At 47.0% G+C, this 143,821-nt stretch overlaps 3 protein-coding genes and 1 pseudogene across 13 annotated transcripts; 2 read left to right on the top strand and 2 right to left on the bottom strand.

Moving 5' to 3' along the window:
- Positions 1-31,607: 31,607 nt before the first annotated feature.
- LOC138752019 (zinc finger protein 300-like) lies at positions 31,608-33,679 on the bottom strand. Its single transcript, XM_069915182.1, has one exon. The coding sequence runs from the start codon at positions 33,677-33,679 to the stop codon at positions 32,723-32,725; it is 957 nt and encodes a 318-aa protein (XP_069771283.1). The 3' UTR covers positions 31,608-32,722.
- Positions 33,680-34,164: 485 nt separating this feature from the next.
- On the top strand, positions 34,165-134,407 carry LOC138752017 (zinc finger protein 850-like). Of its 11 annotated transcripts, none has more exons than XM_069915181.1 (5): positions 34,165-34,271; positions 51,090-53,163; positions 89,172-89,178; positions 96,183-97,648; positions 134,166-134,407. In XM_069915181.1, exons 2-5 carry the CDS (start codon positions 51,990-51,992, stop codon positions 134,312-134,314), a joined length of 2,796 nt encoding a protein of 931 aa, XP_069771282.1. In that variant the 5' UTR covers positions 34,165-34,271; positions 51,090-51,989; the 3' UTR covers positions 134,315-134,407. The 11 variants fall into 11 exon arrangements, 8 of the variants coding, with proteins under 8 accessions (XP_069771282.1, XP_069771275.1, XP_069771277.1 ...); XR_011350313.1 differs by lacking the exons at positions 34,165-34,271; positions 51,090-53,163; positions 89,172-89,178 and adding exons at positions 59,852-59,944; positions 61,276-61,516; positions 84,693-84,854 and having other exon boundaries at positions 95,792-98,248; positions 134,166-134,183; XR_011350314.1 differs by lacking the exons at positions 34,165-34,271; positions 51,090-53,163; positions 89,172-89,178; positions 134,166-134,407 and adding exons at positions 59,852-59,944; positions 61,276-61,516; positions 84,693-84,854; positions 99,838-100,594 and having other exon boundaries at positions 95,792-98,248.
- On the bottom strand, positions 124,607-134,441 carry LOC138752015 (zinc finger protein 271-like; annotated as a pseudogene).
- Positions 134,442-134,514: 73 nt separating this feature from the next.
- LOC138762395 (nascent polypeptide-associated complex subunit alpha, muscle-specific form-like) lies at positions 134,515-143,253 on the top strand. The gene is made up of 16 exons (XM_069936182.1): positions 134,515-134,519; positions 135,189-135,484; positions 135,604-135,702; positions 136,026-136,208; positions 136,390-136,683; positions 136,784-137,508; positions 137,894-138,080; positions 138,178-138,351; positions 138,450-138,580; positions 138,715-138,888; positions 139,138-139,288; positions 139,496-140,058; positions 140,105-140,488; positions 140,533-140,728; positions 141,060-141,189; positions 143,040-143,253. The coding sequence occupies exons 1-16, from the start codon at positions 134,515-134,517 to the stop codon at positions 143,251-143,253; spliced, it is 3,906 nt and encodes a 1,301-aa protein (XP_069792283.1).
- The last annotated feature ends 568 nt before the right edge of the window (positions 143,254-143,821 follow it).

The raw sequence follows: 143,821 nt of genomic DNA, 5'->3' as shown, positions 1-143,821 counted from the left end.
GGGGGAAGGGGTGGAGGAACAAGGGGAATAAAGGGGCGAAGGGGTGGAGGAACAAGGGGGAGAAGGGGTGGAGGATCAAGGGGAATAAGGAGGCGAAGGGGGTGGAGGAACAAGGGCAATAAATGGGCAAAGGGGGTGTAGGAACAAGGGGAATAAAGGGGCGAAGGGGGTGGAGGAACAAGGGAATAAAGGGGCGAAGGGCGTGGAGGAACAAGGGGAATAAAGGGGCGAAGGGGGTGGAGGAACAAGGGGAATAAAGGGGCGAACGGGGTGGAGGAACAAGGGGAATAAAGGGGCGATGGGGGTGGAGGAACAAGGGGAATAAAGGGGCGAAGGGGTTGGAGGAACAAGGGGAATAAAGGGGAGAAGGGGTGGAGGAACAAGGGGAATAAAGGGGCGAAGGGGGTGGAGGAACAAGGGAATAAAGGGGCGAAGGGGGTGGAGGAACAAGGGGAATAAAGGGGTGAAGGGGGTGGAGGAACAAGGGGAATAAAGGGGCGAAGTGGGTGGAGGAACAAGGGGAATAAAGGGGCGAAGGGGTGGATGAACAAGGGGGCGAAGGGGGTGGAGGAACAAGGGGAATAAAGGGGCGAAGGGGGTGGAGGAACAATGGGAATAAAGGGGCGAAGGGTGTGGAGGAACAAGGGGAATAAAGGGGCGAAGGGTGTGGAGGAACAAGGGGAATAAAGGGGCGAAGGGGGTGGAGGAACAAGGGGAATAAAGGGGCGAAGGGGGTGGAGGAACAATGGGAATAAAGGGGCTAAGGGGGTGGAGGAACTAGGGGAATAAAGGGGCGAAGGGGGTGGAGGAACAAGGGGAATAATGGGGCGAAGGGGTGGAGGAACAAGGTGGCACAGGGGGTGGAGAAACAACGGGAATAAAGGGGAAAGGGGGGTGGAGGAACAAGGGGAATAAAGGGGCGAAGGGGGTGGAGGAACAAGGGGAATAAAGGGGCGAAGGGGTGGATGAACAAGGGGGCGAAGGGGGTGGAGGAACAAGGGGAATAAAGGGGCGAAGGGGTGGAGGAACAAGGGGAATAAAGGGGCGAAGGGGTGGAGGAACAAGGGGAATAAAGGGGCGAAGGGGGTGGAGGAACAAGGGGAATAAAGGGGCGAAGGGGGTGGAGGAACAAGGGGAATAAAGGGGCGAAGGGGTGGAGGAACAAGGGGAATAAAGGGGCGAAGGGGGTGGAGGAACAAGGGGTAAAGGGGCAAAGGGGGTGGAGGAACAAGGGGCATAAAGCGGCGAAGGTGGTGGAGGAACAAGGGGTAAAGGGGCAAAGGGGGTGGAGGAACAAGGGGAATAAAGGGGCGATGGGGTGGAGGAACAAGGAGAATAAAAGGGCAAAGGGGTGGAGGAACAAGGGGAATAAAGGGGCGAAGGGGGTGGAGGAACAAGGGGTAAAGGGGCGAAGGGGGTGGAGGAACAAGGGGTAAAGGGGCGAAGGGGGTGGAGAAACAAGGGGAATTAAGGGGCGAAGGAGTGGAGGAACAAGGGAATAAAGGGGCGAAGGGGGTGGAGGAACAAGAGGAATAAAGGGGCGAAGGGGGTGGAGGAACAAGTGGAATAAAGGGGCGAAGTGGGTGGCGGAACAAGGGGAATAAAGGGGGAAAGGGGGTGGAGAAAAGAGGGGAATAAAGGGGCGAAGGGGTGGAGAAACAAGGGGGTGGAGGAACAAGGGGGCCAAGGGGGTGGAGGAACAAGGGGAATAAAGGGGCAAAGGGGGTGGAGGAACAAGGGGAATAAAGGGGCGATGGGGTGGAGGAACAAGGGGGTGGAGGAACAAAGGGGCCAAGGGGGTGGAGGAACAAGGGGAATAAAGGGGCGAACGGGGTGGAGGAACAAGGGGAATAAAGGGGCGATGGGGGTGGAGGAACAAGGGGAATAAAGGGGCAAAGGGGGTGGAGGAACAAGGGGGTGGAGGAACAAGGGGGCCAAGGGGGTGGAGGAACAAGGGGAATAAAGGGGCAAAGGGGGTGGAGGAACAAGGGGTAAAGGGGCGACGGGAGTGGAGGAACAAGGGGAATAAAGGGGCGAAGGGGGTGGAGGAACAAGGGGAATAAAGGGTCGAAGTGGGTGGAGGAACAAGGGGAATAAAGGGGCGAAGGGGGTGGAGGAACAATTGGAATAAGGGGGTGGAGGAAGAAGAAATAAAGGGGCCAAGGGGGTGGAGGAACAAGGGGAATAAAGGGGCCAAGGGGGTGGGGGAATAAAGGGGCCAAGGGGGTGGGGGAATAAAGGGGCCAAGGGGGTGGGGGAATAAAGGGGCCAAGGTGGTGGAGGAACAAGGGGTAAAGGGGCGAAGAGGGTGGAGTAACAAGGGGGCGAAGGGGGTGGAGGAACAAGGGGGTGAAGAGGGTGGAGGAACAAGGGGGTGAAGAGGGTGGAGGAACAAGGGGAATAAAGGGGGAAGGGGTGGAGGAACAAGGGGAATAAAGGGGCGAAGGGGTGGAGGAACAAGGGGGCGAAGGGGTGGAGGAACAAGGGGAATAAGGAGGCGAAGGGGGTGGAGGAACAAGGGCAATAAAGGGGCAAAGGGGATGTAGGAACAAGGGGAATAAAGGGGCGAACGGGGTGGAGGAACAAGGGGAATAAAGGGGCGAAGGGGGTGGAGGAACAAGGGGAATAAAGGGGCGAAGGGGGTGGAGGAACAAGGGGAATAAAGGGGCGAACGGGGTGGAGGAACAAGGGGAATAAAGGGGCGATGGGGGTGGAGGAACAAGGGGAATAAAGGGGCGAAGGGGTTGGAGGAACAAGGGGAATAAAGGGGAGAAGGGGTGGAGGAACAAGGGGAATAAAGGGGCGAAGGGGGTGGAGGAACAAGGGAATAAAGGGGCGAAGGGGGTGGAGGAACAAGGGGAATAAAGGGGTGAAGGGGGTGGAGGAACAAGGAGAATAAAGGGGCGAAGGGGGTGGAGGAACAAGGTTAATAAAGGGGCAAAGGGGTGGAGGAATAAGGGGTCGAAGGGAGTGGAGGAACAAGGGGAATAAAGGGGCGAAGGGGTGGAGGAACAAGGGGAATAAAGGGGCGAAGGGGGTGGAGGAACAAGGGGAATAAAGGGGCGAAGGCGGTGGAGGAACAAGGGGTAAACGGGCGAAGGGAGTGGAGGAACATGGAGAATAAAGGGGCGAAGGGGGTGGAGGAACAAGGGGTAAAGGGGCGAAGGGAGTGGAGGAACAAAGGGAATAAAGGGGCGAAGGGGTTGGAGGAACAAGGGGAATAAAGGGGCGAAGGGTGTGGAGGAACAAGGGGAATAAAGGGGCGAAGGGTGTGGAGGAACAAGGGGAATAAAGGGGCGAAGGGGGTGGAGGAACAAGGGGAATAAAAGGGCGAAGGGGGTGGAGGAACAATGGGAATAAAGGGGCTAAGAGGGTGGAGGAACTAGGGGAATAAAGGGGCGAAGGGGGGGGAGGAACAAGGGGAATAATGGGGCGAAGGGGTGGAGGAACAAGGTGGCACAGGGGGTGGAGAAACAACGGGTATAAAGGGGAGAAGGGAGTGGAGGAACAAGGGGAATAAAGGGGCGAAGGGGGTGGAGGAACAAGGGGAATAAAGGGGCAAAGGGGGTGGAGGAACAAGGGGAATAAAGGGGCGAAGGGGTGGATGAACAAGGGGGCGAAGGGGGTGGAGGAACAAGGGGAATAAAGGGGCGAAGGGGGTGGAGGAACAAGGGGAATAAAGGGGCGAAGGGGGTGGAGGAACAAGGGGATTAAAGGGGCGAAGGGGGTGGAGGAACAAGGGGAATAAAGGGGCGAACGGGGTGGAGGAACAAGGGGAATAAAGGGGCGAAGGGGGTGGAGGAACAAGGGGAATAAAGGGGCGAACGGGGTGGAGGAACAAGGGGAATAAAGGGGCGAAGGGGGTGGAGGAACAAGGGGAATAAAGGGGCGAAGGGGGTGGAGGAACAAGGGGAATAAAGGGGCGAAGGGGGTGGAGGAACAAGGGGAATAAAGGGGGAAAGTGGGTGGAGGAACAAGGGGAATAAAGGGGCGAAGGGGTTGGAGGAACAAGGGGAATAAAGGTGCGAACGGGGTGGAGGAACAAGGGGAATAAAGGGGGGCGAAGGGGGGTTGGAGGAACAAGGGGAATAAATGGTCGAAGGGGTGGAGGAACAAGGGGGAGAAGGGGGTGGAGGAACAAGGGGAATAAAGGGGTGGAGGAACAAGGGGGTGGAGGAACAAGGGGAATAAAGGGACGAAGGGGGTGGAGGAACAAGGGGTAAAGGGGCGAAGGGAGTGGAGGAACAAGGGGAATAAAGGGGCGAAGGGCGTGGAGGAACAAGGGGAATAAAGGGGCGAAGGGGGTGGAGGAACAAGGGGAATAAAGGGGCGAAGGGAGTGGAGGAACAAGGGGAATAAAGGGGCGAAGGGCGTGGAGGAACAAGGGGAATAAAGGGGCGAAGGGGGTGGAGGAACAAGGGGAATAAAGAGGCGAAGGGGGTGGAGGAACAAGGGGAATAAAGGGGCGAAGGGGGTGGATGAACAAGGAGAATAAAGGGGCGAATGGGGTGGAGGAACAAGGGGAATAAAGGGGCGAAGGGGGTGGATGAACAAGGGGAATAAAGGGGTGAAGGGGGTGGAGGAACAAGGGTAATAAAGGGGTGAAGGGGTGGTGGAATAAGGGGGCGAAGGGGGTGGAGGAACAAGGGGAATTAAGGGGTGAAGGGGTGGAGGAACAAGGGGAATAAAAGGGCGAAGGGGGTGGAGGAACAAGGGGAATAAAGGGGGTGGAGGAACAAGAGGTAAAGGGGCGAAGTGAGTGGAGGAACAAGGGGAATAAAGGGGCGAAGGGGGTGGAGGAACAAGAGGTAAAGGGGCGAAGGGAGTGGTGGAACAAAGGGAATAAAGGGGCGAAGGGGGTGGAATAACAAGGGGAATAACGGGGCGAAGGGGGTGGAGGAACAAGGGGAATAAAGGGGCGAAGGGTGTGGAGGAACAAGGGGAATAAAGGGGCGAAGGGGGGTGGCGGAACAAGGGGAATAAAGGGGCGAAGGGGGTGGAGGAACAATGGGAATAAAGGGGCGAAGGGGGTGGAGGAACAAGTGGAATAAAGGGGCGAAGGGGGTGGAGTTCAAGGGGGGGGGGGGGGAATAAAGGGGCGAAGGGTGGAGGAACAAGGTGGCGAAGGGGGTGGAGGAACAAGGGGAATAAAGGGGCGAAGGGGTGGAGGAAAAAGGTGGCGAAGGGGGTGGAGGAACAAGGGGAATAAAGGGGCGAAGGGGTTGGAGGAACAAGGGGAATAATGGGGCGAAGGGGGTGGAGGAACAAGGGGAATAAAGGTGCGAAGGGGGTGGAGGAACAAGGGGAATAAAGGGGCGAAGGAACAAGGGGAATAAAGGGGTGAAGGGGGTGGAAGAACAAGGGAATAAAGGGGCAAAGGGGGTGGAGGAACAAGGGGAATAAAGGGGCGAAGGGGGTGGAGGAACAAGGGGAATAAAGGGGCGAAGGGGGTGGAGGAACAAGGGAAATAAAGGGGCGAAGGGGTGGAGGAATAAGGGGTCGAAGGGGGTGGAGGAACAAGGGGAATAAAGGGGCGAAGGGGTGGAGGAACAAGGGGAATAAGGGGCGAAGGGGTGGAGGAACAAGGGGAATAAAGGGGCGAAGGCGGTGGAGGAACAAGGGGTAAAGGGGTGAAGGGAGTGGAGGAACATGGAGAATAAAGGGGCGAAGGGGGTGGAGGAACAAGGGGTAAGGGGCGAAGGGAGTGGAGGACAAAGGGAATAAAGGGGCGAAGGGGTTGGAGGAACAAGGGGAATAAAGGGGCGAAGGGTGTGGAGGAACAAGGGGAATAAATGGGCGAAGGGTGTGGAGGAACAAGGGGAATAAAGGGGCGAAGGGGGTGGAGGAACAAGGGGAATAAAGGGGCGAAGGGGTGGAGGAACAATGAGAATAAAGGGGCTAAGGGGGTGGAGGAACTAGGGGAATAAAGGGGCGAAGGGGGTGGAGGAACAAGGGGAATAATGGGGCGAAGGTGTGGAGGAACAAGGTGGCACAGGGGGTGGAGAACAACGGGAATAAAGGGGAGAAGGGGGTGGAGGAACAAGGGGAATAAAGGGGCGAAGGGGGTGGAGGAACAAGGGGAATAAAGGGGCGAAGGGGTGGATGAACAAGGGGGCGAAGGGGTGGAGGAACAAGGGGAATAAAGGGGCGAAGTGGTGGAGGAACAAGGGGGCGAAGGGGCGAAGGGGGTGGAGGAACAAGGAATAAAGGGGCAAAGGGGTGGAGGAACAAGGGGAATAAAGGGGCGAAGGGGTGGAGGAACAAGGGGAATAAAGGGGCAAAGGGGGTGGAGGAACAAGGGGAATAAAGGGGCGAAGGGGGTGGAGGAACAAGGGGAATAAAGGGGCGAAGGGGTGGAGGAACAAGGGAATAAAGGGGTGAAGGGGGTGGAGGAACAAGGGGTAAAGGGGCAAAGGGGGTGGAGGAACAAGGGGCATAAAGCGGCGAAGGTGGTGGAGGAACAAGGGGTAAAGGGGCAAAGGGGGTGGAGGAACAAGGGGAATAAAGGGGCGATGGGGTGGAGGAACAAGGAGAATAAAAGGGCAAAGGGGGTGGAGGAACAAGGGGAATAAAGGGGCGAAGGGGGTGGAGGAACAAGGGGAATAAAGGGGCAAAGGGGTGGAGGAACAAGGGGAATAAAGGGGCGAAGGGGGTGGGGGAACAAGGGGTAAAGGGGCGAAGGGGGTGGAGGAACAAGGGGTAAAGGGGCGAAGGGGGTGGAGAAACAAGGGGAATTAAGGGGCGAAGGAGTGGAGGAACAAGGGAATAAAGGGGCGAAGGGGGTGGAGGAACGAGAGGAATAAAGGGGCGAAGGGGGTGGAGGAACAAGTGGAATAAAGGGGCGAAGTGGGTGGCGGAACAAGGGGAATAAAGGGGGAAAGGGGGTGGAGAAACAAGGGGAATAAAGGGGCGAAGGGGTGGAGAAACAAGGGGGTGGAGGAACAAGGGGGCCAAGGGGGTGGAGGAACAAGGGGAATAAAGGGGCAAAGGGGGTGGAGGAACAATGGGAATAAAGGGGCGAAGGGGTGGAGGAACAAGGGGGTGGAGGAACAAGGGGGCCAAGGGGGTGGAGGAACAAGGGGAATAAAGGGGCAAAGGGGGTGGAGGAACAAGGGGTAAAGGGGCGACGGGAGTGGAGGAACAAGGGGAATAAAGGGGCGAAGGGGGTGGAGGAACAAGGGGAATAAAGGGTCGAAGTGGGTGGAGGAACAAGGGGAATAAAGGGGCGAAGGGGGTGGAGGAACAATTGGAATAAGGGGGTGGAGGAACAAGAAATAAAGGGGCCAAGGGGGTGGAGGAACAAGGGGAATAAAGGGGCCAAGGGGGTGGGTGAATAAAGGGGCCAAGGGGGTGGGGAATAAAGGGGCCAAGGGGGTGGGGGAATAAAGGGGCCAAGGGGGTGGAGGAACAAGGGGTAAAGGGGCGAAGAGGGTGGAGTAACAAGGGGGCGAAGGGGGTGGAGGAACAAGGGGGTGAAGAGGGTGGAGGAACAAGGGGGTGAAGAGGGTGGAGGAACAAGGGGAATAAAGGGGGAAGGGGTGGAGGAACAAGGGGAATAAAGGGGCGAAGGGGTGGAGGAACAAGGGGGCGAAGGGGTGGAGGAACAAGGGGAATAAGGAGGCGAAGGGGGTGGAGGAACAAGGGCAATAAAGGGGCAAAGGGGGTGTAGGAACAAGGGGAATAAAGGGGCGAAGGGGGTGGAGGAACAAGGGGAATAAAGGGGCGAAGGGGGTGGAGGAACAAGGGGAATAAAGGGGCGAAGGGGGTGGAGGAACAAGGGGAATAAAGGGGCGAACGGGGTGGAGGAACAAGGGGAATAAAGGGGCGATGGGGGTGGAGGAACAAGGGGAATAAAGGGGCGAAGGGTTGGAGGAACAAGGGGAATAAAGGGGAGAAGGGGTGGAGGAACAAGGGGAATAAAGGGGCGAAGGGGGTGGAGGAACAAGGGAATAAAGGGGCGAAGGCGGTGGAGGAACAAGGGGAATAAAGGGGTGAAGGGGGTGGAGGAACAAGGGGAATAAAGGGCGAAGGGGGTGGAGGAACAAGGGGAATAAAGGGGCGAAGGGGTGGATGAACAAGGGGGCGAAGGGGGTGGAGGAACAAGGGGAATAAAGGGGCGAAGGGGGTGGAGGAACAATGGGAATAAAGGGGCTAAGGGGGTGGAGGAACTAGGGGAATAAAGGGGCGAAGGGGGTGGAGGAACAAGGGGAATAATGGGGCGAAGGGGTGGAGGAACAAGGTGGCACAGGGGGTGGAGAAACAACGGGAATAATGGGGAGAAGGGGGTGGAGGAACAAGGGGAATAAAGGGCGAAGGGGGTGGAGGAACAAGGGGAATAAAGGGGCGAAGGGGTGGATGAACAAGGGGGCGAAGGGGGTGGAGGAACAAGGGGAATAAAGGGGCGAAGTGGTGGAGGAACAAGGGGGCGAAGGGGCGAAGGGGGTGGAGGAACAAGGAATAAAGGGGCAAAGGGGTGGAGGAACAAGGGGAATAAAGGGGCGAAGGGGTGGAGGAACAAGGGGAATAAAGGGGCGAAGGGGGTGAGGAACAAGGGGAATAAAGGGGCGAAGGGGGTGGAGGAACAAGGGGAATAAAGGGGCGAAGGGGTGGAGGAACAAGGGGAATAAAGGGGCGAAGGGTTGGAGGAACAAGGGGTAAAGGGGCAAAGGGGGTGGAGGAACAAGGGGCATAAAGCGGCGAAGGTGGTGGAGGAACAAGGGGTAAAGGGGCAAAGGGGGTGGAGGAACAAGGGGAATAAAGGGGCGATGGGGTGGAGGAACAAGGAGAATAAAAGGGCAAAGGGGGTGGAGGAACAAGGGGAATAAAGGGGCGAAGGGGGTGGAGGAACAAGGGGAATAAAGGGGCAAAGGGGTGGAGGAACAAGGGGAATAAAGTGGCGAAGGGGGTGGAGGAACAAGGGGTAAAGGGGCGAAGGGGTTGGAGGAACAAGGGGTAAAGGGGCGAAGGGGGTGTAGAAACAAGGGGAATTAAGGGGCGAAGGAGTGGAGGAACAAGGGAATAAAGGGGCGAATGGGGTGGAGGAACAAGAGGAATAAAGGGGCGAAGGGGGTGGAGGAACAAGTGGAATAAAGGGGCGAAGTGGGTGGCGGAACAAGGGGAATAAAGGGGAAAAGGGGTGGAGAAACAAGGGGGTGGAGGAACAAGGGGGCCAAGGGGGTGGAGGAACAAGGGGAATAAAGGGGCAAAGGGGGTGGAGGAACAAGGGGAATAAAGGGGCGAAGGGGTGGAGGAACAAGGGGGTGGAGGAACAAGGGGGCCAAGGGGGTGGAGGAACAAGGGGAATAAAGGGGCAAAGGGGGTGGAGGAACAAGGGGTAAAGTGGTGACGGGAGTGGAGGAACAAGGGGAATAAAGGGGCGAAGGGGGTGGAGGAACAAGGGGAATAAAGGGTCGAAGTGGGTGGAGGAACAAGGGGAATAAAGGGGCGAAGGGGGTGGAGGAACAATTGGAATAAGGGGGTGGAGGAACAAGAAATAAAGGGGCCAAGGGGGTGGAGGAACAAGGGGAATAAAGGGGCCAAGGGGGTGGGGGAATAAAGGGGCCAAGGGGGTGGGGGAATAAAGGGGCCAAGGGGGTGGAGGAACAAGGGGTAAAGGGGCGAAGAGGGTGGAGTAACAAGGGGGCGAAGGGGGTGGAGGAACAAGGGGGTGAAGAGGGTGGAGGAACAAGGGGGTGAAGAGGGTGGAGGAACAAGGGGAATAAAGGGGGAAGGGGTGGAGGAACAAGGGGAATAAAGGGGCGAAGGGGTGGAGGAACAAGGGGGCGAAGGGCTGGAGGAACAAGGGGGCGAAGGGGTGGAGGAACAAGGGGAATAAGGAGGCGAAGGGGGTGGAGGAACAAGGGCAATAAAGGGGCAAAGGGGGTGTAGGAACAAGGGGAATAAAGGGGCGAAGGGGGTGGAGGAACAAGGGGAATAAAGGGGCGAAGGGGGTGGAGGAACAAGGGGAATAAAGGGGCGAAGGGGGTGGAGGAACAAGGGGAATAAAGGGGCGAACGGGGTGGAGGAACAAGGGGAATAAAGGGGCGATGGGGGTGGAGGAACAAGGGGAATAAAGGGGCGAAGGGGTTGGAGGAACAAGGGGAATAAAGGGGAGAAGGGGTGGAGGAACAAGGGGAATAAAGGGGCGAAGGGGGTGGAGGAACAAGGGAATAAAGGGGCGAAGGGGGTGGAGGAACAAGGGGAATAAAGGGGTGAAGGGGGTGGAGGAACAAGGAGAATAAAGGGGCGAAGGGGGTGGAGGAACAAGGTTAATAAAGGGGCAAACGAGTGGAGGAATAAGGGGTCGAAGGGAGTGGAGGAACAAGGGAATAAAGGGGCGAAGGGGTGGAGGAACAAGGGGAATAAAGGGGCGAAGGGGGTGGAGGAACAAGGGGAATAAAGGGGCGAAGGCGGTGGAGGAACAAGGGGTAAACGGGCGAAGGGAGTGGAGGAACATGGAGAATAAAGGGGCGAAGGGGGTGGAGGAACAAGGGGTAAAGGGGCGAAGGGAGTGGAGGAACAAAGGGAATAAAGGGGCGAAGGGGTTGGAGGAACAAGGGGAATAAAGGGGCGAAGGGTGTGGAGGAACAAGGGGAATAAAGGGGCGAAGGGTGTGGAGGAACAAGGGGAATAAAGGGGCGAAGGGGGTGGAGGAACAAGGGGAATAAAGGGGCGAAGGGGGTGGAGGAACAATGGGAATAAAGGGGCTAAGAGGGTGGAGGAACTAGGGGAATAAAGGGGCGAAGGTGGTGGAGGAACAAGGGGAATAATGGGGCGAAGGGGTGGAGGAACAAGGTGGCACAGGGGGTGGAGAAACAACGGGAATAAAGGGGAGAAGGGGGTGGAGGAACAAGGGGAATAAAGGGGCGAAGGGGGTGGAGGAACAAGGGGAATTAAGGGGCAAAGGGGGTGGAGGAACAAGGGGAATAAAGGGGCGAAGGGGTGGATGAACAAGGGGGCGAAGGGGGTGGAGGAACAAGGGGAATAAAGGGGCGAAGGGGGTGGAGGAACAAGGGGAATAAAGGGGCGAAGGGGGTGCAGGAACAAGGGGATTAAAGGGGCGAAGGGGTGGAGGAACAAGGGGAATAAAGGGGCGAACGGGGTGGAGGAACAAGGGGAATAAAGGCGCGAAGGGGGTGGAGGAACAAGGGGAATAAAGGGGCGAACAGGGTGGAGGAACAAGGGGAATAAAGGGGCGAAGGGGGTGGAGGAACAAGGGGAATAAAGGGGCGAAGGGGGTGGAGGAACAAGGGGAATAAAGGGGCGAAGGGGGTGGAGGAACAAGGGGAATAAAGGGGAAAAGGGGGTGGAGGAACAAGGGGAATAAAGGGGCGAAGGGGTTGGAGGAACAAGGGAATAAAGGTGCGAACGGGGTGGAGGAACAAGGGGAATAAAGGGGCGAAGGGGTTGGAGGAACAAGGGGAATAAATGGTCGAAGGGGTGGAGGAACAAGGGGGCGAAGGGGGTGGAGGAACAAGGGGAATAAAGGGGTGGAGGAACAAGGGGGTGGAGGAACAAGGGGAATAAAGGGACGAAGGGGGTGGAGGAACAAGGGGTAAAGGGGCGAAGGGAGTGGAGGAACAAGGGGAATAAAGGGGCGAAGGGCGTGGAGGAACAAGGGGAATAAAGGGGCGAAGGGGGTGGAGGAACAAGGGAATAAAGGGGCGAAGGGAGTGGAGGAACAAGGGGAATAAAGGGGCGAAGGGCGTGGAGGAACAAGGGGAATAAAGGGGCGAAGGGGGTGGAGGAACAAGGGGAATAAAGAGGCGAAGGGGGTGGAGGAACAAGGGGAATAAAGGGGCGAAGGGGGTGGATGAACAAGGAGAATAAAGGGGCGAATGGGGTGGAGGAACAAGGGGAATAAAGGGGCGAAGGGGGTGGATGAACAAGGGGAATAAAGGGGTGAAGGGGGTGGAGGAACAAGGGTAATAAAGGGGCGAAGGGGTGGAGGAATAAGGGGCGAAGGGGGTGGAGGAACAAGGGGAATTAAGGGGTGAAGGGGTGGAGGAACAAGGGAATAAAGGGGCAAAGGGGGTGGAGGAACAAGGGGAATAAAGGGGGTGGAGGAACAAGGGGTTAAGGGGCGAAGGGAGTGGAGGAACAAGGGGAATAAAGGGGCGAAGGGGGTGGAGGAACAAGAGGTATTGGGGCGAAGGGAGTGGTGGAACAAAGGGAATAAAGGGGCGAAGGGGGTGGAATAACAAGGGGAATAACGGGGCGAAGGGGGTGGAGGAACAAGGGGAATAAAGGGGCGAAGGGTGTGGAGGAACAAGGGAATAAAGGGGCGAAGGGGGTGGAGGAACAAGGGGAATAAAGGGGCGAAGGGGGTGGAGGAACAATGGGAATAAAGGGGCGAAGGGGGTGGAGGAACAAGTGGAATAAAGGGGCGAAGGGGTGGAGTTCAAGGGGAATAAAGGGGCGAAGGGGTGGAGGAACAAGGTGGCGAAGGGTGTGGAGGAACAAGGGGAATAAAGGGGCGAAGGGGTGGAGGAAAAAGGTGGCGAATTGGGTGGAGGAACAAGGGGAATAAAGGGCGAAGGGGTTGGAGGAACAAGGCGAATAATGGGGCGAAGGGGGTGGAGGAACAAGGGGAATAAAGGTGCGAAGGGGGTGGAGGAACAAGGGGAATAAAGGGGTGAAGGAACAAGGGGAATAAAGGGGTGAAGGGGGTGGAGGAACAAGGAGAATAAAGGGGCGAAGGGGGTGGAGGAACAAGGGGAATACAGGGGCGAAGGGGGTGGAGGAACAAGGGGAATAAAGGTGCGAAGGGGGTGGAGGAACAAGGGGAATAAAGGGGCCAAGCGGGTGGAGGATCAAGGGGTAAAGGGGCGAAGGGGGTGGAGGAACAAGGGGTAAAGGGGAAAAGAGGGTGGAGGAACAAGGAGGCGAAGGTGATGGAGGAACAAGGGGGTGAAAAGGGTGGAGGAACAAGGGGTAAAGGGGGTGGAGGAACAAGGGGGTTAAGTGGGTGGAGGAACAAGGGGGTGAAGAGGGTGGAGGAACAAGGGGGTGAAGAGGGTGAAGGAACAAGGGGGTGAAGAGGGTCGAGGAACAAGGGGGGGGTGAAGAAGTTGAAGGAACAAGGGGGTGAAGAGTGTGGAGGAACAAGGGGGGTGAAGAGGGTGGAGGAACAAGGGGGGTGAAGAGGGTGGAGGAACAAGGGGGGTGAAGAGGGTGGAGGAACAAGGGGTGGAGGAACAAGAGCAATAAAGGGGTGAACAGGGTGGAGGAACATAGGGAATAAAGGGGCAAAGGGGGCGGAGGAACTAGGGGGAAAAAGGGGTGAAGCAATAGAATTTGGTTAATTGATGATATGGTGTTTCAGAGCTTTCTGAGGGAATGGGGCCATGTTGTGGGAGAGTTTAACAGAAAAATCAAAAGGGATTTATTTTGATTGTGGTCTTAAATTTAACGACTGAAGCAAGAGGCAAGAATTCGTTATAGTAGATTGGACAACAAGAGTAAAGGAATGGTGCTAAACAAGCAAGGGTAATGGATATTAAATTTTAATTATTTTAAAAATCGTAGACATTCTTTTCAGGCGCAGGGACACAAGAGGAAACATGGTCCAACAACAGTTTCTTTCCAACAGCTCTCAGATTCTTGAACCTTTGTTACAAGAATCAGATTCTCCTCCAGCATCAAAGGATGGTGCAATGTGTCAAAATCACTTTTGTTTCTGCATGACAATCACTGTGAACATTTATTATTTATCTTTTCAAATTGTTCTGGGCCTGGGCCTGGGCTCTCGGTCTTGTATTAAAAAGGCAGGCACGTTTGGGTATTGTGCTCGACCCCAGCATCAGCAGACATTCCTGTTAAACTCCAATCAGCTTCTCCACTGCAAAGTCTCTTTGAGGAATGCCGAGCCTGAAGAGGTTCTCCTCCCACCTTCAAAGGGAGTTTTTGGAGAGTCACTCTCGCTGCCCCCCACCCCCCTGCTATCCCGGCTGCACTTGAGCTCCATGTCCAAATGATACCTCTCTCTCTGTCCTCATCTCCACCTTTTTATTCATATGCCTGCCTGGAATGGTTTGTAGCTTGACGACGGTCTCAGGCCTGAAACCTTGTTCCTCTTTACTATACATGCTACATGACCTGCCGAGTTTCTCCAGAACATTTCTCTAGCACCAGGACTGATGTATTGATGGGGACACAACTGTTCTGAATGGAAAGATCAACCTTTGAACAACTGAATTAACTGGCAATTCTCCCCTCCTGAGGCCTTGTGAGTGGAGTTTCCAAATGTCAATTGCTGAGTGTCGGAGAGAGATTTGGAGCAGATACTCCTTTGGTCAACATTGACTCAAAGAATTATTGAGGACTTTTCCATCCAGCACACAGGAAGGAGGTATAGGAGCTTCCAGCCTGGAAAATATTTCTTCTCAACAAGGATTAATGAACATTTATTTCAAATTAAATGGACTTCTGACTGGCTACTGCATGGGTTAGCAGCAGTACTTAGACACTCCTGTCTGTTCTTCCATTCATTCAACCAAATTTCTTTATACTTTACTCCCTTGTTCCTTATCATTGCTAATTATTTTTAAATATCTACAAAGAGAGCAAAAGCTGTAAAAAAAAAAGGCAAAAAGTTGTAAGAGACAACTCCTGTGACTATGGACTTTATTTCTGATCTTTTAAACATACATACACAGAAGATAACAGAAACCATAAAGAAAGTCAGCGTGAAGTTAAATCCACTCTGGAAAAAGTTTTGGAGTCGGTATCAGAAATTGATGTACATCTGGGATCTGTGGATTGAGACTTGGATTCAGTCAATGATTGTGTGGATAAATTGGAGGAACTTTGTTCAGGACTGTCTGCTAGCAACTTTAAATTAACTTCAAAAGTTATCAACTTAGAGAGCAAAAGCAGAAAAAAGAACATACGAATTCTGGGCCTTCCTGAAAATACTGAAAGTGGCCAACTGTCCATTTTCTTTTCAGAGATGATTTTGTAAGTTTTTGGAAAGGAGTTATTTCCTACTAAGCCTGAGCTCAACAGAGCACATTGCTCTTTGATTATCAAGTCTGCTCTGGGGCACTGGCCTTGTCATTTATTCTTCAGTTTCATTGCTACCTAATAAAAGGTCTCGTAATTTGTAAAGCCATCAGAAAGGGGCTCTTCAGCTGCTTTGTTATACCCAGCAAGCCTCTGAATTACATTCTTTGATGATCACAAGAAGCTTTTGAATTCGTCAGAAGCTGCACAAAGATTCTCCTTCAACAACAAGTCTTGCATGAACTGTTATTTGCTGTCTGAAGCTTTTGGGTTTTTTTTTCTTGGTTGGTTGAAGTTTGGCTATTCTCTCCCTTTTGTTCATTGGAAGGGGTATTGAACTCATTTGGTATATAGTTCTGTAAGTTTGTTTTTTTTCTATGAATCTCACTACACTAATGATCTTTTCTTGGATGAGAGCACGAAGTTGAATACATTCATTTTAACAATAATGATTTGTATTTCCTACTTTAGTCACTTATTCTTTCTTTTCTTTGGCTTGGCTTCGCGGACGAAGATTTATGGAGGGGGTAAATGTCCACATCAGCTGCAGGCTCGTTTGTGGCTGACAAGTCCGATGCGGGACAGGCAGACACGGTTGCAGCGGTTGCAAGGGAAAATTGGTTGGTTGGGGTTGGGTGTTGGGTTTTTACTCCTTTGCCTTTTGTCAGTGAGGTGTGCTCTGCAGTCTTCTTCAAAGGAGGTTGCTGCCCGTCGAACTGTGAGGCGCCAAGATGCACAGTTTGAGGCGATATCAGCCCACTGGCGGTGGTCAATGTGGCAGGCACCAAGAGATTTCTTTAGGCAGTCCTTGTACCTTTTCTTTGGTGCACCTCTGTCACGGTGGCCAGTGGAGAGCTTATTAATAGCGCATGAAATGTGTATCCTTATGCACTCAGGTTATTAGATGGCCATGCAAATAAGGGTAACGGTTATAATAATAGTCCAAATTATGTGTGGGAAATTTTTAAGTTTGCCGTGAATGTGTTTCGGTTATTTGTTCTACTAAGTGTGCAAATCTAAATAAGGAGTGGGTGGAGATTTATACATTCAATGTTCTTTTAATATTAATGTTTTATTTTGTGTAATAGAAACATAGAAGATAGGAGCAGGAGTAGGTCATTCGACCCTTCGAGCCTGCTCCGCCATTCAACGAGATCATGGCTGATCTTAAAGTTCAGTACCCCGTCCCCACCTTCTCTCTGTAACCTTTAATACCCTTATACTGAAGAAATAGATCTAATTCCCTCTTAAATAGATTTAATGAACCTGCCTCCACTGCCCTCTGTGGCAATGAATTCCACAGACTCACCACCCTCTGGGTAAAGAAATTCCTCCTCATCTCAGTCCTAAATGGTTTGCCGATTATCCTCAAACCATGGCCCAGGGTTCTGGATTTTCCCACCATTGGAAACATCCCATCTGCATCCATTCTGTCCAGTCCTGCCAGAATTTTATAGGTCTCTATGAGATCCCCTCTCAATCTTCTAAACTCCAGCGAGTACAATCCCAATTTGCGCAATCTTTCCTCATAAGTCATTCCTGCCATTCCAGGTATCAGCCTGGTGAATCGCCTCTGCACTCCCTCCATTGCAAGAACATCCTTCCTTAGATAAGGTGACCAAAACTGCACACAATACTCCAGGTGGGGTCTCACCAAGGCCCTGTACAGCTGCAGTAAGGTATCCTTGTTCCTATACTCAAACCCTCTTGATATGAAGGCCAACATACCATTTGCCTTTTTAACCGCCTGCTGTACCTGCATGCTTGCCTTCAGAGACTGGTGTACAAGTACCCCTAGGTCTCTCTGCACTTCCCCATCTCTTAATCTATTGCCATTCAAATAGAAATTCATTGCTCAGAAGCACTTGAGATATCAATGTGTTAGAACTGACCGTGGTAAAGGGTCCCTTGCAGTCAGAATCAGGGGAATATATAATGAGGAATAAGGAAATGGCAGACCAATTAAATTCTTACTTTAGTTCTGTTTTTACAAGAGAGGATACAAATAACCTCCCAAGGATGTTGGGAAACATAGAGACAAATGCAAGGGAGGAACTGAAAGAAATCAGTATCTCTAAGGACATGGTCTTGGGGAAATTGAAGGGATTGAAGGCCGATAAATCCCAAGGGCCTGATAATCTACATCCTCGAACCATGGCCCTGGGTTCTGGACTCCCCCACCATCGGAAACATCCCCTCCGCATCCATTCTGTCCAGTCCTGCCAGAATTTTATAGGTCTCTATGAGATCCCCTCTCAATCTTCTAAACTCCAGTAAGGAAGTGGACATTCAGATAGCAGATGCATTAAGAATTATTTTCCAGAACTCGATAGACTCAGGATCAGTACCCATGGATTGGAGGGTAGCTAATGTTACCCCACTATTTAAAAAGGAGGGTAGAGAAAAAGTGGGGAATTATAGGCCGGTGAGCCTTATATCAGTAGTGGACAAAATGATGGAATCCATTCTTAAGGATGTAATAGCGGAGCATATGACAGAGAAGGGATAGGACAGAGTCAACATGGATTTACAAAAGGTAAATCGTGCTTGACAAATCTATTGGAATTCTTTGAGATGGTGACAGGTAAAATAGATGGGGGAGAGCCAGTGGATGTGGTGTACCTGGATTTCCAAAAGGCCTTCGATAAGGTTCCACATAAACGACTGGCTTCCAAAATCAAGGCTCATGCGATTGGGGGCAAGGTATTGATGTGGATTGAGAACTGGCTGGCAGGTAGAAGACAGAGAGTTGGGATAAATGGCTCATTTTCTGAGTGGCAGGTGGTAACCAGTGTGGTGCCACAGGGATCTGTACTGGGATCCCAGCTGTTCACAATTTACATTAATGATCTAGATGAGGGGATTGGATGTAATATCTCCAAATTTGCAGACAACACTAAGCTAGGAGGGGTTGTGTGCACGGAAGAGGGGGTCAGGAAGCTCCAGTGTGATTTGGATAAATTGGGTGACTGGGCAGATACATGGCAAATGCACTACAATGTGGATAAATGTGAGGTAATACAATCCAGAGGGCAGATTACTATTTGAATAGCAATAGATTGGGAGATGAGGAAGTGCAGAGAGACCTAGGGGTTCTTGTGCACCAGTCACTGAAGGCGAGCATGCAGCTTCAGCAGGTAGTTAAAAAGGCAAATGGTATGTTGGCCTTCATATCAAGAGGGTTTGAGTCTAGGAATAAGGATGCCTTACTGCAGTTGTATAGGGCCTTGGTGAGACCCCACCTGGAGTATTGTGTGCAGTTTTGGTCACCTTATCTAAGGAAGGATGTTCTTGCAATGGAGGGAGTGCAGAGGCGATTCACCAGGCTGATACCTGGAATGGCAGGAATGACTTAGGAGGAAAGATTGCGCAAATTGGGATTGTATTCGCTGGAGTTCAGAAGATTGAGAGGGGATCTCATAGAGACATATAAAATTCTGGCAGGACTGGACAGAATGGATGCAGATGGGATGTTTCCAAGGATGGGAAAATCCAGAACCCGGGGCCATGGTTTGAGGACCGAGATGAGGAGGAATTTCTATACCCAGAGGGTGGTGAATCTGTGGAATTCATTGCCACAGAGGGCAGTAGAGGCAGGTTCATTGAATATATTTAAGAGGGAATTAGATCTATTTCTTCAGTATAAGGGAATTAGGGGTTACGGAGTGAAGGCGGGGACGGGGTACTGAACTTTAAGATCAGCCATGATCTCATTGAATGGCGGAGTAGGCTCAAAGGGCCAAATGACCTCCTCCTGCTCCTATATTCTATGTTTTTCTATGTGACAGGAATATAACGTACATGGGGGGGGGGGGGGTGTGGTGAGATGGTGTAGAACAGAGACGTGGGAATTCGTCTCTCCTTGACTCGACTAATTAGTGTCTGAAATTTAAAGACTGTAAAAATATAAAAAGACTACCAGCCAGAGTTTTAAGTGTTGAAGTTACAGGAAATGAAGAGAGGGAGAGGTCAAAAAAGTTAGTTATTAAAGTTGTCTGAAAAAGTGAAGAAACTGGGCCTACTGCACAGAAGCACCAAGTTCGTTTTACCATGGACCCAATGCCTCAGAGGATGTCTTCAGGGAAATCCAAGGAAGGATCAATCTCCCAAAGCCAAGATCACCGCAAGATGGCACCGATGCAAGTGTCCTGGGCCAGGATGTCCATGGGCGCAATGCGATCTGCGCGACTGAGGGTGGTGAGCTGAGTGGGGCCGCATTGGGGCATGAGTGAGGGAGCACGATCGGTAACGTGCTGGCACACAACAACGTGCCAGCTGACGCTCGCTACCGCGCAGCTGGCCCTTTCAGCATGAGCGCTTTCACTTCCTGGACATGTTCTGGGCTGACCTCGTCAGCAGGGCGGCCAGGGAAGAAGTCCTAGTACCAGAGGAGGAGGAAGAAGAACATCTAGAATATTTAGATGAAGAGGATCAAGAACTTATTGATGGCAACAAAAGCAATAGAAGGTAGGCCCAGAACTACAAAAATGGCTTCTCCTTTTAAATCAGTTACTTCGCCTGCTTTAACAAATCCTTCGCCTGGACCTGATGTAGTAACGATGTTTGAGGAGTTATCAAAGCAAAATGAAAATATTATGGCTTATATGACTACAAGTTTTCGTAATATAGATGAGCAATTTGCTGAAGTAAAAGGAAAAATGTCTGATACGTGCGGTTATGAAAGTAGATCTTCATAAGTGTTTAAATGGAGTTGATGAAGGACAAGAGAGATTTAAGGTTGAAGACAAAATGAATCAGATTGAAGAATCAGTAACAAGATGGGATGCTCAGAAGGATGCTTTTTTGCAAAAAATTGATTCACTGGAAAATCAAAGTCGACAAAATAATGTGAAAATAGTTGGACTTCCAGAAAACTTTGAAGGGCAGGACCCTACAAAGTGTTTTCATAAATGGGATTCCAGAAATATGGGATTCTCTAACCCTAACCATAACCCTAATTTCCAGATGGATTAGAATTGGATGGAGCTCATCGAGTGTTAAGAAGGAAACCTTTTCTGGGACAACCTCCAAGAGCAGCATTAATTAGATATTTAGGATATCGGGATCAGGAGACGATTTTACGTCTTGCAGTACAGAAAGCCTGTGTTGATCAGAATCCAATGATGGTTCAGGGCAGAAGGGTTTTCTTTTATGCAGATGTAAGTGCGGTTCAACAGAGACATAAGGAGTTGAATCAGGCTAAGGCAATGCTGTGGAAGAAGGGCTATAACCAGCATTTAGATAGATATCTAGCAGTGTTTTATGAGCAGTATCAATTTTAGTTTTTTGAGAAAGCTCAGGATGCACTAACTTTTCCGACTTCTTTGCCAGATAATAAGTTGAGCCATGATTTATCATGAAACCTTTGGTGAACATTGTCAAGACCAAGAATGGAAATGGCAACGGAGCAATTGGTTGAAGTGATGGAGGACACTCAAATTCAGTTTGGACAATAAGATGATGGATTGTATTTTTCTGAAGGTCTGGTCGGGGAGAGGTCGATGACCCTGCCGACATCGAAGTCACCTGCTGCGAGTGTGATTGCAGTTTTTTGGGGGGTTAAGTTTTCTTTTTGTATATTTTTAATTTTGTTGATATATTTGTAGCTTTATTGAGGGTTTGTTTTAGAGGAGCTTTAATTTAGTGTAAGGGTGGGCAGTATTGGGTGCCACTTTATAGGGAACAACGATTAACCTAAATTTTGTGACATTTCCGTTAAGAGGAGGAAAGATTAAAACAAGAGGACATGAGTTAAGAATTAAGGGGCAGAGGTTTAGAGGTAACATGAGGGGGAACTTCTTGACTCAGAGAGTGGTAGCCGTGTGGAATGAGCTTCCGGGAGAAATAGTGGCGGCGGAGTCAATTGTATTATTTAAGAAAAGGTTGGACAGGTCTATGGATGAGAAGAAGATGGAGGGCTATGGGCATTGTGCAGGGAGGTGGGACTAGAAAGGGGTGTTTGATTCGGTGCGGACTAGAAGGGCCTAATGGCCTGTTTCTGTGCTGTAATTGTTATGTTAATTTGTCTTATTTTTCCTTAGTTCTTTTAAATTTTGGTTTTCGAGGAATATTGGAAATTTGGTTACGAGAAAAAGGGAGGTGTACAAGAGGTATAAAGAGCAGGGAGCTGAGAAGTTGAAGGAGGACTACAAGGAGTGTAGAAGGAATAGTAAGAAAGAAATCAGAAAGGCCAAAAAAAGGCATGAAGAGGCTTTGGCTGACAGAGTAAAAATAAATCCAAAGGGTTTCTATAAGTACATTAAAAGTAAAAGATTAGTGAGAGATAAAATTGGACCCCTTGTCAATAGCGAGGGTAGGCTGAGGGAGAAGTCTGAGGAAATGGGGGAAATTTTGAATGATTTCTTTGTCTCGGTATTCACTAGGGAAAAAATGTTGAACCAGTTCAAGTAAAGAAAAATAGTGGGGAGGTCATGAAGCATATAAGGATAACTGAGGAGGTAGTGATGGCTGGGTTAAAAAAGATAAAGGTGGATAAATCTCCCGGACTGGACAAAATATTTCCTAGGACACTCAGAGAGGCTAGTGGACAGTTAGTGGGGCCATTAACAGAGATATTTAGGATGTCACTGGCCACGGGGATGGTACCAAAGGATTGGAGGGTGGCGCATGTGGTTCCTCTGTTTAAGAAAGGGTCCAAATGCAAACCTGGGAATTATAGGCCTGTAAGTCTGACGTCTGTGGTGGGCAAGTTGATGGAAAGTGTTCTGAGGGATGCTATTTCCAAATTTTTGGAGGTATAGGGATTGATAGGGAGTAATCAGCATGGTTTTGTCAGGGGTAGATCATGCTTGACAAAGCTGATTGAGTTCTTCCAGGGGGTTACAAAAAAGGTTGATGAAGGGAAAGCTGTGGATGTTGTCTATTTGGACTTTAGTAAAGCTTTTGACAAAGTTCCCCACAGGAGGTTAGGAAAAAAGGTGGAGGCATTAGGTATAAATAAGGAGGTAGTGAAATGGATTCAGCAGTGGTTGGATGAAAGGTGTCAGAGAGTAGTGGTAGAAAATTGTTTGTCCAATTGGAGGCCGGTGACTAGTGGAGTTCCTCAGGTTTCGGTCCTGGGTCCACTATTATTTGTTATAGATATTAACGATCTGGATGTAGGGGTAGAGAATTGGATATGCAAGTTTGCGGATGACAAAAAGATTGGTGGTGTTGTGGACAGTGAGGTAGATTACCATAGATTAAAAGGTGATTTAGGAAGGCTGGAGGTGTGGGCTGAGAAATGGCTGATGGAATTTAATACAGATAAGGGTGAGGTACTGCATTTTGGAAAGGCAAATTTAAATAGGTCACATACATTGAATGGTAGACAATTGAGGAGTGCAGAGCAACAAAGGGATTTAGGAGTTATGGTAAATAGTACCCTCAAGGCTGATACTCAGGTAGATGGTGTGGTGAAGAAGGCATTTGGAATGTTGGCCTTCATAAATCGGAGTATTGAATTCAAGAGTAGGGAGGTTATGATGAAATTGTACAAAGCATTGCTGAGGCCAAATTTGGAGTACTGTGTACAGTTTTGGTCACCAAATTATAGGAAAGATATAAACAAAATAGAGAGAGTACAGAGAAGGTTCACGAGAATGTTGACAGGATTTCAAGGTTTGAGTTACAGGGAAAGGTTGTGCAGACTAGGGCTTTTTTCTCTGTAGCGTAGAAGATTGAGGGGGGACTTGATAGAGGTATTTAAGATTTTAAAAGGGACAGACAGAGTAAATGTGGATAGACTTTTTCAATTAAGAAAGGGGGAGATTCAAACTAGAGGACATGGTTTAAGATTGAAGGGGGAAAATTATAAGGGGAACATGAGGGGAAATTTCTTTACGCAGAGGGTGGTGGGGATGTGGAATGAGCTTCTGGCAGACGTGGTCGAGGCGGGATCTTTGGTTACATGGATAGGAGGGGCTAGAGGGGTATGGACCAGGTGCTGGTCAGTGGGGTATGGACCAGGTGCTGGTCAGTGGGACTAGGAGGGTGGGGATTTGCTACGGCATGGACTAGTAGGGCCGAACTGGCCTGTTCTGTGCTGTAAGTGGTTATATGGTTATTATATCTTTAAATTTGCCAAATGCTTTGTTTATTCATTGTTATTAAATCCTAATGCCAAGTTATGCAAAGTGTTTATCTGTTTTATCAGCAAATTAAAGCAAGATAAAGCTGCATCTACAAAGTTTGGTTTATTGGATTAATAAGACAGTATTTCAGAATATCGTCCCACGTTTCCTTGAAGATGACGTGTTTTGAAATTAGGAAATACTAGAACCTGAAAAGTGTCATCTATACAAGGTGTGAAGTGGATGACTTTGTAGCTGCAAATTGGCAGATGTTATGTTGTTGCCACCACAGAGTAGTGGCTAAAGGACGAACATCAGTGGAACATAATGTTGAACGATACACCGAGTATCGAAAGGATAGGCAGAAGAAAGAGGCCTCGTGCCTGTTGGTAAGGAACAACTTTAAATCATTGGAAAGAGATGATGGAATCAGAAGATATTAAATTATTGTGGGTTAAGAAATGGTAAAGGAAAAAAAATTGTTGGGTGTGATAACAGAACTCCATGCAGTAGCTGGGATGTGAACAACAAACTACAACAAGAAAAAAAAAGCTTCAGAAGTGTAAAATTATGATAGTCATGAGGAATTTTAACATGTTAGTAGATTTGGAAAACCAAGTTGGGACTGTAAATCAAGAGAAAGAATTTGTATAAAGTCAACAAGATGGCTTTTTAGAGCAGCTTGGAGAAAATGTTGTACTTTATCCCAGATGAATCCTCTAACATCACCGATTTATCCACCCATATAAAATTGGAGATATTGGAATAGAAATGCTCGAATTTACTCAGGGTCATGGATAGTAGCCTTTTAATTTACTAGGAGGGCTATGAGGACCCATACTACATTATGGAACCTTTTTCTATTGTTTACTGTAGTTGTAATTTTCCTTAAATGTTTATACTGTTCAGTATATTGTATCTGTAAAGATGTTATCATCTCGGTTTCTTATCATGTAATGATAATGGGGGTGGGGGTGGGGTGGGGATGTTAAAGTTTGTGGGCAATTTCACATTTTCCTGTGGCATTGTGAAGAATTCTGGAACTTATTGTTGTAGAAGTTGGACAAGGTAGAATGCAAGGGCTTATGGGATTGCAACTTCAGTTGAACTCTTGTTTCATTTTTCCAAATAAGTGATTACTTCACTTCCCCAGAAATGGTATCACATAAATCAGTTGTAATAATTTTATCAATGAGTGAGGATTTGTGACATTCCATATCTGTTACAGACATTAACTGTGACGGTCTGAATGAGTGATTGAAGCTGAGAAGTAATTGAAGACTTTGAGAGTTATGGTAGAACGATCAATAGACTTTCCAATTCCATGAACAAATGTGAAAGCTGTTTCTAATTAATGAGAGCATGTGAAACTGCAATTAGACAATGATAATATTTACTATATAAGCAGAGCCATTTCTATACGAGTTTTGAGAAAGGAATCAGCTCTATAAGAATATCTCTGACATTCGATAGTGCCTCCTTCCTCCCATCAGTGTTACTATTGAAGGATTAAAACTGTTTATATTTTTAAACTGGTTTTTGGGGTCCTTGGCTGTGTTCTTTATTCACAAATAAGTTTGCAGCACAGGCAAACTTTTACAAATCTACATAACTTGATTCTTTTGATACACTTTGATAATTCAGTTGACTGTCCTATATGGGTAGAAATTGAACTATATTTTGTTAAGAATACTTCCAAGTTGGCAATGCTAGGGTATTTATCCTCTTTATATAAACTAACTACTCTTTGCAGATGATGCCGCTTTAGTTGCCCATTCAGAGCCAGCTCTTCAGCGCTTGACGTCCTGCTTTGCGGAAACTGCCAAAATGTTTGGCCTGGAAGTCAGCCTGAAGAAAACTGAGGTCCTCCATCAGCCAGCTCCCCACCATGACTACCAGCCCCCCCACATCTCCATCGGGCACACAAAACTCAAAACGGTCAACCAGTTTACCTATCTCGGCTGCACCATTTCATCAGATGCAAGGATCGACAATGAGATAGACAACAGACTCGCCAAGGCAAATAGCGCCTTTGGAAGACTACACAAAAGAGTCTGGAAAAACAACCAACTGAAAAACCTCACAAAGATAAGCGTATACAGAGCCGTTGTCATACCCACACTCCTGTTCGGCTCCGAATCATGGGTCCTCTACCGGCACCACCTACGGCTCCTAGAACGCTTCCACCAGCGTTGTCTCCGCTCCATCCTCAACATCCATTGGAGCGCTCACACCCCTAACGTCGAGGTACTCGAGATGGCAGAGGTCGACAGCATCGAGTCCACGCTGCTGAAGATCCAGCTGCGCTGGATGGGTCACGTCTCCAGAATGGAGGACCATCGCCTTCCCAAGATCGTATTATATGGCGAGCTCTCCACTGGCCACCGTGACAGAGGTGCACCAAAGAAAAGGTACAAGGACTGCCTAAAGAAATCTCTTGGTGCCTGCCACATTGACCACCGCCAGTGGGCTGATAACGCCTCAAACCGTGCATCTTGGCGCCTCACAGTTTGGCGGGCAGCAGCCTCCTTTGAAGAAGACCGCAGAGCCCACCTCACTGACAAAAGGCAAAGGAGGAAAAACCCAACACCCAACCCCAACCAACCAATTTTCCCTTGCAACCGCTGCAATCGTGTCTGCCTGTCCCGCATCGGACTGGTCAGCCACAAACGAGCCTGCAGCTGACGTGGACTTTTTACCCCCTCCATAAATCTTCGTCCGCGAAGCCAAGCCAAAGAAGATAAACTAACTGAGGTTTATGAGAATGTTGCCAGGGTTTGTAACAGGGAAAAGTTGAGCAGGCTGGGACTTTATTCCCTGGAGCATGGTAGAGGGGTGATTTGATAGAGGTATTCAAAATTATAAGGGGGGCAGATAGCGCCAATGTGGACAGGCTTTTCCCATTGAGAGTGGGGAGATTCAAACAAGAGGGCATGGATTGAGGGCAAAAGGGGACAAGATTAGGAGAAACATGAAGGGAAACTTCTTCACGCAGAGGGTGGTGGGGCTATGGAATAAACTTCTGCAGAGGTGATATAAGTGAAGTCGATGTTAATATTCAAGGAAAAGGGGGCGTGGCAAGATGGCGTAGGGAAAAGACGTGTCTTCCAGACCTCTCCTGACTCTGATTTATTGTTTTGTCTTTAAGTGCCCATTAAAGTTCTTTTAAAAGTTTATAAATAATAAGAGGTGTTGGATTAGTGCCTAATGGTTTATATGCAAAAAATGAGGTAAAAGAAAATATCAACAGACTGTTAAAAAACTACATTTTCCGAAATTGTCTGAGCCTACTTGTTTACAAGAAGCCAGGACTCAATATAGAATGGATCCAGAGGAGGACGTGCAGAGTTCGGCATTGAAGCTTCGTTTTAAGCCGGTGAGGCTCTCTGAAGGTCGCACTCAACAGCTTTCAGAACAAGGGGCTGGACAGGTGCCAGTGTTTCGCACGGTGGCCACTGTGGGTGCTGTTGCTGAGGCTTTGACAGTTGAATCAGCTGGGGCGCCACCAGCTGGAGAGTTAAAGAGTTGTCATTCGACTGCTACAGTGGTGGCGCTGCAATTCAGTGAAGATGATTAAAGAGATTTGGCTTAAAGATAACCCTGATCTTCAGTCTCCTGGCATTGCTGGGGGGATTTTTATACAAAGTCAAACTGCTAGGAAAGATACTAAATTAAGGGAAGGGACAGAAGATCCCGTGGTCTCTAAGGAACAGCAAGACCCCATTATGCCTGAATCTACTTCTGTTGAAATGTCTGTTAAGGATCTTGAAGATAAGATATATTCTGTATCGAGTCACTTAGCTAATTTTGTGAACCTGTTTATTTCCAAGATTAATGCGATGGCGGAAGTCATTAATGGAGCTTTTAAACTTGAAACCATTGAAAGATTTGAAATGTGTGATCAAGGTTTAGTCGATGCACAGGATCAACTGCAAGATGAAAATAGAATAATTGAAACATTGCAGATCCAAAATAAAAATTTAGCAAAAAAGGTTGATTATTTGGAGAATCAATCTAGATGGAACAACGTGAAAATTGTTGGTTTGCTAGAAGGCATAGAAGGACCAGATCCAAGAAAATTTTTTACTGAATGGATTCCACGAGTGTTAGGACAGGATAAATTCCCTGAAGGTTTAATACTGGAACGTGCTTATAGAGTTTTAAGAAGAAAATCTTTATCAGGACAGAATCCAAGATCTGTTCTGATCCGTTGTTTAAACTATTGTGACAGAGAGACAATTTTACGTACGGCTATTAGAAATGCCCAGCAAAATAGATCTCCTTTGATGGTTCAGAATAATCCTGTTTTCTTCTATCAAGATTTGAGTCAAGAAATTATGTTTCAACTACGCAAATTTAATTCTGTGAAAGAACGGTTGTGGAAAAAAAGACATAAGGGAACATTCAGGTATTCTGCAGTACTGAAGATTTTTTAGGATGGAAATTAGCCAAAGTTCTTTGACAATCCTAAAGAGGTTATGGACTTTGCTCAGTCTCTACCAATCATGCAGTTTCAGGAACGATGTAGTCCTCCAAGGTCTCCAAAGAGAGTAGAGATGTAAGGTGGGATCCAGTTTTTTCAAAGAAATGGAAGCAATGGTGACTGAAGTGGTAACGTTGATTTAAAAAAATAAATCTTTTATCTTTTTTTTGAGAAGAGTTTAAATAGTTTAAATAATGATGTTAGTCTAATGAAATGGGAGTTGGGAGAGGGAACTGGGTGGGCACTAGTTTCCAGAAGTCATCAGCTACCTGTGAGTTATCTCACACCCAATATTTTGGGGGAGTTACCGCTTTGGGCGGTTTAAACAGGAGGAGGTCGTTGTGACCTCCGACCTGTTTTTTTTTCTTTTTAATTTTCGGGTTAAGAAGTGAAGGTTTTTTTTTTATTATTTTTTTAAAAATAAATATTTTTTTTTTAAACTCTTTTTGTTTTCTGATTGTAATTGAGGGAATTAGGAGGTTTTTTTCTCTCCTTTTTTTCTTTTTTTTGGGGGGGTTCTCTTTTTTCTCTCTTTTTTAAGAGGATGATGTCACAGAAGATAATAAGTCAAAAATTGAGGATGTTGAATTAGATGAAGAGGAAGATGAGGGGAAATGTGATAAGAAGAAAAAGAAGAAAATTAAGTACAAATAAATTGAGGGAGAAGAGTTGAATAAAATTAAGTTAATTTCGATAGAGAATTTTGAAGATGTTATAAATGAAGAATATGGAGAATTTTATAAGGGTTTGAACTTTTTTCTTTTTTTTATATAAGGGGAGGGGAAGGGAATAAAAAGTTTATCTGATTGTTTTTCTAAGGGATGTTTTTGTTCTCTCGATGAATTATAAAGGAAACGGTATTAATGGAAATTCTGTATTTATGTATTATTATGATTTTTTTGAATAACAGATATGTGGTTGATATATGATTTTAATATTTGAACTTAGTTTTAAAGTGGATTTCATTTGTTAAATACATGTATTATGTTTGATTTAAATATATGTTTAAGGGTATTATTTTAGTATTGATATTTTTTTTGTTGTTAGTAATTTTTTTGTTGTTAAGTTTTATCCTTTTTTTGTAAGTGGGGTTTTTTCTATTTTATTTACAATATTGTTAATTAATTCTTCACTCTTTATTTTGGGGGGAGGGTTGGACTAATTTTAAATTAGATGATTAATGTTGTGTTATAATTATTGGGGGGTTAATTTGTGTAGTTTAATGATGTAGTATTCTAATTTTTATTATCTTATTTTTTATTATTTCTTTAAATGTAATTTTTATTTTATTCATGTCATAAAATTTTAAATAAAGTTTAAAAAAAATAAATTCAAGGAAAATTTGGATAGGTATATGGACGAGAAAGGTGTGGAGGGTTATGGGCCAAATGCAGATCATTGGGATTAGGTAGGAGAAATTGTTTGGCACTGACTAGCAAGGTTGAACTGTCCTGTTTCTGTTTTGTAAATAGTTATATGTTAATAATGAGAAAATGGGCACAATTTAGAAGATTGTTTGGATTTCAGTTTATCTCTTGCCACCCCTATTATATCCAAATCACCTAGTTCATATGTTCTGGACCTGCCTTAGTTTAGAAATATTTTGGAAATGTTTTTCAAACACTATCAGTAATTTTTAAGTTAAAATTGGAACCTTGCCCTTTAATTGCTCTTTTTAGATCACCTCAAGATGTTAACTTCAATTCAAATCTAAATTTTATCTTTTATTTCATTGATAGCTAGATGTGGAATTTTGATTAAATCGCAAGATAATACTCCAACTCTATAAACACAATGGTGAAGGGATATGATGTCATTTAAGAAAATTAGACTGAAATATTAAATTCCAAAAGACATGGACCCATTGTTGGACTATTATCATAATCTAAAGAACGAGTTGTTCTGGAATTTTGGCACTGCTGTCTCTCCCCATATTGACATCGTGATTCATACATGTCCACTTTCAACCTTGCTTTGAGGAGGGGGGTTGCAATTTTTTTCTTTTGTTAAGATTTACTTCAGTCATTATTGTGCTCTAGGTTTTCTTATTATGAAAATATTTGTAAAATGTTTTTTCTCAAATCTTGTAGCACATTGTAAAATTATTGTTTAATTGTTCATACTGCTAAAATTAATCAAAATATTTTGAGAAAGAACTATGTCCCTTGTATTGGCTTTGCAGCATTTTGACATTTACATTTGCACTGCTCAGGGACTGATTATTGTTTATATTAACATAATTCTTCAGTGTTTTTAAGTAAAATAAAAATAGACAATTGTTAAACTAGAGTTTAATTTTGCAAGAATATGATTTAATTAGAGCTTATTAAAGGCAAGGATAATCTAATTGCTGATTGCCTTTCAAGATGTTAGATTTGCAATGTAGCAAAAAGTAACATTTGTCTGGATAATATTGTATAACATTCAAATGTGGTATAGGAAAGAAAAATTGTGGATTGTAGTTTAAATTTTCTTTAAAAGCTCAAAAATTTCTTTGTTGGAAGAAGGTGTTGCAGGCTTGTTATTTTTAATCTTTATTTTATACCTTTTTTTAGTAAAGTTACTTTGTGGGTTGGACAGGGAAACACACAGATAACACCATTTTGAAGCAGATGCCAAGCTCCTTCAAGTAGATGCAAGCAGCTTATTATTGTTCAATGTTACAGAGTTGTGCATTGTCCTATGTTTTGTTTGGTTTTGTGTTGGAAAGTGACAATTTGCCTTTAAGAGTCAAGGTGAAGGTGGACTGCTGAGAGAGTGGGAGATGTGCAGAAGATGATCCAGAAATTTCTGGACTTGGAAGACAAACCACCACTGGGTGTAGCTGTGGAATGGAAGAAGGCTCAAGCAGAGTCATTGTCTGGGAGGCAAAATATTGGGCATTTTAAAAGGGAGGAACATTCCAATGGCAGCCAGAAGGATCCGGACCAAGCCATTGTTCCTCTCTCTGCAAACAACACAAGACGACAACTTTGAATTTTGTGCTCTCTCTCTCACAAAGATCTTTTGGCTTCAGTTTACCAAACAAACTGAATTTTGTTTTACAATATTTACTTCAATTGAAATCGAAGTTTTGTGAGTCTTGTTTGTTTTGCATCTGTTTTTTTCGGTGGGCTGGTTGGAAATATAACTTAGACTTTGATTACATATGTTATATTTAGGCTGGGGAATTTATTAGTTTTACAGTTATAGAAATTTGTATATTAACCAGTGGGCATTGTTATAAAAGGGGGGATTTTGAATTAAAGTTTGAAGGTAATTGTTCATCTTTACCCCTGTGTGATCTGCCTTATTTGTGGTTGCTGGTTTGATCTTGTAACAAGAGCCATAAAACCAGTGTTTTTGTTCTCCACTGAAAGCCTGAAACAATGGACTTTGCTAAGAAGATATCGCTTTAAACAAACAGGAAACCATCTGCCATGAGTCTGGCTTTTGGGAAACTGAAACGAGAACAATATTGCTCAAGCCAATTGTGTGATTCAGAGACTTAAAGAAAACATTGAAGCATCATCAAAGAAACACCTCGACACAGAATTAAAGTGGCTTTGGAGAAGATGGTCACTTTCGGCCACCTCTCTTTATCAAGAGAGAGCAGTGAAGCTGTGGTCATTATAATGGTCAATTTTGACTAACCCATACCTGGGTAAAGAAAGCAAGATCATTCTTGCATTTGGATCAGAACCATTTTTAATGGTTGTTTCTTTTAACTCTTGCCTGGGTTTGTGAAAACATCACAGAAATCACAAGTTCTGCAACCTCTGTACAAGGGAGGGGAATTGTGAAAAATCATTTGTATGAAGAAACATTTCTTTGAAAGCAACTTGACAAAAATTCATGAGTTTTAAGAAGTCTGATGACTCAGTGCCTCAAAATACTTAGTAATTACTTCTGAACATCAATTTAAAGATTCTGATATTCAACACATTTAAGACTGAACTTTGAATTTGATTTTTCAGAATTGTGCCTGAGCTGTAATGGTTTGGGAACTGCCCCCCACCCCCACCCCTCTCTCTCTCTCACACACACACACACACTTGTGCATAGCAGGGTTCAATCAAATCAAATCAAATAGCTTTATTGTCATTGTACAAAGTTATACAACGAGATTAAAAAGACAGCAGTTCAAGGTTACCAATGCAGCGACGCAACCACAGGCAGCACCACAGAAGTTAAATAAATAATTTGATTTACAGCACCATATATGTCCCTTATGTATGGAAGCAATGGAATTTGTGGATATGTGTGTTCAGTATAGAGACAGCCTGGGGGAAAAAACTGTTTCTGAGTCTGTTTGTTCTTGTCTTTATTGACCTGTAGTGTCTGCCAGAAGGTAGTAGGTCAAACAGATGCAGGGCAGGATGGGTGGGGTCCTTTATTATTGCTTGTGCTCTGCTGAGGCAACGAGATGTGTTGAGATCCTTCAGGGAGGGTAGGGAACATCCAATTATCTTTTCTGCTGCCCTCACCACCCGTTGAAGTCTTTGCCGCTCTTCTTCAGTACAATGGGAGAACCATACTGTGCTGCAGTACAGCAGGATGCTCTGTCTGGTAGAACTGTAGAAGGTAATCAGCAACTTCTGACCCACCTTGCTTTTTTTGAGCATTCTCAAGAAATACAGGCACCTCTGAGCCTTTTTAATGACTGCTGAAGTGTTTACAGTCCAGGAGAGGTCGTCTGAGATATTAATGCCCAGGAGGGTGAAGCTGTGGACCCTCGTCACACAGTCACCATCTATGTAGAGAGGGGGCGGATCAGACCTGTGCTTCCTGAAGTCCAGAATAATTTCCTTTGTTTTTGTGGTGTTTAGGATCAGGTTATGAGCCCGGCACCACTCGGTCAGATTCAGGATTTCATTCCTGTAGGCAGACTCATCTCCCTCTGTGATCAACCCCACCACCATGGTGTCATCTGCAAACTTCGCCACGGTGTTACTGGCGTAGACAGTAACAGTTAAGTTTTAGAGTTAAGATAAATATTAATTTAAAAATTTGTTTTTGAAGATATTGACTTGCCGTTATTGCTGCTGGTCTACGATGTAACAGTTGGCCAACTTTTACAACAAAAGTCCCAGAATCCTTTGCAATGTTAAAAAAGAATGTTAAACTGCCCACAATCTTCGTATAACAGAGGAATGCGCAACCCCACCCCCTCCCCCACCTTTCCTCACTCAGAACAGACGAAAGACTTCTTCCCAGAATGGACCCGCTGGTGACTCCTCAAGTTGGAGGCCTGGGCGAACTCTTTCCCACACACTGAGCAGCTGAAAGGCCTCTCCCTGGTGTGAACTCGTTGGTGCGTCAGCAGGTTGGAGAACTGGATGAACCCCTTTCCACACTCAGGGCAGACGAATGGCCTCTCCCCAGAATGGACCCGCTGGTGGTTCAGCAGGTGGGATGACTGAGTGAAGCCCTTCATGCACTGGGGGCAGATGAACGGCCTCTCCCCGGTGTGGACCCGCTGGTGCCTCATCAGGTTGCAGGTCTGGGTGAAGCCCTTGCCACACTCAGGGCAGGTGAAGGGCCTTTTGCCAGTGTGCATCCGCTGGTGTATTTCAAGCTGGGACAAACTGGTGAAGGCCTTCTCGCACTCGGGACAGGTGAACGGTCTCTCCCCAGTGTGGACCCGCTGGTGCCTCAGCAGGCTGGAGGTCTGGGTGAAGCCCTTCCCACACTCGGGGCAAGTAAATGGTCTCTCCCCGGTGTGGCCCCACTGGTGACTCCTCAAGTGGGAGGCCTGGGTGAACTCTTTACCACACTTAGAGCAGACAAATGGCCTCTCCCCGGTGTGAACCCGCTGGTGGGTTATCAGTTGGGACGACTGGATGAAGCCCTTGCCGCACTCATGGCAGACGAACGGTCTTTCCCTGTCACTGCTGTGAATCTTCTGGTGTCTCAGCAATTTTGATCTCTCACTGAAGGCCTTCCTGCACTCGGGGCAGGTGAACGGCTTATCCCCGGTGTGAACCCGCTGGTGACTCCGCAGGTTGGAGGTCTGGGTGAAGCCCTTGCCACACTCAAGGCAGGTGAAGGGCCTCTCCCCGGTGTGGACCCGCTGATGGATCCTTAAATGACTCAGTCTTTTAAAATTCTTCCCGCAGATGGAGCACTGAAACAGGTTCATCTCTGTAGGGATAAATCAATGCAGTCCTGCCCTGGGGCGCATGAGAGGATGTGACCAGGGGATAGATCAATGCAGTCCTGCCCTGGGGCGCATGAGAGGATCTGACTAGGGGATAAATCAATGCAGTTCTGCCCCGGGGCGCATGAGAGGATGTGACCAGGGGATAGATGAATGCAGTCCTGCCCGGGCCGCCCCGCGCGGGCTCAGCCCGATGGAGGCTCCCGTCGAGCTGGGCCGCAGGTTAAATCCAGCCCGAGGCTGGGCCTAGGCCCGGGCCCACGGGAGCCCTGGGTTCCGGGAGCCGGTGCTGCGCTCTGCTCCCAGCGCCCGGTGCTGAACCGCCTCCGGTCCGGCTGCCCCCGACCCAGCGTTTGCCCAGGATGATGCGGAACCCCCTTCCTCAACCTGCTCTCGCCCTTTCGTCCATCACTCGGCTCCTCCTCACGGGCAGCGGCCACCCCGTCACGTGACGGCGTCCCCCGCCCAGGCGGCGGCGCGCTGACGTCACCGCGCCGCCAGCGGCCCTGAGCGCCGTTCCCTCGGCAACGGGCCGGTCCACGGAGGAGGCCGAGGCCTGGGCCCAGGAGTGGAGGTGAGACTTGCCCCGGGCGGTCCGGAGCCCTTCTTGGAGCCGATGCTGCTGGGGGATGAGCACGACCTTGGGGCGGAGGACGAGCGGCACCGGGGTCCGGCCGGGGCCTCGTCTCCCCACAGTTGGGCCGCGGAGGGGGATGAGGGCAGGGACCGCGCCTCCTGTCACAAGGGCAGTGATCGGGGAGAAGGGTCCCTGGAAACGCGGTGGGCAGCACCGTCCCACCACCGCACGGATCGGTGGGGGCAGCAGTCAGACTGGGGGGGGATAGGGGTGGGGCAAGAGGGGGGAGAGAGGGGGGGGAAGAGGGGGGAGAGAGGGGTGGGGAAGAGAGGGGGGAAGAGGAGTGGAGGGGTGGAGGAAGAGGAGTGGGGGGTGGGGGAAGAGGAGTAGGGGTTGGGGGAAGAGGAGTGGGGGGTGGGGGAAGAGGAGTGGGGGGGTGGGGGAAGAGGAGTGGGGGTTGGGGGAAGAGGAGTGGGGGGTTGGGGGAAGAGGAGTGGGGGTTGGGGGAAGAGGGGGAGATGGGGTGGGGAAGAGGGGTGGGGGTTGGGGGAAGAGGGGTGGGGGAAGAGGGGTGGGGGAAGAGGGGTGGGGGAAGAGGGGTGGGGGAAGAGGAGTGGGGGAAAAGGAGTGGGGGGTGGGGAAAGAGGAGTGGGGGGGTGGGGAAGAGGTGGGAGAGGGGGGTGGGGGTAGAGGAGTGGGGGTGGGGGAAGAGGAGTGGGGGGGTGGGGGAAGAGGAGTGGAGGGTGGGGGAAGAGCAGTGGGGGGTGGGGGAAGAGGAGTGGGGGATGGGGGAAGTAGGGTGGGGGAAGAGGGGGGGTTAGGGGTGGGAGAAGAGAGGGGAGGGCCAGGCACAATTTCTACTTATCGGTAACAAAATAAACTACTCAAGAAAAGATATGTAGACAAAAGAGAAATGTCAACAAACTGACAGCATAATACAGAAAAAAATTCCATGATAACTAATGTGCAAGATGAGTCCTTAAATGAGTCTCTGAGTTTGTTGATGGTGGAGGGGGAGCAGCTGTTCGTGAACCTGCTGGTGAGAGATACCTCTTTCCTGATGGCAGCAGCGAGAACAGAGCATGTCCTGGGTGGTGAGGATCCTCGATGATCGTTGCTGCTCTCCGATGGCCGTGTTCCCTGTCGATGTTTTCGATTTATTTTAATGATCCGGGTGATAATGTGGTAAATGGGATCAGCAAATTTGCAGATGATGATTGAAAGTGCAGTGGACTGTGAGGAAGATTTTCAAACTTTGCAGTGGGAACCAGGCCAGCTGGAAAAATAAGCTGCAGAATGGCAGATGGAATTTCATGCAGACAAGTGGCAGTTGTTGCAGTTCAAAAGCTCTGCACTCAGAGACATGAAGTTTCCTTCTTTGTTCTATACAGAACTAAAATGGTTCCCCCAGTAGACAGTATGTATGAGTGACAATTTCCTCATGCTGAGTATGATGATGTCATATACATACATAACACTCTTCCCCCCCCCCCCCCCCCCCCCGCAGTGAACTGGGATTCACTGGTAGGGTGTTATGCTGATGGCTGGCTCCGCCCCCCATGTACTCACATATAACCCTGGCTTCCTGCCTCAACCCAGAACCCTTCCGAAGACTACTGTGAGACCCTACCCATAGTTATAAGCTAATAAAAGGGAATGTTCTCCCTCCAGTCATGAGAGCTTTTATTGGTGCTATAATTTTATTAGCTTATTCTCTAGAAGATGGAAGCGCTACTCAAGCATGGTATGCTGCTAAGTGACCCTATGTCCCACGACGCGGCTGAGAAGTTCATGCACTGGCTAGATTGCTTCCAGGCCTACCTGAATGCGACCAGAGTTGTCTTCCACACCAATGAACTCGGGAGGTCCACACTCGTTTTGACGGTAGGAACGAAAGGGTATGCGTTCATCAGGGGACTGCACTGCATGATGCTGCCATCGAGGCGTTGAAGGCTTGGTACCTGAAGTCGCAAAATGAGGTCCTAGCGAGGCACTGACTCACTCTGATGACTGCCTGCTGGATCTGTGGACACTGGCCAAGAAGTGCAAGTGCGAAGCGGTTACGGGCCACGTTCATGAAGAACAGATCAGCACACTCTAGTCGCAGGGGTCTGCTTGGCGTACATGAGGCAGTGACTACTCGAGTCAGGTAAGAAGGACCTGGCGAGCCACGTTGAACTGGGCAAATCATTGGAACAGGCCAAGCTCGAGAATGATGACCTTGAAGTCAGCGAGTTCGCTCACCCAGATGACCCTTCTAAGGACCAGCTGCTCCCGCTACCTCAGTCCTAACTGCTGCTGCTTCCTGCGCTAGGGAGTGCTTTCTCTGTGGCAAGAGCCAGCATCCCCATCTCATTGCCTGGCTAAAGACTCAGTGTGTTCTAGCTGTGGCAAGAAAGGGCATTGGGTGAGGGTTTGCTGCGCAAGGGGAAGCCTGGGGAAGTCCATGGCCTGCACTGCTCCTGGATCCAATTCCAACCCCAAGCTGTCTGCCCCGAATTCACCCAAACTACATGCAGACGGAGGATGGCAGTGGCAGTGAGGAAATGGCGCGAAAAGGCTCGGGTGCCATCTTGCCCCGACCCAAATTCAAACTTGGTGCCATCATCGTCAGAGGAGGAAGGAGGGTGGCTATCTTGCTGCACCACAGGGTTGATGCCATCTTACCCATGCAGGGCAACCCAGGACGGAGGAGGCCATTCGAGTGAGGAGTGTGGATTCACCGGGGTCCTAGCCTCGATGGTCCTTGATCAGGAGAGACCTCGCCAGTTCAGCAACTCCATAGTGACTGTGAAGGTAAAAGGACATTCCACTAAATGCCTAATCAACACAGGTTCTACTGAAAGCTTCACAGTCTCACGGACTTGGCAAGAGTACAACCTAAAGATGGATCCTTCCAATTCCTTGCCCTTCATTCTGCACGTATTCAACATCACTGTATAGTACATCTGTAGTTTGGGGGGAGGGGGGAGGATTTCTGTAAGATTCGCCATATATTTACGTGATGAATTGTGTGTTCCGGTGTTGTTGGGTCTGGACTTCCAGTGTCACCTTAAAAGGGTGACCTTGGAGTATTCTGGTTCCCCACCCCCTGTAACGGTTCAGAATGGAGGACCCCTAAAATCAAAACCCACAAACAGCCTCTCCACACTGAATATCGAACCCCCACCCCCACTTCTCTTCCCAAATCTGTCCTCAGACTGCAAACCTATTGCTACCAAGAGCAAGGAGGTACAGCACAGCAGACCGAGATTTCATAAAGTCTGAGTCACAAAGTCTGCTCGACGAAGGTATCATCGAACCTTGCACCAGCCCATGGAGAGCACAAGTGTTAGTGGTAAAGGGGGAAAACAAGTCCAGGCTAGTAATTGACTATAGCCAAACTATTAATCGGTACACACTCCTGGATGCATACCCCCTCCCTCGAATTTCAGACATGGTGAATGATATTGCGCAGTACAGGTCTATTCGACCATCGACCTGAAAGTTGCCGATCACCAGCTGCCAATCCATTCTGAGGACCGTCTATATATGGCATTTGAGGCTAACGGTTGTCTCTATCAATTTTGGATGGTCCCTTTCGGTATCACTTACGGGGTTTCTATCTTCCAACGGCAGATGGACAGAATGGTGGATGAGTATGGGTTGAAGGCTACCTTCCCCTACCTCGATAATGTCACCATCTGTGCCCACAACTTGGAAGAACATGATGCCAACCTTCAGCAGCAAAAGCCTTGAACCTCATAACTCTAACAAGTGCGTGTTCAGGACTAAACGTCTGGCAATCCTTGGCTACATGGTGGAGAATGGCATAATTGGCCCCGATTCCGATAAGATGCTCCCCCAGTTAGAGCTCCACGATCCCAGTACCACAAAGGCTTTGAGGAGATGCCTGGACTTTTTCTCATATTATGCCCAGTGGATCCCTCAATACACTGATAATGTTTGCCCTCTCTAAAAGCCACTAATTTTCCCCTCTCAGCTGAAGCCCAAATGGCTTTTAACCACCTCTGGAATCACATTGCAAAAGCTGCCATGCATGTGGTGGACAAGAATGTACCCTTCCAAGTGGAAAGTGACGGTTTAGACATAGCCCTGGTCACTACCCTCAACCAGGCGGGTAGGCCGGTTGCATTTTTTTCTCGGACATTACAAGGCCATGAACTCCGGAATCCAAGATTGCTAGGTAGAAGATGAGCTCTCCACCTACAATTATGACATTGGCCATCAGCCAGAGTGTCTGCATAATGAGCATGGCTTATTTTGTCAAGGTGCTCATTCTCACCATCTCCAGTCAGGGCCTCAGGGGATCTGGTTCAGGAGGTAAGTGCATCCCCCCTCCACTGTTAAGCGGGAGACCCAGCCCACCTCTCCTCCATCACAAGGGGACCAGGAGACCCAAAGAATCCAAGGTCCCCTGGTGCTAAGGTGCTCCACCAGGATCTCCAAACCCCCTGAATGGCTTAAATCTGTAAATTTGAAAATAACTGTATATTTTTCAACTTTTTTTCTGAACCCATGTTCTCTGTCTTCATTCACAGACCCTAAATTCTACAGGAAGGGTTGAATGCAGTGAACTGGGATTCACTAGTAGTGTGTTATGCTGATGGCTGATCCCATCTCCCAGCTCCTCCCCCATCTGCTCACATATAACCCTGGTTTCCCACCTAAACCCAGAACCCTTCCAAAGACTACTGTGAGACATAATTATAAGCTAATAAAAGGGTTTGTTCTCCCTCCAGTCATGAGAGCTTTTATTCGTGCTACACCGACCACCTTCCCCCTCCCGTCCAAATAAAATAAATGCTTTGTGAAAATAACACTTGGGCAGCACTTATACTAAACTACAATAACTACGTGGTGCCCCAGAGTAATGGGTTAGGGTGAGGATTATGACTGTACTATAAATATGAAATGTGAAGTCACTGAGCGTAGTCCTTCTGTTGCTCAGCAGGATGTTTTTCTCTCTTTGAACGTCTCAGAGAGGTAGAATCCATCGTGGTACTTTGCAACTTTTCCGGACTCTGCCTTTGCGGGTACTAGCTCATTTGGTGGTGAGGACTGTGAAGTCTCTCTTTGGCGAATCCCATTAGGATGTTGCATAGGACTGCGTTGTTAAGTAGAGCACAGTGTAGGGCTGCTTTGTTGAGTCATGGTACTGCATGGTTGAGACAGAGCCTGGTTCCTCGAAGATACTTTTGGAACCTGGACAGTAGCATGGGAATTTCATCTGGGATCTCATCAAGTTCGTGAGCCATGGGTGTAGACATAGGATTGTCCACTGCTCTCAATTTGTCGATGTGTCATTTCCATGTTTTAGTTCCCACCAATGTGGAATAATAAGAATAATTCCTCTCACCTATGGCCCTCTTTTATCCCAGAAGTCTTCTTCAGTACCAGTTCTCCCACTTCTCAGCATTTGATAGAGATACTGGGAGATGTGGATTTGTTCTATTCAAAGGCCGATGTTCAGACGTACTATGGAAAGTCTTGTTCCCAAGTTAGTCCAAGCATCGATTCTGCTGGTGTTTGTTTGGTCGCAGAGTGAGCCCAACACGAAATGGCAATTCTGTGACTTCATGATGCGTTTAGGGATTTTTTTCATTTTCATGGCCTTTTTGAAGGTCTGTACAAAATGCTTTTCTTTTCCATTTGTGTTTGGGTATTAGGGTGCTGACGAGATATGTCGAATACTGTTTAGCTTCCGATACGAACTGTGGACCATTATTGGAAACCAGTTCAATCGGTACTCCATATAATGCAAATATACTTTGCAGTTTTTCAGTGGTCTAGTCTGTTGTTGTTTTTCTCATGTGTGTTACCACTGGCCATTTGGAATGTGCATTGACAACAATGAGGAAGTTTTCTCCCATGGATTCGCTTCAGCTTGAGGGGCTTTAGGTTGCACATCTTGGCAAATGCCACATGTTACCGTCTGTTCAATATCACTGCCTATGGAGGGCCACCAGACATGCATACATGCCAGTGCCTTCATTTGAACCATCCCTGGGTGGTTGTTGTGGAGCTCTGATAATACAGCTGCCTGCCATTTTGTTGGGATGATTGTCCTGGCTCCCCATAATAAACAACCTTCTTCAACTGATATTTCATGACATCTTGTATCATAAGGTTTTAGTTCTTCAGAAATAGCTTTGGCCTTGCTTGGGCCACCCATTTAATGTGAAATAGATGATCCTGGATTGTGTAGTTTTTGCTATAATAGGTAAGTGGCAAAGTTGTTCTTGATTGATAGCTGTAGCTTCCACCTTCCATTTAATTATCTCATTGTTCTGTTTAGTTCATAGTAAAGGTAAACGAGATAGAGCATCCGCATGTTTTGTGTTCCTGGTTTATGTTTCAAATCATAATCCTATGCAGTGAGCAGCATGTCCCAGCACTGGTATTCTCTTTTTTAGGGCCTGGAATCAAACAGTGGTTCGTTGTCTCTTACTAAGGTAAACATCCTACCATATAAGTATTGGTGAAATTGTTTAACACCAAATTTTATGGTAAGTCCTTCTTTTCCCAATTGTGCATAATTACGTTCACGTCGTCAAAGGCCAGGAGGCAAAAGCCACCAGTTGTTCCCCTTTTTCTGGTACTTGTGACCACACCGCTCCTAATCCAGTAGAGATGTGTCCACCACCAGGGTCACTTCTTGGTTGGGTCATAGTGGGTGAGAACATTGTCACTTGATGTTAGTAGTTTTTTTAAGTGATCCACCATGTTATTAGTCGCGTCATTCCAGTACTATTTCTGGTCTTTTAAACAGTTGGTTTAGCGGCCTACACAACACCAACATAATTGGAATGTGCTTCCATTAATGGTTAACCAAACCCAAGAATGACTGCAATTCGGTTAGGTTTGTTTGGTAGGGTGCTATGCACTTTGCTTTGGTACCAGCAGTGTCCATTTGGACTCCTCCACTGTTAATTGTAAAGTCTAAATATGTTACAGAAGGTACCATAAATACACACTTGTCTTGGCGCAGACGGATTTTTGCTTGTTGCAATCAGATTTGGACTCTTTCTAGATTGGTTTGGTGCTCAGTCATCTCAAACAGTAATTATAATGTCATCGAGATAAGATCCTACATTAATTTCTTGTAATAATTTGTCCATGGCCACTTGAAACATAGTTGGGGCTGCTGATATTCTGTATGCCATTCAGGTATAAGTGAATAACCCCAAGTGAGAAATGATCGCCACATATTTCTTTGTGTCGATTATCAGCCGCTTTGGCTTGAGTGCTGCATCCATTTCTACTAATAAAATTGAAGTGCCAGTTGATGAAATAGACAAAGACGATGCATTCAGAAAATATTCATGGCTTTTATTGGCAGAAACTTTATGGTACAATGATGAAAGACAATGGGTGCATAAACAATTATACCCAAGGGGATTGTCTTTAACGGTAGAGATAATTTACAGCCAATGTTAGTACAGCAAGGCTCGCCAGAGGGAAGACAGGCAGCTTAGCGGAGATTCACCACACAGGGGTATAAAGATGCTCTGTTAATAATGTACGCCTTGGTGGGGGTAGAGTTTCTGTTCTTTTCTTTGTTTCCTTTTTTCTTTGTAATACACCTAAATTTAATAATTGTATTATTAAATATTTAGTTAATATTTTGGATGTAGGAGGAGTAGAGATGAAAGTTGGATGGTTATTGGATTTTATGAGAGTTTAGATGGCTAATAAATTGAATTTTATTGGTATTAATATTAATGGGATTCAGAATCAAATAAAGTGGAAAAAACTATTAGTTTATATGAAAAAAATTAAAACAGACAGCTTTTTTGCAGGAAACACATTTTACAGAAAAAACATCAAAAATTAAAAAGATTGGGTTAGAACAGTAATAGCATCATCCTTTAATTCTAAGGCTAGAGGTACAGCAATGTTAATTAATAAAAATTTACCAGTTAAAATGTTGGATATTAATACAGATGTAGAGGGGAGATACGCTATGGTGAATTGTCAGATTTATTCGGAACAATGGACCTTAATGAATGTATATGCACCAAATGTTGATGATGGCAAATTTATGCAAGATGCCTTTATGAATTTATCAAATGCCAAGGGAAAAGTTATATTGGGAGGAGATTTTAATTTTGCTTTAGACCCTAAATTAGATAGATCAGGAGACAGAATGATGAAAAATAAGGTAGCAAAAATGGTAACAGATTTGATGAAAGATATGGTTTTAGTGTGTGAAATATAAAATGTTCACAATCATTACTCTGGAGACAAAGTCTTGGAGAACAGGTTCAGCTTTATTTTGAGTCTGTAGAGTCAGGTGTCCCTGGTCTGGAGACACACAAGAGGTTCAGAATCATCACTCTTTTGTACAGTCCCGCGCTCAACATCACCCCATCTTCATTTACCTTCTTCCAATCAGAATCCCAATACATTACAACATTCTCCTTTTACCTTCCATCAATCCAGGTATCACTCAGTTCCTCCCTCTTCATACATCGGATGTTATGTTAATTAGTTCATTCCCTCCTTAGGGGCATCTAAGTTAATATTCATGTCTCCATTAAGCAAGCGCAATACTAGCTATAGACTATCTACCAGCCTGAACCAGATCCTTGCATCCTTGGGGCTCCTGATAAGAAGGGGCCCACTAGCTAGTACTGACTACTCTCAGCTCTAATCTACATACTTTGCATTGCATCACTTTTCACAGAATGGTGCGAGTTCAATCACTTTAAACCATTTTTCACAAGTGGATATATGGAGAGCTCCTGGTAGACATGAACAGATGCTGTTTAATCATTAGGGTTATTATCATTAGGCTACCACATTCCAGTATTACCCCCTTACTCTACAACAATGTTTCTTTCTACAGTATTTAAGGGGTCAGATTATTAGTTATTCAGTAAGAGTTAAACAGTATTTGGCAGTGAGTCAGAATTTAGAGAAAGAAATAGCAGTGTTAGAGAAGAAATTTCAGAGGAATTCGACTGAAGATAATAAGGTACAATTATCTAAGTTGAAAAAACATTATAATACTTTGCAAACTTATAAGTATGAGAAAATGATTCAAAGATCGAAACAACATTATTATGAGTTAGGCGAGAGGGCCCATAAAGTTTTAGCTTGGCAGTTGAAGACTGAGCAAGTGTCTAGGATAATCAATGCAGTTAGGAGAATCAATGCATTTAGGAGAAACTCAACGATTACATCTAAACCCCTCATGAATTTCGTATATTTTATCAGGAGTTATATACTTCTGGGGGTACCCAGGATAATGAACGGATTGAATTCTTTTTGGATAACTTAAAGTTACCTACGTTAAACAAAAAAAATGTTAAGGAATTAGATGGTCCGTTTACTGATTTAGAGCTTAAGTAGGTATTGCAGTCTGTGCCCAGTGGAAAATCTCCAGGAGAAGATGGATTTGCAATGGAGTTTTATAAAGAATTTTATGATTTATTATTTCCAGTATTTACAGAAGTGCTTTAGCAAGCGACAGAAATTGGTTAATTTCCAGAGACATTTTTAAAGGTATTATAACCGTATAACCATATAACCACTTACACCACAGAACAGGCCAGTTCGGCCCTACTAGTCCATGCCGTAGCAAATCCCCACCGCCCTAGTCCCACTGACCAGCACCCGGTCCATACCCCTCTAGTCCCCTCCTATCCATGTAACTATCTAGTCTTTCCTTAAATGTAATCAATGATCCCGCCTCGACCACGTCTGCCAGAAGCTCATTCCACATCCCTACAACCCTTTGTGTAAAGAAATTTCCCCTCATGTTCCCCTTATAATTTTCCCCTTCAATCTTAAACCATGCCCTCTAGTTTGAATCTCCCCCACTCTTAATTGAAAAAGCCTATCCACATTTACTCTTGTCTGTCCCTTTTAAAATCTTAAATACCTCTATCAAGTCCCCCCTCAATCTTCTACGCTACAGAGAAAAAAGCCCTAGTCTGCACAACCTTTCCCTGTAACTCAAACCTTGAAATCCTGTCAACATTCTCGTGAACCTTCTCTGTACTCTCTCTATTTTGTTTATATCTTTCCTATAATTTGGTGACCAAAACTGTACACAGTACTCCAAATTTGGCCTCAGCAATGCTTTGTACAATTTCATCATAACCTCCCTACTCTTGAATTCAATACTCCGATTTATGAAGGCCAACATTCCAAATGCCTTCTTCACCACACCATCTACCTGAGTATCAGTCTTGAGGGTACTATTGACCATCACTCCTAAATCCCTTAGTTGCTCTGCAATCTCAATAGCCTACCATTTAATGCATATGACCTATTTAGATTTGCCTTTCCAAACTGTAACACCTCACACTTATCTGTATTAAATTCCATCAGCCATTTCTCAGCCCACACCTCCAGCCTTCCTAAATCACCTTTTAATCTACGGTAATCTACCTCACTGCCCACAACACCACCAATCTTTGTATCATCCGCAAACTTGCTTATCCAATTCTCTACCCCTACATCCAGATCGTTAATATATATAACAAACAATAGTATACCCAGGACTGATCCCTGAGGAACTCCACTAGTCACCAGCCTCCAATTGGACAAACAATTGTCTACCACTACTCTCTGACACCTCCCATCCAACCATTGCTGAATTCATTTCACTACCTCCTTATTTATACCTAATGCCTCCACCTTTTTTCCTAACCTCCTATGGGGAACTTTATCAAAAGCTTTACTAAAGTCTAAATAGACAACATCCACAGCTTTCCCTTCATCAACCTTTTTTGTAACCCCCTCGAAAAACTCAATCAGGTTTGTCAAGCATGATCTACCCCTGACAAAACCATGCTGATTGCTCCCTATCAATCCCTGTACCTCCAAATATTTGTAAATACCATCCCTCAGAACATTTTCCATCAACTTACCCACTACAGTCGTCAGCCTATAATTCCCAGGTTTACATTTGGAGCCTTTTTTAAACAGCGGAACCACATGCGCCACCCTCCAATCCTTTGGCACTACCCCCGTGACCAGTGACATCCTAAATATCTCTGTTAATGGCCCCACTATCTGTCCACAAGCCTCCCTGAGTGTCCTTGGGAATATTTTGTCCGGTCCCGGAGATTTATCCACCTTTATCTTTTTCAACAGCCATCACTACCTCCTCAGTTATCCTTATATGCTTCATGACCTCCCCACTATTTTTCTTTACTTCAATGGTTCAATATTTTTTTCCCTAGTGAATACCGAGGCAAAGAAATCATTCAAAATTTCCCCCATTTTCTCAGACTTCTCACTCAGCCTACCCTCACTATCTACAAGGGGTCCAATTTTATCCCTGACTAATCTTTTACTTTTAATGTACTTATAGAAACCCTTTGGATTTATTTTTACTCTGTCTGCCAAAGTCTCTTCGTGCCTTTTTTTGGCCTTTCTAATTTCTTTCTTAAGATTCCTTCTACATTTCTTGTAGTCCTCCTTCAAACTCTCAGCTCCCTGCTCTTTATACCTCTTGTACACCTCCCTTTTACTCCTAACCAAATTTCCAATATTAATAACAGTTATTCCAAAGAAGGACAGAGATTCATTAAAAGCGGCTTCATATAGACCGATATCTTTATTGAATGTGAATTACAAGATTGTAGCTAAGGTATTAGCGAATAGATTGGCTAATTTTCTACCAAAATTAGTACATGTAGATCAAGCGGGTTTTATTAAGAATAGATATTCAGCTGATAATATTACTAAATTTATTACAATAATTAATGCATCAAGACGGCAACTCAACCAACCAATGATAGTAGCGCTCGACAAGGAAAATGCTTTCGACCGTGTTGAGTGGAATTTTTTATTTAAAGTACTAGAAAGATTTAAATTTGGACCACTCTTTACTGATGGGGTGAAGGCATTGTACACCAATCCTTCTGCCCGGGTGATGACGAATGGACATGTTTCACCTGCATTTAATTTGTCTAGATCAACCAGACAGGGCTGTCCATTATCACTTGCCTTATTTGCATTAGTTACAGAACCATTGGCTCAAGGAATTCTGCCCGGGTGATGACGAATGGACAGGTTTCACCTGCATTTAATTTGTCTAGATCAACCAGACAGGGCTGTCCATTATCACTTGCCTTATTTGCATTAGTTACAGAACCATTGGCTCAAGGAATTAGCCAGGATGTTAATATTAAGTGAATTAAAGTAGGTGAGGACGTTGGCGGTGGCGTCGTCTGTTTGGGATCCGTTGCGTCACAGCAGGTCTAACGGGAAGAAGTTTGCGGCGGCGCCGGGACCTTCCTCAGCCGAGCGGCCCAGGGAAAGCGGGCGACCCGCAGCCCGATGAGCCCCACCCGGGAGCTGCTGGTACCAGCGGGGTGTTTGGTGGAGCCAAGGCGTCGGTGCGAGGCCTGGTGGCATCTACAGGGCGAGGCCGGAAGCCGCGGGGTTGGTGTATCTTGCAGACCTGTTTGGTTGCAGCAATTCAGAAGTTATCGCCTTGTAGCATCTGCTGCGGCAGCGCTACCACTTAAAGAGACGTCCACACAAGGATGGACAACTTTTGCCTCTCATTTGTAATGTTTCTCCAAAATGTCTCATCACGTGACACATGCCATCATTTCTGCCTTTGAAGTCCACTATGCCTCTTCAAAAGGATGAATCATGAGCCAACAGACTCCAGCCTGTCTGTGCAGGTACTTGAATCAAGAACTTGCTTATTCAAACAGCTGCCATCTCTCAGCACTCTATTGACTTGGTTTCAATTTTAAGAATACAGCTAATCAACAGGTGGTCTCTCAGTTTGACCAGCAGTCTTTCCTGCCTTCACAAATTCTTCAGCTTTTAATAAAGCAAACACTCCATTGTTCTCAGTATCTCAAGAACCATTAAAACTTGCTTTTTAAGTATAAAAAAAATTAAAGTAGGTGAGCAAGAATATAAAATTAATCTGTTCACAGATGATGTTTTGATATATTTATCACATCCTAGAAATTCTTTAGGGTCATTACAAAATTTGCTGAATCAATGTGCAGTAATTTCTGATTATAAGGTTAATTAACATAACATAACAATTACAGCACGGAAACAGGCCATTAGGCCCTTCTAGTCTGCACCGAACCAAACACCCCTTTCTAGTCCCACCTCCCTGCACAATGCCCATCACCCTCCATCTTCTCATCCATATTGAGATAAAAGTGAGATATTACCAATATCAGACAGAGATTATTCAGATTTTAAACAACTGACAAAATTTAGATGGTCTAATAGTAGATAGAGAATATTAAAATTTGTATAGTTTAAATTATGTATCATTATTAAATAAGATTAAATCTGATTTGAATAGATGGAAAGACTTGCCTTTAACTTTAATTGGAAGAGTAAATTGTATCAAAATAAATATATTTCCTTGTGTTCAATATTATTTTCAGTCTATTCTGTGTTCTATACCAAGGAATTTTTTAAAGGAATTAAATAGGGCGATTCTGTTGTTTTTATGGAAGAGTAAACCATCAAGGGTTTCTCTGCAGAAGTTGACATGGAGGTATGATTTAGCTGGACTTCAAGGACCACATTTTCAGAATTATTAGGAAGCAGCACAATTAAAATTTATCGTTAGGCTGTTTGATATTGATCAACCTCCACGATGTTAAACCAGCACATGGCATGGAGCACCTCATCAAGACCACCGGGCCTCCAGTGTACGCACGGACACAGCGCCTCTCGCAGGAGAAACTCCTCCAAGCCAAGGTCGAGTTCACTGCCATGAAGGAGTTGGGTATCATCCACCATTTAAACAGACCCTGGGCAACCCTGCTGCATATAGTCCAGAAGAACTCCAGCAGTTGGCACCCATGTAGCAACTACAATTGACTGTTTTAACCGTTGGTCGGAAGCGATACCCCTGCCCACATGTGGCACAGAGACTTGCGCCAGAGGATTCTTGTCCACTTGGGTTGCACACTTTGAAGTTCCGACTCACATCACCACAAACCAAGGGGCCTAGGTCAACCTAGCCAAGTTCTGCGCAGGCTGTTACACCACACCATGCCCTATGATCCTTAGGCAAACAGCCTTGTCGAACGTTTCCACCACCACCTGAAAGCAGCCCTGAAAGCTCGACTACAAGGCCCGAATTGAATGGACGAACTCCCATGGGCGCTGTTAGGGATTCGCACTACCACAAAAGCAGACCTACCAGCAATGTCCACCGATCCCAGGGACATTCGCTTACCATCCCAGGGACATTCACTTCAACCCTTTCAGCCCACAACCCAGTGATTGAAAGAACAAATGGGTAAACAGAAACCTCCCCCACCTTCCCAACATGACTCTCCACCCTGCCATGTCCCACAATCCTGCAGCCCTCTGAATTCATTTTCATTCAGAGGTCAGCAAGGGACACCCCTACAATGTCCCTACAAAGGCCTATTCAGGGTGTTGCAGCACAATGGTGTCATTTTAACCTTGGACATTGGTGGGCAGCAGGACAGGTTTACCATTGACCGTCTCAAGGCAGTGTATCTGGACTAAGGCCAGCCCGACCCCAATCCCCAGATCAGACGCAGGCTGTCCGCCCAAAGACAGTACGGTGACTTGTTTAAAGGGTGGCAGCGATTCTTGGGGTGTGGTGTAGTGGGCTGAATGGCCATGCTATTAGACAGGCCGAATCACTGCCTCAGTTGTCCAACACAAGTTGGTTCAGGCCCCCTTCCCTTCTCAGGAGAAGCCCATGGTTGGCAACTTGCAATGCCTGGGGGTCAACACCGCTTCATAGTTGCACGCCGCTGGATGGGGAGTGACGCCGCGATGTTCTGACATCATTTCCTATGTCCCATCCACCCCTCACAGGAAGTGGGCGATCTCCTCAAGCAGTGTAAGTAATTCAAAATAAAGTTCAGTTACTGGTTCACCCTCAGGCTGTGTCGACATCTCTCATTTCAGTAGCAGACACTACACATTCTTAATTAAGAAAGAAATCATCGTGGTAAACAGACTCTGTAACTTAAGCAAGATAAGAGGGAGTTTGTGAAGTCACCCGTATGAAGAAATAGCTCTGAAAAACAGCTCAATAAGACATTTGTGAGTTTAAAGAGGCCTGAAGACGATGTTTGGAAAGGCTTCTTAATGACTTCTGAAGTGCAATTTAAAAATCTACAAGTTTAACAAAAGATATTTGATGCTGAAATTTAAAATGGAGTTTTCAGAATTTTGCCTAAACTGTACTGGTTGTGATATGGCCATACATTTACATTTGCGCATAGTGGGGTTAAGTGAGAAATGTTATTAACAGTTCAATAAAAACTATTACTTTGAATTTAGCATTGTCTGGTGAATTGCTGTTCCTTTACTAGTTCATAATAAAATTTGTTAGTTTGTAACAATGGGAGTGTGATGCAGAACTGAAATATTTGTTTTCTGGGAGGTCTCTGTCTCTGGTGTTTACGGCGGGAAGGTGTTCAGCAAAGCGATCTCCCAGTCTCTCCATTGTAGAGAAGGCCACAACGGGAGCACTGGATACAATAAATCAGTCCTGCGGATACACAAGTGAAGTGTTGCTTCCCGTGAAAGGCCTGCTTGGGGCCACAGAATGTGATGAGGTAGATAGAAACATGGAGCTGAGAAAAATGGAGGGTTAAGCAGTAGGGAAATTCTAGGTAGTTGTTAGAGTTAGTTATTAGGTTGGCACAGAGGGTCTTTACTCATCCAGGTGATGATACAGAGATGAGACATGACAGTGCAGTGATGAATTGTAGATGTAGGTTTAAAAAACCTCTGCTGAGTCCCAGGCGATGGAAGTTGAGGTTGTGCTGGGTTGAATCTTCCCGAGATTCATATGTGGAAAATTTCTGCTCATCCACGTGATGGCTGAGCCACGGTCTGACAAAGTGAAGTGGTCCAGAGATGGTGGAATGGTTGAGGTGAAAGGGATGAGTGGAAACATGTGAAGCCTTGTGTCTGGAAATGTGATTAATCAGGGGCAGTGTTGTGGACAGGAAATTGGTACATTTTTGCATTCTATTTGGCAGCGTCCTAAAGCTAAACCTTTCTGGTTAGAAATGGGTAAATTATTGGGGTGAACATTGGGGATTATATTCCCACAGGAACCAATGTTATTTTTATTGGGTGATATTAAGAATATTGAACCTAAGTTGAAATTGAATATGTATCAAAAGAAGTTCATTCAAATTGCTTTAGCAATAGCAAGAAACTGTATTGCCTTAACCTGGAAGTCTGACATGGATTTTGGTAGAGAAAGATAGCATGCTGAAGTTCGGAGTTGTATACTTAATATTTGTCTCTTAAATTATATATATATTTTGGAACCCTTATTTACAAAGTATGGGTGTTAATATTTAAATGAAGCTCTGACATTTCCTTCTCCGTAAGGTCTCAGTATAAAATACTTTGAAGTAGTAGGCTCTTGACCCGTTCTTACTCTTTTTCTTTCTTCTCTTATAGGGGGATATTGAGGCGGGGGGGGTGGGTTCTTATCTTTCTTTTTCCTTTATACACCACATGAATTTGTATTGTTTTGAATTATCTTTAATTATATCTTTTATTGTGTGGTTTTAAAATAAAAAATATTTTAAAAGTCGGGTAGCATTTAGATCAGAAATGGAGAGGGGACACAGATAGGGGAGGGCCTGATGCAGGTGGATTTTTAGAATATCTGCGTCAGAACTTGCCCTTTGACCTGACCTGTCCTAGGTTAATGACAGAACTTCAAACGGTGTTTCCACTTTGTCTGGTAAATTCAGTGTGTTACATTGTTAATGTTTTGAATCTTAGTGCTAGTCGGGGAACTTGGACACAACAATCTAACCCGAAACAAAACTTTTTTATTTTTAATTTTAGGGATCCTGCTTGGTAACAGTCCCTTCTGGCCCACGAGCCCATACTGCCAAAATTCACCAATTAACTGGCAAACCCTGTGAGGTTTTTTTGTGGAGGCTGGGAGGAACCCACCCAGGTAACGGGGAGACCGTACAGACCACGCCGGATTCGAACCCGGGTGCCTGTCGCTGTAAGAGTGTTGCAGTAGTCGCTCTGCTGGAGGAACTCGGCAAGTAGAGAAGCATCGGTGGGAGAGAAAAAGAATCCCCATCGTTGTAGGCAGCACCCTCCTGATGTCCCCCTCTCGACGTCCCCCTCTCCTCACGTTTATACGAAATATTCCCTGATATGTTCTGAGGAAGTGCTGGGAAATAATCCTGGAATATTTATTCCTCGATCAACATAAAAACAATGAGAATTGTCATCATCGTTGATGGGAACTTTCTCTGCAGTGATTGGCGGCCGCATTTCATCCATTGCAGCAATCACGGCATGGGAGGTTGATGTGGGAGACACGGGACCAAGGTCAGCTTTGTTTAAAGACAATCACTCAACGTCTTTCATGACAATAACTGTTACCCAGAAATCTCTTCGGCCAAGAAAGTGCCCTATCAACGTGTGAAAGAAGGGAGCACGCAGGAAGTGAGTCACGTGAACGTGAGCTGCGCCAAAGCTCCTGGTACTTGTCAGGGACCGAAGGTGATTCAGCACTGGGAGCAGAGGGCAGCAATAGGTCCTGGAACAGAGGGCTCCTGTGGTTCTGGGGCTTGCAACGCCTGGCTAGAGTACACCTCCCCAGGTCCAGGCCCTTGTCCCATTGCCCAGTTCTCTGGGATCCTCCATCAGGCTGAGTACACGCTGTACCACCTGGGTCAGGACTGCATTGATTTATCCCCTGGTCACACCCTATCATCCCCACTGATGAACCCGTTTCAGTGCTCCATCTGCAGGAAGAACTTTAAAGGGTTGAGTGAATTAGCGAGACACCGGCGGGTCCACACTGGTGAGAGGCCCTTCACCTGCCCCGAGTGTGGCAAAGACTTCAACCAGCGATCAAACTTGCTGAGCCACCAGAAAATTCACAGTAGTGACAGGCCATTCATCTGCTCCGAGTGCAGGAAGGGCTTCACTCAGTCCTCCCACCTGCTGACCCACCAGCTGCTCCACACCGGGGAGAGGCCTTTCACCTGCCCTAAATGCGGCAAGGGCTTCACCAGATCGTCCCACCTGCTGACCCACCAGCGGGTCCACACTGGGGAGAGGCCCTTCACTTGTCCCAAGTGCGGAAAGGGTTTCACCCAGAACATTCACTTGCTGACCCACCAGCGGGTCCACACAGGGGAAAAACCATTCACCTGCCCCAAGTGTGAGAAGGCTTTCACCAACAGGTATAACCTTGAGATACACCAGCGGGTCCACACTGGGGAGAGGCCCTTTACTTGCACTGAGTGCGGCAAGGGCTTTACCCAGACCTCCAACTTGCTGGAGCACCAGCGGGTCCACACCGGGGAGAAGCCATTCATCTGCCCCGAGTGTGGCAAGGGTTTCACCCAGACCTCCCACCTACGGATGCATCAGCTGGTCCACACCGGAGAGAGGCCATTTGTCTGCCCTGAGTGCGGCAAGGGCTTCACCAACAGATCCAAACTGGAGATACACCAGCGAGTCCACACTGGCAACAGGCCTTTCATCTGCCCTGAGTGCGGCAAGGGCTTCACCACGACCTCCGATCTGCTGAGACACCAGCGGGTCCACACTGGGGAGAAGCCGTTCGTCTGCCTTGAGTGCGGCAAGGGCTTCACACACTCATCTCACCTGCAGGAGCATCAACGAGTCCACACCGGTGAGAGGCCCTTCACCTGTCCCAAGTGTGGCAAGGGCTTCACCAGGTCGTCCCACTTGCTGACTCACCAGCGGGTCCACACCGGAGAGAGACCCTTCACTTGCCTCGAGTGCGGCAAGTGCTTCACCCAGACTATACACTTGCTGACCCATCAGCGGGTCCACACCGGGGAAAAGCCGTTCACCTGCCCTAAGTGCAGCAAGAGCTTCACCCAGTCCTGCAGTCTGAGGATCCACCAGCGGGTCCACACAGGTGAGAGGACCTTAAGCTGTGACAAGGCTTCACCCAATCAGCCGGCCTGTTGAAGCACCAGTGGGTCCACAAGTGAGCCGGACATTTTTGTTGATCTAACCCCACACCCGAACATTCCACCGTCCCATCCCTGTCCAGCTGATCTTAACAGCCCCTGTTACCATCCTGAAGCTTAATGTACATTGCACTTGGCAAATAAATGACCTGGACCTTGAACATCCAGTGTGTTGTCTGTTGAATAGCGAGGGCTGGATCTGGGCTTTAGTTAGGATTATTTGAATAGTCTTTCTGGTGTTGAACCACAGAACTGCACAGAAACAGGTCATTTGGCCCATCTATTCTGTGCTGAACTATCATTCTGCCCAGTCCATTGACTGTAAGGCAACTGAGAGCTATCCCCTCCTCTCCCTATTCTGGTGACGGAGGGGACTGGGGGAGTCAGGATGAGGGAGCCTGGGCATTTGGGGAGCAATATCTGGGGGGTAAGAGTCTGGAAGCCTTTGCCACAAGTGGGGATGGGTGTTTCTTAAACTGTCATTTGGAAACTCAAGGTGAATGAATGTTTTCTGAACCAACGGGTATGGAGCGTGGTTGGGCATTCGGAGTTGGGTCACAGATCAGCCTCGATGGGTCATAAAGTTGTGCAGCATAGAAAGTTGGCCCTTTGGCCCAGCTTGTTTGTGCTGACTCCATTTGGCCCACACCCGTTACACCCCACTTCTGATCCATGTTCCTGAATATATGTCTTCTAAATCACCCACCTCCACTACATCCTCTGGCAGCTCATTTAACGTGCCCCCCCCCCCCCACTGTGTAAAGTTTAATGGGGGTCTGCAGGTGCTGGGACTGCAGATCAATACTGGAGAAACTCAGCAGGTCACTCAACATCTGTAAGGTAACCAATGTTTCAGGCCTGAGCCCTTCATCAAGGTCTGAGCAAAAAGCAGGCAGGCACCCGTATAAAAAGGAGGAGAGGAGGGAGGAACAGGGCGAGGAGGTCATAGGTCAATACAGGTGGGGGGAAGAAGAGAAAAACGCTGAGATGTGATGGGGGTATATCTCTGAGGAATGGAGATGGGGAATAGAGAAATAGAGAGGACTCAGGGAGGGGTTTAATGGTAGCTGAAGGAGTCGATGTTAATCCCACCTGGATGGAAAGTGTCCAGATGGAATTTTAGAGGTTCCTTCAATATCCAGTTGGCCTTGGTTTGACTGTTCACGAGGCTGTGGGAATGGGGCCTAGAATTGAAATGGTTGCTCACTGGGGGAGGTTTGTTATTTATTTATAGCAGACAGAGTGAAGATGCTCAACGAAACGATCTCCCCGTCTTGCCTCCAGTCTCTGACATAGAGGAGGCCACATTGGGAACAGTAGACATCTGAATTGTGGTGTCCCCCTTGGGTCTGTAGTAAATAATTCCCTTCTCACCTTAAATCTCTGGCCTCGAGTTTTAAATTCCCCCGTGCTGGGGAAAAGATGATGCCTGACGCCCTTCTCCATGCCCTTCGTGATTTTATAAATCTCCATAAGGTCCTGTCTCCCTCAGCCTCCTCTGATCCAGCCTCACAAATCACAAGGATGTTGAATCTTTGTATTTGACTTATTCGGCCTCGTTTGAGGCAATTTCTCCGCAGTCCTGCAATTTTCCAGTGCATTTCCACCTCCCTTTGCTGTTGTTTCTCCCAGACTGATACCGCTCACTGCAGGAAGGGATTCTCCTCATTCCAGCCCAGTCATTTTGCAGCCAACTCCTTTGGTCCTTCTCCCTTACATTAAATGGGAATTTCTCTACAAGGTCCACAACCTACAGCAGAATCCCACCACCAGACACACCTCTCCCCTCCCCTTTCCGCAGGGACCCGCTTCCTCTGCAACTCCCTCTCCCTCTCATCCCTTCCTCCTAATTCCCCCTCCCCCCACCTGAGAGCCACCTCTGTGACTGCACAAAATGCTACTCCCAAATGCGATCTCCTGAAGCAACACTTCTCTTGTGACTCTGCTAGGCGTCATCCACTGCATCCAGGGTTTACGCTGGGGCCTATACATCAGGGAGAATGGACACAGATTGGGAGATTGCTTTGTTAAGCACCTTCCCTCTGTTCACTGCAACAGCAAGGACCTACCTTTTACCGACCATGTCAATTCCATGCACCATTTCCATACTGACATGTCGGTCCATGGCCTCGTTTACTGCCAAACTGGGGCTACCCACAAATGGGAGGAACACCTTATATTCCGTCTCCAACTGGATGGCATGAATATCGCCTTCTCCAATTTCCTTTAACACCCATGAAGGGGGTGTTGCTCCTCGAGTATTTCTCCTAATGGGGAGGGTAGAGAAGGAGTCAGGTCAGTGGAAGGGCTAGCAGGCTGCAGACCAGAGGAGTCTAGATCCCTAAGGGAAACAGGGTCCTTTCTTCCATCAGGAAAAATAACTTGAGCATACTGCGGATTAGCATGGAGCATTTGCACATGCTCTATGAGCAGGTCTGCCTTGCTGGGTCTAATATATTTTCTTAACAAAACTTCTCTGGGTTTAAATAGCCAAGTCTGCAAGGTCGATCCAGGTTTTGATTTCTCGGGAAAAGAGAAAGACGTTGGTGAGGAGTCTCATTGGTAGCTGGACAAAGCCATATACGGATAGAGTTCAAAGCTTCCGGCAGCACATCTTGCCAGCGGCTGGTGGGGAGACCTTTCCATTTTAGCGCTAGAGTGATAGCTTTCCAGATTGTACCATTACTGTCCTCCCCTTGACCATTATCCTGTGGGTTATAGCTGGTCATATGACTTGTAGCTATCTTCATCAAAAAGGTATTGCCTAAGTTCAGAACTCATGAAAGCTGCCTCTGTCACTGTGAATGAAGTTAGGATAACCGAAAGTACTGAAAATCATATCAAGACATTTAATAACAGGACTAGCAGAAATGTCAGCACATGGTTTAGCGAAGGGGAATTCATCAATGATGTTAAGGAAATAGGTATTCTTATTATTTGAGGGTCATGGTCCTTTAAATCTACCCTGAGGCATTCAAATGGTCTAGATGCCTTAATCAATGTGGAAGCAAAAGGTTTATAATAGTGTGGTTTACACTCTGCACAAACAGGACATTTGTTGGTTCATTTCTTGATCTCTTCTAGTGAGTACAGCAAATTGAGGGACTTCACATAATGATAAAATCTAGTGACACCCGGGTGACATAATTTATCGTGAAGATACTTTAAATGGTCTAGTTGCAGATGCACAGATCATGCGAGAAAGTGAGTCTGGAGGGTCATTGAATGTCGTAATCATAAATCGAAAGTTCAACTCGTCCAACACATGATCTTATCATTTTTGATCTTGCTCCTTAATTTAATATTGAACATGTAGGCAACAGATTTTTGATCAGTCAGCAAAGTGAATTTCCTTCCAGCTAAAAAGTGTCTCCAATAGCGAATGGATTCTACAATGCTCGTGCTTCTTTTTCTATAGAGGAATGTCTTAACTCTGGCCCGTGTAATGGCCAAGAGAAAAAGGCCACAGGTCTACCAGCTTGGTTTAGTGTAGCTGCTAAGGGCCAATCTGACACATCAGATTCCACTCGGAATGGTAAATCCTCATCAATAGCTGACATTATAGCCTTGGCTATATCCTGTTTGATATTTTTAAAAGCACGGAGGGCTTCTTCAGACAGCGGAAAACTAGTAGTTTTAAACAGTGCCCGTGCCTTGTCAGTGTAGTTGGGCACCCAGTGAGCATAATAGGAGAAAGGCCCCAGGCAACGCTTGAGGGACTTTTGTGTCACAGGTGGGGGTAGATCCATAAGTGGTCTCATCCTTTCTGGTGACTTCGGTGGTGGGGAAAGTTATGGAAGCTATTCTTTGAGATAGTATATATGCATATCTGGATAGACAGGGATTGATTAAGGGCACCCAGCATGGGTTTGCAAAGGGAAGGTCGTGTTTGACGAACCTTGAGTTTTTTGAGGAGGTGACAAACAAAGTGGATGAAGGTAGGGCAGTTGATGTGATCTATTTGGATTTTAGTAAGGCTTTTGATAAGGTTCTGCTTGGAAGGTTAATAAGGAAGGTTCAGTCACTAGGAATTAGTAGAGAGATTGTGACATGGGTTCAGAGATGGCTGGAAGATAGACAGCAGAGAGTCATGGTGGACACCTGTCTGTCAGGATGGAAGCCTGTGACGAGCGGGGAGCCTCAGGGATCGGTGCTGGGTCCCCTGTTGATTATCATTTATATTAATGATTTAGAGGAGGATGTGGTTAACTGGGTGAGCAAATATGCGGATGATACGAAAATAGGGGGAGTGGTGGATAGTGAGGAAGGTTTTCTTGGATTTCAGAGGATTTGGTTTGTTTGGAAGAGTGGGCTGAAAGATGGCAGATGGAATTTAATGTAGAGGTGCTGCATTTCAGGAAAAAAAAAATCAAAATAGGTCATATGCAGTTAAGGGGAGGGCATTGAAGAACAGAGGGACTTGGGGGTTATGGTACAGAGTTCACTGAAGGTGGATTCCAATGTAGACAGGCATATATGTTGGCCTTCATAAATCATAGCATAGAGTATAGGAGCTGGGCAGTGATGCTGCGACTGTTTAAGGCATTGGTGAGGCCAGGTTGGAGTATTGTGTTCAGTTCTGGTCTCTAAATTATAGGAAGGATATAGGTAAGGTGGAGAGGGTACAGAGAAGATTTACAAGGATGTTGTCTGGCTTAAAATACCTAGAGTACAGAGAGAGATTGAAGAGGTTAGGACTTTATTCATTGGAACGTAGACGGCTGAGTGGGGATTTGATAGAGGTATTTAAAATTATGAAGCGAATAGATAGACTAGACAGAAATAGACTCTTTCCCCTGAGGGCAGGTGAGGTTGGAACAAGAGGGCATGAATTAAGGGTAAGGGGGCAAAACATTAGGAGAAATATTAGAGGATGCTTCTTCACTCAGCGAGTGGTGGCAGAATGGAATGGTCTTCCAAAAGAGATAGTTGTGGCAGGGTCCCTTCTGTCATTTAAGAGAAGGTTGGATGTGTACATGGAGGTGAGGAGGTTGAAGGGTTATGGGCAGAGAATGGGAGGGGGAAGCTAGTGGAGTTGTTCTAGTGAACCGGTCTGAACTCAAAGGGGTGACATGGCCTGTTTCCGCTCCGTAAATAGTTTTATGGTTATATGATAGTGGAAGATGATCAATTTTTTTTGGGGGGGTGAATGTTGGAAATGGTGGGTGGGAGCCCCTGTTGATTCGGGGTGAGATCAGCGTGACAGTGGGAGGTGATCTAGTTTTTGGGGCTGAATGTTAGAGATGGGGGTGGTGGGATTTAGGGTGGGTTCTGGGTGAAACCAGGGTGTGATCAGGGTGGGATCTGGGTGAGATCAGGGTGGGATCAGGATGGGATCAAGGTGGGATCCGGGTGAGATCTGGTTGGGACCTGGATGGGATCAGGATGGGACCTTGCTGGGACAAGGGCGGGATCTGGGTGGGACCAGAGTGAGACCAGGGTGCGATCTGGGTGGGACCAGAGTGAAACCAGGGTGGGACAAGGGTGAGACCAGGGTGGGATCAGGGTGCAATCTGGGAGGGACCTGGGTGGGACCAGGGTGTGATCGGGGTGGGGTCACGGTGGGACCAAATGGGATCAGGGTGAGATCTGGGTGGGACCAGGAAAGGACCTGGGTGGGACCAGGGCAGGACCTCGGTGGGACCAGGGCAGGACCTGGGTGGGACCAGGGCAGGACCTGGGTGGGACCAGGGCAGGACCTGGGTGGGACCAGGGCAGGACCTGGGTGGGACCAGGGCAGGACCTGGGTGGGACCAGGGCAGGACCTGGGTGGGACCAGGGCAGGACCTGGGTGGGACCAGGGCAGGACCTGGGTGGGACCAGGGCAGGACCTGGGTGAGACCTGGGAGGGGGGGGGGGGTGGAAACCAGTGTGGGATCAGGGTGGGTGGAAACCAGTGTGGGATCAGGGTGGGACAAGTGTGAGACCAGGATGCAATCTGGGTGTGACCAGGGGGGATCTGGGTGGACCAGAATGGGATTAGGGTGGGATCTGGATGGGATCAGAGTGGAGTCAGGATGGGACCTGGCTGGGACCAGAGTGCGATCTGGGTGGGACCAGGGTGGGACCCGGGGGGGTGGGGGGGATCAGGCCCGTACCTGGCATAACCAGTGTGGGATCAGGGTGAGACCAGGTTGGGACCTGGGTGGAACCGGGGGGATCAGGGTGAGACCAGGGGAGAGGGCGATCTGGGTGGGACCAGGGTGAGACCAGGGTGGGACCCGGGGGGATGGGGGGGATCAGGCCCGTACCTGGCTTAACCAGTGTGGGATCAGGGTGAGACCAGGTGGGGACCTGGGTGGAACCAGGGGGGATCAGGGTGAGACCAGGGTGGGACCCGGGGGGGTGGGGGGGATCAGGCCCGTACCTGGCTTAACCAGGGGGGATCAGGGTGAGACCAGGGGAGAGGGCGATCTGGGTGGGACCAGGGTGAGACCAGGGTGGGACCCGGGGGGATGGGGGGGATCAGGCCCGTACCTGGCTTAACCAGTGTGGGATCAGGGTGAGACCAGGTGGGGACCTGGGTGGAACCAGGGGGGATCAGGGTGAGACCAGGGTGAGAGGGAGATTATCGGGAACGATCGGGGAGAAAGTGACGTCGCTGGTGGTTTTCAGCCCCACCTGGTGGCCGCTCCGTGTATGTGCAGTCCCTCTAATTGGCCGGTGGGGTCACGTGCCGGGGCCGCCATGTTGGATCCCTGCAGCCTGTGTGAGGAAGATTCGCTGGTGAGTGGAGGAGGTTGTGTCTCGATTGAAGGGAGGCTGGTGGGGGGAGGGGGGCTGGTCACCGGGCCCTGGTGGGGTGGGGGGGAGGGGGCTGGTCACCGGGGCCTGGTGGGTGGGGGGAGGGGGACTGGTCACCGCGGCCTGGCGGGGTGGGGGGGGCTGGTCACCGGGCACTGGTGGGGTGTTCACCGGGCCCTGGCGGGGTGGGGGGGAGGGGGATGGTCACCGGGGCCTGGTGGGTGGGGGGAGGGGGGCTGGTCACCGCGGCCTGGGGGGGAGGGGGGCTGGTCACCGGGCACTGGTGGGGTGTTCACCGGGCCCTGGCGGGGTGGGGGGGAGGGGGATGGTCACCGGGGCCTGGTGGGTGGGGGGAGGGGGGCTGGTCACCGGGCACTGGTGGGGTGTTCACCGGGCCCTGGTGGGGTGGGGGGGGCTGGTCACCGGGCCCTGGTGGGGTGGGGGGGAGGGGGATGGTCACCGGGGCCTGGTGGGTGGGGGGAGGTGGGCTGGTCACCGGGCACTGGTGGGGTGTTCACCGGGCCCTGGCGGGGTGGGGGGGGCTGGTCACCGGGCCCTGGTGGGGTGGGAGGGGCTGGTCACTGGGCCCGGGGGCAAGGTTTGGTCCCCAACCTGAGAAAGGAGATTTCAGAATAGAATGAACGTGTGTTTAACATGGGGCCTGGAAGGGACACGGGTTTGTGTGTGTGGTGGTGAGGGGGGTGGGGGCTGCATTATGGCCATGTTCCTGTCTTGTTCTGCAGCTGGGGAGCTGATAAGGATCTCCTTATCTGGGGGAGATCGGAGAGTATTTTAAGGGATATGAGCAGTCCCTTCGCTGGTTCCGAAACAGATGAGAAACTATAAATTCTGTGATTTGGTTAAATGTGATTCACTCCTTTCTAGTTAGTTGGCAGCTTGTGGCTGTGTTTTCATGCTGTAACAGACTTCGAATTATTGAACATTACAGCCCAGAAAAACAGTCCATTCAACCCTTCCAGACTGTGCCGACCAATAAAACTAGTTAGTCCCACTGACCTGGTCACATTCCATTACCCTCCAGACCTCTCCTATCCATGTATTGATCCAATTTATTTTTAAAACTCAAGATTGAATCTGCATTCACTACATTCGATGACAGCTCATTCCACACTCCTACCGCTCTCTGAGTGAAAAACGTTCCCCTCCTGTTCCCCTTGTACGTCTCCTTTTCAGCCTAAAGCAATGACCTCTCGTATTTATCTTCTCCAATTTAAATGGAAACATCTTACTCACTTCTCCTTTGCAAAGACTTTAAAAGTTTGTTTCTGCAGCTTTATTCATGTTTGTTTCAGGTTCACCTTCAACGTTTGGCATAGTCGACAGGATCCCAAGATAAGAATCAGAGATCAAATTTGGGCTGAATAAGTGGCCAGGCTGGTGTCAGATAAAAGAGGGAGATAGGGCCCCCAGTGTAAGTTTACCTTGACCTCTCACTGTCGATCCTCTGGTGGTCCAGTCCCTTGCCTGAGGTTGACCAGATTGCCTTGACGGATGCACAAAAGGATCTGCAGGAAGGAATACAGATTGCATGAGGTTAGTGTGTTTTAATTGGGCAGCGAGTTTGGGATACTCAGTCAATTGAACTCAACTCAGACTTTATGGGAATTGGGCAGCGAGCTGTGTGACTCCATCTATTATCAGTGGAAAGGATTTGGTAGCGAGTCTGGTTGAATACAGTCTATTGGAAATTGGCCTGCGAGTCAGGGCCTTCAGTCTGTTGGGGTGTGCGGAATTCGTCAGTCAGGGGCCTCCGTCTTTTGGGGATTGGGGAATTGGACTGAGAGAGGGGACTCGGTCTATTGGGGCTGGGGAATTGGACCGTAAGTCGGGGAGTGTCTATGGTGGGTGGGGGAATTGGACAGTGAGTCGGGGACTGTCTATTGGGGAATTGGACAGTGATTCAGGACAGACTATTTGGGGATTTGAACTGAGGACTTGGTCTATTCAGAGTGGGGATAACTGGCCAGTGGGTGTCGTGCAGTTATTAGATTAAAGAGGAGATGGTCCAGATCCTGATCTGGAGAAATTTGGCGAGGCAGCAGGAGAATCCAGAGAAATAATGTGTGATGAGGAGACAGAGAAACCAGAGATAAGATTAAGGGCAGCGCTGACTAACTGAGTGAAAAAGTATGGCCTGTGTTGGTGGGGGGGAGGGGGGGGGTAGTGGGGGGGGAATAAGCCATGTGAGCTTGTTGACAAAGTGGAAAAATCTGGAAAGGAAAAGCACAAGAAAAAAAGGACCGGTCCATGCTGGCAAGAAAGATCGGCGTGGGATCCCAACCCCGTGGCTGGTTTATCGTTGTTTGAGGGAAGTGATTTTGATCAGACTGGCGATAATCGAATTGCCCAATCTCCACAATGTCCTCGTGGTTTCCCTGCTGTATCCCTGCTCCCCCTGCTGCTTTCCCTGCATTGACAGCTTTTGTATCTCTTGGTTCTCTTTCAATTTCCCCTGTCCCTTCACAGTGGGAGAAAACCTTCCTCCAACTGCTTCCCCCTGTGTGACTGACTTAACCCTTTATGTGGATGGCAGCTCTTTTTTATAAAACTTTATTAACAAAAATGTAATGTACAAATAAAGAATAATGTAAAACGATGCAAAATTTTCTCCCTTAATTCCCCCCTCCAGCCTCTCCCTCCCTCCTTCAATAACTACCCCCCAAAAAAGAAATATAAACAAGGGACCAAGTCAGGGACCTTGAGCTGCAGCTCAATGACCTCGTTTTGGTCAGGGAGAGCGAAGCTGTCATAGATAGGGGTTATAGTCAGTTGGTCACACTTGGCTCACAGGAGTGGGGACAGTGGGTTACTGATAGGAAGCATAAAGAGAAAGGTTGGGCTCCAGAGAGAGCATCTGAACCTGAAATCCTCAGAAATCGGTACTCCTCCTTGAATACTGAGGAAGGGGATAGTCAGGCTAAGGTAGGCAGAGGTGTAGGGTCAGCCTCTATAGCCCAGAAAGGAAGTAATAGGAAGAATAGGGCGATAGTTATAGGGGTCTCGCTGGTGAGGCGGACGGACAGAGAATTTTGTGGACATGATAAAGAAAACCGAATGGTGGTTTGTCTCCCTGGTCCCAGGGTCCAGGATGTAGCTACATGAGTCTAGAATATCCTAAAGGGGGAAGGGAAAGAGCCTGAGGTCGTGGTTCACATCGGTACCAACGACATTGGTAGGAAGGAAGTCTGTGACAAGTGGTGTGGCTCAAGGATCGATGCTAGGTCCCCTGTTCATAATTTATATGAATGATTTGGATGATGGGGTGGTTAACTGGGTAAGTAAATAAGTAGACAATATGAAAATAGGGGGAGTGGTGGAGAGTGAGGAAGGTTTTCAGGGATTACAGAGGGATTTGGTTTGTCTGGAGAGTTGGGCTGAAAGATGGCAGATGGAATTTAATGTGGAGAAGTGTGAGGTGCTTCATTTTGGTAAAAATAATCAAACTAGGACATATGTAGTAAAGGGGAGGACATTGGGGAATGCACAAGAACAAAGAGATCTTGGAGTTATGGTGCAGGATTCCTTGAAGGTGGATTCCCATGTAGACAGGGTGGTTAAGAAGGCATTTGGTATAAATCATAGTTGCAGTATCACTTCCCAGCTCCTGTACTCTATTCTGTTTAAGGTAAGGCCAGGTTGGGAGTATAGTGTTCAGTTCTGGTCTCCAAATTCTAGGAAGGATATAGATAAGGTGGAGAGGGTGCAGAGAAGATTTACAAGGATGTTGCCTGGCTTAAAATACCTAGAGTACAGGGAAAGATTAAAGAGGTTCATTGGAACGTAGACGGTTGAGAGATTTGATAGAGGTGTTTAAAATGATGAAGAGAATAGATAGACTAGATGCAAGTAGACTCTTCCCCCTGAGAGCAGGGGAGGTTGAAACAAGAGGACATAAGTTGAGGGTAAGGGGACAAAATTTTCGGAGAAACATTAGAGGATGCTTCTTCACTCAGAGAGTGGTGGCTGAATGGAATAATCTTCCGGAGGAAATAGTTGAGGCAGAGTCAATTCTTTCATTTAAGAGGAGGCTGGATATATACATGGATAAGAAGGGGTTGGAGGGTTATGGGCGGAGACTAGGTGGGGGATCTAGCGGAGTTGTTTGAGTGAACCAGCATGGACTTGAAGGGCCGAGATGGCCTGTTTCCATGCCATCAACTGTTATATATTATATCACTTCTCCATCCAGGGAAAGAAAAACTATTGTATCTCTCATCTGATATATTTCAAATACGGATTCCACATTTTAATAATAAAGGAATAATTATTACACAAGTTATAAATTATCTTTTCCAATGGGATACCAAATTTCAGCTCCAAATGCCGTCTTTGAATATTCAATTCAGTTTCATTTTTCCATGTAATTGCAATACATTTCCTAGCTACTGCCAATGGTAAATGAATAAATGCAATTTGAAATTTCTCTCATTTTAAACCCAAAATCAATGTTGTAGTATATCCCAGCAAAAATAATAGTGGATCAAGTACAAGTTTAAATTTAAAGAAACCTTTCAAAAACTCCATAATCCTACACCAAAAAAGTTTCACCTTTTCGCAAAGCCATACTGAATGTAAAAAGAACCGACTTCTTTTCCACATTGAAAACACAGATACTTCTTTAATCTCTCAGGAGTTAAATATAACTGATGTAAAAAATTATAATGAACTAAACGGTATCTCACATTTATTAATTTAGTCATGCTATCCTCACACATGTTCATCCATTCCTCCTGAGATATTGGAATAGATAAATCATTCTCCCATTTATTTTTTGTTTTATACAAATCCAGTTTTGTCATCTTTTGTTGCAACAAAGCATATATCTCTGAGATAAAACCTTTTTTAGTACTGTCATTAAGTAGATTCAAACTTAGTACTTTTAGTTAATATCAACTCACATCCAATGTTATCTAATATCCAAGCACGTACTTGGTAGTGTGCAAACAATGTATTCAACATAATTCCAAATTTTTCCTTGAGTCTATTAAATGACAAAAACGATCCAGCCTCGTAACAATCTCCCACCATTTCAATACCTTTCTGTTCCTGAGATTTCAAATAATGATTATTCATTGAAAAAGGAAACAATCTCTTCTGATATAATGATGTCTTAGCTGAAATCTTACCTTTAATTCCAATAATTTGATCCCTATTATACCATATCTCCATTAAATGTTTTAAATCAGGCAAATTATAATTTTGTAAAAGACGATGATTCCATTTGTATATAAATTGATTTATATTTTGTTCAAAAATCTGGGACAATTCAACTTTAGCCCATATTGGAGGTTGATCAGTATCAAACATCCTATTAATAAATTTTAACTGAGCTGCCTCATAATAATTCTGAAAATGAGGTAATTGCAATCCTCCTAAAGCATGTCAATTTTTGTAACGATACTCTTGCTAATTTGCCTTTCCATAAAAATACCTAACCCTAACCCTAAAGCATTTAATTTTTTAAAAAATTTCTTCGGAAGCATATAAGGAAAAGATTGAAACATACTGTATACGAGGAAAGATATTCATTTTAATACAATTCACACGCCCCATCAAAGGTAATGGTAGATCTTTCTATCTATTTAAATCAAATTTAATTTTATTTAATAACGGTCATATGCATTAAATGGTCGGCTATTGAGATGTGCAAAGCAACAAAGGGATTTAGGAGTGATGGTAAATAGTACCCTCAAGGCTGATACTCAGGTAGATGGTGTGGTGAAGAAGGCATTTGGAATGTTGGCCTTCATAAGTCGGAGTATTGAATTCAAGAGTAGGGAGGTTATGATGAAATTGTACAAGGCATTGGTGAGGCCAAATTTGGAGTACTGTGTACAGTTTTGGTCACCAAATTATAGGAAAGATATAAACAAAATAGAGAGAGTGCAGAGAAGGTTCACGAGAATGTTGACAGGATTTCAGGGTCTGAGTTCCAGGGAAAGGTTGTGCAGGCTGGGGCTTTTTTCTCTGGAGCGTAGAAGATTGAGGGGGGACTTGATAGAGGTATTTAAGATTTTAAAAGGGACAGACAGAGTAAATGTGGATAGGCTTTTTCAAATAAGAGTGGGGGAGATTCAAACTAGAGGACATGGTTTAAGATTGAAAGGGGAAAATTATAAGGGGAACATGAGGGGAAATTTCTTTACGCAAAGGGTTGTAGGGATGTGGAATGAGCTTCCGACAGACGTGGTCGAGGTGGGATCATTGGTTACATTTAAGGATAGACTGGATAATTACATGGATAGGAGGGGACTGGAGGGGTATGGACCGGGTGCTGGTCAGTGGGACTAGGAGGGTGGGGATTTGCTACGGCATGGACTAGTAGGGCCGAACTGGCCTGTTCTGTGCTGTAAGTGGTTATATGGTTATATAATTTAAATTATATAAATGTTGGTTGACAACATCAACAATTATTCCCAAATATTTTATCTGACATCGAAATTGTGTCTTCTGTTTACAATCTGAATAATCATCGTATCCCAAAGGCAAAGTTTCACTTTTCTCCCAATTAACTGTATAACCTGACAATTCACCATAATATTTCAATCATGTTTGAAGAGATCCTAAAGATTGCTTAGGATGTGTTAAATATATTAAAACATCATCTGCAACTAAATTAATTTTATATTCATCTAAACCTTTAATATTGCTGTCTTTTCTAATCACTTAAGCCAGGGGTGTCAAAGTCAAACTCACGGAGGGCCAAAATTCGAGGTCCGAATTAAATATTTATTGAAAATTTTCAACAACATCTGCATGTTTTCTCTTCTTTCAACATATGTAATGTTAAACTTTTTCTTATTAAAATAAATGTTTAATAATAGTTTTGGATAAACTCATTGTCATTGGCCCATTTCCTTTGGAGCTCTGAAACCGTGCACATGACGAGTCAATGAGGGATGATTAAAGCAGTGGTCTTCAAACTTTTTCTTCCCACCCACAGACCACCTTAAGCAATCCCTTACTAATCACAGAGCACCAATGGCACAGGGACGCGAGTGGAAAGAAAAAGGTTGAGAACTGTTGTATTGTGGTAACTCCACATCTGATTAGGTTAATTGTTAGGCAAGTGGTCAGAGAAGGAACCCCCCCCCCCACCCCAAGAAAGGCTTAAATCACAGGAACAAAATAAGCTTCCGTCTCACTGCTCCCAATCTTACACACAGTCCTGATGTGGAATGTGGGGTCGCAGCTCCACGTTCACCCGAGTTCAGGTGCTGTCTGTGTGGAGTTTGTACGCTCTCCCCTTGTCTTGGACCAACAGGTCGGTCGCCTGACGAAGGCACCCAAACCCCACGTTGAAACGCCGGCGTCCGGGGCGGTGGAGGAATTGGCTGAGAAGAGCGCGTTGCTCCCACCCCCCTCCCATGGTTGGAGAGGGATTAAACTGCAATCTCACGGCGCCGGGCTCGTCTCCAACAAAAGGAGCGGGAGGCAGGGTCCGCCGCGCACGGAGCGAGGGGGGAAGGCATCGCCAACGAGACGTTCGGTCCGGCGTCGCCGCTGAAGCGCAGACCCAGTGAGGATGGTCCCCAACTCCAGCCGTGTCTGTGTGTCCGGGAGCCGGGCGGGCTGAGTGCGGCGCTCCGATCCCCGGGATTCGGGACTCTGAGATCCCTCCACACCTCCTGTGTCTTCATTTTCACCTTCAGTGTGCATGCGCTATACTGGCGCAGCGGCCAGCGGGCCAACTCTAATATATATTTAATATGATCTTGCGGGCCAAATTTGGCCCGCGGGCCAGAATTTGACATGTGTGACTTAAGCTAATGGTTCTATTACCAAAGCAAATAAAGCTGTTGATAAAGGACATCCTTGCCTAGTCGATCTAGACAACATGAACAAAGATGATTTTTGTCCATTTGTCACCACCTTGGCTGATGAATTTTTACCCAACCAATAAAGAGTGGCCCCAATTTAAATTTCTCTTGAACTTTAAATGAAAAACCCCACTCCACTCTATCGAAAGCTTTCTTGGCATCTAAAGGTACTATCTTGGGTTGGTTAGGTTGCTTTCTAGAAACATTAATCAAAGAAATCAATTTAACAATATTATCCACAGAATAACGATTCTTAATAAACCTAGCCTGATCAACATGAACCAACTGTAGCAAATATTTAGCTAATCTGTTAGCTAAAACTTGAGCCACAATCTTATAGTCTACATTTAATAAATAAATTGGTCTCTATGATCCAACTTTCAATGAAATTCTATCTTTTTTTGGAATAATCATAATTAATGCTTTAGAAAGGGAATTTGGAAAAGTACCAGTTTCCGTAGCCTGTTTCAAAACTTTCATAAATACAGGAAGCAGTAAGTCATGAAATTCTTTATAAAATTCTGAAGTAAAACCATCCTCGCCTGGTGATTTCCCACCTGGCTTTAGCTTGTAATGCTTCTTCCTCATCTTTTTCCTTCAATGTCGGTAAATCCAAATCGGACCAATACCATCATTATCCTGCACTACCCTCGAAGTTATAAATCTTGATCAAATAAATGAAATTTATAGGTAACTATCGAGCCCTTTCTAACAGCATTTATAGTCCTAAAGACCTGTTATGTCTTCAGCTGCCATGTTAAAACTTTATGGGCACGTTCACCTAACTCATAATAATGTTGTTTAGATCTTTGTAACGTAACTTTAATTTAGTCAGATAGGCTTTTTTGTCTTCGGTCGAATTTCGTTGTACCTCCTTTTCTAAATTATCAATTTAACATAACATATAACATAACATAACAATTACAGCACGGAAACAGGCCATTAGGCCCTTCTAGTCCGCACCGAACCAAACACCCCTTTCTAGTCCCACCTCCCTGCACAATGCCCATAACCCTCCATCTTCTTCTCATCCATATACCTGTCCAACCTTTTCTTAAATAATACAATTGACTCCGCCGCCACTATTTCTCCCGGAAGATGATTCCACACGGCTACCACTCTCTGAGTAAAGAAGTTTCCCCCTCATGTTACCTCTAAACCTCTGCCCCTTAATTCTTAACTCATGTCCTCTTGTTTTAAACTTTCCTCCTCTTAACGGAAATAGTCTATCCACATCCATTCTGTCTATCCCTTTCATAATCTTAAATACTTCTATCAAATCCCCTCTCAACCTTCTACGCTCCAAAAAATAAAGACCCAATCTGTCCAATCTCTCCCCATACTCCAGATGCTTAAACCCAGGCAACATTCTGGTAAACCTTCTCTGCACTCTCCACTCTGTTTATATCTTTCCTATAATTAGGCGACCAGAACTGCACACAGAACTCCAAATTAGGCTGCACCAACGTCTTATACAATCTCAACATCACCTCCCAACTCCTATATTCCATGCAATGATTGATAAAGGCCAGCATACTAAAAGCCTTCTTCACCACCCTATTCACGTGAGTTTCTACCTTCAGGGAACGATGTACCGTCACTCCTAAATCTTTCTGCTCTTCTGTATTCCTCAATGCTCTCCCATTTACCACGTATGTCCTGTTCTGATTCTTCTTACCAAAATGAAGCACCTCACACTTATCAGCATTAAATTCCATTTCCTGGTAAAGACCTGGTAAATTCTATTTCCTCCTCCAAATTTTGAGTTTCTAACAAATATTGTTTCTTAATTTTAGTTGTGTAACTAATAATCTGTCCTTTTAAATACGCTTTTAAGGCATCCCATAAAATAAATCTACTTTGTACTGAACCTTCATTTATTCGTAATGTTTTAATATGATCCCTAATATATTCAATAAATTCAGGTTGCTTCAACAACATTGTATTAAATCTCCATTGATAAGTAGTTTCCACACTTTCAGAACCTATACAAGAAATTAATAACAAAGAATGATCAGACAAAATCCTACTTTTATATTCGGCTTGAGTAATTCTTTCTTGTAATTGTGCTGATACTAAAAATAAAACAATTCTTGAAAATAATTCATGTCGAGCCAAGTAAAAAGAAGAATCCTTCTCTGTCAGGTTTAATCTCCTCCAAATCTCTACCAAATTCAGTTCTTTCATTCCTGTTGACAATTGATTAGCCATCTTAGTTCTCTTCAAAGTTTTTGGAGATTTATCCCATAATGGATCCAGACAACAATTAAAATCACCACCCACCAAAATATTCTCATTCACCTGATTTAAATTCAAAAAAGTTTCCTTCATCATCCACATGAGGTGTATAAACATTCATCAAAGTCCACGCTTATGAAAAATTTTTACAATTTACAACCAGTACTCTACCTGCTGATGCAAAAACTGAATCCAATGCAAAAGATAACTTTTTATGTATCAAAATAGCCACACCTCTTGCTTTAGAATTAAAAGAAGAAGCTATAATGTGCTCCACCCAGTCTCTTTTCAATTTCTGATGTTCTTTTTCGTTCAATTGTGTTTCTTGTAGAAAAGCAATATCAATCTTCATGTTCTTAATATAAACTAACAGCCATTTCGTTTTAATCAGATTATTAAGTCCGTTGACATTAAAAGTTGCAAAATTTAAATTGGCCATATCTCTTGATGTCACCCCCGGAGTGGTACTTCACAATTTACAGCTTTTACAATTAAAAAAAGAACTCCTTGAACAAGAAAAAAATAACCTAAAAAAATTTAAAAAGAGAAAAATCCCCAAAAAATAGAGGAAAAGAAAAAGGAACCTACCCCCCATAAAAAAAGAAAAACTACAACAATAGAGTAGTGTAGTAATTCAGTGTCCATCAAGATACAGGTCAGACAGGGTCTTTACCAGCCAGCCCAGTGTTACGAGCCCAATGGACCCCAAAACCCAGCAGTAATAGATATTCACCACGACAAGTAGTTACTTTAACAAAAGTTTTTTAAATTATCTTTAATCATTAAAACAGAATCAAACTTTAACTTATCTCTATTAACTTAACCCCCTTCTAATTCTAATCACACGTGTATATAATGGTAAATTTAAGAAAAGTTCTTTCGTTCACAGTTCAATCTCACTTCTCATTCTTCCAAGTTCACTGGTTGCAGGCAATTCTTACACTGTGAACAGAATTTAACATGTATAAGATTCACCGGGCTTTGGTGCTCGAAAGGCAAACGTTTACCGCTCAGGAAGGCTCTTGTAGGTTTGCAGAGAGAGATGTGTTGTTCCAGGATTTCCACAACTGAGGAACCACTATTAGTCGCCTTAATGTCTTGCTGATGGAACTTGCCCCATCAGGGTTCTCCAGATGATAACCTCTTTCTTTCAGGCTATCACCAAGTTCCCTTCTGTTCCACTTATTCCAAGAGAAACATCAGACAGATAGCACTTCCAGCCATCTGCCACTCACAGATCTAATGGAAGAATTTCAGAAATCGTTTATACCGGTTTGGCATAAAAATAAACCAAAAAAGGTGACTCAACCGTGGATAACAAGGGAAATTAGAGACAGCATTAGGTCCAAAGAGAGAGCACATCAATTGGCCAAGGAAAGTACCGCAACCGAAGACTGGGAGCAGTTCAAGATGCAGCAAAGGAGGACGAGGGGATTAATCAAGAGGGCAAAAATAAATAACGAAAGTAAGCTTGCGGCAAATATAAAAACCGACTGCAAAAGCTTTAATAAATATGTCAAGAGGAAAAGATTGGTGAAATCCAGAGTAGGTCCCTTGCAGTCGGAATCAGGGGAATATATAATGGGGAATAAGGAAATGGCAGACCAATTAAATTCTTACTTTAGTTCTGTTTTACAAGAGAGGATACAAATAACCTCCCAAGGATGTTGGGAAACATAGAGACAAATGCAAGGGAGGAACTGAAAGAAATCAGTATCTCTAAGGACATGGTCTTGGGGAAATTGAAGGGATTGAAGGCTGATAAATCCCAAGGGCCTGATAATCTACATCCTCGAACCATGGCCCTGGGTTCTGGACTCCCCCACCATCGGAAACATCCCCTCCGCATCCATTCTGTCCAGTCCTGCCAGAATTTTATAGGTCTCTATGAGATCCCCTCTCAATCTTCTAAACTCCAGTAAGGAAGTGGACATTCAGATAGCAGATGCATTAAGAATTATTTTCCAGAACTCGATAGACTCAGGATCAGTACCCATGGATTGGAGGGTAGCTAATGTTACCCCACTATTTAAAAAGAGGGGTAGAGAAAAAGTGGGGAATTATAGGCCGGTGAGCCTCACATCAGTAGTGGACAAAATGATGGAATCCATTATTAAGGATGTAATAGCGGAGCATATGACTAGCAGAGAAGGGATCGGACAGAGTCAACATGGATTCTTCGAGATGGTGACAGGTAAAATAGATAGGGGAGAGCAGAAGGCCTTCGATAAGGCTCCACATAAATGACTGGCATGCAAAATCAAGGCTCATGGAATTGGAGGCAAGGTATTGATGTGGATTGAGAACTGGCTGGCAGATAGAAGACAGAGAGTTGGGATAAATGGCTCGTTTTCTGAGTGGCAGGCGGTGACCAGTGTGGTGCCACAGGGATCTGTACTGGGATCCCAGCTGTTCACAATTTACATTAATGATCTGGATGAGGGGATTGGATGGAATATCTCCAAATTTGCAGACGACACTAAGCTAGGAGGGGTTGTGTGCACGGAAGAGGGGGTCAGGAAGCTCCAGTGTGATTTGGATAAATTGAGGGACTGGGCAGATACATGGCAAATGCACTACACTGTGGATCAATGTGAGGTTATCCACTTTGGTAATACAAACCAGAAGGAAGATTACTCTTTGAATGGCAATAGATTAAGAGATGGGGAAGTGCAGAGAGACCATGGGGTACTTGTACATCAGTCTCTGAAGGCGAGCATGCAGGTACAGCAGGCAGTTAAAAAGGCAAATGGTATATTGGCCTTCATATCAAGAGGGTTTGAGTCTAGGAACAAGGATACCTTACTGCAGCTGTACAGGGCCTTGGTGAGACCCCACCTGGAGTATTGTGTGCAGTTTTGGTCACCTTATCTAAGGAAGGATGTTCTTGCAATGGAGGGAGTGCAGAGGCGATTCACCAGGCTGATACCTGGAATGGCAGGAATGACTTATGGCAGGAATAACTTATGAGGAAACATTGTGCAATTTGGGATTGTTCTTGCTGGAATTTAGAAGATTGAGAGGGGATCTCATAGAGACATATAAAATTCTGGCAGGACTAGACAGAATGGATGCAGAAGGGATGTTTCCAATGGTGGGGGAGTCCAGAACCCGGGGCCATGGTTCGAGGATAATAAGGAAACCATTTATGACCGAGATGAGGAGGAATTTCTTGACCCAGAAGTGGTGAATCTGTGGAATTCATTGCCACAGAGGGTAGTAGAGGCAGGTTCATTGAATATATTTAAGAGGGAATTAGATATATTTCTTCAATATAAGGGAATTAGGGGTTACAGAGAGAAGGCGGGGACGGGGTACTGAACTTTAAGATCAGCCATGGCGGAGCAGGCTTGAAGGGCCGAATGACCTACTCCTGCTCTTATCTTCTATGTATCTATGGAGCTTCTGTTTCAGTTCAAACAAGCTTCTCCTGCTGACACTGTTCAGCTGTCTCTCTCTCTCCATCTGAGATTCCAACTGCCAGCCATTTATTCTCTCTCTTGCAAAACCCCCTCCTTCTCCAGCAAACACCAGGAGTCAGTTTTTTTCTCCCATCTGTTGTTTTAGGTAAACAAACCTCTCAATGACCTTTGCGTGAGCACTTTGCAGAGAGGTCAGAAATGTCCAACACAGATGACCTGACTCTAGTCCATTCATTTCATGACATCATTTCAATTAGCACCTACTTGTGAAATGTGCATAGTATTCTCCATAGTTCCTGTAAAGTCACTGAATATGAATTCTTCAGTATTTCAAATAAGATGTTTTAAAATGTGTGTGTATGTAACCTACTCTAATTTTACCAATTTATCTCCCAAAAACATTCCCAAATATTCCATCACACCAGCAAGTTAGAGAGAAACCCTCTGCCCTCTCCCCGTCACACTTCAGCTCTTTCTCTTCTCCCCTCCCACCTCATGACCTCTAACCATGCAGCTCCCCCTTCCCCTCCCTCCTTTTCCTTCTCCTTTGTCTATTTTCCATATTCCTGACGAAGGACCCAAATCCGAATCATCGACTGCCTTTCACTTCCCGAGGCTGCTGTGTGTCCTGCTGGGTTTCTCCGGCACTAATGTGCATTGCATCCCTGATCCAACCAAATGGCATCAATATCGACCTCCAGTTTCTGTCATTCCTCCATTTATTTTCCTCCTGCTCCTCACCCCCTTCCCTTCCTTCTCCCATCAGAGAGCTACCCTTCTTCACCCTCTCCCCATCACATCTAAGCTTCTCTCTCTTCTATCCACCAACCAGGACCCACCTGGAAGACCGTGCTCCTCCCCTTTCCCATCACCTTTTTATGCGGACATCAGCACTCCTGGGGAAGGGCTTCAGCCCAAAATGTCAACTGCCTTTTACTTTGTATGGATGCTGTGTGACCTTCTGAGTTTCTCCAGTACTCGGCAGCACAGTTGGTTTTACACTTAGTGCATTGCTCTTACAGCGCCAGTAACCCGGGTTCGAATCCCACACTGTCTGTCAGGAATTGGTACATTCTCCCTGTGTCTGTGTGGGTTTTGCCCAGGGGCTCTGGTTTCCTCCCGAGGTTGTAGGTTAATTGGGTGTAATTGGGCAGCATGGGTTCATGGGCTGAAATCATATATCTAAATGTAAAATTTATATTTAAAAATGTAAATGTAACTTGTGTCCTGCGTTAGATCCCAGCATCTGCACACCCTCATCACCTGAAAATCCAGAGGTTGTAGCATCAAGTTTCAAACTTGATCAATTTCACACACCAAATGGGACTTGCACAGTGAAGTCTCGTTGTGCAGTGAACGACGCTGACTGACATCTCCTGGCTGGTTTATGATCTCGTCACAAAAGCCCAGCCATGCAAGCACCAAGTCAGAGGTCACCTCAGCAGCGATTCACAAAGTGCTGGAGCAACTCAGCAGGTCAGGCAGCATTTATGGAAGGCGATAGACGGCAGGATCCCTGTTGTGTATGCAAGCACACAATTTCTCATCGTTTACTTCTATTAGACTAACATGACTACTGACACACAGAGTTATAGATATGGAAGGGTGACATCATGATGTAGGCGTCAGGATGTCCAGCAGAGGGTGGGCTTATTATACCCAACACTCTTTCCACCCACCCCCCCCCCCCCTGTGCAGTAAATGCTGACTGAGCCCCTTTGCTAATAAGATTACATTGGGCACAGGACTATACAAGAGGATTAGAATGCACTTTATGAGTGTAAAATGGAAAGTATTTAATAATAATACTCAGGGCATATAGTTCTTAAAGTGTTCAAGTGGCCTTTCTCTTTTGGACCGCCTCGGTGTGGTTTGCTATGCTGGTCTTTGCTCAGGACCGGCAGCGACTGCCCACCTTTGCTGACCTTCGGCAGCAACTGCCTGTCTTCGCTGCCCTCCTGGCTGAGTGTCTCAGTTACCGGGCTCCTCAATGGAATGCTGGGCTCTGCGACAGTCTCTGCCTCCCACTCGGTCTGAGGAATGCGGTAGTCAGGGCAGGCCACGGCAGGTCTGATTCCACCTCCTTCAGTTCATGAACCTTAATGCTCATAATTGGTCAATGTGTCACGTCCACAATCTGTCCCCCTCTAGAACAGAGTATGAGCAGGGGCTCGATTTTTGTAATATTACACCCATGGGTCTTTATATTGTCTATAATCATGTACCAGAAACTCTCTCGTCCACTTCCAATGTTCCAGATGAGGTTTGTGGTGATGCAGTTTTTTGCCATCTTAGACCCAGAACTGGATGAACTGTGGACAGCCTGGTCTGCAGGTTGCGGCCAAACATTAGTTCTGCTGGGGTGAATTTTGAGGTAGAATGCGGCGTGTTTCCCAATAGGAAGTCTATGATTTTGTGTGTCCAGGAGGCATTTAGAAGTTTCATGGTTTTCATTACTTTTTTGAATGTTTGTACAAAACGTTCTGCCTCCCCATTGGTACTTGGGTGATAGGGTGTGGACAAAATATGTCTGATATTGTTGTTGCGCCCATTGTCTGTAACTAATTCATAAGGCAATCCATAAGTGGCAAAAATAGCTCGCAGACAGTTAATTGTGGGATCTGCTTTGGTATTTTTCAGCTGTGAATCTACTGGTCATTTGGAGTGTGTGTCCACAGGTATTAGGAAAGTCTCACCTATGAATGGTCCAGCGAATTTTTGTAGAAACTGTTTTCTGGTCCCTGGTTGTATTTCCCACAACAGAAGCATTGTTGGCGGGAAGACCTCCTGACCAATAGCTCTGGTCGACCCACATCCAAGTTTTTATCTTCCATTTCAGAGCTGCAGGCAGCTCTTGATCCATTCCTAATCATTTTTGCCTTGCTTGGCGATTTGCCAGCCCCATCACTAATCTGTCTCCCAGTGCCTGATTTAGAAACTGCTCGAAATGACGGTGCTCTGCCAGTTTGTGCAACGATGCCAGGTATTCACTTACTGTTTCTTTTCGTAGAATTGTTGCCTTTCAGCCATAACGGGTGGTTTGGGTCCTAAATGCTTCCTTAGAGTTGTGCATAATTCGTTGAATGTCTTTGTCCCTGGATCTTCCGGGGACAGCAAGGTGCTAAGGAGGTCGAATGTTTTGCTGCCCATTCTACTGAGGAAGAGGGCACGTTTGTAGTTTATTGGACCTTCCACAATATTGTGAGCTACGTAGTAGAGATTAAACTGTTCTACGTAGTTATCCCAACTTTCTTCTACTTTCTTGAATTCCCCAAAGTTCCCCTCTGCCATCTTGGCACATTTTCACCTTGATCTTTTGGCTGAAATTTGTTGGGGTTGTTAGGTAGCTGTTTTCTACCTTTCTTCTGTTGTTTTCCTTCTCACGGTTGGTGCATGGAGTATGTGTGGGGTTTATTTTGTTCCTAGTTGCCACTGTTATGTAAGACAGTGACGTGCTGCTTTCTCATCCTGTACTTCTATTAGATTAACATGGCTACTGACACACACAGGGTTTTGGATATATATTTTTATATATGTATATATAAGGTGACATCATGACGTGGGCGTCATGCAGAGGGCAGGCTTATACTCACCAATCCCCACACTCAGAATAGAGATTTGTCCATAGGTCGTAACCTTTGCATGGTATGGCGCCCTAATCCGATTTTGAAAAGTTGGACCTAACCCCACCTTCTTCAGCATTTTAAATAAAAATTCCCACTCAAGTCTGTCAAAAGCCTTCCCTGCATTCAGGGAAACAGCTAATCCCCTCTCATTTTCAGTTTGTGCCAGATGCATTACACTCAACAGTGCCAATGTTGCTTTCTGCTTGTCTCTCCTGCACAAAGCCTGCCTGGTCTTTGTTTATTAATTTTGGCAGATGCAACACCAATCTGTTTGTCAGGGCCTTGGCAAGGATCTTGTGATCTATATTCAGCAGAGAAATTGGTCTGTAAGAGGAGGGCAAAAGTGGGTCTCTACCCTTCTTCAAGATCGTCGTAACAATCGCTGTTGTGAAAGATTCCAGGAGGATTCGTGCTTCCCTTTTCTGGTCTATCACCTTGATAAAACTCAGGTGGGAATCCATCCTCTCCTGGAAACTTGCCAGCTTGTAGCGCACTCAATGTTTTCACCTGCTCTTCCTCCAAGAGGAAAGTCTAGTCCTGCCTGCTCCTCCGGACTTAAATTTAGGAGATCCAATCTGGCCAGAAACTTGTCTGTTTGATTAGGATCCCCAGCCAATTCAGATTTGTACAGTCCATCATAAAATTCTCTGAAGGGCTCATTAATTTCCTTTGGTTTATGTGAGATATGGCTATTCCCTGTTTGCATTGCATTGATTGTTCTAGAGGCTTGTTCTGCCTTTAACTGCCAGGCGAGGACCTTCTGAGCTCTACCCCCAACTCATAGTACTTTTGCCTTGACCTCGTTAGAGCCTTCTCCATATTATACTTCTGAAGTGTATTATATTCCAATTTCTTGTTTGTAAGAGCTCTATAGTGGTCCTCTAAGCCTGATTTCTGAAAATCTTTCTCAAATTGGGTTATGTTCTTTTCCAATTCCTCCAACTCCCTCATTTAATTTTTCTTGACTGTCTTTGTAATTAGCTGGCCCCTCAAGTGTGCCTTAAGGATGACCCACAGAAGGAATTTATCTAGATTAGAGGGGTAGCTGGTCTCACAAAACAGGGCTAATTCAGCTCTTATGAAATAACAAAACTCGGTTTCTTTAACAACAGTGTTAAGATGCTACCTTTATACTGTGTCTGCTTATCTGGCATTTCTTTTTTTTAAAAAAACTTTATTTAAAAGATTTTGAAACAACTTACAATCAAACATATCAGAAAAAAAAACACAATTTTTATATATATCTAAAAAAAAACCCGCCCACCCCTTCAGCCAGATCCCTTAAGGGAACCCATATATAAAAACTAAAACAGAATATATACAGTATTTCAAAGTATTTCTAAATTCATATATTCCAAATTTTAACAAAAAACGAATAATGATCATGCAAGTTACATGTCATTTTTTCCATAATAATACATTCTCAGTTCATTAAAGCCAGCGTAGTATATTCACCTCCACATTATCTTTCCAAGTACTAGCTACACATTTTCGTGCTACAGACAGCACTAAGTGTATAAATGCAATTTGAAATTTATCCACCCTAATCCCTTCAAAGAAACGTTAGAGCCCAATAAAAAAATTCGATAGGTCTAATGGTAATTTAATTTTAATAATTTTTCCAAAACCAGCCTAATTCCTTCCCAAAATGGTTGTACTTTAATACAAGACCAAACAGCGTGTAAAAAAGTTCCCATACATAATCCACATCTAAAACAAGAGTCCGAATTACTAAACCCATATTTTTTAAATTTCTCTGGAGTCAAATATAACTGATGTAAAATAATTAACCATTCCATGTCGCACCTTCGTCACTTTTGTTACACTATCATGACACGTAACCTCCCAATTATCTTTAGGAAAAATAAAAGTTAAATCACTTTCCCATTTAGTCCTAGATTTCTCCCATTCTGGTTTATCCATTCTTTCCTGTAACAATTGATACATATCCGAAATATATACAGAGGAAATCAAAGATTCAAATTTTGTCAACATAGGTAAATTCAATTATTTACCATAATTATCTTTTATCAAAGCTCTAAGTTGATAATACACAAATAAAGAATTTACAGATTTATCAAATTTCTCCCGCAACTGATTAAAAGAAAGAAACTGGCCTTCTTCAAAACAGTCCTGAACTATCTTTATACCCTTAGAATTCCATCTCTTTAAATGATTATTGAACATTGAAAAAGGAATAAGCTGATTATGATATAATGGGGTTTGGATTGATAGTTTACCCTTTGATCCTAAGACCATATTTCTTTAACCCATATCCTTAGCAGATGTTTTAATACTGGCATATTATGTTCCCGTAATAAGTTCACATTCCACTTAAATATAAACTGGTGTACCTCAACTTCAGAAATACAAGCCATTTTCACCTTCGGCCAACTCGGAGGTTGGTCAATATCCATCAATCTGCTAACAAATTTCAACTGAGCTGCTTCATAATAATTTTGAAAATGAGGTAACTGCAATCCACGTAATGCATATTTCCACGTAAGTTTATGCAAGGCTTCTCGTGCTAATTTTCCCTTCCATAAAAACTCAAATTCAAATCCTGAAAGAAACCCTTTGGAAGTAAACATGGTATCGACTGAAACCAATATTGGATTTGAGAAAAAATATTAATTTTAATGCAATTTACTCAACCAATTAATGTTAACGGCAGATCTTTCCATTTAATCAAATCCTTTTTAATAAAGGAACATAATTTAATTTATATAAAGGTTGATCATCTCCATTTACTATCACTCCCAAATATTTAATTCTATCTGACCATTTTAATTTTATATTTTTATATTCTGAATAATCTCCTTCCCCAACTAACAATATTTCACTCATCCCAATTTACTTTATATCCAGATAGCTCTCCTAATTTCAGCAAACAATCTTGTAAATATTTCAAAGATTGCTCCGCTTCTGTCAAATACACCAACACATCATCTGCAAATAAATTAATCTTATACTCATCATCCGCAATTCTCATCCCTTTAATCTTATCATTCTGTCGTATTGTCTGAGCTAACGGTTCAATAGCCAATGCAAATAAGGCTGGTGATAATGGGTAACCTTGCTGGGTTGATCGCATTAATTCAAATGGTAAAGAAATTTGACCATTTGTCACCACCCTAGCAATTGGGTTTGTATATAGAGCTTTATTTAACCCAACCAATAAAATAAGGGCCAAAATTAAACTTCTCTAACACCTTAAATAAAAAATTCCACTCAACCCTATCAAAAGCGTTTTCCGCATCCGGTGGTTGGGTTGCTGTCTAAATGCATTGACCAATGTTATCAATCTAAGGATATTATCAGACACATTTCTATTTTTAATAAAACCTGTTTGATCTATATGTATCAACTGAAGTAAGTATTTAGCAAGTCTATTCACTAACATTTTTGTTATAATTTTATAATCTACATTTAAAAAAGAAATAGGCTTCTCTGAAGATACTTTCAACAGATCCCTATCTTTCTTTGGAATCACAGTAATTATAGCACTCAAACAAGATTCTGGTAACAACTGATCCTTAGTTACTTGCTGCAAAACATCTCCAAATACGGAGGATAAATCTTCATAAAATACTTTATAAAATTCAGCTGAAAATCCGTCATCCCCTGGCGACTTGCCATTCGGCATCTGTATAGCTTCTTTAATCTCAAACTCTGTAAATGGAGCTTCCAGTTCTTCCTCCTCCCCTAAAACAGGTAATTCTAATTTAGATAAATAAGATTCAATAGAACCAACGTCCTGCTTTCCCTTGGAAGTCTAGATTTTTGGTAAAATAAATAAATAATGTGAAAATTGTCGGTCTTCCAGAAGATATGAAAGGTTCAGATCCAGTAAAGCTTTTTAAGAAATGGATCCCTGAGGTACCTGATGGTTTGAAGCTCGACCGGGCACATAGAGCACTGAGGAAGAAACCGATCGAGAAATGATACTGCGAATTGTGGTGCAGAAGGCCCGGCAAAATCAGACTTCAATAATGGTTCAAAATAACAGAGTGTTTTTCTATGCTGATCTGTTAGAAGACGCTGAGAATTTAATTCAGCTCAAGAAGTGTTGTGGCAAAAGGGTTATAACCATATAACCATTTACAGAGGAATGAATTTGCTTTTTGTTATCTGGCTGCATTGAAAGTTTTTAATGGGAATTTTCAATCCCAATTTTTTGAAAATGATCATGACGCCTTAATTTTTGCTAATTCATTGCCAGATTTGCGAGGAAATGGACGGTCACCATCATTGTCACCTCTTCTTTCTTTTCTTCGGCTTGGCTTCGTGGACGAAGATTTATGGAGGGGGTAAAATATCCACGTCAGCTGCAGGCTCGTTTGTGGCTGACAAGTCCGATGCGGGACAGGCAGACACGGTTGCAGCGGTTGCAGGGGAAAATTGGTGGGTTGGGTGTTGGGTTTTTCCTCCTTTGCCTTTTGTCAGTCTTCTTCAAAGGAGGTTGCTGCCCGCCGAACTGTGAGGCGCCAAGATGCACGGTTTGAGGCGATATCAGCCCACTGGCGGTGGTCAATGTGGCAGGCACCAAGAGATTTCTTTAGGCAGTCCTTGTACCTCTTCTTTGCTGCACCTCAGTCACGGTGGCCAGTGGAGAGCTCGCCATATAAAACGATCTTGGGAAGGCGATGGTCCTCCATTCTGGAGACGTGACCCACCCAACGCAGCTGGATCTTCAGCAGCGTGGACTTGATGCTGTTGGCCTCTGCCATCTCGAGTACTTCGATGTTAGGGATGAAGGTGCTCCAATGAATGTTGAGGATGGAGCGGAGACAACGCTGGTGGAAGCATTCTAGGAGCCGTAGGTGATGCCGGTAGAGGACCCATGATTCGGAGCCGAACAGGAGTGTGGGTATGACAACGGCTCTGTATACGCTTATCTTTGTGAAGATTTTCAGTTGGTTGTTTTTCCAGACTCTTTTGTGTAGTCTTCCAAAGGCGCTATTTTCCTTGGCGTGTCTTTTGTCTATCTCGTTGTCGATCCTTGCATCCGATGAAATGGTGCAGCCTAGATAGGTAAACTGGTTGACCGTTTTGAGTTTTGTGTGCCCAATGGAGATGTGGGGGGGCTGGTAGTCATGGTGGGGAGCTGGCTGATGGAGGACCTCAGTTTTCTTCAGGCTGACTTCCAGGCCAAACATTTTGGCAGTTTCCGCAAAACAGGACGTCAAGCACTGAAGAGCTGGCTCTGAATGGGCAACTAAAGCAGCATCGTCTGCAAAGAGTAGTTCACAGACAAGTTTCTCTTGTGTCTTGGTGTGAGCTTGCAGGTGCCTCAGATTGAAGAGACTGCCATCCGTGCGGTACCGGATGTAAACAGCATCTTCATTGTTGAGGTCTTTCATGGCTTGTTTCAGCATCATGCTGAAGAAGATTGAAAAGAGGGTTGGTGCGAGAACGCAGCCTTGCTTCACGCCATTGTTAATGGAGAAGGGTTCAGAGAGCTCATTGCTGTATCTGACCCGACCTTGTTGGTTTTCGTGCAGTTGGATAACCATGTTGAGGAACTTTGGGGGGCATCCGATGCGCTCTAGTATTTGCCAAAGCCCTTTCCTGCTCACGGTGTCGAAGGCTTTAGTGAGGTCAACAAAGGTGATGTAGAGTCCTTTGTTTTCTTCTCTGCACTTTTCTTGGAGCTGTTTGAGGACAAAGACCATGTCAGTAGTTCCTCTGTTTGCGCGAAAGCCGCACTGTGATTCTGGGAGAATATTCTCGGCGACACTAGGTATTATTCTATTTAGGAGAATCCTAGCGAAGATTTTGCCTGCAATGGAGAGCAGCGTGATTCCCCTGTAGTTTGAGCAGTCTGATTTCTCGCCTTTGTTTTTGTACAGGGTGATGATGATGGCATCACGAAGGTCCTGAGGCAGTTTTCCTTGGTCCCAACAAAGCTTGAAAAACTCATGCAGTTTGACATGCAGAGTTTTGCCGCCAGCCTTCCAGACCTCTGGGGGGGGATTCCATCCATACCTGCTGCTTTGCCACTTTTCAGTTGTTCAATTGCCTTATATGTCTCATCCTGGGTGAGGACCTCATCCAGCTCTAGCCTTAGGGGCTGTTGAGGGAGCTGCAGCAGGGCGGAATCTTGGACTGAGCGGTTGGCACTGAAAAGAGATTGGAAGTGTCCTGACCATCGGTTAAGTTGGAGATCTTGTCGCTGAGGAGGACTTTGCGCAGCGGGCTTTGGACTCGGGGTGAGGGGCCGTACACAGCTTTTAGAGCCTCGTAGAAACCCCTGAAGTCGCCAATGTCCGCACTGTGCTGGGTTCGCTTGGCGAGGCTAGTCCACCACTCATTTTGGATCTCCCGGAGTTTGCGCTGAAGATGGGTGCATGAGAGACGGAAGGCTTGTTTCTTCTCTGGACAGGACGGCTTTGTAAGGTGAGCCTGGTGGGCAGCTCGCTTCTTTGCCAGCAGCTCCTGGATTTCCTGGCTGTTATCGTCGAACCAGTCCTTGCTTTTCCTGGAGGAGAAGCCCAGTACCTCTTCAGTGGATTGCAGTATGGTAGTCTTCAGCTGATCCCAGAGGGTTTCAGGGGACGAGTCCGTGAGGCGGATTGCATCCTCGAGCTTTGCTTTGAGGTTTGCCTGGAAGTTTCCTCTCACTTCGTCTGACTGCAGGTTTTCAACATTGAACCTCTTTCTGGGGACTTTACTGTTCCTGGGCTTTGGCTTGAAGTGAAGGTTGAGCTTGCAGCGAACCAGCCGATGGTCAGTGTGGCATTCCGCGCTGGGCATGACCCTGGTGTGGAGCACATCTCGTTTGTCTCTTTCTCGCACCAGGACGTAGTCCAGGAGGTGCCAGTGTTTGGATCGGGGATGCATCCAGGTGGTCTTCAGGCTGTCCCTCTGCTGAAAAAGGGTGTTTGGAATGACAAGCCGCTGTTCTGCGCAGAGCTCCAACAGGAGGCGCCCGTTGTCGTTGCACTTGCCGACGCCATGCTTGCCCAGGATTCCTGGCCAGGTTTCTGAGTCTTTGTCGACGCGAGCGTTGAAGTCGCCAAGGATGACAACCTTGTCGGCTGTAGGGGTGCGTTGGATGAGGTTGCGCAGATCAGTGTAGAACTTGTCCTTTTCTGCTGGTTCCGCCTGGAGGGTTGGAACATAGACACTGATGAGGGTGATGCAACGCTTGTTTTGAAGGGGGAGTCGCATGGACATGATCCGGTCCGAGTGGCCTTAAAGGTGGGTAAATGGCTATAAGAATGGGAAATACCGAAAGAAAGTTCAATTGACGCAAAGTCTTCTTGTTATTGAGGACCCAGAACAATCATTGGGACTGGAATCATTGGGTTGATTATATTTGATTAAGTACTTTGTGAAAGTCTGACTAGGGGGGTGGATGACACTGAGACCTTGAGTCACCTGCCACTAGTGGGTTTTACCACACCCAGATTTTCCGGGAGCTGCTACTTTTCAGCAGTTTTTGGGGATTGTATTTTTTTTGACTGTTTGGAATTTTTCTATAGGGGGAGGGTGTAGAATATTAAGGGAATTAGAAAGGGGAGCAATATTTTATAGTCGTGTGATTTATTATTAGATTGAAGAAATGTCTAATTTGAACTTTGCAACTTTGAATTTCCAGGATTTGAATAATCCAATTAAGCGCAAACAAGTTTTGGCCAATATAAAAAGAATGAAAGTTGATATTGCTTTTTTACAAGAAACGCACTTGACCGAAAAAGAACATTTGAAATTGAAGAGAGAGTGGGTTGGGCATGTGTTCTCTTCTTCTTTTAATTCTAAGGTGAGGGGTGTAGCGATTTTAATTCATAAGAGATTACCTTTTGTATTGGAATCATTTGAAGGATATGCTGGGAGGGTTTTGATGGTGAACTGTAAAATTTTTACAGAATCATGGACTTTGTTAAATATTTACGCACCTAATGTAGCCAAATGAACGGTTCATGTTGGAGGCTTTTTTACGTTTAAATCAGGCTAATGATAATATTTTGGTTGGGGGAGATTTTAACTGTGTTTTGGACTCATTGGATAGATCTCCGAAAAGTGTAAGGAAATCAAAGTGGCAGTACAAATAGGAGCTTTGATAACATAACATAACAATTACAGCACGGAAAAAGGCCATTAGGCCCTTCTAGTCCGCACCGAACCAAACACTCCTCTCTAGTCCCACCTACCTGCACAATGACCATAACCCTCCACCTTCTTCTTTTCCATATACCTGTCCAGCTTTTTCTTAAATAATAAAATTGACTCTGCCGCCACTATTTCTCCCGGAAGCACATTCCACACCGCTACCACTCTGAGTAAAGAAGTTCCCCCTCATGTTACCTCTAAACCTCTGCCCCTTAACTCTTAATCATGTCCTCTTGTTTCAATCTCTCCTACTCTTAACGGAAATAGTATATCCACATCCACTCTGTCTATCCCTTTCATAATCTTAAATACCTCTATCAAATCCCCTCTCAACCTTCTACGCTCCAAAGAATAAAGACCTAATCTGCCCAATCTCTCCCTGTACTCTAGATGCTTAAACCCAGGTAACATTCTGGTAAATCTTCTCTGCACTCTCTCCACTCTGTTTATATCCTTCCTATAATTAGGCGACCAGAACTGCACACAGAACTCTAAATTAGGCCGCACTAACGCCTTATACAATCTCAACATCACTTCCCAACTCCTATATTCCATGCAATGATTGATAAAGGCCAGCATACTAAAAGCCTTCTTCACCACCCTATTCACATGAGTTTCTACCTTCAGGGAACGATGTACCGTTACTCCTAAATCCTTCTGCTCTTCTGTATTCATCAATGCTCTTCCATTTACCACGTATGTCCTGTTCTGATTCTTCTTACCAAAATGAAGCACCTCACACTTATCAGCATTAAATTCCATCTGCCATTTTTCAGTCTACTTTTCTAAGCAGCCCAAATCCCTCTGCAATCCTTGAAAACCTTCTTCATTATCCACTATTCCACCTATCTTAGTATCGTCTGCATATTTACTAATCCAATTCACCATCCCATCATCTCGATCATTAATATATATAACGAACAACAATGAGCCCAATACAGATCCCTGAGGCACACCACTGGTCACCGGCCTCCAACCTGACAGACAATTTTCCACTACCACTCTCTGGCTTCTCCCTTTCAGCCAATGTTCAATCCATTTGACTATCTCAAAATTTATACCTAAAGACTGTACCTTCCTAACTAACATTCCATGTGGTACCTTATCGAAGGCCTTACTGAAGTCCATATACAGAACATCCACCGCGCTACCCTCATCCACATTCCTAGTCACCTCTTCAAAAAATTCAATCAGATTGGTCAAACAGGACCTTCCGCTCACAAATCCGTGTTGAGTGCTCCTGATCAGACCCTGTCTATCCAGATATTTATAAGTACTATCTCTAAGAAGTATCTCCATTAATTTACCTACCACAGACATCAAACTTACAGGCCGATAATTGCCAGGCTTCCTCCTTGAACCCTTTTTAAATAACGGAACCACATGTGCAATACGCCAATCGTCCGGCACTATCCCCATCTCTAATGACATTTAGAAAATTACCGTCAGAGCCTCTGCTATTCCCTCCTTTACTTCTCTCAATGTCCTGGGGAACATCCCGTCTGGTCCCGGAGACTTATCCACCTTTATATTCCTCAAAAGCCCTAACACTACATCTTTCGTAATCACTATCTTCTCCATATTTACCCAATTTGTTTTTTTTATCTCACATATCCCAATATCCTTCTCCTTGGTGAATACCGAAGAAAAGAAACTGTTCAATATCCCCCCCAATTTGAATTTGGTTGATGTTTGGAGGAGAGTAAATCATATAGAGAAAGACTTCTTTTCATTCGCTCGACATGATTCATTCTCTAGAATAGATTTTTTTTGGTATTGGTACACTTGCAAGGTAGAGTATTACAGGCTGAATATAAAAATCGGGTTATATCGGATCATTCTATTGGATCAAAGTCTGTAAAATTTCTCTTAAGGAGGGCTCCAGGCCCCCTCCTCCTTGTTCTGTAGCAGCCCAGCCTTCTGATCTCTCTTGGCCTCATGGCTGGGTCCCTTGCTCTCTTGACCGCCACCATAGCCATCCTGTGGACTCATGTCACCAAATTGGCAGTCTTCTTCATTAGGCCCTTCTGCATCCTCATCTGAGCTTGTCAATCCCAAGCTCGTGCTGGCTCCACTCGAGCCCATCAACTCTTGACTCGACGCTTCGCTAGCGGATCCAAGCCGTTGGAGAGCATGCCGATTAGCACGCGAGTTGCGAAGGGAAAGCAGCTGTCCCTTCATGCTCCCTTTCTCCTGTCCTGGGGCCCATCGTAACTTCTCGACCATACGGGACTGCTCCTCCGTTCTGGCAGCAGCCTGATTGCGTGACTCCCGTTGGTTCCAGGGTTGGAGGGACAGTTTCTTTTTCTGCAGCTCTTGCGTCGGCACTGCCATTATTCCCAACGTGAGGCACCTCCACTTGCCTTAGATCCTTGTTGGACTGCCCATTTCCTCGCTGTGCTTTCCCTTTTTTGTTGATTGAAGCATCTTTATCCTCTTCAATCAGGCAGGATTTTTAACTTTTTTTTTGATTTTGGGATTTTTTTAATGCCATTTTCTAATCTAGGTCTGGGAGCTCCTAGACACTCACCATCATGTGACCTCCATAGCTTTAATTAATTGGTTGATTAAAAATGGATAAACCATATAACCATAACCATATAACCATTTACGGTGCGGAAACAGGCCATGTCGGCCTTTCGAGTCCGTACCGGTTGACCAGGTAGAATGTAAAAAAGAACCTACTTCCTTATGAAACCTAAAACACCAGAACAGGAAAGAATGTTTTTGTAGACAAGACCTAATTAAGATTAGAAGATCTAAGATGGATTTATTTTGTGGGACAATTTGTATAACTTTGCATCAAGATTTTCATAACGAATAAATAAAGCATTCGGCAATATTTAATGACAAAACGGTATTAAACTTTCAACAGATATGAAAAATAAAACTAAATAAAATGAATTAAGATAAGATGAATTCAAAGAAAAGTACCTCGAGCTTATGTCCCTTTCATGGTTCTTCGAAGAATGAGAAACAAGCTCTTGGTCCGCTCAGATATTACGACATATGACATCATAGTCAGTAAAGTAACACTACAAACAAAATTACTAAGAAGCAAATTCACAAGGTCTTAACGTTTACACCAAATGTGAACGCTCTGGTGCCTCAACAGGGTGGAGGGCTGAGTGAATCCAATCCCACAAGGGGAACAGGTGAACGTCTCTTCCCCAGTGTGATTAAAAATATCGAAATGTTGGAGGAACTTGGCAGGTCTATTCAGCATCTCTCGGGACAAAGATAAAATCTTTGATATATCTTTGCCTCCTAGAGATGCTGAAAAAACCAGCTGAGTTTCTCCAGCATCTCGTTGCTTTCCCTACAATCACAGCCTAGCGTGTATCCCTCTCCCCAGTGGGAACCACTGGTGTGTCCGCGGGTCAGTGAACTGAGAAAACACCTTCCTACAGAGGGAGCAGGTGAATGGTTTCTCCCCAGTGCAAACCTGCTGGTGTGGCTAGAGGCCAGAATGAACTCCTTTCTACATAGGGAGCAGGTGAACAGTTTCTCCCTGATGTCACTCCTCCGGTGTTGTAGCAGGTGAGAGGATGGAGAGAATCCCTTCCTGCACACACAGCATTTAAAGGATCTCTCCCCGGAGTAAAGGTTCTAGTGCTGGAGGACTGGTTGAACCCTTCCCAAACACACACAGAAGGTGAATGGACCCTCCCGAGGGGACAAACCCCTTCCCACCCACGCGGCAGGTGAACTGACTCCAGGGGGAGCACACCCCTTCCCACACACACACACAGCAGGTGAATGGACTTTCTCAAGGGGGAACACATCCCTTCCCACCCATGCGGCAGATGAACAGACCCTCCCCAGGGGGATCACATCTGTGCACCTCCAGATCCTTGGAGGTTTGAAAGCTCTTTCCACAGTCTGAGCAGGGGAATGGGCTCCCCCTGGTGGGGACACAGTGGTGTTGCAGCTGTACATGGCGAATATGTCCCCACACTTGGAACAGGCGAACGGTCTCTCCCCAGGGTCACTGCACCTATCGTAATGGGTTTGTGAGCAGCCTAACTGATCAATAATAGTTTCAGGCCTGAGCCCTTCTTCAAGGAATGAGTAAAAAGCTGGTAGGTGCCTGAATTAAAGGGATGGACAGAAGGAAAGAAAAATCTAGGGGGAGGAGTACAGACCAATAGACTAAAGGTGTTGATTGGATATGGAGAGGAGGATTGGAAAGAGGGGAAAGGTGAGAATTGATTGGAGGGAGCGGTTGGGTTCAGTGAACATAGGGCATGGGGAAAGAATGAAGAGGGAAAAGGGAAGGGGTTCCGACTGGGTACCCTCAAACCAGATTGGATTAACATCAACTTCTGCCTGGTTTTTACTCACACCTTGAAGAAGGGCTCAGGCCTGAAATATCAGATATGAAACTTTATCTCCTGTGGACACTGAGAGTCCTGCTGAGTTCCTCCAGCATTTCTAGGTTTTTAATACAATCACAACCTCTGCAGACTTTTGTGTTTCACTCCATCTGACTGGTCTATTCTGTGAGGACCTGCTTTGTAGCAGGAGGTGCCAACATCCAGATCTGTGTTCTCTGTACCTTGCCTGTCACTTGTCCCAATTATCCGACCTCTCATCTTACTCATTTCTCGGATGCAGTTGAATTCCTGCCACTTTTGGAAAGGTACTCCTTCTCTCTTCCCCCCCACGATTGATCATGTGGAGCCCCGTGCGCAGATTGACACATGGACGGTGTCACAGGGTGATAGCAATTGAGTGACATGTCTCCAAAGCGACTGTTGGTGGGTTGGGTGGTTCCAATTGGTTGGAAGTTGCTCATCCTTTCGATGTCACAATGGAAAGATGACATGGGGATGCAGTTTATCTGTGGTATTGAGACTCGTTGGCAGAGCGGTTTCTGGACCGTTGAGTATTCTGGATATTAATGCTGTCATTGACCTTCGAAACAAAAGCTGGCATGAGCATTTTGCTTAAAAGTCTGAAATAATTCCTGCACTTCCTCTTCGATCATCACATGTTTACTACAATGTGGTTCGCAAAACTAGAACCCATGTAACAGTAAATCCTGGGTTCATCACAAGTTCCTTCCTCTCCAGTGCGTGTTACCTCTCCTCCTTTCCATCAAAACGTATCACACACTGGCCACATCAGCTTTCTCAACCCCATAATTAGGTTATATTCAGCCGTGTACCAATGATCAAGCAGGTGGCTTGCAGGTCTACAATATGGGGTGTTTTTACTGTCTTTCCTGTCTGATTATTGTGACACCTTCAAGCTCACTGTATACAGTCCTCCAGGAGCGGCCTCAGCAGGACCTCCCTGCCTTGAATCCAATGAAGGGCAACATACCATTTGCCTTCTTAATAACCTGTTGCAACCCAACTTTTTGCGATTCATGCACGTGTCCTCCCAAGACCTTCTGCACGACAGCAGCCTGCAGTCTTTTCATCATTTAAATAATAATCTGCTCTTCTATTTTCCCTTCCAAAGTGGATGACATCATGTTTACTAACATTATATTCCATCTACCAGACCTTTGCCCACTAACCTACCTTAACTAGATCCTTCTGCAGTCTCTCCACATTCTCTGTACAATTTGCTTTTCCACTCAATTTTGTATCATCTGCAAACTTGACTACACGACACTTTGTCCTCTCTTCCAAATCATCGAAGTAAATGGTGAAAAGCTGCGGGCCCAGCACCGACCCCTGTGGCATCCCACTTCCCACTGTCTGCCAATCAGAAAAATACCCATTTATCCTGACTCTCTGCCATCTGTCAGTGAACCAATCCTCAATCCATGTCAATATGCTTCCCCAACTCCATTCATCTGTATCTTATTGATAAGTCTCTTCAGCGGCACATTATCAAATGCCTTCTGGAAATCCAAATATATAACATCAACCTGTTCCCCTCAATCGCACTCATTATATCCTCAAAGAACTCCAGCAAATTTGTCAAATAAGACATCCTCTCTGAATCCATGCTGCGTCTGTCTGATTGAACCCCTTCATTCTAAATGTCTCGGTACTTCATCCTAAATGACAGCTTCAGGTTGTGTAAATAGTTTACGCCATTTTGTGTAAATAGTCTTGTCTTTAGAAGTGAAGTAAAGACGGTGATTTTGGAAACCTCTGTCGTTTCATTACTCTGGGTAACCAAGAGTGGGAGTTCGGTTCCTCATTTAACATTTCGGGCCAAGGTTACAACATATTTTGGCAACGAGGACCTTGGATAATCAACTACTCATCTTGGGCTGCATCTATCGTGGTGGTGAAGAAATCGAATGGATCCATACATCTGTGTACTGATTTTTCAACTGGTTTGAATGCACCATTGGACGACCATCAATATCCACTGCCATTGCCTGATGCGCAAAACTGTGGGAAAAATGCTTTGCGAAGATCGATTTAACAGAGGCATATCTACAGGTGGAGGTTGATGTCGGATCCAGAGAATTGCTAACCATCAACATGCATCGAAGACCGTTCAGATACACACGTCTATCATTTGGAGTGAAGACTGCTCCAGCTATTTGTCACAGATCACAGAGACAATGCTGAATGGTGTTCTGGGAGTTTCAGAGTACCTAGATGATATCCTGGTCATGGGAGCACATGCTCGCGAATTGTTTGATCATCTTGATTGCATTTTGTCCTGCATCAGAGACTATAGGTTTCGTGTGGATTCAGAAAAAAATCAGTGAAATATCTGGTTTCATCTTTGACAAAGATGGATGGCGGCCAGATCCACAAAACACTGATGCTATCAGGCGCATTCCTGACCCCTCAGATGTGATCACGCTATGTTCATTTTTGGATCTTATAAGTCATTATAGTTCATTCTTGCCAGAGATGCATAAACTCCGTGATCCACTCAACAAGCTTCTTACACAGGGTATCAAATGGAATTGGACTTCGAAATGTCAAGAGTCGTTTAATCGAGTTAAGACGATGTTAAAATTGAACCTTCTTTTGACACACTACAATCTAAACTTGGAGATTGTTGTAGATTCAGGTCCATCACAGTCTGGGGTGGGTGCAGTCATTTCACATATATTCCCAGATGGAAGCAAAAAGCCATAGCACATGCAGCACACTTTCTAACCGCTGCAGAGCGTATCTATGGACAAATTGAACAGGAGGCTCTAGTAATTGTTTTTGTGGTGAAGAAATTCCATAAAATGTTCTATGAATGGCAATTTACTCTTCTGACAGATCACAAGCCGCTATTAACAGTATTTGGTTCAAAGAAAGGAATTCCAACTTACACGGCAAACCGACTGCAAAGATGGGCAACCATGCTCTTTGGGTATAATTTCAAAATTAAATACCTGCTGACTACAAGTATCGGACAAGCTGATGCATCATTAGTGAACAAGAAACAGAGCTGGAAGATATTCTTGTCACGGAACTCTCGGTAGAGGCAGAAGTCAACCAAGTATTTAAAGATGTTATTAACTCACTGCCTTTTACAGCAGAGAACGAGCGAAGATGACATTCTTCAAGAGATAATGCGTTACCATTGTACAGGGTGGTCAAAAACTTGTCCAAGAATGGAAATTCAACCATTTTCTAAAAGACAAGGATCATTAACAATCTCTCATGGCTGTCTTTTGTTTGCAGAAAGGATTGTGATACCACAAACTCTGCAATCAGCAATCTTAAAACAGTTTCACGGGGACATCCTGGAACAAATCGTGGAAAAGCCCTTGCATGAAGCTATGTTTATTGCCCTCTGATGGATGACCAGATTGAACAACTAACACGGTCATGTATTAAATGTGCCTCGACTGCAAAATTCCCTGTCAAGACGAATTTACGTTCCTGGCCACAACCAAGCGGGCCATGGAATCGTCTCCATGTAGACTACGCAGGACCAATTAATGGGGAGTATTATCTAATCCTGGTGGATACATACTCCAAATGGCCAGAGATCATCAAGGTAACCCGACCAACTGCATGGCTAAAATTATGGAACTCAAGTCCACGTTCAGTCATTTTGGTGCTCCTCCAACATTAATTTCGGAGAATGGGACGCAATTCACAGCAGCCGAATTTGATTTATTCTGCAGACAATATGGCATCATTCATATTTGCTCACCTCCATACCATCTGCAGTCCCATGGTCAGGTAGAACGCTTTGTGGATACATTCAAACGAGCTCTAAACAAAGCCGAAGGGGAGGGTCCAACGGAGGAGATCTTGCAGACATTCTTGTTCAATTACAGGATCACTCCAAACCCAAAAAGTTCCGGTAGCACTTTGCCTGCAGAAAACATCTTCGGTAGGAAAATTAGAGCACCATTTGATGTTATTTTCCCACAAAAGTCAGAACCTGGACCCAGAGATTTGTATATGGAAAGACAATTTAACCGCTGGCATGGATCAAAACAAAGAACCTTTCAGGACAGACAACATGTGCTGGTGCGAGACTACAGGGTGAAGTCGATAAGTGGCAGCTGGGGAGAATCCTGAGGAAGATCAGGGAGGTTCTCTATCCTGTGCAGGTTAGACCAGACAGATGGACTAGATATGCCAACCAGTTGCAACCCACTGAATGTAATCTCGCTGAGACATCTGAGCAACTCAACTTGGATGCTCTGTTGGAAACTTTTGAACTGCAGAAACCAGTGAGCAACCAAGAACAACCATCACAGGTTTTACCTGCTGCACCACAGGAACCTGGACGAACTTCACAAAGAGTTCGCCAACTAGTAAACCCCTTCCTCGTGGACCCAAGGCTCCACTCGTATGAGTAACTACTCAAAGGGGGAGGTGCTAGGGAGTCCTAATCAGAGTGACCCACAGTCACCAGGAGTGGGTGTTGCCACGGGAGCCGTCCATCATTTTTAATTTCACTCATAGAATATGGTCAATGTAACCATGTCATTAGGTTTATCTACCTTAGATGTTATCTCATTGTGCCGAGACAATCTTACTCTAAGATGATAGGACATTGTTGAAAACAGAATTAACATTTTATACCCAGTTTAAAACTTCTCTGTCTTGTTTTTCTGCCATTCTAAACTTCTATCTGATCTTGAACCACTTTTAGATTCTTCTCAGCTGTCTTAGAGACCTTTTGTAAACCATCTTTGAACTTTGAAACATAATCCAACATCCTATTTTTTCAAATTTTATTTTACTAGCACATGTAACAAAATTGCATACAGATCAAAAATTCTGTATATCAAAATGCTTTTTTAAATCATTTTCTCCCCCTATCCATTCTCTCCTACAGAAAAAAACCCCCAAAGAAAGCAAGAAAAGGAAAAACAAAAAACAAAAAAGACAAAAAAGAATAGAGTAATTTTTAAAACGATTCTGGATATTTACCTTCTTGATAAATTGTGGGCTAATTATTCTAACACTTACAACTATGACATCATTTCAATATAAAGTATATAGTGAAATAAAATACTACCATATAATACATATCACTTGATCAAAATATAAGTTTATATATAAAAAAAACACACATACAACATTTAATAAAGTAATAAAATGAAATACATTAAGGTGAGGCCGGGGAGTGATAAAGTTCATACCAAATTATACCAACTGACCTAATTAATTACTTATAAAGTTATAATATCAATCTTCTGCATATTCAGCTGCACATCCTCATTAATTCACTGTTCCTTTAACAACATTAAAGGTCCTCTAATTTGTGGGAAAATAACATCAAATGGTGCCTGCTTGACACGACGTCCCTGCTGGGCAATGACAGCCTCCCGTTGAGTCGCTGAATTCTATTTGTTCTGTTTTCCATGGAGGTTTAAGCACCATGTGCCAGGGCAAGGACTTGGAGGCGAGTGCTTGCCCAGGACAAACGCCTCCCTCTGGATCCCACACCATTGGTACGACAGCCAGAATGACGTGGGATTGTCCTGCAGTGGTCTGTTCCAAGACCATGCTCGCTGGCTGTTGTCCTTACTGATCCTTCGCCCACCTAGTTTGGAGAGTATGCAGACCTGGATATTGGCACCTCCGGTGACAAAGTGGAATCTCTCTCTCTTCCCATTGTCCACTTTCCCTCAGCTCTGCTTCCATACAGCCAACCTTCCACCCCTATCAATTCTCACCTTTTCCTTGCCTCTCCTTCCATCCATATCCAATTAACACCTTTTATCTGCCCGACTACACAAAGTGATCGTGACTAACTTAATAATCAGTGGAAAAAGTTCAACAAAACATTCAACAAAAGACAAAGCCACGACCCTCTGTTAAACAAGAAAACCTGCAGCAAAGTGCTGGAGTCACACAGCATCTATAGGAAGTTAAAAGATAAACAACAAAACGGGCCTGAGCTCTTCGTCACGCTCCTGTAAAAACAGGCAAACACCTGATTAAAAAGGTGGGGTGGGGAGGAACACAGTAAAACACAAAAGGTAACAGGTGGATCCATGTGGAAATGTATCACGCTTGTTTCTCTGTGCTAAATTACACCTTCGATGTGTCTACCTGTCTGTGTTGATCCTGTTCACAGTTCAGGACACTCCACGGTTTGTCGTGTTGCTGGCCATGCTTCCAGGATGAGTCGTCCTGGAACATTGGCTGCGGAGAATGCCTTGCTCCCTCTCACTCCACCATCTTGTCTTCACAGGGTTAAGAAAATGGCGCATTTCCAGGCAAGAAACTTCGGACAACGCCACGTTGAGTCTGACCCTCCGATTGGACTCCTTGGGTCTGTAGTATCAGCCAGATTTCTCGGTGGATTATGAGCGGAGATCACTGAACGGAGAATCCATACACTGTTGAGTGCAGGAACTGGACTTCAGCCGATTGGCGGATATGGAAGGTCAGGTGACCAGTGATACGGCAGATAAAACATTCCAAAGTGAAGCTTGTGATGAGGAGGGGCTTCCTGTGGAAGTATTGGAAGCACATCCCTGCGGTCACCCTGGGGAGAGTGCATTCCCCTGTTCCGAGTGTAGGGAGCGATTTGGCAGCTCTGACGCACTGCTGCAACACCAGTGTATCCCCACTAGGGGGAGCCCACTCCCCTGCTCTGACTGTGGGAAGAGCTTTCAAACCTCCAAGGACCTGGAGGAGCACGGATGTGTTTCCCCTGGGGAGGGTCCATTCACCTGCCGTGTGGGTGGGAAGCAGTTCACCAAGTCCTCCAGCCTCCTGCAGTACCAGAACATTCGCTCTGGGGAGAGATCCTTTAAATGCTGTGTGTGTGGGAAGGGGTTCTCTAAATCCTCTCACCTTCTGAGGCACCACAGAGTTCACACCAGGGAGAAACCATTCATCTGCTCCCTGTGCAGGAAGGGGTTCTCTCAATCCTCCGACCTGCTCCAACACCAGAGAATTCACACTGGGGAGAAACCATTCATCTGCTCCCTGTGCGGGAAGGGATTCTCTCAGCCCTCCCACCTGCTGAGACACCAGAGAGTTCACACCAGGGAGAAACCGTTCACCTGCTCCTTGTGCGGGAAGGGGTTCACTCAATCATCTGACCTGCTCCAACACCAGAGAATTCACACCGGGGAGAAACCATTCACCTGCTCCCTATGCACAAAGGAGTTCTCTCACTCCTCCAGCCTGAGGATCCACCAGCGGGTTCACACCGGGGAGAAACCATTCACCTGCTCCTTCTGTGGGAAGGGATTCTCTGACTCCTCTGCCATGATGAGGCACCAGAGAATTCACACCGGGGAGAAACCATTCACCTGCTCCCTGTGCGGGAAGGGGTTCTCTCAGTCCTCCAACTTGCAGTGCCATCAGAGAATTCACACCGGAGAGAAGCCATTCACCTGCTCCCTGTGTGGGAAGGGGTTCACTCTGTCCTCCGCCCTGCTGAAGCACCAGATAGTTCACACCAGAGAGAGACCATTCACCTGCTCCCTGTGCGGGAAGGGGTTCTCTCAGTCCGAATCCCTGATGAGACACCAGAGCGTTCACACCGGGGAGAAACCATTCACCTGCTCCCTGTGTGGGAAGGGGTTCTCTCTGTCCTCTGCCCTGCTACAACACCAGACAGTTCACACAGGGGAGAAACCGTTCACCTGCTCCGTGTGTGGGAAGGAGTTCTCTCGGTCCCAATACCTGATGAGGCACAAGAGCATTCACACCGGGGAGAAACCATTCATTTGCTCTCTGTGTGGGAAGGGGTTCTCTCTGTCAAATGCCCTGATGAAGCACCAGTGGGTTCACACCGGGGAGAGACCATTCACCTGTAGTACGTGTGGCAAGACATTTACCCATTCCTCTTCTCTATGGGCCCACCGGAGATTTCACTCTGGCTTGAAACCGTTCACTTGCAGCATGTGTGGGAAGAGATTTGCCCAATCCTCCTATATGCGGGACCACTGGAGAATTCACAATGGAGAGAAACCGTTCACCTGCTCCCTGTGTGGGAAAGAGTTCTCTCAGTCCTCAAACCTGCGGAGGCACCAACGAGTTCACACTGAGAGACAGAACGTTGATGATGAACAGTCGGCATCTTTTCTCCCCAGTAAGAGCATCACATGCTAAAGGGTGTGTTTAAGATGGGGGGGGGGGGGTTTAAGGGAGACGTTCAGGGCAAACATTTTACCCAGAGACATGTGAACGCCTGGAATAGCCTGCCAGATGTAGTTGGTTCTTGACAGACCCATGAATACAGAGGGAGGTGGGTCATGTGCGGGCAGCAGTTTAGTTTAACTTGGGCCTCCTGTTCAGTACAGACACGTGGGCTGAAGGGTCAATGTTTCAGAGGCCACAGGGTGAAGGATTGTGTTGATGGGGATTTTCCCTGTTGTCTGAGCTCCTCCCCGTCTCACTCTCCCCACTTGATTATTTGGCCGCCTGCCCTCTTTCCCTGATATTTTGAGTGTGGGGATCCTGCCGTCTATCGCCTTCCACAGATGCTGCCTGACCTGCTGAGTTGCTCCAGCACTTTGTGCGTCGCTGCTGAGGTGACCTCTGACCCAATGCCTGCATGGCTGGTCTTTTGTGACGCGATCATAAACCAGCCAGGAGATGTCAGTCAGCGTCGTTCACATTGTGCAAGTCCCCTTTGGTGTGTGAAATTGATCAGGTTTGAGACTTGATGCTACAACCTCTGGATTTTCAGGTGATGAGGGTGTGCAGATGCTGGGATCTAACGCAGGACATTAGTGCTGGAGAAACTCAGGTCACACAGCATCCATAGGAAGTAAAAGGCAGTTGGCATTTCGTGCCTGAGCCCTTCCCCAGGAGGGTGGAAAAGAGGCAGTCGCCCAAATGAATTTAAGAGACTCTTAGACAGGAACATGGGTAGGGGGCAGGGGGCTGAGGTCTGAGGTGAATATAGGTGGGAGGGGAGAAGAGAGAGAAGACAGAGGGATTCTCTCTGACAGGAGAAGCAGGTAAGGGGTGGGGAGTTGGAGGAAAGAAGACAGATGAGAGAAAGAGAGATTTGGAAAAGGGGATGAATGGGAATTGGATGTTAATGTTCATGGTGTCTGGTTGGAGACTGTGGGGACGGAATACAAGGAGTTGTCCCTCCAGTTTGTGGTGAGGTCGATGGTTGGGGTCCAGATTGTTGTTCCGATGGGATTTTCCTTGCAGCTCCAACTCTTCATGTGTTTGTATAATCCCCAGTCAACCTGCTGCATGTTGATCGGATTTTTCATCTAAACTGCATCAGATCCCCTTGGTCACTTCCCCTTTGTACTTGCTGGGCTGGCTGGTATGGATGGACCCTGTCTGACCTGGACCTTGATGAACAGTGAATAAAAATGGCTGTGACTGGAAGATTTTGGCCTCGTTCTTGACTTCTGAAGCACCTTCTGGATGATGTGAGCTCTAGACCCATCCACATGTGCTGCCTGGATGTCCTCTAAAATCCTCAACCAATCCCTGTGCTTCTGTAATGCTGTTACTTGGTGACCTGTGAACGACTTCCACCAGCGATTTTTGTCCCCTTATTATTCCTACTCCCTACCCAGATTGATTGGACATTCAGCTCCCCACAAACTAGATCATCTCCCACTGTCACCCTGATCTCACACAGAATTAACAGGGCTACTCCACCTCCACCCACCCCCATCCCTGGCCATATACAATATCCTGCCCCCCCCCCAAACAAACTAGATCATCTTCCACTGTTTCCCTGATCTCACCCTGAATCAACAGGGGCTTCCCCACCACCCACCCCAGACATATCTAACATCCAGCTCCCCCCTCTTTCCCCCAACAAACTAGATCATCCCCCACTGTCACCCTGATCTCACACAGAATTAACAGTGCTACTCCACCTCCCCCCCCCCCCCAACAAACTCGATCATCTTCCACTGTCTATCTGATCTCACCCTGAACCAACAGGGGCTTCCCCACCCCCAACAAACTCGATCATCTCCCATTATCACCCTGAATCAATAGGGGCTTCCCCACCCTTACCTTTCTGCCTGTCCTTAAGAATTCCCTTCTCTCCCTGGGTATTTAATTCCCAAACATCTCCAACCTGCAACTACATTTGTGTCATGGCCACTAAATAACACCTCTTTGGATGGATTTGTGCCAACGGTTTATTCACCTTGTTTCCAGTGCTTTGAGTGTTCAGATAAAGTGAGCTCATACTCAGTGACTTTTTTTTAATATCTTGCATTGAATTATTTTCTGTTCCTCCACGATGACTTTCCCTTTTCTACCTTCTGTTTCACTTCCTCTGTCTTCCTGCAGTTAATGCCATTCCCCTGCCATAGTCATCTTACCCTCCCCACAGTACTGGCCAACAATCCCCCCAGGACATTGATCACAGTCCTGACCAGGTGCAGACCATCCGGACGGGCTGGTGGAATGGCCAGACACATGGAGGTGAATGCAGAGAGAGACGGTCTGACGAGAGGTTGTGGAATAGATCCGTGCTCATGATGGGTACGTGCTTGATTAGCACGTTACAGAATCCACAAGGGAACTGAGTGGAGGCAAATTTCAACTGGAGAGCAGTATTTATAACATCGTGCAGAGAGAAAGAGACCCGAGAGAGTTAAAGAAAATGAAGATTGTGAGCACTATGAAGAGACACAGGTTACAACAGCGAGACGGTGATGTAAATGTTCAGGAGGCAGTGGCTTTACACTGGGGACCACACTTTCAGGAATCACAGTCGGCGTGGCCATTAGTGCAATACTGGTACAGTGCCAACGAACTGGAATCAATCCGGCGCTGTTTGGAAGGAGTTTGTACATTCTCCCTGAGTCTGCGTGGGTTTTCCCCGAGTGGTCTGGATTCCTCCCACTCTCCAAAATGTGTGGGGTTGGAGATAAATTTGGCAGTAATTGGATGGCACTTTGTCGACATAATCTGTTTTGCGTCTTGTGTACCTATGTGGAATCAGTAAGTCAGAATTTCGGTTCCACTTCTGTGTCTGATAATAAACTCTCATAGTCATATGAACCTGGTTGTGGGATCTGGGAATGTTCAGTATTGGAAAGTTGCTGATGTGTTCTGAGAATTGTATGAGTGTGGAAGGGGTTGTTGGAGGGGGGGGGGTCAAGGGCTGCTGGAGCCTTTTTGAACGGGAGGATTGTCTTGGGTAAACTTGTACCTCTCACTTTGTTCGTTTTAGATTGGTCACAGTGTTCAAGCTACCGAAAGAAAATAGACACACACACCGAAAGCAGTTTATACAAGTCTTTATTACTAAATCTAAAGCTGAATTCACACTACAATATGCAAGCCCTTACCCATTATACTTATCAATGCCTGGACTGGTAAATTATCTTCACGGTCTCCTGACAGTCTGCGACCAACAAAAGACAACATGGATAATGTTGGATGTCTACTGATTCATATGCATCCCTGGGCCCCTTAGTGTAAATTTAGAGAATGTCTTCCTATTCAACTGTATCCTGGGCCTCATAGTGGAATTGAGATTATGTCTTCTGATCCAACTGCATCCCTTCTTTCACAAGCTAGTTTAAATCCTCCATTACAGGGGGTCAAGGGCTGCTGGGGCCTTTTTGAAGGGGAGGCTGTTTGTGTTTCATTGAACGAGATCTCCATTTGTCTGCTAACTGAACACCCTGTCACTTTTGGGATTCATGTGACAATAAACGTGAACAATTAGACCACACGTGTCAAACTGGCCCGCGGGCCAAATTTGGCCCGCGATATAATTATATTTGGCCTGCAAGATCATTTCAAAAATGTATTAGAGGTGGCCCGCCCTGCAGTGAGAGCCGATGCTGTTTTTTTGGTAATGTCACCCCCACCATCCTCCCCCTTCATTGCACATCCTTCCCACCCCCTAACTATCCCCTCCCCCCTAAAACCTCCCCCCTTAAAAGATGGCCAGAATATTCTCAAAAAGGAATCCAGAATGGTAAAGTTCCACAAACCTTCTGCTGGGAATCCTAACAATACCCGGGCATCAGATCCACGGGACGCGGAGGGAGCAAGAGTGTTGCAGGTTGACCGTGCAATGGCGAGCGCCTGTGATTTCCTGTCGGCGCGACGGACATGGCAGGCTGCGCACGGCCCCCGCTGTTCCGCAAAGGCTGATCGGCAGTGCGCTGGGCCTGAGTGGGTGGGTAAGCAGGGGTGGGCAGAGGGTGTAGGTGAGGAGTAATGGGCAGGGGAAGTTATGGTGGTGCGAGGGGCAGTTAGAGGGAGGGATGAGTAGAAGGAGGGGTGGATAGGGAAGAGGTAAAAGGGGAGGGTCAGGGCGAGTAGGGGAGGGGTGATTAGAGGGTGAGAGACGGGTAGAGGGAGGAACAGGTTGAGGGGAGAGGCAGTAGAGGGGCGTGTATAGGATGGGGTGGGTAGAGGCAGAGCGAGTGGAGTGAGGGGTGAGTAGAGGTTGGGTAAAGGACTGGTCAGGTAGAGGGATAGTGGGTCGAGGGTGAATAGAGGCCTAGAGCCTGAGGAGTGAGCAGGAAATGCTGAGTCCTGATGCAGGCCTGTGAATGCTGACTACATCTCCACAGGGACCAAATAGGTTTCCCTCAGGTCAAGCAAAGGGTGAACTTGAGCTACCTCCTCCTGACCTGTAACATTATCCTCCTAAAGTTATATCCTAAAGTTTAACATTACATATGTTGAAAGAAGAGAAAACATGCAGATGTTGTTGAAAATTTTCAATAAATATTTAGTTCGGCCCTCGACTTAGTCCAAGTTTTTAATTTTGGCCCTCCATGAATTTGAGTTTGACACCCCTGAATTAGACCACAAAAAAATGTGTTGGGACTTGAATGCCGGCTGAATACTGGGGGTTGGGGAAGGGGTGGGCGGTGCTGATGTCAGGAGCAACGTTCCCTCTCATCGTTAGTAGTCAGTGTGCACAAAACCCTTAGGTTGTGCAAATTGTTTTCCTGTGACAAGTCTCCGCACTGAAGGCTTGTGTAAATGTAAACTTGAAAATGTTTCAAGATCATTTTGGCACAGCCTGTCCCTTATCGCTAATCAAACTGTATTGGCATGTTTTAATATAAAACAAGTAGGAATGCATTCTACCAAGTAACGTATTTAGTTATGATTTTATTCTATGCTTTCAATGACTTTGTTCAGTTTGTTGTTACATAGTCAGGCCTTTAGCCCTCAATGTTGTGCCAACACATAGATTCCTTCCTTTAAAAAAAGTACTAAACCCTCCCTACCCTCTTTTTATCTTCTACCCATGTTCCTGTCTCTTCTTTTTCTTTGGCTTGGCTTCACGGACGAAGATTTATGGAGGGGTAATGTCCACGTCAGCTGCAGGCTCGTCTGTGGAATGTTTCAGCCTCCACCACCGTTCCGGGCAAGGCATTCATATATAACCATATAACTGTTTACAGCACGGAAACGGGCCTTGTCAGCCCTTTGACTCTGCACCGGTTCACTTGAACAACTCCCACTAGCTCACCCTCCCGCTCTCTGCCCATAATGCTCCAACCCCCTCACATCCATGTGCACATCCAGCCTTCTCTTTAATGATAGAAGGGACCCTGCCACAACTATCTCTTTAGGAAGACCATGACATTCTGCCACCACTCACTGAGTGAAAAGATATCCTCTAATATTTCTCCTAGAGTTTTGCCCCCTTACCCTTAACTCATGCCAACCTCCCATGTCCTCAGGGGAAAGAGTATTTATGTCTAGTCTATTCCTTTCATAATTTTAAATACCTCTATCAAATCCCCTCTCAGCCCAGTCTCCTTAATCTCTCCCTGTAATCCAGATGCTGTAAGACAGGCAACATCCTTGTAAGCCTTCTCTGCAGCCTCTCCACCTTATCTATATCCTTCCTATAAGTTGGAGACCAGAACTGAACACAATACTCCCAACCTGGCTTCACCAATGCCTTAAACAGCCGCAGCATCACTTCCCAGCTCCTATTCTCTATACTCCGATTTATGAAAGCCAGCATGCCACATGCCTTCTTAACCACCCTGTCTATATGGGAATCCACCTTCAGTGAACTCTGTACCATAACCCCCAAGTCCCTCTGTTCTTCAATGCCCTCCCCTTAACTGCATATGTCCTATTTTGATTATATTTACCGAAATGCAGCACCTCACACTTGTCTACATTGAATTCCATCTGCCATTTTTCAGCCCACTTTTCCAAACAAACCAAATCCTTCTGTAATCGAAGAAAACCTACCTCACTATCCACCACTCCCCTATTTTCGTATCATCCGCATATTTGCTCACCCAGTTAACCACACCCTCTTCTAAATCATTAATATAAATGATAACCAACAAGGGACCCAGCACCGATCCCTGAGGCATCATGCTCGTCACAGGCTTCCATCCTGACAGACAGTTGTCCACCATGACTCTGTTGTCTATCTTCCAGCCATCTCTGAACCCATATCACAATCTCTCTACTAATCCTAGTGACTGAACCTTCCTTATTAACCTTCCATGTGGAACCTTATCAAAAGCCTTACTAAAATCCAACTAGATCACATTAACTGCCCTACCTTCATCCACTTTTTTTGTCACCTCCTCAAAAAACTCAAGGTTCGTCAAACACGACCTTCCCTTTGCAAACCCATACTCGGTGCCCCTAATCAATCCCTGTCTATCCAGATATGCGTATATACTATCTCGAAGAATACCCTCCATAACCAAAGTCAAACTTACTGGCTGATAATGACTTGGCCTGCACCTAATATCTATTTTTAAACAATGGAACGACATTCGCAACCCTCCAATCCTGCGGTACCAAACATTCCTCCAGTGATCTTTGAAAAATCACTGTCAGTGCCCCTGCTATTTGCTCTCTGACTTCTCTTAAAGTCCTGGGAAAAATCCCATCAGGACCAGGAGACGTATCCACCTTTATTGACCCTACAAGCTCCAAAACCCTCCCTTTACTAATCCCTATTCTCTCCATAACTAAGCCATTTGCCTTACTCATCTCATATAGCCCAATGTCCCTTTCCCTCATGAATACAGATGAGAAAAAAATCATTCAATATCTCTCCCATCTCATACGCTTCCTCCCATCATCCAGTGGACCTTTAACCCTCCTTTTACTATTCATGTATCTGTAAAAACCTTAGGATTCACTCCTTATTAGCTATGGACTCCTCATACCTTCTCTTTGCCTTTCTAATTTCCCTCTTAAGGTCCTTCCTGCAATCTAAGTAATGATCATACATCTCCTCAATCCCCTGTTTTTTTTATATTTAGCATAGGTCTCCCTCTTGTCCTTAACCAACTTCTTAATTTTTCCAGAAAACCTTGGCTCCCCTTGAACCTTTGGTCTTGCCTTTTAGCCAGACTGGAATATAAGTATCCTGTACTCTCAAAATCTCACCCCTAAATGCCCTCCAAATTTCCTCTACATCCTTTCCAGCAAAAAGGTCAGCCCACACAACTCTCTGTAAATCCCTTCTCATGTCTTCAAATCTGACCTTCCCCCACTCAAAGACCTTCAACCTTGGACCCAACCTATCCCTTTCCATCATTAAGCTAAAGCTAATGGACCCATGATCACTGGATCCGAAGTTCTCTCCAACGCTCACCTCCATCACCTGCCTTATTCCAGGCATCCACAACTCTCTGTGTAGTAAACTTCCTTCCCTTAACTTTGTACACATGTCCTCTGGTGTTTGCTGATCCTGCCCTGCGAAACAGATACCATCTGTCCACCCAATCTCTGCCTTTCATAATCTTGTAGACCTCAATCAAGTCTCCTCTCATCCTTCTACGCTCCAAAGAGAAAAGTCCCAGCTCTGCTAACCTTGCCTCACAGGACTTGTTTCCAAATCCTGGCAACATCCTGGTAAATCTCCTCTGTCCCCTTTCCATAACTTCCACATTATTCCTATCATGAGGTGCCCAGAACTGAACACAATTCTCTAAGTGTGGCCTCACCAGAGATTTGTAGAGTTGCAACATGACCTCTCTACACTTGAACTCAATCCCCCTATTAATGAATTCCAGCATCCCATAGCCCTTCTTAACCATCCTATCAGCCTGTGCAGTGACCTTTTTTTAATTTTTTTTTATTTTTCACACTATAAACCACATTGATCAAGATACATACATTTTCCTTTTCAAATATATACAGTATCGTTTTCTCCTCCCCCCTCCCTCTTCCCATCGCACCCTCCCTACCTCCCCTTCCATTCATTTAAAGTTCAGAATCTAAGATACATTAAACCCATCAAACAATGTTGTCACTCAATAAAAATAAACAAGAAATTCCTCTGAGTCAGTTCTTTTCATTCTCTTCTTCTGTCATTTTAGGTGATAGATGTCCCCGGTAGGTTTTCTCTATTATGTTTCATGTACGGCTCCCATATTTGTTCAAATATTGTAATATTATTTCTTAAAATATATGTTATTTTTTCTGATGGAATAAATTTTTTCATTTCTATATACCATTGTTGTATTCTCAAATTATCTTCTAATTTCCAGGTTGACATAATACATTTTTTTGCTACAGCTAGGGCTATCTTAACAAATCTTTTTTGTACACCATCCAAGTCAAGTCCAAATTCTTTGTTTTTTATGTTACTTAGGAGGAAGATCTCTGAGTTTTTTGGTATATTGCTTTATGTGATTCTATTTAATATTTGGTTTAGGTCTTCCCAAAATTTTTCCACTTTCTCACATGTCCAGATTGCATGAATTATTGTTCCCATTTCCTTTTCACAACGAAAACATCTGTCAGATACTGTTGGGTCCCATTTATTTAACTTTTGAGGTGTAATGTATAGCCTGTGTATCCAGTTATATTGTATCATACATAACCTCGTATTTATTGTATTTCTCATAGTTCCTAAGCATAACTTCTCCCATGTTTCCTTTTTTATCTTTATGTCTAGATCTTGTTCCCATTTTTGTTTAGTTTTACCATTTGTTTCCTCATTCTCCTTTTCTTGTAATTTAATATACATGTTTGTTATAAATTTTTTGATTATCATTGTGTCTGGAATCAGATATTCAAAATTACTTTCCTCTGGTAACCTCAGACTGCTTCCCAATTTGTCCTTCAAGTAGGATTTCAATTGGTAATATGCCAACACTGTATCATGAGTTATGTTATATTTATCCTTCATTTGTTCAAAGGATAATAATTTATTTCCCGAAAAGCAATTTTCTATTCTTTTAATCCCTTTTTTTCTCCTATTCTCCAAAAGACAGGTTATCTACCGTAAAAGGGATTAGCTGATTTTTGCGTCAGTATTAGTTTTGGTAATTGGTAATTTGTTTTATTCCTTTCAACATGAATCTTCTTCCAAATATTAAGCAGATGATGTAATACTGGAGAATTCCTATGTTGTACCAATTTTTGTCCCATTTATATAATATGTTCGGGTATCTTCTCCCCTATTTTGTCTAGTTCTAATCTAGTCCAATCTGGCTTTTCCCTTGTTTGGTAAAAATCTGATAGGTATCTTAATTGTGCGACTCTATAATAATTTTTAAAGTTTGGCAGTTGTAAGCCTCCTTGTTTATACCATTCTGTTAATTTATCTAGTGCTATCCTCGGTTTCCCCCCCTTTCCATAAAAATTTCCTTATTATTTTCTTTAACTCCTTGAAGAATTTCTCTGTCAAGTGTATTGGCAATGCCTGAAATAGGTATAATATCCTTGGGAAAATGTTCATTTTAATACAGTTTATCCTTCCTATTAGTGTTAGTGGTAAATCTTTCCAATGCTCTAAATCGTCCTGTAATTTTTTCATTGGTGGATAATAATTGAGTTTATATAGATGGCCGAGATTTTTATTTATTTGTATACCTAGGTATCTTATTGCTTGCATTTGCCATCTGAACGGTGATTCTTTCTTGAATTTTGAGAAATCCGCATTATTCATTGGCATTGCTTCACTTTTATTTGCATTAATCTTGTATCCCAACACTTCTCCATATTCCTTCAATTTCTTATGTAATTCTTTTATTGATATTTCTTGTTCCATTAAGTATACTATAACGTCATCTGCAAATAAACTGATTTTGTATTCCTTGTCTTTTATTTTTATCCCTTTTATTTTATTTTCTGTTCTTATCAGTTCTGCAAGTGGTTCTATGGCTAAAGTGAACAATAAGGGTGATAGTGGGCAACCCTGCCTTGTTGATCTGCTTAAGTTAAAGTGTTTTGATATATATCCATTTACTGTCACTCTCGCCAATGGCCCCTTATATAATGCTTTAATCCAATTAATATATTTCTCTGGTAAACTAAATTTTTGTAGTACTTTGAATAAATAATTCCATTCTACTCTGTCGAAGGCCTTCTCTGCGTCTAAAGCAACCGCTACTGTTGGAGTTTTATTTCCTTCTACTGCATGAATTAAGTTAATAAACTTACAAATATTGTCTGTTGTTCGTCTTTTTTTAATAAATCCAGTTTGGTCTAGGTTTATTATTTTTGGTATATAGTCGGCTAATCTGTTTGCTAATAGTTTAGCTATTATCTTATAATCTGTGTTAAGTAATGATATTGGTCTATATGACGCTGGTGAGAGTGGATCTTTCCCTTGCTTTAGTATTACTGTAATTATTGCTGTTTTACATGAATCTGGTAAGCTTTGTGTTTTATGAATCTGGTTGATTACTTCCAGGAGGGGCGGTATTAATAAATCTTTAAATGTTTTATAAAATTCTATTGGGAAACCATCCTCTCTTGGTGTTTTATTATTCGATAGTTTTTTTATTATCTCTTGTATTTCTACTATTTCAAATGGTTCTGTTAATTTATTTTGTTCCTCTGTTTGTAATTTTGGTAGTTCAAATTTAGTTAAGAATTCATCTATTTTGCCTTCTTTCCTTTCGTTTTCAGTTTGGTATAATTGTTCGTAGAATTCTCTAAAATTTTCATTAATTTCCGTTGGATTATATGTGATCTGTTTGTCTTTTTTCCTTGATGCCAGTACCATTCGTTTAGTTTGTCCTGTCTTAAGCTGCCACGCTAGAATTTTGTGTGTTTTTTCTCCTAGTTCATAATATTTCTGTTTTGTCTTCATTATGTTCTCCACCTTATATGTTTGTAGTGTTTCATATTTTAATTTTTTATCTGCCAAATCTCTTCTTTTAGTAGTGTCATCCTTCATTGCTAATTCTTTTTCTATATTTGCTATTTCCCTCTCCAACTGTTCTGTTTCCTGATTGTAATCCTTCTTCATCTTAGTTACATAACTTATTATTTGCCCTCTGATGAACGCTTTCATTGCGTCCCATAATATAAACTTATCTTTCACTGATTCCGTATTTATTTCGAAGTACATTTTAATTTGTCTTTCTATGAATTCCCTAAAATTCTGTCTTTTAAGTAGCATGGGGTTTGATCTCCATCTATACATTCTTGGAGTGATGTCCTCTAACTCTATTGTCAATATCAGGGGTAAGTGGTCTGATAATATTCTAGCTTTGTATTCTGTTTTCCTTACTCTATCTTGTATGCGAGCTGGTAACAGGAATAAGTATTTTTGAATATGTTTTATGTCTATCCGAATAATATGAATATTCCTTTTCCTTTGGGTGTTGTTTCCTCCATATATCCAAAAGTTACATTTCTTGCATCGATTTAATTATAAATTTGGTTACTTTGTTCTTTCTGTTAATTTTTTTCCCAGTTTTATCTATGTTTGAATCCAAATTAAGGTTGAAATCCCCTCCTATTAATATATTCCCTTGCGTGTCTGCTATCTTCAAAAAAATATCTTGCATAAATTTTTGATCTTCTTCGTTAGGTGAATATACATTGAGTAAATTCCAAAACTCCGAATATATCTGACATTTTATCATTACATATCTCCCTGCTGGATCTATTATTTCCTCTTCTATTTTAATTGGTACATTTTTACTGATTAATATAGCCACTCCTCTAGCTTTTGAGTTATATGACGCTGCTGTTACATGTCTTATCCAATCTCTCTTTAATTTCTTATGCTCCATTTCAGTTAAGTGCGTTTCTTGCACGAATGCTATATCAATTTTTTTTTCAGTAAATTTAGCAGTTTCTTCCTTTTGATTTGGTTATGTATTCCGTTAATATTTAAAGTCATATAGTTTAACGTAGCCATTTCATACTTTGTTTATCTTTCCTTTCCGTTTCCTCATCCTCACCTTTCTTTCTTATCCATTCCTGCTTTCTTTTTTTGAACAGTTTATAAGACAACATTTCTAAAACGTCAAACATTTCCCTTATTCTCCTATCTAAAATTTCTTTAACTCCACTATCCCCTCCCCTTCCTGTGTTGCCCATTATCCCTTGTCGGGCAACTACATCTCCCCTCTCCATTTGGATTTGCGAATCCACTCGCAAGCGTCAACTGATTTTGCAGTGACCGTAACTCCTCCCCACCCAGCCCCCCCAGAAAAGATTTCACTTTTTATATACAACAAAAGTCACTCTCTCAATTCCCTCCTTACTCCTCTCTTCCCCTTATTAATTCTTATCTATACTCTATATATTTTCTTTTAAATGCACATACACTCATGTAATATATATACCCATATACACACATCCATATAGTTCTTGGTCATTTTTGCTCTCATTACATGTCCTCATCTCTCAGTCTGTTTTGCAATTGTTCTGCAAATTTTCGTGCTTCCTCCAGATCCGAGAATAGTTTGTTTTTCTGCCCTGGAATAACTATTTTAAATACTGCTGTGTACTTTAGCATAAATTTATATCCTTTTTTCCATAAGATCGCTTTTGCTGTATTGAACTTTCTCTTCTTCAGGAGTTCAAAACTTATATCTGGATAGAAAAAAATTTTTTGACCTTTATATTCCAGTGGCTTGTTGTCCTCTCTTATTTTCTTCATTGCTTTCTCCAGTACATTTTCTCTTGTAGTATATTTTAGGAATTTTACTAAAATGGATCTTGGTTTTTGTTGTGGTTGTGGTTTAGGGTGGTTTAGGTTTAGGTTTAGGTTGTGGTTTAGGATGGCAGAGGTCGACAGCATCGAGTCCACGCTGCTGAAGATCCAGCTGAGCTGGATGGGTCACGTCTCCAGAATGGAGGACCATCGCCTTCCCAAGATCGTATTATATGGCGAGCTCTCCACTGGCCACCGTGACAGAGGTGCACCAAAGAAAAGGTACAAGGACTGCCTAAAGAAATCTCTTGGTGCCTGCCACATTGACCACCGCCAGTGGGCTGATAACGCCTCAAACCGTGCATCTTGGCGCCTCACAGTTTGGCGGGCAGCAGCCTCCTTTGAAGAAGACCGCAGAGCCCACCTCACTGACAAAAGGCAAAGGAGGAAAAACCCAACACCCAACCCCAACCAACCAATTTTCCCTTGCAACCGCTGCAATCGTGTCTGCCTGTCCCGCATCGGACTGGTCAGCCACAAACGAGCCTGCAGCTGACGTGGACTTTTTACCCCCTCCATAAATCTTCGTCCGCGAAGCCAAGCCAAAGAAAGAAAGAGGTTTAGGGGCCAATGTTCTATGTGCCCTTTCTATTTCCATTTCTTCCTGTAATTCTGGTCTTCCTAGGACCCTGGGGATCCAATCTTTTATAAATTCTCTCATATTCTTGCCTTCTTCATCTTCCTTAAGGCCCACTATCTTTATATTACTTCTTCTGTTATAATTTTCCATTATATCTATTTTCTGGGCTAACAGCTCTTGTGTCTCTTTAACTTTTATATTAAATTCTTCTAATTTCTTTTTTAAGTCCTCTACTTCCATTTCTATGGCTGCTTCTCATTCTTCCACCTTATCCACTCTTTTTCCTATATCTGACATGACCATCTCTAATCTACTCACTTTCTCTTCTGTACTGGTTATTCTTTTTATGTCACTAAATTCTTGTGTCAACCATTCTTTTACTGATTCCATATATTTTTTAAAAATATATATATCTATTGTCTTGCCTTTCCCTTCTTCCATTTCTTTGTATTCTTCCTCTTCTTCTTCCTCTGGGTTGGCCATCTGTTGTTTCTTTGTTTTCTTTTTCTTCTCTTCTTTCTTGTTTCCGTTGTCTTCTATGTTCTCCTCTTGTTGTTGCTGTTATGGAATTATTACAGAACCAGGATGTTATGATTTCCTGGTTTATCTCGTAGATACAAAAACTTATTAAAACTTCTCGAGCAAGACAGGTTGTGACCAATTCGTCAATTTCAGAGTGTTGCATTTGACAACTGCTTTCCCTGGGCCTCACAGTGGAATTCCATTTCAAAGTGTATCTTCAGATAAGTCCCCATGGCTGAGTTTAATTACATCTGCTAGTTCTGAAAGTAAGGTGACCTGCGTGTGGACCCAGTGTCGTCAGTTCCACATAAGCAAAAAGCATCTGGGAACATGGTTTTAATCCTCCATTACATTCCACCCCTTGGTCACAATCTGTCATTTGCGAAGCCCAACCAGTATTTGAGTTCAGAGGGAGCGAAAAAAGAGAAATCAAAACAACAGTTACAAAGATAAGCAATGACGCGAGCAACCAACGGAGGATAGTGTGGCCCAACCCCCCCCAAATGTAGCTGTCAGCCATAAGAAAGGATTCCAACCAAGGCTCAAATTATCCTTGTTGGCCACAAAACCCAGACACTGGAGCTCACGAACAGATTTGGAAACATGCTGAACAATAACATATTTATATAAGCTGCACTTGAGGCGGGTTACCGAGGACTTCCTTGGTGTAATGCATCGGACCGTGTTTCCCATGGGGAACTCCCTCGGAACGTCCTCGACATTACAAATCCAATTGCTGGCATCAAAGCAGCTGTTAAGCTAGATCACCAGGAGTGTAAAAGAAGCCTGACACATGTCACTCACGATACCGTAAGCGTTCAGTGTTTAAACAGACTAAATCATCCTGTCCCTCAATAGCTACCCACCGAGTGTTACCCTGGGCAGGTGTCACTATTTCCCCTTATACAGGAGGGCCACTACCTGGTGGTGCCACCCATACCTTTTGTCCAACATTCTCTAGTTCGGGAATGGGGGGCAATGACTGTTTTTGCTCTGGAATAGGCTGTAGTTCAGAAGCGTGAAGAAGTCGGTGGAAAGGTGTACCTCCTTTTAAAGGGCGATGATTCAAATTGTCGACTGCCTGCTGCAGCACATGGCACCAGCCCTTCTGGGTCCCCAGTGACGTTAACAAATGAATTTGTTCCTTCAGTAAGCCGTTCATTCGTTCAACTAACCCGGAAGCCTGCGGGTAATAAGGAATATGGTGAACCCATAAAATACCGTTGTCATTTGCCCAATCACAGATTGCTTTCCCGGAGAAGTGCGAGCCATTACCAGAGTGAATCTCCTCTGGAACATCATAACGATAAATGGCTTAGTCCTTGGATAGTGCTAGCTTGGTCAGGCGTCTTGGTGGGAAAGGCAAAAACCAGGCCCGAAAAGGTGTCAACCATTACTAGGACGTAACGTTTACCCATACAGTCTTGCATGGGGCCTATGTAATCAATTTGCCAAACCACAGCTGGGCGAGCACCCCTTTTTATTTGGCCATGAGGACCAGGAGGAATGGTACGAGACTTCACAAGCTGACCTTCTGGGCATGTACGCACGACCATGCGGACATCATCCTGATGGACAGGTAAAGCATGTGTACGGGACCACATAGCTGATCCCTTCTCCCCCAAATGACCAGTCTGTTCATGTGACCATCGAGCCAGCGGGACGGTATCAGCACGGCTGATAGTGGCAAGCTGATCTGCTACTGCATTACGTTGTGCCATGTTAGTCACCATATTGGAATGGGCATCAATGTGATATCCAGTTATCTCACGGTGGTGGGAAGCATCCCACAACAGCTGCCACAACTGTTTGCCCCACACTGGGCGGTCATGTATCATCCAGTCATTCTTTTGCCAATCAGGCATCCATACCACAAGTCCATTAGCCACAGCCCAGGAATCAGTAAACAGGTGAAGAGGGTGATCATGGGGATCTAGTGGTAAAGTGACTGCCTTCAACTCAGCATACTGACTGGAGCCACCATCCCCCTCCTCTGATAAGTGAGTTCCTGACTTGGGATGGTAAGCCACCTGTTCGTGTATGCGGCCCACCCCTTCAGGCCCTCTGGTCGCACGACTCTGAATATACCACTTCCATTTAACAATAGAAGACTGCTGCTCCCGCCCGATCTTTAGATTAGCATCATTAGCCAGGACCCAATTCATTATAGGAAGTGCAGGTCGCAATTGAACATCTGCATCGCCTGTCATTCTTTCAGTCTCCAGCAGGGCCCAGTAACAGGCTAGTAACTGTTGTTCAAAACCAGAATAACGAGTGGCAGCCTCAGGCATGGTACGTGACCAGAATCCCAGTGGGACTCGGCGACCCTCTTGTTTCTGCCAGAGGCTCCAGGAGGCCACAACCTCAATATAATGGTGAATCGAGAGGGAAGGCGATACTGGCACCGTCTCCAGGTCACGGGCAATTAGGCTGTGACAAATAGTGGGAGAGTGTACATAGCCCTGAGGGAGGCGGGTGAAGGTATACTGGCGCCCCCTCCAGGTAAAGGCGAACTGATCCTCTGAGTCCTCAGCTATAAGAATACTGAAGAAGACGTTAGCGAGATCAATGACAGCATACCCTGTTCCTGAGTTCCCAGTAGCAATGTTTTCAATAAGGGTGACAATGTCCGGAACTGCCGAAGCAAGTGGTGGGGCATGTTTGTTCAAAAAGCGATAATCAACTGTCATTCTCCAGGAGCCGTCCGGCTTCTGGACCGGCCAAACAGGGCTATTAAAGGGCGACGTTGCGGGCCTCACTACCCCTTCTTCTTGCAGAGCATCGATGGTGGCAGTAATCTCTTCCTGCCCCCCAGGGAGACGATATTGTGGAATGCACACTGGTTTCATGGGGGCTGGCACCATCACAGGATCCCACTTAGCCTGACCCACTACTAGTTTTTTTGTAATAGTTCAAATTCCAAATTCAAATCCCCCTTGGCTAGTATTAAGGGCCGTACCGGCCAACATATTAATACCCAGGATACACTCGTCAGTAGCAGCCACCAGGGTATGTAACCAGACAGGGGAAGGGCTATCACCCACCATGGCACAGACTTTTATTTCCTTTGCCAGGGTGACCGCTCCTCCCAACCCCTCTATTCGAAAGGCTGGTCCAGTCCAGAGGTCGGGGTTACCAGGAATCACTGAGTGCTCTGCACCGGTGTCGACCAAAGCCAAGTATTGGCGATCATTACCCCCACCCCAGTGGATTGTTAACGGTATGTAGGGCCGCGGATCCCCGTGTGTGCGCCGTGTCTCGATGGAGTAGACACGGGAATCCTGCCACACCTTCAGGCTTCAGAAGGGTTCGGGGGCTTCCAGGACCACATACTATTATTATCTTTAAGAGCCTGTTTAACCCATTGTTTTACCTCATCACGAGTAACTGGAGCAGGAGAAGCCAGCTCGATAGAAGCAGCAGTGGGAGCAGAAAGTACAGCTAGGCCAGGAGGACTCAGCAGCTGGGGATGATGTTCCCCTGCTTTTCTCTTATAAAGGGCATAAAGGACTGCAGTAGGTTTCCCATCAATATCACTTTTAGGTACGCCTAACTTTAACAAGGTTAGAAAAAGGTCCTTTCTTGTCGGTCCGTTATTTGTAGCAGCCCCTCTCTTTTCATCCTCCTTGTCTGATTTAACCTGGGCTGAACGTGAGTGGATTTTACCTCCCAGTTCTAATTCTCGAAGCCCAGATAAGGCATGCACCGCCTCAGACACAGGGTGCCCAATTAGCGGACTAGTTACGGACAGAACTAATCCCGTGTAGTAGGTTGGGCGGAACGAACCAATCTGGTATGCATTCCGGCCGTGAATATCTCTTCATCAGGGCTCCTCCCATGTACCCACAGCCTCAAACGCCCTGCATACAAGGCAGAGGCCAGGGCTTGTTGACGAATTACTGCTATGCCTCCTCTGGGGTTCTCCATTGTTTTGCAAATGTAAATCCCAATCTACTGGTGATGGGTATACTCGTAGCAGGGCAAGTAAGTAATCCACCTCTCTCCCTCTACCCCGCAGCTCAGCAATGACCCTGATATCAGTAGATAATGTTCCTAATCCCAACAATTCCTCAGGGGTTAAAAATACATTACCCCCTCCTTGTTCCCAGACACGCAGGAGCCAGGCTGCCAGAGTTTCTGCTGCCTTTTGCCTAAATCGATCTCCAATGGCAGCCAGCTCTTTTACAGAGAAGTCACGTATCGTTGACTCCTTCCGACCCCTGTTCCCACTTTGGCCCGCAGGGACCTCCACCCAGTCTAGGGGAGGAGGCCGAGGCCATCCCGTAGAGGGAGTAGGCCATAGAGCATACAGGGGTTTGGGTATTCTCCCCTGGGTCCACTTGGGAGACTGGGATATCTATCCCTTCCATCTCTACCCTTACATAATCCCCCCTTTCCGTCTCTTTGGGAAGTCTGCTGCCTTCTGGGGCAGGCGTGAACAGCAGGTGGAGAGGGTGTTGACACATGCTGAGGAGTATCTGTATTATTACCATGGTCATCATTCCAGATATTCCCATCCCAATCCTCAATTACATCAGGATCGTCACCATTCATTATCATGGCACGAATACGATATGGATCGGGTTCTACTCCATGCCTTTCCTTATCTGCACAGAGCTGCTGCCGGAGTTTAATATTACGGCAGATCATTTGGACATGCTTATCTTCCCATTCTTTGGCTCAGTCCTGACTGGTGTGAACAATCTCGCTCATCATGGAACAGCATTGTCGCATGGCTTCTAGCTCCTCCTCTAATTGCTTTCTTTTGCACTGAGATTCTACTTCTCTTTGAATTGATTCTGCTTCACGCTGAATGGAATGGCGTAATGCTGTGGCCAGCAACCAAAAACCATTCATCAGCGTCCCCTTTTTATCAGGAAATTTACTTTCTCGAAGGAGAGTGGCAACCCGCTCTCCCAGAGGTGCACTTGATGGGTCTAACTTCTCATCCAAACTAATGGGTGGTCCCAACAAAGACAGGGTATTGACCAACATGCCAAACCCATCGTCTTTGGAAGTCCATCCAGGAATCAAGAACTGCTCAGGGCTCACCTCTTTCTTTTGGCGAAACATCTTGAGACCAATCCTGCTCGCAGCGCCAATTGTCTTGGGTAAACTTTTACCTCTCATTTTGTTCATTTTAGATTGGTCACAGTGTTTGAGCTACCGAAAGAAAATAGACACACACACTGAGAGCAGTTCAGTTTATACAAATGTTTATTACTAATTCAAAAGCTGATTTCACACTACAATATGCAAGCCCTTCCCAACTATACTTATCAATGCTTGGACTGGTCCCAACTGCCGAAGCGAGGCAACGACTGCACACTTGTAGTAGGTTGTCAGGGCGCTGGTAGCAGCTTCTCCACCTCCCCCGACCGGGACGTTGCTCAGACTCTGGCTGTTCTTCCTTCTTGACAAGGGGTGTTCCCACCCCTCGGAGAGTCTAAACTTCAGCAGCAGGACCACAGGCTTATATACCCCAAAAACAATTAATCATGCGCCTACTCCTTCTAACATTTAGAAGATTAATTATTATGGAACCCGGATGTTATGATTTCCTGGTTTATCTCGTAGATACAAAGACTTATTAAAACTTCTCGAGCAAGACAGGTTGTGACCAATTCGTCAATTTCAGAGTGTTGCATTTGACAACTGCTTTCCCTGGGCCTCACGGTGGAATTCCATTTCAAAGTGTATCTTCAGATAAGTCCCCATGGCTGAGTTTAATTACATCTGCTAGTTCTGAAAGTAAGGTGACCTGCGTGTGGACCCAGTGTCGTCAGTTCCACATAAGCAAAAAGCATCTGGGTACATGGTTTTAATCCTCCATTACAGCCATCTGATCACATCGAAAGCAAGAATCCAACTTACTAAGACCAAATTTTTTTAATTTCTCTGGCGTTAAATATAGCTGATGAATAAAATTATAATTAATCATCGCTAATCTAGCATTAATTAATTTCCGAATACTATTCTGACAAATTTCCATCCAAGCTTGTTCAGCTATTTTATGTCCTAAATCTTTTTCCCATTTCAACTTATCTTTATCCCAGTCTTTTTTACTATCAATTTCTTGTAAAATACAATACAAATCAAATATATATCCCTTTTTTGGTATTGAAAGTACATATTCTTCAAAACTAGATTCAGGCAATAAAATCATATGTCGACCACATAACTGTTTTACAAAAGATCTTAATTGATAATATACAAATATAGAATTTGCACTAATACCATATTTCCTTTGTAATTCGTCAAAGGAACTAAAACAACCCTCAGAAAAACAAATCAGATAAATCTTTTATTCCCTTCTTTTCCCATTGTTTCAAAGTGGCATTGGAGACCGTAAAAGGAACAAGTTGATTATTATATAATGGCAATCTTCCAGAATATATATTTTTAAGTCCCAATTTTTTAAGTTTACTTGTCCATAAATTCAATAAATGTTTCAATATTGGCACATCATAAGTTTGTAATAAATTTTTATTCCATCGAAACAAAAACTCCTGAGGAAATTTTTCTAAAATAACCGCCATTTCTATCTTTACCCAACTAGGTGGGTCATCCATATTCATTAATGCACTAAGAAATTTGAATTGAGCTGCTTCATAATAATGATGAAAATTCGGTAATCTTAAACCTCCAAATTGAAAATCCCACATCAATTTTCTCATTGCTACTCTCGGAAATTTTCCCTTCCATAAGAATTCTCTAATCGCTTGATATAAGTCCTTAAAAAAACTATTTTTTAAAAAAATAAGGAATTGATTGAAACATATTGTATTCTAGGAAAAATATTCATTTTTATAGTATTAATCCTCCCTAGTAAACCCAAAGGTAGATCCCTCCACCTAATCAAATCTAATTTAATCCTTTTTTTTGTACAGGGTGATGTACAAAAACATGATGTACACCCTGTACAAAAACAAAGGCGAGAAATCAGACTGCTCAAACTACTGGGGAATCACGCTGCTCTCCATTGCAGGCAAAATCTTCGCTAAGATTCCCCTAAATAGAATAATATCTAGTGTCGCTGAGAATGTTCTCCCAGAATCACAGTGCGGCTTTCGCGCAAACAGAGGAACTACTGACATGGTCTTTGCCCTCAGACAGCTCCAAGAAAAGTGCAGAGAACAAAACAAAGGACTCTACATCACCTTTGTTGACCTCACCAAAGCCTTCGACACCATGAGCAGGAAAGGGCTTTGGCAAATACTAGAGCACATCGGATGCCCCCCAAAGTTCCTCATTATGGTTATCCAACTGCACGAAAACCAACAAGGTCGGGTCAGATACAGCAATGAGCTCTCCAAACCCTTCTCCATTAACAATGGCGTGAAGCTAGGCTGTTTCCTCGCACCAACCCTCTTCTCAATCTTCTTCAGCATGATGCTGAACCAAGCCATGAAAGACCTCAACAATGAAGACGCTGTCTACATCCGGTACCGCACGGATGGCAGCCTCTTCAATCTGAGGCGCCTGCAAGCTCACACCAATCCTTTTTATTAAAGGAAAATAATTAATTGAATATAATTCTTGAAATTCCGTATTAATATTAATTCCTAAATATTTAATTTGTGTAGTCCACTTCAAATTTGTAATATTTTTATATACTGAATAATCACCTTTACAAATTGGCAAAATTTCACTTTTAGCCCAATTTACTTTGTAACCAGATAATTGGCCATAAATTTCTAAACATTCTTGAATTGCAGGTAAAGAAATATCCGGATCCACCAAATATAATAAAACATCATCAGCAAATAAATTAATCTTGTATTCCTCATTCAGAACTCTCATACCTTTAACATTTTCATTTTGACGTATTAATTGTGCTAAAGGTTCAATAACTATAGCTAATAAAGCAGGTGACAACGGACATCCTTGTCTAGTAGATCTTGTCAAACTAAAAGATTCTGAAATTTGGCCATTAACAGCAATTCTAGCCTTCGGGCTATTTATCAACCCAATAAATGAAGAACCAAAACAAAATTTCTCAAGTTCTTTGAACAGAAACTTCCATTCCACTCTGTCAAAAGCCTTTTCTGCATCCAATGAAACCACTACTGGATAATTCAACTGAAATTTAGATTTATTTATCAAGGTTATTAACCATAAAATATTATCTGATGCATACCTGTTTTTTATAAATCCCGTTTGATCACCATGTATAATTTTAGGCAGATATTGAGCTAATCTATTAGCTATAATTTTAGCTACAATTTTATAATCTACATTTAACAACGATATTGGTCTATAAGAAGAAACCTGTAAAGGGTCTTTATCTTTTTTTGGTATAACCGTAATTATTGCGTTAGAACAAGACTCAGGTAATTGAAAAGTATTATAAGTTTGTTGTAATACATCCTTATAAATAGAAGATACATCAGCATAAAAAACTTTATAAAACTCTAAAGAAAACCCATCTTCACCAGGTGCCTTTCCGTTTGGCATGTCTCTTATTGCCCTTTCTATTTCATCTTCTGTAAAAGGTTTATCTAACTTGTCTGTCTTCTTGATTCAATTATGCAAGTTAATATTTTTCAAGAAAGAATCTATTGCGTCTCCATTTACATCTTTACATTCCGAAGTATACAATTGTTTATAGAAATTACAAAATTCCTCATTAATCTCCTTTTGATTAAAAGTAATACCTGATTTCTTTCTAATCGCTGGTATAATCCTAGATAATTGTTCCTGACAGCTCCAAGAAAAGTGCAGAGAACAAAACAAAGGACTCTACATCACCTTTGTTGACCTCACCAAAGCCTTCGACACCGTGAGCAGGAAAGGGCTTTGGCAAATACTAGAGCGCATCGGATGTCCCCCAAAGTTCCTCAACATGATTATCCAACTGCACGAAAACCAACAAGGTCGGGTCAGATACAGCAATGAGCTCTCTGAACCCTTCTCCATTAACAATGGCGTGAAGCAAGGCTGTGTTCTCGCACCAACCCTCTTTTCAATCTTCTTCAGCATGATGCTGAACCAAGCCATGAAAGACCCCAACAATGAAGACGCTGTTTACATCCGGTACCGCATGGATGGCAGTCTCTTCAATCTGAGGCGCCTGCAAGCTCACACCAAGACACAAGAGAAACTTGTCCGTGAACTACTCTTTGCAGATGATGCCGCTTTAGTTGCCCATTCAGAGCCAGCTCTTCAGCGCTCGACGTCCTGCTTTGCGGAAACTGCCAAAATGTTTGGCCTGGAAGTCAGCCTGAAGAAAACTGAGGTCCTCCATCAGCCAGCTCCCCACCATGACTACCAGCCCCCCCACATCTCCATCGGGCACACAAAACTCAAAACGGTCAACCAGTTTACCTATCTCGGCTGCACCATTTCATCAGATGCAAGGATCAACAATGAGATAGACAACAGACTCGCCAAGGCAAATAGCGCCTTTGGAAGACTACACAAAAGAGTCTGGAAAAACAACCAACTGAAAAACCTCACAAAGATAAGCGTATACAGAGCCGTTGTCATACCCACACTCCTGTTCGGCTCCGAATCATGGGTCCTCTACCGGCACCACCTACGGCTCCTAGAGCGCTTCCACCAGCGTTGTCTCCGCTCCATCCTCAACATCCATTGGAGCGCTTACACCCCTAACGTCGAAGTACTCGAGATGGCAGAGGTCGACAGCATCGAGTCCACGCTGCTGAAGATCCAGCTGCGCTGGATGGGTCACGTCTCCAGAATGGAGGACCATCGCCTTCCCAAGATCGTATTATATGGCGAGCTCTCCACTGGCCACCGTGACAGAGGTGCACCAAAGAAAAGGTACAAGGACTGCCTTAAGAAATCTCTTGGTGCCTGCCACATTGACCACCGCCAGTGGGCTGATAACGCCTCAAACCGTGCATCTTGGCGCCTCACAGTTTGGCGGGCAGCAACCTCCTTTGAAGAAGACCGCAGAGCCCACCTCACTGACAAAAGGCAAAGGAGGAAAAACCCAACACCCAACCCCAACCAACCAATTTTCCCTTGCAACCGCTGCAATCGTGTCTGCCTGTCCCGCATCGGACTTGTCAGCCACAAACGAGCCTGCAGCTGACGTGGACTTTTTACCCCCTCCATAAATCTTCGTCCGCGAAGCCAAGCCAAAGAAAGAAGAATTGCCATGACAAAACTTTATGAGCTTTCTCACCCCATTCATAAAACTTATGCTTAGTTCGATTCATTAAACATTCAAACCGATATGTTTGTAATTCATTATATTTAAATTTTAAATTAGTTAACTGATTCTTTTGCATTTCAGTAGCATGTTTTTGAAATTCTTTTTCAGTAGCAGTTATCTTTTCCTCTAAGTCTTCAATCTCTTTAATTCTCTCCTTCTTTACTTTAGAGGCATAACTAATAATTTGGCTTCGCAAAAAAGCTTTCATTGCATCCCATAAAACAAAATGACTAGAAACAGAATTACAGTTAATACCAATAAAAATTTCAATTTGCTGTTTTAAAAAACTAATAAATTCTGGTTTTTGCAATAGCATAGTATTAAATCTCCATCTTGAAGCTTTCTGAACATCTTGTGAACTCAAATATTCTAATAATAATAGTGAATGATCCGAAACCATTCTAGCCTTACACTCCACAGATGTAACCCTATCCTGCAAATGTGCTGATATTAAAAAATAATCAATTCTAGAAAAAGAATTATGTCGCGAAGAATAAAAAGAAAAATCTTTCTTTGTAGGATTAACTCTTCGCCAAATATCAATTAAATTCAAATCTGCCATCATATTAGTCACTTGGATTGCCATCTTAGACTTCTTAATTACTCTTGGGTACTTGTCCAATAAAGGCTCCAACACCACATTCAAATCTCCCCCAACATCACATTAGAGTTCGATTGTCCAAGTAATAAAGACATATCCACAACAAAAGCTGTATCCTCAACAATAGGAGCATAAACATCAAGCAAAGTCCATGCCTCATTAAAGATTGTACAATTTAATTTTAATAATCTTCCACCATTTTTCTCTTCATTCTGTAACTGAAATGGTAGATTCTTATGTACCAAAATTGCCACACCTTTTGCCTTAGAATTAAACGAAGAATAAAAAACTTGCCCAACCCATTCACGTTTGAGTTTCAAATGTTCCTTATCTGTTAAATGAGTTTCCTGTAAAAAAGCAACATCAACTTTTAATTTTTTTAGATAACCAAGTACTTTCTTACGCTTAATAGGATTATTTAAACCCTGAACATTAAGAGAAGCAAACTTCAATTTAGACATTTCTTACACTCAATAAAACACAACAAAAAACAAACAAAAAAAGGAAAAAAAAGAGAAAAAAAAGAAACCCCCAAAAAAAGAAGAAAGAAAAAACCCTTAATTCCCCTTTGAAATTACAACCAGAAACTAAAAAAATTTTTTTTTAAAGTTATATATATATTAAAAAAATCAATTATTTTAAAAAGATAATAAAAAAAAGGCTTAACTCCCTAACCCAAAAATTAAAAAGAAAAAAAAACAGGTCGGAGGTCACAATTACCTCCTCATGTTTAAACCGCCTAATGCGGTAACTCCCCCAAAATATTGGGTGTGAGATAACTCACACGCAGCTGATGACTTCTGGAAATTGGTGCCCACCCAGTTCCCTCTCCCAACTCCCATCACTATTTGAAATCTTCTCAACAAAAAATAATAAATTTTTTTAAATTTTTTAATCAACTTTGCCATTGCGACCACCGTTTCTTCCATTTCTACTAGAAATCTGATTCCCTTCTTGCAGCTCTGCCCTCTTTGGAAACCGTGGAGGACTACGTCGTTCCTGGAATTGCATAATTGGTAAAGACTGAGCAAAATCCATAGCTTCTTTAGGATTATCAAAGAACTTTGGTTGATATCCATCCTGAAAAATCTTCAGTACCACAGGGTACCTAAATGTTGCCTTATATCCTTTTTTCCAGAGCAATTCTTTCACAGAATTAAATTCACGTCGTTGAAACATAATTTCCTGACTCAAATCCGGATAGAAGAAAACACGATTACTCTGAACCATCATAGGAGATCTGCTTTGCTGTGCATTTCTAATAGCCATACGTAAAATAGTCTCTCTATCACAGTAATTTAAACAGCGAACCAGAACAGGACTTGGATTCTGTCCTGAAAAAAGTCTCCTTCTCAAAGCTCTGTGAGCCCGTTCCAATATTAAACCTTCAGGAAACTTATCTTGTCCCAACACTTGTGGAATCCATTCAGTGAAAATTTTTCTTGGATCTGGCCCTTCTATGCCTTCTGGCAAGCCGACAATTTTCACATTATTCCGTCTGGATTGGTTCTCCAAATAATCAACCTTTTTTGCGAAATATTTATTCTGAATCTGTAACGTTTCAATTGTTTTATTCACATCTTGCAATTGATCTTGTACATCAGATAATCCTTGATCACACATCTCAAGTCTTTCAATAGTTTCGGATTTAAAAGCTCCATAATCAGCCATCTGTTGAGTATTAACATCCACCAGTGCATTAATCTTAGAAATAAAATTGTTCACAGAATCACCTAAATGCATCATTGAAGAAAATATTTTATGTTCAAGACTCTTGAAAAGTATATCAACATCAGTAGATCCAGACATGGTGGGATCCTGCTGTTCTTGTGGAATCAGAGGACCTTCTGTCCCTTCCTTTAATTTAGTAGCTTTTCTTGCAGTTTGACCCGTGTAAAAACCCCTGCCACAGACCCCCCAGAAGTGTCAGGAGGCTGATGGTCAGGGTTATCTTTGATCCAAACCTCCTTTAAAAGCTTCGTTACGTCAGTATCTGAAAGAGCCTTTGTAACTGGTGGTGCACTTCACAGCGCCACCACTGTAGCAGTCAAATGACAGCTCTCTAACTCTCCAGCTGGTGGCACCCCAGCTAATTCAACAGTCCAAGTCTCAGTAACAGCACTCACAGTGGATGTTGTTTGAAATACTGGCACCCGGCCAGCCCTTTGTTCTAAAGGCTGCTGAGAGTGACCTTCAGAGAGCCCTACCGATACAGAGCGGAGTTCCAATGCCAAATCCTGCACTTCTTCTCCTGGATCCATTCCACGCTGAGTCCTGGCTTTTTGAAAACAAGTAGGCTCAGATAATTTCGGAAAATGTAATTTTTTTAACAATCTATTGATGTTTCCTTTTACTTTTTTTTAAACAAATGTACCATTAGGTATTAATTCAACACCTCATATTATTTATAAACTTTTTAAAAAGTTTTAACAGGCACTTAAAGATAAAACAATAAGTTAGAGACAGGAGAGGACTGGAAGGCACGTCTGTTCCTTACGCCATCTTGCCACGCCCCCAACAATCTGGTTTATGATTTCGACACAAACACCGAGCCACAAACCAGAGGGCTGAGTGAACTCTTCCCCACACAGGGAGAAAGTGAACAGTCTCTCCCTGAATGAAAATCAACAGTGGGACTGCAGAGGAGCATTCGGTGAATCCCTTTCTGTACTTGCTGGGAGAGAATGGCCTCTCCCTGGTATGACCTCCCAGGTGACTCCACAGGTTGGTGGATTGAGTGAATCCAATCCCACAGAGGAAGCAAGTGAAGGGTTTCTCCTCAGTGTGAACTGACTGGTGTTTCTGCAGGGTGGAGGAGTGAGAGAACCCCTTCCTTCACTGCAGTTTCTTCCTGTGTGAACCCTCTGGTGAACCTGCAGTCTGGAGAGCTGAGAAAACCCCTTCCTGCACAGGGAACAGGTGAACGGTTTCTCCCCAGTCTGAATTCTCTGGTGCCTCTGCAGGTTGGAGGCCTGAGAGACACCCTTCCTGCACAGCGAGCAGGTGAACAGTTGAACCCCAGTGTGAACCCGTTGGTGTACCTGCAGTTCAGAGGATCGAGTGAACCCCTTCCCGCACAGGGAGCAGGTGAATGGTTTCTCCCCAGTGTGAATTCTCCGGTGTTCTAGCAGGTTGGATGACTGGGAGAACCCCTTCCCGCACAGGGAGCAGGTGAACGTTTCTCCCCAGTGTGAACTCTCTGGTGCTTCAACAGGTTGGAGGAGTAAGAGAACCCCTTCCCGCACAGGGAGCAGGTAAATGGTTTCTCCCCAGTGTGAACCCGCTGGTGAACCTGCAGGTCAAATAATCGAGAGAACCCCTTCCCACACAGGGAGCAGGTGAATGGTTTCTCCCCGGTGTGAACGCTCTGGTGTCTCATCAGGGATTCGGACAGAGAGAACCCCTTCCCGCACAGGGAGCAGGTGAATGGTCTCTCTCTGGTGTGAACTATCTGGTGCTTCAGCAGGGAGGAGGATCGAGAGAACCCCTTCCCACACAGGGAGCAGGTGAATGGCTTCTCTCCGGTGTGAATTCTCTGGTGTCTTTTCAGGTTGGAGGACTGAGAGAACCCCTTCCCGCACAGGGAGCAGGTGAATGGTCTCTCTCTGGTGTGAACTATCTGGTGCTTCAGCAGGGAGGTGGATCGAGAAAACCCCTTCCTGCATAGGGAGCAGGTGAATGGTTTCTCCCCAGTGTGAACACTTTGGTGCTTCTGCAGGTTGGAGGCCTGAGAGAACCCCTTCCCGCACAGCGAGGAGGTGAATGGTTTCTCCCCAGTGTGAATTCTCTGGTGTAGTAGCAGGTTGGATGACTGGGAGAACCCCTTCCCGCACAGGAAGCAGGTGAACGATTTCTCCCCAGTGTGAACTCTCTGGTGCCTCAGCAGGTTGGAGGAGTGAGAGAACCCCTTCCCGCACAGGGAGCAGGTGAATGGTTTCTCCCCAGTGTGAACCCGCTGGTGAACCTGCAGGTCAGGTAATTGAGAGAACTCCTTCCCACACAGGGAGCAGGTGAATGGTTTCTCCCCGGTGTGAACACTCTGGTGTCTCATCAGGGATTCGGACTGAGAGAACCCCTTCCCGCACAGGGAGCAGGTGAATGGTCTCTCTCTGGTGTGAACTATCTGGTGCTTCAGCAGGGAGGAGGATCGAGAGAACCCCTTCCTGCATAGGGAGCAGGTGAATGGTTTCTCTCCGGTGTGAATTCTCTGGTGTGTCTGCAGGTTGGAGGACTGAGAGAACCCCTTCCCGCACAGGGAGCAGGTGAATGTTCTCTCTCTGGTGTGAACTAACTGGTGCTTCAGCAGGGAGGAGGATCGAGAGAACCCCTTCCTGCATAGGGAGCAGGTGAATGGTTTCTCCCCAGTGTGAACACTCTGGTGTGCCTGCAGTTCGGGGGATCGAGAGAATCCCTTCCCGCACAGGGAGCAGGTGAATGGTTTCTCCCCAGAGTGAATTATCAGGTGCTTCTGCAGGCTGGAGGAGTGAGAGAACCCCTTCCCACACAAGGAGCAGGTGAATGGTTTCTCCCCGGTGTGAACCCGCTGGTGTACCTGTAGATTGTTGGATCGAGTGAACCCCTTCCCACACAAGGAGCAGGTGAATGGTTTCTCCCCGGTGTGAACCCGCTGGTGTACCTGTAGATTGTTGGATCGAGTGAACCCCTTCCCACACAGGGAGCAGGTGAACGGTTTTTCCCCAGTGTGAACTCTGTGGTGCCTCAGCAGATGAAAGGAGTTAGAGAACCTCTTCCCGCACACACTGCATTTAAAGGGTCTCTCCCTAGTTTGAATTCTCTCATACTGCAGGAGGCTGGAGGACTGGGCGAAACTCTTTGCACACATGCGGCAGGTGAACAGACCCTCCCCAGGAGGAACACACCCCTTCCCACACACGCGGCAGGTGAATGGACCCTCCCCAGGGGAAACACATCCGTGCTCCTCCAGGTCCTTGGAGGTTTGAAAGCTCTTCCCACAGTCAGAGGAGGGGAGTGGGCTCCCCCTAGTGGGGATACAGTGGTGTTGCAGCAGTGCGTCAGAGCTGGCGAATACGTCCCCACACTCGGAACAGGGGAACAGTCTCTCCCCAGGGTGAGCGCAGGGATGCGATTCCAATACGTCCACAGGAAGCCCCTCCTCACCACACACCTCACTTAGGAATGTTTTATGTGCTGTATCACTGGTCACCTGACCCTCCATGTCTGCCAATTGGCTGAAGTCCAGTTAACAAACTCAACAGGTATAGGGATTCTCCGCGTTTCTAATCCACTGAGAAATCTGGCTGATACTACGGTCCCAAGGAGTCCAGTTGGAGGGTCAGACTCAACGTGGCGTTGTCTGAAGCTTCCGGTCTGGAAACGCGCCACTTTCTTAACCCTGTGAAGACAAGATGGTGGAGTGAGAGGGAGCAAGGTATTCTCCGCAGCCAGAGTTCCAGGACGACACACCCCGGAGATGTAGCCAGTAACTTGACAAACTGTGAGGAGGATCACCACGTAGAACAGTAGAGACCCTTTGGCCCTCAATGTTGTGCTGGCCCATACATTCCTTCCAAAAAAAGGTATTAAAACCTTCCTACCCTGTAATCCTCTGTTTTCCTTTCATCCATATTCCTTTCTAAGAGTCTCTTAATTGGCCTCAATGTTTCAGCCTCGCCATCATCCCTGGGAAGGCATTCCAGGCGTCATCAACTCTGTATAAAAACAAATTACTCCTGATGTCTCCCCTAAGTGTCCCTCCCTTCACTTTGTACACATGTCCTCTGGTGTTTGCTGGACCTGCCCTGGGAAACAGGTGCTGTCCATCCACCCTATTGACGCCTCTTATAATCTTGTCGACCTCTATCAAGTCTCCTCTCATCCTTCTATGCTCCAAAGTGAAAAGTCCCAGCTCTGCTAAACTTGCCTCATAAGACTGGTTTCCCAATCCAGGCAATATCCTGGTAAATCTCCTCTGCCCCTTCTCCACAGCTTCCACATCCTTCCTGTAATGAGGTGACCAGAACTGAACGCAATACTCTAAGTGTGGTCTCACCAGAGATTTGTAGAGTTGCCACATGATCCCGCTACTCCTGAACTCAATCCCCCCATTAATGAAGCCCAGCTCCCACAAGGCTTCTTTATTTAAAATTTTTACAAAATCAAAAAAAAACAATATAAACTAAAACAATATTCCCCACCCCCCTCCCCACCTCCCCCCTTTGGAGCTTATTAACAGGCTGTTAATAACATCTTCCATCACATATAAAGCCATTATTTAACCTCTAAACCCAGACATTTCAAATATAACCTCCACAGTTCAACAAAGAAAGAATGATTGTTCCGCAAATTATAGGTCATCTTCTCCAAATAAATACATGATTGAATTTCATTGTGCCATCTCTGTATACCCAAATCAACATCATTTTTCCAAGTTACAGCTACTGTTTCGAGCCCACAGGACCTCAAAACCCAGCAGCAATAGACATTCACCAAGACAAGTGGTTTTTAAAACAAAAGTTATTTTTAATCAACTTTAAACATGAAAAATAGAATCAAACTTTAACTTAACTCTATACTTAACTAACCCAAATTAACCCCCTTCTAATTCTAAGCACACGTGTATGTAATGTGTGTGTAAATTTAAGAAAAATTCTTTGGTTCACAGATTCACAATTTCAATCTCACTTCTCCTTATTCCAAGTTCTCTGGTTGCAGGCAATTCTTAGACTGTGCACAGAATTCAACATGTATAAAGTTCATCAGGTTTTGGTGCTTGAAAGATAAATGGTTACCACTCAGGAAGGTTCTTGTAGTGTTTGCAGAGACACTTGTTGTTCCAGGATTTCCACAACTGAGGTACCATCATTAGTCACCTCAATGAACCCTAACCCTAACTTCTTTCTTCAAGCTACCACAGAGTTCCATTCCTCTTATTCCAAGAGAAACATCAGACAGATCGCACTTCCAGCCTTCCACTGCTTTGGAACTTTGTTTCCAACCAGCTCTTCCTGGCTTGCACTGTTCAGCTTCTTTAGTGTCACACACACTAGCTGGGAGAGCTTCCCTTCTCTCTCTCCAACTGAAACTTCCAGCAAACCCATGTGACTCACTCACCTGCAAAACCCCCACCTTCTTCAGCAAACAACAAGGGTTATCCTTCTGTTCAAGTTGTTGTCTTAGATGAACAAAACCCAGGAGTGACCTTCCAGTAAGCACCCTGCAGAAAGGTATGTGTAGCCAGCCTGTCTCTAGTTCCAAACAATGGTCATTCATTTTATGATGTCAGTTCAATTAGCACCTACTTTGTGAAATGTGCTTACATTCTCCAGAGATCTTCAGTATTTCTTCAGTCTTTCAAATAAGATCGTTTTTAAAATGTGTGTACGTATGTAACCTACTCTAAATCTTATCAAATTCTTCCAAAATATTTATCCATTATACTACACATTTTCGAGCAACCGCCAATCCTCAACGTATAAATGCAATATGAGATTTCTCCAAATGTAAATTTGCTGTAATTGTATTCATATATCCCCAATAAACATACCCAAGGGTCAACATATAAATCTATTTTAAATAAATCTCATCAAAATTTAATAACTTTTTCCCAAAAAGGCTTAATCTTTATAAAATCTCACACCGAATGTAAAAAAGTACCTATCTGATCATCACACTGGAAACACAAATCTGATTATCTGAACACCTATTTTTTCAATTTTTCAGGAGTTAAATATAATTGATGCAAAAAATAATTTACTAAACTATATCGTACATTAATTAATTTCTTAACACTATTCAAACACATTTCCAACCACACTTCCTCAGAAATAGGAATAGATAAGTCCTTCTCCCATTTATTTTTTATTTTAAATATATCTACCTTTTTCATCTTTTCCTGTAATAACCAATAAATTCCTGAAACAAAACCCTTACAACCCTTATCAATAACTAAATCTTTCAAATTTCGTTTAACTCCCTACCAAAAATATCCTTTAAAAAATCTCGTACTTGATAATAAACAAAAAGTATTTGGTAATACGCCAAATAGACTCTCTAAGTCTATTAAATGAAAGAAATGAACATACTTCAAAACAATCCTCCACTAATACTACTCCTTTTAACTCCCAATCCTTCAAAAAAGGATCATTCATTGAAAATGAAATTATCTGATTCTGATATAATGATGTCTTAACTGAAAATTTTCCTTTCCATCCTATTAATTTATTCCATTTAGACCACACCCCCATCAAATGTTTCAAAACTGGCAAAACTGGCTGTAAAAGCAATGAATTTCACTTATATATAAAATGATGTATAGTTAGTAGTGCGCGTCGAAAGAACCAAGACTTGTTGATCCAAACCAAGGCTTTTATTAACTAAACGACTGGAGCAGATCACAAGTAGGTCGACCAGTCCAGAATGATCTGGTCTGGCTAGGAGCAATCCTTTAAGACTTGCCAGTAGGTGTGGCTACGCTCTCAGCCAATCACAGTCATCCTACACGACCATCTGTACATAGACACATTGGTGATAGAATCTGTACGATCACATTCACCCCTTCTTTGAGAACCGACACCAGGGTGGATGGAGGATAAGGGCTGTACCGATCAGGGGCCTGACCATCCGGCGTGACCGCCGTGGCGCCGGGAGTGGGGTCACCGGAGTCGGGTCACCGGGTGCGGCCACTGCTTTGCTCAATTCCCCAACGGTGTTGTCAACAGTCTGGCCTGAGTTGGTGGGGTGGTGCTGGTCCCTCTGTTCAAGCACATGGCCTGGGGGAGAAGGAATAGTGGGAGGTTGGGTTAAAGGCACTGCTGCGTCTGATCCAGCTTGGGCTAGGTCCCTTACCGAGCCTGTGTCCTCCCGTCCGTCCGGGTACTCAATGTAGGCATAATGCAGGTTCGCATTACTCGGTCAACCAAGGAGTACTGAACGTGACGTCGTAAAAGGACTGGACCGGGAACGTGAGCTATGCCGCTATGGTCGTTACTTGACTCGGATTTTCTCGAGAAAGAGAACATCCTTACATTGGGGGGGGAGGGGCGGGCATTGGTCGCGGTGCATAGGAAAGAGTGGATGGAGTGTAGGGATCTAGTGAGCACATCCTGCCAGCGAGAGGTGGGGAGACCTTTGGACCAGAGGGCAAGCGTAACCACTTTCCAGACGGTGGCATTCTCTCTTTTGACTTGCACATTACCGCGTGGGTTATAGCTGGTGGTCCTGCTTGAAGCAATACCACGCTCCAGAAGGTACTGCCGCAGTTCTGCGCTCATAAACGAGGACCCCCTTTCACTGTGGATGAAATTGGGGTACCCGAAGATGGCGAAGATGCTGTGCAGGGCCTCTATAATTGAGGAGGCAGTCATGTCCGAGCAGGGCACAGCAAACGGGAAGCGGGAGTACTTGTCGATGGCTGTAAGGATGTAGGTGTTATGGTTGGTCGATGGTAGGGGCCCCTTGAAGTCTATGCTGAGACGCTCAAAGGGGCGAGTGGCTTTGATGACGTGGGTGTTCTCGGGACTTGGGTCATGGAGCGAATCTCCTCGACCGTGTAGGGCAGGTTGCGAGATTTGACAAAGTGCGCAAACCAAGTGAGTGACCCCTGGATGACAGAGCTCCTCGTGGAGTTTCTGCAGCCTGTCCAGTGCATGTTGGCGCAAGTCCCCCTGGAGAGCGCACCTGGCGGATCATTGAGGTTACCTGGCCGATACAGTAGGTCATAATTAAAGGTGGAGAGCTCGATTCTCCACCTGGTGATTTTGTCATTCTTGATCTTACCTCACTGGGTATTGCTAAACATGAAGGAGACCACACGTTGGTCAGTCAGCAGCGTAAAGTGCCTGCCAGTGAGGTAGTGTCTCCAATGACGTACTGCCTCGACTATCGCCTGGGCCTCCTTCTCGACAGAGGAGTGTCAGCTCTCAGGACCCTGGAGGGTTCTGGAGAAGAAGGTTACCAGCCGACCGGCCTGGTTCAAAGTGGCTGCCAGTGCAAAGTCAGACGCATCGCTTTCGACTTGGAACGTAATGGACTTGTCGATGGCGTGCAGCGTTGCAGCAGCGATGTCCGATTTGATGCAGTCGAAGGTTGCTCTGACTTCGGTTGACGGGGGAAGGAGGTGGTCTTGATGAGTGGCCGTGCCTTGTCGGCATAGTGTGGAACCCATTGGGCATAGTAAGAGAAAAAACCCAGGCAGCGTCTGAGTGCCTTCTGGGTGTGGTGGGGAGGGGGAGGGAGTGGGGGTGGGGTCCATGAAGGGATGGATGCGGTCAGGGTTGGCATCACCACCCTGTTCTCCACCACACAACCCAGAATTGCGAGCCGAGTGGTCCGGAAGACACTCTTGTCGAAATTGTAGGTCAAGTGCAGCTGAGTTGCAGTCTGAACAAATTTCTCAAGGTTGACATCTTGATCCTTCGTGTCATTGCCGCAGATGGTGACATTGTCCAGATACAGGAAAGTAGCAGTTAGCCCGTTCTGTGTCCCATTTTGATTATTTTTTCTGAAATGCAACACCTCACACTTGTCTTCATTAAATTCCATCTGCCATCTTTCAGCCCACTCTTCCAAACAAACCAAATCCTCTGCAATCCAAGAAAGATTGTGAAGGGACAGGGGAACCTGAAAGAGAACCAAGAGATCCTGCCAGCATGGACAGGACCTTTCTTGTGCTTTTCCTTTCCAGATTTTTCCACTTTGTCAACAAGCTCAAATGGCTTATTTCCCCATCCCCCCCGCCCAAACACAGGCCATACTTCTTCACCCAGTTAGTCAGCGCTGTCCTTAATCTTGTCTCTGGTTTCTCTGTCTCCTGATCACACATTACTTCTCTGGATTCTCCAGATCTGGATTTGGACCTTCTCCTCTTTAATCTAATAACTGCACGACACCGACTGGCCAGTTATCCCCACTCTGAATAGACCGAGTCCTCAGTTCAAATCCCCAAATAGTCTGAGTCCCGAATCTCTGTTCAATTCCCCACCCCCAATAGACAGACCCTGACACACTGTCCAATTCCCCACCCCCAATAGACTGAGTCCCCTGTCTCAGTCTAATTCCCCATTTCCCAAAAGACGGAGGCCCCTGACTCGTGGGCCAATTCCCCACCCCTAATAGACAGTCCCCTGACTCACTGTCCAATTCCCCACCCCCAATAGACTGAGTCCCCTGTCTCAGTCCAATTCCCCAATCCCCAAAAGACGGAGGCCCCTGACTCGTGGGCCAATTGCCCACCCCTAATAGACTGAGTCCCCTGTCTCAGTCCAATTCCCCAATCCCCAAAAGACGGAGGCCCCTGACTCGTGGGCCAATTGCCCACCCCTAATAGACTGAGTCCCCTGTCTCAGTCCAATTCCCCAATCCCCAAAAGACGGAGGCCCCTGACTCGTGGGCCAATTCCCCAATCCCCAAAAGACGGAGGCCCCTGACTCGTGGGCCAATTGCCCACCCCTAATAGACTGAGTCCCCTGTCTCAGTCCAATTCCCCAATCCCCAAAAGACGGAGGCCCCTGACTCGTGGGCCAATTCCCCAATCCCCAAAAGACGGAGGCCCCTGACTCGTGGGCCAATTCCCCAATCCCCAAAAGACGGAGGCCCCTGACTCGTGGGCAATTCCCCACCCCTAATGGACAGTCCCCTGTCTCAATGATGAATTCCACACACAGCAGGCTGAGAGCCCTGACTTGCAGGCTAATTCCCAATAGACTGAGTTCAACCAGACTCTCTGACCAATCCTTCCCACTGACAATAGACAGAGTCATGCAGCTCGCTGCCCGATTCCCAAATAGACTGAGTTGAGCTCAACTGACTCAATATCCTGAATTCACTGCCCAATTAAAACACACTAACCTCATGCAATCCGTATTCCTTTCTGCAGGTCCTTTTGTGGATCCTGTCAAGGCAATCCGGTCAACATCAGGCAAGGGACTGGACCAACGGGGATCGACGGTGGGAGATTACACTGGGGGACCTATCTCCATCTGTTGCTCCAACACTGGCCCAGCCATTCATTCAGCCAAAACTTGATCTTGGGATCCTGTCAAGTGTGCCAAATGTTAAATTGGACCTGAAGTTGCTCCAAAATAAACATGAATAAAGCTGCAGAAACAAACTATTAAAGTCTTTGCAAAGTGCTCATATCACTTAAAATTCTCTCCGATCTCCCCCAGATAAGGAGATCCTTATCAGCTCCCCAGCTACAGAACAAGACAGGAAAGTGGATACTAATGCAGTCCCACCACACCACCACACACCCCACGCCCCCCCCCCCCCCCCCCCCCACCCACCACCAACCACACATACAAACCGTGTCCCTTCCAGGCCCCATTGTAAACACGTTCATTCTATTCAGAAATCTCCTTTCTCAGTTTGGGGACCTGTGGACAACACCCACCTGTGACCAGCCCCCACCAGGGCCCTGTGTCCAAACCCCCCCCCCAGTCCATCTGCCCTGTGACCAGCCCCCACCAGGGCCCTGTGTCCAACCACCCCCCCCCAGTCCATCTGCCCTGTGACCAGCCCCCACCAGGGCCCTGTGTCCAACCCCCCCCCCCCAGTCCATCTGCCCTGAGACCAGCCCCCACCAGGGCCCTGTGTCCAAACCCCCCCCCCCCAGTCCATCTGCCCTGTGACCAGCCCCCACCAGGGCCCTGTGTCCAACCCCCCCCCAGTCCATCTGCCCTGTGACCAGCCCCACCAGGGCCCTGTGTCCAACCACCCCCCCCCAGTCCATCTGCCCTGTGACCAGCCCCCACCAGGGCCCTGTGTCCAAACCCCCCCCCCCCAGTCCATCTGCCCTGAGACCAGCCCCCACCAGGGCCCTGTGTCCAACCCCCCCCCCCAGTCCATCTGCCCTGTGACCAGCCCCCACCAGGGCCCTGTGTCCAAACCCCCCCCCCAGTCCATCTGCCCTGAGACCAGCCCCCGCCAGGGCCCTGTGTCCAACCCCCCCCCAGTCCATCTGCCCTGTGACCAGCCCCCACCAGGGCCCTGTGTCCAACCCCCCCCCAGTCCATCTGCCCTGTGACCAGCCCCCACCAGGGCCCTGTGTCCAAACCCCCCCCCCCAGTCCATCTGCCCTGAGACCAGCCCCCGCCGGGCCCTGCGACCAGCCCCCACCGGGCCCTGCGACCAGCTCCCACCGGGCCCTGCGACCAGCCCCCACCGGGCCCTGTGACCAGCCCCCACCAGGGCCCTGTGTCCAAACCCCCCCCCAGTCCATCTGCCCTTAGACCAGCCCCCGCCGGGCCCTGAGACCAGCCCCCAACCGGGGCCCTGTGTCCAAACCCCCCCCAGTCCATCTGCCCTGTGACCAGCCCCCACCAGGGCCCTGTGTCCAACCCCCCCCCCCCACTCCATCTGCCCTGAGACCAGCCCCCGCCGGGCCCTGAGACCAGCCCCCACCGGGGCCCTGTGTCCAACCCCCCCCCCCAGTCCATCTGCCCTGTGACCAGCCCCCACCAGGGCCCTGTGTCCAACCACCCCCCCCAGTCCATCTGCCCTGTGACCAGCCCCCACCAGGGCCCTGTGTCCAACCCCCCCCCCCCCAGTCCATCTGCCCTGAGACCAGCCCCCACCAGGGCCCTGTGTCCAACCCCCCCCAGTCCATCTGCCCTGTGACCAGCCCCCACCAGGGCCCTGTGTCCAACCACCCCCCCCCAGTCCATCTGCCCTGTGACCAGCCCCCACCAGGGCCCTGTGTCCAACCCCCCCCCCAGTCCATCTGCCCTGTGACCAGCCCCCACCGGGGCCCTGTGTCCAAACCCCCCCCCCAGTCCATCTGCCCTGAGACCAGCCCCCGCCAGGGCCCTGTGTCCAACCCCACCCCAGTCCATCTGCCCTGTGACCAGCCCCCACCAGGGCCCTGTGTCCAACCCCCCCCCAGTCCATCTGCCCTGTGACCAGCCCCCACCGGGGCCCTGTGTCCAACCCCCCCCATCTGCCCTGTGACCAGCCCCCACCAGGGCCCTGTGTCCAACCCCCCCCCCCCAGTCCATCTGCCCTGAGACCAGCCCCCACCAGGGCCCTGTGTCCAACCCCCCCCCAGTCCATCTGCCCTGTGACCAGCCCCCACCAGGGCCCTGTGTCCAACCCCCCCCCAGTCCATCTGCCCTGTGACCAGCCCCCACCGGGGCCCTGTGTCCAAACCCCCCCCCCCAGTCCATCTGCCCTGAGACCAGCCCCCGCCAGGGCCCTGTGTCCAACCCCCCCCCAGTCCATCTGCCCTGTGACCAGCCCCCACCGGGGCCCTGTGTCCAAACCCCCCCCCCAGTCCATCTGCCCTGAGACCAGCCCCCGCCAGGGCCCTGTGTCCAACCCCCCCTCAGTCCATCAGCCCTGTGACCAGCCCCCGCCAGGGCCCTGTGTCCAACCCCCCCCCCCAGTCCATCTGCCCTGTGACCAGCCCCCGCCAGGGCCCTGTGTCCAACCCCCCCCCAGTCCATCTGCCCTGTGACCAGCCCCCACCAGGGCCCTGTGTCCAACCACCCCCCCCAGTCCATCTGCCCTGTGACCAGCCCCCACCGGGGCCCTGTGTCCAAACCCCCCCCCCAGTCCATCTGCCCTGCGACCAGCCCCCACCGGGGCCCTGCGACCAGCCCCCACCGGGGCCCTGCGACCAGCCCCCACCGGGGCCCTGCGACCAGCCCCCACCGGGGCCCTGCGACCAGCCCCCACCGGGGCCCTGCGACCAGCCCCCGCCGGGGCCCTGCGACCAGCCCCCGCCGGGGCCCTGCGACCAGCCCCCACCGGGGCCCTGCGACCAGCCCCCACCGGGGCCCTGCGACCAGCCCCCGCCGGGGCCCTGCGACCAGCCCCCGCCGGGGCCCTGCGACCAGCCCCCGCCGGGGCCCTGCGACCAGCCCCCGCCGGGGCCCTGCGACCAGCCCCCGCCGGGGCCCTGCGACCAGCCCCCGCCGGGCCCTGCGACCAGCCCCCGCCGGGGCCCTGCGACCAGCCCCCACCGGGGCCCTGCGACCAGCCCCCGCCGGGCCCTGCGACCAGACCCCCGCCGGGGCCCTGCGACCAGCCCCCGCCGGGGCCCTGCGACCAGCCCCCGCCGGGGCCCTGCGACCAGCCCCCGCCGGGGCCCTGAGACCAGCCCCCACCGGGGCCCTGCGACCAGCCCCCGCCGGGGCCCTGAGACCAGCCCCCACCGGGGCCCTGTGACCAGCCCCCACCAGGGCCCTGTGTCCAACCACCCCCCCCAGTCCATCTGCCCTGTGACCAGCCCCCACCAGGGCCCTGTGTCCAACCCCCCCCCCCCCCAGTCCATCTGCCCTGAGACCAGCCCCCACCAGGGCCCTGTGTCCAACCCCCCCCAGTCCATCTGCCCTGTGACCAGCCCCCACCAGGGCCCTGTGTCCAAACCCCCCCCCCCAGTCCATCTGCCCTGAGACCAGCCCCCGCCAGGGCCGTGTCCAACCCCCCCCCAGTCCATCTGCCCTGTGACCAGCCCCCACCAGGGCCCTGTGTCCAACCACCCCCCCCCAGTCCATCTGCCCTGTGACCAGCCCCCACCAGGGCCCTGTGTCCAACCCCCCCCCCCCCAGTCCATCTGCCCTGAGACCAGCCCCCACCAGGGCCCTGTGTCCAACCCCCCCCCAGTCCATCTGCCCTGTGACCAGCCCCCACCAGGGCCCTGTGTCCAAAACCCCCCCCCCCAGTCCATCTGCCCTGAGACCAGCCCCCGCCGGGCCCTGCGACCAGCCCCCACCGGGCCCTGCGACCAGCCCCCACCGGGCCCTGCGACCAGCTCCCACCGGGCCCTGTGACCAGCCCCCACCAGGGCCCTGTGTCCAAACCCCCCCCAGTCCATCTGCCCTGAGACCAGCCCCCGCCGGGCCCTGAGACCAGCCCACACTGGGGCCCTGTGTCCAAACCCCCCCCAGTCCATCTGCCCTGTGACCAGCCCCCACCAGGGCCCTGTGTCCAACCCCCCCCCCAGTCCATCTGCCCTGAGACCAGCCCCCGCCGGGCCCTGAGACCAGCCCCCACCGGGGCCCTTCATCCAAACCCCCCCCCACCAGTCCATCTGCCCTGTGACCAGCCCCCACCAGGGCCCTGTGTCCAAACCCCCCCCCCAGTCCATCTGCCCTGTGACCAGCCCCCACCAGGGCCCTGTGTCCAACCCCCCCCCCCAGTCCATCTGCCCTGTGACCAGCCCCCACCAGGGCCCTGTGTCCAAACCCCCCCCCCCAGTCCATCTGCCCTGAGACCAGCCCCCGCCAGGGCCCTGTGTCCAACCCCCCCCCCCAGTCCATCTGCCCTGTGACCAGCCCCCACCAGGGCCCTGTGTCCAAAACCCCCCCCCAGTCCATCTGCCCTGTGACCAGCCCCCACCAGGGCCCTGTGTCCAAACCCCCCCCCAGTCCACCTGCCCTGTGACCAGCCCCCACCAGGGCCCTGTGTCCAACCCCCCCCCCCAGTCCATCTGCCCTGTGACCAGCCCCCACCGGGGCCCTGTGTCCAAACCCCCCCCCCAGTCCATCTGCCCTGAGACCAGCCCCCGCCGGGCCCTGAGACCAGCCCCCACCGGGGCCCTGTGTCCAAACCCCCCCCCCCAGTCCATCTGCCCTGTGACCAGCCCCCACCAGGGCCCTGTGTCCAACCACCCCCCCCAGTCCATCTGCCCTGTGACCAGCCCCCACCAGGGCCCTGTGTCCAACCCCCCCCCAGTCCATCTGCCCTGTGACCAGCCCCCACCAGGGCCCTGTGTCCAAACCCCCCCCCCAGTCCATCTGCCCTGTGACCAGCCCCCACCAGGGCCCTGTGTCCAAACCCCCCCCCCCAGTCCATCTGCCCTGTGACCAGCCCCCCACCAGGGCCCTGTGTCCAAACCCCCCCCCCAGTCCATCTGCCCTGAGACCAGCCCCCGCCAGGGCCCTGTGTCCAACCCCCCCCCAGTCCATCTGCCCTGTGACCAGCCCCCACCGGGGCCCTGTGTCCAAACCCCCCCCCCAGTCCATCTCGCCCTGAGACCATCCCCCGCCAGGGCCCTGTGTCCCAACCCCCCCCCCAGTCCATCTGCCCTGTGACCAGCCCCCGCCAGGGCCCTGTGTCCAACACCCCCCCCCCAGTCCATCTGCCCTGTGACCAGCCCCGCCAGGGCCCTGTGTCCAACCCCCCCCCAGTCCATCTGCCCTGTGACCAGCCCCCACCAGGGCCCTGTGTCCAAACCCCCCCCCAGTCCATCTGCCCTGTGACCAGCCCCCACCGGGGCCCTGTGTCCAAACCCCCCTCCCAGTCCATCTGCCCTGCGACCAGCCCCCACCGGGGCCCTGCGACCAGACCCCACCGGGGCCCTGCGACCAGCCCCCACCGGGGCCCTGCGACCAGCCCCCACCGGGGCCCTGCGACCAGCCCCCACCGGGGCCCTGCGACCAGCCCCCGCCGGGGCCCTGCGACAACCCCCGCCGGGGGGCCCTGCGACCAGCCCCCAGCCGGGGCCCTGCGACCAGCCCCCGCCGGGGCCCTGCGACCAGCCCCCGCCGGGGCCCTGCGACCAGCCCCCGCCGGGGCCCTGCGACCAGCCCCCGCCGGGGCCCTGCGACCAGCCCCCGCCGGGGGCCCTGCGACCAGCCCCCGCCGGGCCCTGCGACCAGCCCCCGCCGGGCCCTGCGACCAGCCCCCGCCGGGGCCCTGCGACCAGCCCCCGCCGGGGCCCTGCGACCAGCCCCCGCCGGGCCCTGCGACCAGCCCCCGCCGGGGCCCTGCGACCAGCCCCCACCAGGGCCCTGTGTCCAACCACCCCCCCCCAGTCCATCTGCCCTGTGACCAGCCCCCACCAGGGCCCTGTGTCCAACCCCCCCCCCCCAGTCCATCTGCCCTGAGACCAGCCCCACCAGGGCCCTGTGTCCAACCCCCCCCCCAGTCCATCTGCCCTGTGACCAGCCCCCACCAGGGCCCTGTGTCCAAACCCCCCCCCCCAGTCCATCTGCCCTGAGACCAGCCCCCGCCAGGGCCCTGTGTCCAACCCCCCCCCAGTCCATCTGCCCTGTGACCAGCCCCCACCAGGGCCCTGTGTCCAACCCCCCCCCAGTCCATCTGCCCTGTGACCAGCCCCACCAGGGCCCTGTGTCCCAAACCCCCCCCCAGTCCATCTGCCCTGAGACCAGCCCCCCGCCGGGCCCTGCGACCAGCCCCCACCGGGCCTTGCGACCAGCCCCCACCGGGCCCTGCGACCAGCCCCCACCGGGCCCTGTGACCAGCCCCCACCCATGGCCCTGTGTCCAAACCCACCCCAGTCCATCTGCCCTGAGACCAGCACCCGCCGGGCCCTGAGACCAGCCCACACTGGGGCCCTGTGTCCAAACCCCCCCAGTCCATCTGCCCCTGTGACCAGCCCCCACCAGGGCCCTGTGTCCAACCCCCCCCCCCAGTCATCTGCCCTGAGACCAGCCCCCGCCGGGCCCCTGAGACCAGCCCCCACCGGGGCCCTGTGTCCAAACCCCCCCCCCCCCAGTCCATCTGCCCTGTGACCAGCCCCCACCAGGGCCCTGTGTCCAACCCCCCCCCAGTCCATCTGCCCTGTGACCAGCCCCACCAGGGCCCTGTGTCCAACCACCCCCCCCCAGTCCATCTGCCCTGTGACCAGCCCCCACCAGGGCCCTGTGTCCAACCCCCCCCCCCCCCAGTCCATCTGCCCCTGAGACCAGCCCCCACCAGGGCCCTGTGTCCAACCCCCCCCCAGTCCATCTGCCCTGTGACCAGCCCCCACCAGGGCCCTGTGTCCCAAACCCCCCCCCCCCCAGTCCATCTGCCCTGTGACCAGCCCCCACCAGGGCCCTGTGTCCAAACCCCCCCCCCCAGTCCATCTGCCCTGAGACCAGCCCCCGCCAGGGCCCTGTGTCCAACCCCCCCCAGTCCATCTGCCCTGTGACCAGCCCCCACCGGGGCCCTGTGTCCAAACCCCCCCCCCCCAGTCCATCTGCCCTGTGACCAGCCCCACCAGGGCCCTGTGTCCAAACCCCCCCCCCCCCCCAGTCCATCTGCCCTGTGACCAGCCCCCACCAGGGCCCTGTGTCCAAACCCCCCCCAGTCCATCTGCCCTGTGACCAGCCCCCCCCAGGGCCCTGTGTCCAAACCCCCCCCCAGTCCCATCTGCCTGTGACCAGCCCCCACCAGGGCCCTGTGTCGAAACCCCCCCCCCAGTCCATCTGCCCTGTGACCAGCCCCCACCAGGGCCCTGTGTCCCAACCCCACCCCCAGTCCATCTGCCCTGTGACCAGCCCCCACCAGGGCCCTGTGTCCAACCCCCCCCCCCCCAGTCCATCTGCCCTGAGACCAGCCCCCACCAGGGCCCTGTGTCCAAACCCCCCCCCCAGTCCATCTGCCCTGTGACCAGCCCCCACCAGGGCCCTGTGTCCAAACCCCCCCCCAGTCCATCTGCCCTGTGACCAGCCCCCACCAGGGCCCTGTGTCCAAACCCCCCCCCAGTCATCTGCCCTGTGACCAGCCCCCACCAGGGCCCTGTGTCCAAACCCCCCCCCCCAGTCCATCTGCCCTGTGACCAGCCCCCACCAGGGCCCTGTGTCCAAACCCCCCCCCCCAGTCCATCTGCCCCTGTGACCAGCCCCCACCAGGGCCCTGTGTCCAAACCCCCCCCCCCAGTCCATCTGCCCTGTGACCAGCCCCCACCAGGGCCCTGTGTCCAAACCCCCCCCCAGTCCATCTGCCCTGTGACCAGCCCCCCACCAGGGCCCTGTGTCCAAACCCCCCCCCCCAGTCCATCTGCCCTGTGACCAGCCCCCACCAGGGCCCTGTGTCCAAACCCCCCCCCCAGTCCATCTGCCCTGTGACCAGCCCCCACCAGGGCCCTGTGTCCAAACCCCCCCCAGTCCATCTGCCCTGTGACCAGCCCCCACCAGGGCCCTGTGTCCAAAACCCCCCCCCCAGTCCATCTGCCCTGTGACCAGCCCCCACCAGGGCCCTGTGTCCAAACCCCCCCCCAGTCCATCTGCCCTGTGACCAGCCCCACCAGGGCCCTGTGTCCAACCACCCCCCCCCCAGTCCATCTGCCCTGTGACCAGCCCCCACCAGGGCCCTGTGTCCAAACCCCCCCCCCCAGTCCATCTGCCCTGTGACCAGCCCCCCACCAGGGCCCTGTGTCCAAACCCCCCCCCCCAGTCCATCTGCCCTGTGACCAGCCCCCACCAGGGCCCTGTGTCCAACACCCCCCCCCCCAGTCCATCTGCCCTGTGACCAGCCCCCACCAGGGCCTGTGTCCAAACCCCCCCAGTCCATCTGCCCTGTGACCAGCCCCCACCCAGGGCCCTGTGTCCAAACCCCCCCCCCAGTCCATCTGCCCTGTGACCAGCCCCCACCAGGGCCCTGTGTCCAAACCCCCCCCCCCAGTCCATCTGCCTGTGACCAGCCCCCACCAGGGCCCTGTGTCCAAACCCCCCCCCAGTCCATCTGCCCTGTGACCAGCCCCCACCAGGGCCCTGTGTCCAACCCCCCCCCCCAGTCCATCTGCCCTGAGACCAGCCCCCACCAGGGCCCTGTGTCCAAACCCCCCCCCCAGTCCATCTGCCCTGTGACCAGCCCCCACCAGGGCCCTGTGTCCAAAACCCCCCCCCAGTCCATCTGCCCTGTGACCAGCCCCCACCAGGGCCCTGTGTCCAAACCCCCCCCCAGTCCATCTGCCCTGTGACCAGCCCCCACCAGGGCCCTGTGTCCAAACCCCCCCCCCCCAGTCCATCTGCCCTGTGACCCAGCCCCCACCAGGGCCCTGTGTCCAACCCCCCCCCAGTCCATCTGCCCTGAGACCAGCCCCCACCAGGGCCCTGTGTCCAACCCCCCCCCCAGTCCATCTGCCTGTGACCAGCCCCCGCCGGGCCCCCGTTGGCCCTAATGGGCCCATTTCCAGGCCTTTCGACCCCAATGTGACCTCATGCGTCTCCTTCACAACAACACAACCGCGGATCCTCAGAGCAGCTGCTCCCCGCCCTCATACATATTCATGACGTCCCCTCATACATATTCATTGGCTTCAATCTGGACCGAACTTCCCAATTCCCCGACTCACCAGCGAACCCTCCTTTCACACAGGCTGCAGGGGTCCAACATAGCGCCCGGCACGTGACCCCTTCCGCCCAATCAGAGGGATCGTCAACCTGGACTGCACATACACCAGGCGGCCAGCAGGTGGGGCTACGAACCACCAGTGAGAACCGCGTCTCCATGACGTCACCTTCCCCTGTTCTCTCTCCAGATCATCTTCCCCCCCCCTGTCCCACCCCTGATCTCCCCTGTCCCACCCTGATCCCCCCCCTTGTCCCACCCTGATTCCCCCCCTTGTCCCACCCTGATTCCCCCCCTTGTCCCACCTGATTCCCCCCCTTGTCCCACCCTGATTCCCCCCCTTGTCCCACCCTGATTCCCCCCCTTGTCCCACCCTGATTCCCCCCCTTGTCCCACCCTGATTCCCCCCCCTTGTCCCACCCCTGATTCCCCCCCTTGTCCCACCTGATTCCCCCCCTTGTCCCACCCTGATTCCCCCCTTGTCCCACCCTGATTCCCCCCCTTGTCCAC

This window comes from Narcine bancroftii, chromosome 1 (genome assembly GCF_036971445.1).
Source record: "Narcine bancroftii isolate sNarBan1 chromosome 1, sNarBan1.hap1, whole genome shotgun sequence".
Lineage (NCBI taxonomy): Eukaryota > Metazoa > Chordata > Chondrichthyes > Torpediniformes > Narcinidae > Narcine > Narcine bancroftii.
Note: the sequence above shows the minus strand (reverse complement) of the source record. Positions and strands in the feature narration are given on the sequence as shown.

What these genes read in the sequence shown, in the direction of transcription:
- LOC138752019 (XM_069915182.1), bottom strand. Translation starts at nt 33,679, where the DNA reads ATGAACCTGTTTCAGTGCTCCATCTGCGGGAAGAATTTTAAAAGACTG.
- LOC138752017 (XM_069915181.1), top strand. Translation starts at nt 51,990, where the DNA reads ATGAACCCGTTTCAGTGCTCCATCTGCAGGAAGAACTTTAAAGGGTTG. An exon ending in GTCGGCATCTTTTCTCCCCA is followed by an intron (nt 97,649 to 134,165) that starts GTAAGAGCATCA and finishes TCCTTTCTGCAG; the next exon opens with GTCCTTTTGTGGATCCTGTC.
- LOC138762395 (XM_069936182.1), top strand. An exon ending in CCAGCCCCCACCAGGGCCCT is followed by an intron (nt 138,581 to 138,714) that starts GTGTCCAAAACC and finishes CCCCCCCCCCAG; the next exon opens with TCCATCTGCCCTGTGACCAG. An exon ending in CCAGCCCCCACCAGGGCCCT is followed by an intron (nt 138,889 to 139,137) that starts GTGTCCAACCAC and finishes CCCCCCCCCCAG; the next exon opens with TCCATCTGCCCTGAGACCAG.